This window comes from Watersipora subatra, chromosome 6 (genome assembly GCF_963576615.1).
Source record: "Watersipora subatra chromosome 6, tzWatSuba1.1, whole genome shotgun sequence".
Lineage (NCBI taxonomy): Eukaryota > Metazoa > Bryozoa > Gymnolaemata > Cheilostomatida > Watersiporidae > Watersipora > Watersipora subatra.
Genome location: NC_088713.1, coordinates 2129050 through 2273228, shown reverse-complemented (window position 1 = coordinate 2273228; position 144179 = coordinate 2129050). Strand labels below are relative to the sequence as shown.

The window sequence follows — 144179 nt, the reverse complement described above, 5'->3', positions numbered from 1 at the left end:
AGCTCTGGTCCGGCACAATCCGAGGTCGGCCTGGACCACTAGAAAGCTGAAACAGTACGGAGAGGGAGTATGCTACTCTATGGAATTGCTGGAAAATGGTCAGGAGGTCGAACAGAATAGTAGTAAAACGGTTCTCATGGATGCGACCATTGCTTTCCTTTTAAAGCACTCGTTTTCTCTAGACAACGTTAGAGCACTTGAAAAGATGGATGGCGAAAGTAACACCTTTCTACAGGATTTATTGTTTTTGGTCACTACCCGGGGAAGGAGACGATCTAGGAGACGATCTCAGAAAAATCTAGCAGCCCACGACACGACTCCACTCTCTAGCCCGGACTCCTCCGGCCTTGACAAGGAGGAGCCAGACGACCCTAGACCAACCTGGACACCATACTCTGGTCGAGATAGTGGGGCGGACCCCTGCTAGCCAGGCCTTGCTACAAACCCAGCGTAGCTGGGCCCAGCTGCTGGCACAGGATGCATGAGACTGGGAAAAGGCTGCAGAGACCATGCAGAACTTACTGAGGCAAGGACACTTAGAGGGCCAAGAATGCCAGCTGCTACTGGACGAGGTGGATCGCCTCCGCACGGAGATCGCCAGCGTGAGGCCCTGGCACAACTAGTACTTCCCCAAGATGTTAATTGGAGACCCTAGTTGCCAATGGAGGGAGTGTGTGGTGGATGGTGTCCACCTCCGAACCAAAGTCGAGCCAAAGCCTAGCCGAGCCGAGCTGGGTCAGGTCCAGCCAAGTAGAACGAGAGGCAGTGCCTTCTCGCTATATAAGCTTGAATATTTGTGATAGAAGACAGAGCTGTTCTGAGCCTGTTAATTGCATGTGCTTGACTATTCTTGTACTCTTATGAATGAAGCAGAAAATACATGTATAAACTTATGCATCGAGTCTTATACTGGTGGAGCAAGTAAAGGTGGTAAAAGTATATATATATATATATATATATATAAATTGTTTCCTCACTCCGATTAACCCGTATGGGTGGTAATTTCTGCTCTAATTCGGGTCTCCTACCAGAGACCTGGGAGTTTGAGCATTCGTCTCAAAATCTTACCTGTTCCCAATAGCGCACTTTTCTGCAACTCACCTGAGTTGATTGCTGTCGGTATTTGGGCAAGCCACATTTTATGCGCTGGTGTTATTGCGCCCAGTGCCCCAATGACTTCTGAGACTACCGTTGTTCTTACATTCCAGCATTTTTCAATCTCTTCTCCAAGAGGGAGATATTTCTCTACCTTTTCTTTTTCTTTGCTGGCGATATTGTAGTCATTGGGTACTGCTATATCTATTATAGTAGCTCTCTTGTTCTCCTTGTCCACCACCACTATATCTGGTTGGTTTGCTAGGACATGCTTGTCAGTCCAGATGTAGAAGTCCCAGAGAATCTTACTCGGTCATTTTCATTGACCTTACCAAGAGCTTCTCACCAGTGTTGCGGCTTATTAAAGCCATATTCATCACATAGACTTCTATACACAACACCTGCGACATGATTATGCCGCTCAGTGTATGCTAGCTGCTTGCATCCACTGATGATGTGTTGGATGGTCTCAGGCGCATCTTTGCACGGTCTGCATCTAGGATCGTCTATAGTGTGATAGATATTTATATATATATATATATATGTGTGTGTGTGTGTGTGTGTGCGTGCGTGCGTGTGTGTGTGTGTGTATGTATGTATGTGTGTATGTGTGTATGTATGTGTGTATGTATGTGTGTATGTATATTCAAGTATGTGCAAGTATTAAAGCGCCAGTCCAACAATCTGAAAACCATGGGTTATAGTATCATCAAAAGTATCTTTTATCCTAACCTTGCCAGGTACACATCGCTTGTTCTTATTATAGTAAAAGTATATTTCTGTTTTACTCTATTCTAGATGTATAAAATATTCGTTATTAGTTTTCCTTCACACAGGATGCTAATCTGCTTCTTACAGGACTTGAACTTGAAACGTACAAGTTTACAGACAGGTAAGCAGTTTTACTCAAATTATGAGATTATTATTTACATACTTATGCAATAGCCGCACATAGTTACCATAAAACCTCGATTTAAATGCCACTTCTATTTGACCGCCTCTATAGGAGCAGGGTTGAAAAATAGAGCCTCCTCCTTTAATTGAACACCACCTCTATTTGACCGCACTTTGATATTTTCAGTTTTTTATGAACCCATAATAGAAAGTGATCAGCAGAAAAGTGTCCACAAAATAGTACTAATAATGACTTGTTGCACCAATAACAGTTAATTCTTTCATTCCTTCTGTACATATTGAAGTTCGTTTTCTAACTCCAAAGCTTTATGGTATCGTCGTCCAAATTTTGAATGCTGCATCATAGAAATAATTAATAACTGTATCAGGCTAATACTAGTTTTTTGTTTAATGGGGTGTCGATACTTCGGCGTATGTAAAAATTGTTTTAGCAATTACGATGAAATCTGCACCATTATGTTAAATCTGCACCATTATAATTAAGGTCAGCTGGCAACAAAATTCATATTACAGTTATTTGGTATCAAAAGATTCACCATGTCTTACTCTGCAGTGTTGTAGGTGCAAAATATGTGGAAATGCGACTACAAGCTCTTAAAAGCTAAAAAACGAACAGTTAATCGCAGCCACACAAAAACTATGTTGGTTAGAACTTTTCCATTTCAATGATGTACTCCACCATTGTGGTAATCGATTTGACGCGTAATGTTATCACGTGAAATGAAAGGCCAATAAAAGGCTCAAAATAAAATGTCTCGTAGCAGTAGTTTATGACAAACACTCTTGGTTTTACCAAAGATCCCATATCAAATATAAATGCTCGCTATAATATAGATGGTCTAATCATCTAGTCATAATCTGATCATGTGACCCATACTTTTTGCCAAATATCACAACCAACTTCTACAGCATTTTTTGACTATCACAGGTGACCAACGGGCTCTTCATTTTTATCAGAGGATGATGTGCACTCCTTCGAGCTAAAGTTAAAAAAACAAACAAATTTTTACGGTATGTTTTGAGATATCAGTTCTCAAAGTGACAGCATTACAATGATGATGAAATATATTAATAGCCTTCAATAGTTTTATTGAAGGCGTGAAGTATATTTGGAAAAATATTTCGACAATTGAGGTTGCATGAAAGTGTAAACAGAAGCAATCGTGTTCCAATACATCCCATTTGAGCCGTTTTAAAAAGGGATTCCAGCCTACGACATTTTTATGATGGCTGCGATTAACTGTTCGTTTTTGAGCTTTTAAGAGCTTGTAATCACATTTCCACATACTTTGAACCTACACCACAGCAGAGCAATTAAGACATGGTGAATATTTTGATACCTAATAACTGTAATGTGAATTTTGTTGCAAGTCAACCTTTAAGACTAAAACTTGTGCTTGGTGTGCATGCAGCTAAAAGTCTCATTATTTGCAAAGAAAGTTTTCTAAATAACAGAGAGTAAAAGTTTTGCTTGGCTCAAAAATTGTTTTGATGCTAATATCAACTAGTTCAGCAGTGCAAAAAAGCAGTTGAGGTCGGAAGACATTGTGAAAAGTATTGAACAGCCAGAGAAGGATGGAATGATTTTAAACAAAAGCAACGATCTGAACACAACTGGTAGAGCAAATGATGCAAATATTTGTGTTTCAAAAATGTTAATTTTGGTTTTTTAATCTATTATAAAGATGGTTTGTTTATGTCACTAGTTTTTGACTATATATGTTTTTAGCATTTTATAGATTATCATCATCATATAATTTATAAACTTGCAGATTTATAGCGTATTATTTGATAGCATCATTGTGATTATCTAAACTCGGCTTACAATAGATAGTCATTCATAACGCCTTTTCTATTGAACATAAAAAGCAGTTTTGGCTGCAAACTGTGGCAAACATATCGATGGGTGCAATGAGCCTTTAAGCAACAAGCTAGTATGATTATAAAATAAATTTATAATTATACTATATATATATTATATTATATAATATATTTTTTTAATCTATTATAAAGATGGTTTGCTTATGTCACTAGTTTTTGACTATATATGTTTGTAGCATTTTATTCATTATCATTATCATATAACTTATAAACTTTCAGATTTATATCGTATTATTTGATAGCACCATTGCATTAATCTAAACTTGGCTTACAATGAATCGACATTCATAACTCCTCTTCTATTGCACATAAAAATGCCGTTTTGCATGCAAACTTTAGCAAACATATCAATGAGTGCAATGAGCCTTTAAGAAAAATTGTTGCACACAATTATAAAATAAATGTATTTATAAAAGGAGTGCACTTTTTTAAAACTTTGATGTAACAATATAACACAACATAGCCCATAACAATGATCTTTAAACGCAAATTTAATTCATAGACATTATATAAAAATGACTAAAAATTTTGTTCATTTAAAATCTGATGGTCAATAGTTTGACCAAATACCAATTATCAAAATATAATTTTAGGTGATTGAAATTTTGCAAGATTGCAAGTTGTTTTATAAAAAGTGCCTAATAAAATAGATATGTTGATTTGAACAAATATATAAACAGCAGCCACTAAGTGTTATGTGAAACAGTTTACAAGTAGTGTGCTCCCAAGCAGTGTTATTATCCATGTCGATCTCTCAAGTCGTACTGCCAGCGTGCTAACCAGAATAATTAGAAAAGATAATTTTTCGGATAGCAAAACCAAAACGTTTGCATCAGTACTTTACTGTATTTAGAAAAAAATAGTTACTTCTTACGACACTGTAATTCATAAGCCATAAATTTATCACAAGGCAGCATAGAAAAATAATAAAAGGTAAATTGAAACGAAATAAATACATCCCAAAGTCTTCCTAAATTGAAAGTCATACAGAAAAATACAGAAGTTATGCAGTCTTGCCTATTCACTGAATATATTACACACTAAATATTAAAAAAGCAATATTCAGTTTAGAGCAGGTATCAGTGCTCTAACTTTGGTTTCAAAGTGCTGCAACAATAGTGAATACTATCAACAATCTATCAAAAAGCTGTAAGTACGTATTTCATGTCTGTAATAACAAAAGATATTTTATATTTCTCATCAATCAGGCAAGAAACACTTTTAGACGCTCGAAAGTTTAAAAATTGGAAGTACTTTTACAAGTAGTACCTAATAAATAAAGTCCTCTAATATGCACAAATATATAAACATAAGCCACCAAGTACTAAGCAGAACAAGTCACAAGCAGTGCGCTCCATGCTATGAAATGTTTTACTGTTAAACATTATGATAATCCTATACAAGCACTTCAAGGTTGTTATACAAACTCCAAACCATTGAATCTATTCCGATGTTGCCTCAAAGTTCTCATTTAATCTAGCCAGTGACCCAGTTACATCCTCAAAAATAAACTGTATTATAAATTCACTGTGGTTTGTGTGTAGATGCTAGTGGGTACGCTGGTTGAAGCCACATACTTGTGGTCAGGCAGTTGCTCTATAATGTTCCCATTGCTTATACACATCAGAAATGCTACCCCATAGCTAATGAAATGCATTAGCAGGTGCTTGATTTCTCCATTGACCAAAAGTTCTAACAAACATTAGACGATTCCAATTCCAATGTAACCAACAGCTAAAAATATTAAAGCAAAGCAGGAATCTCCAACATTCTTCAACTCTTTGCTTAAACCATCTGCTTCCCTTTGGCTTGAATAATCTAAAACAGAAAATAAAATGGATGGCAGATGACTACAACCCTAGTTACAGTTGACCTTCAGACAACCTCAAAGAGTGAATTTAGATTTTCTGCTCTTAAGGAACTGGTGATTGAGTGCATTTGAGATGTTTGAGAGATTGTTTATTTGAACTGCGATGCTCTGCATTGACTGTAGTACATGTGGGTATATGCAGGCAAATGTGAGTAAACATGGATACATATGGATGTATGTGAGTACACGTGAGTATGTGTAGATATATGCGAGTATGCGTGGGTATATGTGGGTACACATGGGTACAGTTATGTATAACTGGGTATGGGTGTAAACATGTGAGTATATGTGGGTACATTTGGGTGCATGTGGGTACACGAGGGTACATATGAGTATATGCTTGTATATGTGTGTACATGAAGATGCAGGTAGATACATGTGATTACATGTAAGTACATGCTTATTCATGTGGATATATGTGAGTATATGTGGATAAATATGGGTCCATGGTAACTAAGTAGAAGAAAGTCTCAAATGGATAAGCCATAAAAACTGTAGCCCTAAATATTTCTGAACCTTTTCAAGTTTCTAGTCTAGAATAACCTTAAAACACATTTGTGAAAAAATGTTTTATTGGAATCATTAGGGAGCAAATAATTGCTGCATCACTAAAATGGCATGCAGGAGAAAACAACTCTAAGTTTATGGATACATGTGGTGTAAACTCTACAATCTACTCTAAAATCTACAAATGGCATTGTTTTTAAGTTATCTCTTCTAAGTAGACTTTGTAAGTATTTTAATGAGCTGGTATTCGTGTTGCTAAACTAAATATATTTTAGTTTTTTTATCTTCTTATTGATAGAAATGACAACCAGCTTATATTCGACAACTATTATGGTCCGTTCGCTCATTTCAATTTGCAATAACAAAAAAGTGGATTAGGGCAATAACACTAATTTGAAAACTAAACTTTGAAAACTTTCCAAATAGACAAATCATTTACATAGGTAGATTACTATGTTATATTTTAAATATATGCATGTCAATAATCATAGGTATAGAATCATGTTACAGCCTAGATGGTATACATACTAGTAATCATAGGTAGAGTATCATGTTATACCTTAGATGATATACATACTAGTAATCATAGGTAGAGTATCATGTTATACCTTAGATGATATACATACTAGTAATCATAGGTAGAGTATCATGTTATAGCTTAGATGATATACATACTAGTAATCATAGGTAGAGTATCATGTTATAGCTTAGATGATATACATACTAGTAATCATAGGTAGAGTATCATGTTATAACTTAGATGATATACATACTAGTAATCATAGGTAGAGTATCATGTTATAACTTAGATGATATACATACTAGTAATCATAGGTAGAGTATCATGTTATAACTTAGATGATATACATACTAGTAATCATAGGTAGAGTATCATGTTATAACTTAGATGATATACATACTAGTAATCATAGGTAGAGTATCATGTTATACTTTAGATGATATACATACTAGTAATCATAGGTAGAGTATCATGTTATACTTTAGATGATATACATACTAGTAATCATAGGTAGAGTATCATGTTATACTTTAGATGATATACATACTAGTAATCATAGGTAGAGTATCATGTTATAACTTAGATGATATACATACTAGTAATCATAGGTAGCGTATCATGTTATAACTTAGATGATATACATACTAGTAATCATAGGTAGAGTATCATGTTATACCTTAGATGATATACATACTAGTAATCATAGGTAGAGTATCATGTTATACTTTAGATGATATACATACTAGTAATCATAGGTAGAGTATCATGTTATACTTTAGATGATATACATACTAGTAATCATAGGTAGAGTATCATGTTATACTTTAGATGATATACATACTAGTAATCATAGGTAGAGTATCATGTTATAACTTAGATGATATACATACTAGTAATCATAGGTAGAGTATCATGTTATACTTTAGATGATATACATACTAGTAATCATAGGTAGAGTATCATGTTATAACTTAAATGATATACATACTAGTAATCATAGGTAGAGTATCATGTTAGACTTTAGATGATATACATACTAGTAATCATATGTAGAGTATCATGTTATACTTTAGATGATATACATACTAGTAATCATAGGTAGAGTATCATGTTATACTTTAGATGATATACATACTAGTAATCATAGGTAGAGTATCATGTTATACTTTAGATGATATACATACTAGTAATCATAGGTAGAGTATCATGTTATACTTTAGATGATATACATACTAGTAACCATAGGTAGAGTATCATGTTATAACTTAGATGATATACATACTAGTAATCATAGGTAGAGTATCATGTTAGACTTTAGATGATATACATACTAGTAATCATATGTAGAGTATCATGTTATACTTTAGATGATATACATACTAGTAATCATAGGTAGAGTATCATGTTATACTTTAGATGATATACATACTAGTAATCATAGGTAGAGTATCATGTTATACTTTAGATGATATACATACTAGTAATCATAGGTAGAGTATCATGTTATACTTTAGATGATATACATACTAGTAATCATAGGTAGAGTATCATGTTATAACTTAGATGATATACATACTAGTAATCATAGGTAGAGTATCAATCTACATAATCAGATAGCCAGCATCATGTGTACATTTGCAGGGCAGGCTGCTGCACTGCTTTCACAGCAGTGCAGTTTCAATCTATAAGCGCGTTCATTGAGTGCAATTGTCTTTATGTATGCATAGACACATTTTTGAAATTCTAAGCCAATAGAAAGCAGCAAATTTATATAGAAAGTTGTTGCTCTATGATTGTGAACTGAGCCTGGCGTTGCTTAGAGTGGGCCTATGTTTCACATTAGATAAGCCGTACATAATGCGGGAAACTGTTCCACTAGTTTTTCTAAAAATATATTATATTTTAAAATAGATTAAAAGTAGCCCATTGCATTTGTTTTTATCAATAGTTTCACACCCAGCTCAGAGAATCATTGTGATCGTGCATTGGCTGGCAGTTTGGCTTGCAGAAGTGATCAGGTTTCACATATAAGCTTTTGGACACCAAAAATTTACTTCCTTGACCTTCAGTACACTCATTTGGGTATCGATATATATAAATATAAAGAAATTTTCTGTGCAAAAGCTTTTATTACCCAAGCAACTCTTGACATTTAACTTGTCATTTCATAAGGCAAGGAGCTCATTCACAAACAATATTCATTTTGCAACTTCTCTGAGAGAGTACAAGGTTGGCCGTAAGAAAAACATTGTTCCTTTACCACTGCAAGGGTCTGTTTTTGAAATCTGTTCATAGATATTGCAAAGGACAACTTTCTAAGAAAAATAATTTGTATGAAGTGCATGCAGCAAGTGGGTGCTTAAGAGGCTTGCTCTCAGGAAAAGGCAGAGGCTTTGAATCAAATATGTTTGATAATTTGAAGGAAAATATGGAGCATCTGCTTCTGAGGTTTAGATTAAATCAGCCAAAAATTGTGGTCACACAGAGCATTTACGCCTTCAGACACACAATGATAAAGCGTGATTCATTAATCTAGATTATTATTAACATTATCATTTTATTATTTTTATTGCTATTATTACATGTATGTTATTATGATTATTTTTATTGCTACTATTATATTATTATGGTTATTTTTATTGCTATTATTATATTATTATGGTTATTTTTATTGCTATTATTATATTATTATGGTTATTTTTATTGCTATTATTACATGTATATTATTATGATTATTTTTATTGCTACTATTATATTATTATGGTTATTTTTATTGCTATTATTATATTATTATGGTTATTTTTATTACTATTATTATATTATTATGGTTATTTTTATTGCTATTATTATATTATTATGGTTATTTTTATTGCTATTATTATATTATTATGGTTATTTTTATTGCTATTATTATAATATTATGGTTATTTTTATTGCTATTATTATATTATTATGGTTATTTTTATTGCTATTATGTTATTATTATGGTTATTTTTATTGCTATTATTATATTATTATGGTTATTATTATTGCTATTATTATATTATTATGGTTATTTTTATTGCTATTATTATATTATTATGGTTATTTTTATTGCTATTATTATATTATTATGGTTATTTTTATTACTATTATTATAATATTATGGTTATTTTTATTACTATTATTATATTATTATGGTTATTTTTATTGCTATTATTATATTATTATGGTTATTTTTATTGCTATTATTATATTATTATGGTTAATTTTATTACTATTATTATATTATTATGGTTATTTTTATTGCTATTATTATATTATTATGGTTATTATTATTGCTATTATTATATTATTATGGTTATTTGTATTACTATTATTATATTATTATGGTTATTTTTATTGCTATTATTATATTATTATGGTTATTTTTATTACTATTATTATATTATTATGGTTATTTTTATTGCTATTATTATATTATTATGGTTATTTTTATTGCTATTATTATTGCACCAACGGAAGGCTGTCAGTTAATCGTACTTACATAAATCCGATCCTTTTGTAGTATTCATTAAAAATCTTTCTTGTCTTTGGGCTTGATGTCGCTGCACTGGAGAAATAATGTAGGCAGTAATTAAAATTGTCTATAAAATATTTCTATGTACAGCTGTCCAACTCATGACATTCGGTCTAGTAGACTGACACTCTACTACCTGCACAATTAACTGCCTGCTGGCTTTCTACCAAACTAGCAGAAAGCCTGCAAATGTCCAGACTTACTTTTATTTGTAATAGCACAGCCAGCAGGTAAAATATTAAGAGGCAGCTTCTCAGGAACCAAATAGAGTTTTGAGATAAAATGTTTTGTCAACACCAACACAATGTGTGTTAGTAATATATATGGTAGTGGCTATTTTACATTTGGTGATGAGATGGCCAATAGTCATATTGGAGTATCATGTTATATCTTAGATGGTAGCCTATATGTATTGGAGGTCACCAGGAATTATTTTTTTGCTAGGTGCAGACTTTTCCTAATCCGCTAATAAGCTTGCTGGGCCTAAGTATATTGCTGTTCGTTAAGCAACTCATTGTTTACAAGAAAAGCTAAGGATTAACCTTTGCCTGCCATATAAAGGCACGTAGTGCCACAGTTGTGAACAGGACAAAGCGAGAACTTCAGCACAGAAACACTCGTCCTCACTCACACTATGCTGTTAGTGACAATATATTTGCTCGTATGTATGGACAGATGATTAGAAGTAAAGAGGCTTCATTTGGTTGTTCATATTGTTTTTGTACATACTATATAGCTGCACTTATTATAGAAATTTTCTTTGCAGTTTTACGTTCAATGGAATAAACGTATACACACTCATTCCCAGCATCAGTTATACTCATTTGGAAATCCATACCAGGCGCAACAGTATATATACAGAGAATCATACAATTTTGCTATAGCTTGAAGGTTTTTTTTCTGAGTTGACAGATTTAAAATCTTCATTTCCAATGATATTACAAGAGGAAGCTACAAGGGTAAAAGATTCGCATTTGTGCACAGCTGAACAACAATTTAGATTAAGATACCTGTGATGAGAAGCTGTGAACATCAGCTTTGTTAAAAAGCACTGATTGTTAGATATTAAAATTAATTGTAGTTTGTTGGTCAAACTACTACAGCTGTTTAGCACAGCTGATATATACAGCATAAGCATACAGCATAATGCAATTAGGTGGCGAATAGTTCATCTAGTACTAGTGTCATCAGATCACAATGAAGTGAAAATAGTGAAGGAGTTCCTCTCCCCCTCTCCACCTCTCCCCCTCTCCCCCTCTCAGCCTCTCACTCTCTCCCCCTCTCCCTCTCTCCCTCTCTCCCCCTCCCCCTCTCTCCCTCTCCCCCTCTCAGCCTCTCCCCCTCTCAGCCTCTCACTCTCTCCCCCTCTCCCTCTCTCCCTCTCTCCCTCTCTCCCCCTCCCCCTCTCCCCCTCTCCCCTTCTTCCTATCTCTCTTTCTCCCTCTTCTCCTCTCCCCCTCTCCCCCTCTTCCCATATGCCCCTCTCCCCAAATCGCCCTTTCTCCCACTCCTCCTCTCTCCTCTACCCCTCTCCCCCTCTCCCCCTCTTTCCCAGGTCCAGATATACTAGCATCTTTGAGTTACTGCTGCAGCAGCTAGCTAGAGGATAGGCTCATCTACTTCTGCCTTTTAAGTGTGGCCATGCGACACTTTCTGGAAACTCTATTCAGACTCTTTGTTATGTTTTTCACTTTTTTCAACCAACAGGATACCCTGATTCACTTTCAGCTTACAGCTGGTTGTGCCAGCAACCTGACCCATGACGCAGGTTGTTTTGGTCTTGAGGTTACTGCTCAGCAGTTAAAAGTATCTGTTCTGAACTCAACCTGGCTACCAGCAAAAGAGCATCAGCCCGCAAAACAACACATAATCAAATATGTTTATATTCTTATATTCAGGTCAGCAGAGTTTTGTGAATGAAAGCATGACTAATATCAAATGACGTAAAACACAGAGACCCATTTATCTACACCCACCACCCACTGCCTACACAGTTTAGCACACTGTCTTTCAGTATAGTACACCTTACCGGATTTATATTCTATTGTAAACTGGCATAGTCAAATTTGCCTTGACAGACCAAAAGAATACTCTGTCAAAAGCACCATGGAATTCTTATTCGTCTTGGAATTCTAATCATTATGGTAAATACCCAGCTACTATTACATATTATTCATTTGCTGGAAGTTTGAGCAGGAGTTAACTGTTATTCAGAGTCATTAAGTGCACAAGGAGTTTGCTGATTTCTCTAGAGTTAAGTTCAAACAAATCAAACTTCATTCTAATGAACTAAAACTAAAAGGAAATGAGTTAAAGCTGTTAAAAATATTGAAATAACCAGACAATCATTTTGCACCTTTGAGCCTTCTTTGTAATAGGAACCTTGTAGTCAGATAGGATTAGATATATGATTGCTTAGCTATACCTATATCACTTCAAATTAAAAAATCCGGCTAAATAAAATAAACACGTGTATTTTTGTGCTTGTGTTTGACTCGAACACAATTTGTTAAAATAAATTGAAGTTAAAACGGTTGCTGGCTTTACAATGTTTGAAGTCTTGAAATTGTGGAAGCAAAGATAAGACAGTTCTTGCATGCTAGTTAACACTATTATATTATACTATTTTACATTATAAGGTATTCACTATATTTGACTATATCAAACTACTGGAATTATGTTGTAATATTTTACTCAATGGTAAAATATAATACATTGTGTCATATTATATTTTAGTGTATTTTTGAGATATGTCTATCTCAACATTGAAATATTGCGATATCTCCTCTATATGACAGTTATTATTCCATTGAGAAGATTGTGTAACAGATCTACATACGCTTTATTAGTATTCATTTCTCAAGACATTCATTTACATAATAACTGCACTGAATCCACCATTACACCTGAACACGGTCTTCTAAAGCACGCAGATACCATCTGTGCCAATGTTAACCTTCTTTGTGTGACCATTGTGCCTGCAACAAAATTATAATAGTATTACTTATTATTTGTGTCCTTTTTGTATCTTGTGCTTGGCTCATCAAACAGGCATTCTGATTAATGACTATTATGCTACCAACCCTATATAAAGGAATGCTGACTTTTTACTAAAAGTGTGATCATTGTTAGCCTTGTTAGCTTGTCAGTACTCATGATAGTTTTGCTAATAAATGCTTATAAGACCCGACAATCTTCTCTCAAGAAATCTTTAGGCTTTAGGAATTAAAAGCCACCTTAGAGCAGCATATCGCGCTGTTACATATTTTATCAAGTTATATTATAATATTTTATGTGATATTCTTAAAGAAACTTCCGGTTCCCTTTACTCTCCACAAGCCTGTCAAACAACATCACCGAGTGTTAAGTGGCAATAAAATATATATTTACTAAATAAATATATATAACGTAAAACCTTTAATTAAACGCCATAGCGCTCTATTTTTCAACCTATCTTTTATGGTAGCGATCAATTGGAGGCGGCGTTCAAATAAAAGCTGGCAGTCTATTTTTTAAATGGCTCATCAGAATTTTCGGAAGATAAATTTAGCCCTATTTTGGGTGAAGCGGATTTTGCCTATATTTGTGGTAGTCCGGGAAGTGTGATGCAGCGAGACAACATAAAAAGTCAAGACGCTTCAGCTTGCTCTCTCTAATCTGCTGGCAACAGAGAAGGATGTGTCTTGACTGACGCTCTTGCTCTACTCCGCTATACAGCTACTCACTACCCAGGTATAGCATAATATTTTGCCCTCTTTTTTTTGGCGGACCGATATTAAACATTTTGAATGCAATAAATCTGCTAACTCACCTCTAACTTGTCATAGATTTCTGAATAAATGTGCATCGAGAAACTGAGAAATATCTCTACCAGTTAATATCTATTGCTTGCAATTGACCTGCGATGATATTACAGCCTGTGTCCTTCCTTGCAATTTGTTGGAATTTTCCATTTTTATTTCATTCTAAATTTGAAAACATATTTTTTATTTTATATCTGTATTTAACATTGTTGAATAAAATTTCATTGCACTTCTTGATATGTTAGCTACAGTTTGCTGCCAAAACTAGCTTTTTATGTGCAATAGAAGTGGAGTTATGAGCATCGATCTATTGTAAGCCGTGTTAAGATAGCCACAAGAATGCTAATAAATAACATGCTATAAATCTGCATATTTATAAGTTATACAACAATAATCTATCAAATGATACAAATATATATTCATGAATAAGTGACATAAACTAGCCATACTTATATTACATGCAGAAACAGAAATTTACGTTCTTAAAAAAAATTTATTTCCATCGTTTGCTCGGATAGCTGCGTTCTGATTGTGGCTTTCGATGGAACAAACATCTTCTAGTTGTCCAATACCTTTCATAATATCTTTTAGCCTCAACTCTTCTTTTGCACTGCTGAACTAGTCGACATTAGCATTCAAACAATTTTTTGGCAGAGCAAAACTTCCAAGCGCTGCATTTAGCACTAACACAACGCAAAAGTTTGCTTGCCAAAAGTTTGCTTGCGTAACCTTGGGTCCAAAACTTGCGAACCAATTTTAATAGGCATGTCCTTTGAAGTATTATAGGATTGCGTTGAACAATTAAGAACTACTATTAGCCTGACACAGTTAATAGTTATTTTTTGGCGTTTATTTTAAAGTTCCATCTACCATTATAAATTTAAACTGTTTTTCATATATATACATGTACATTGAAGTATTAGAACCGCCTTAAACAAGGAACCACTATTAGCTTGAGACAGTAATTATTTCTATAGCGTTGCTTTGAAAGTTCATCTACCATCGGAGTTTTAGGCCACTTTTTTAAAATAAGTTTAGGCTACTTTGAAGTACATAAAAAGACCGTGTTAAACAGAGAGCTACTACTAGCATGAAACCGTCATTGATTATTGCTACGATGTTGCTTTCAAAGTTTTAACGAAAAAACGAAAAGCTTTGGAATTGGACAAAGAGAGAATTAATTGTTATTCGTGTAAACGATTCATTGTTCATACAATTCTGTGGAAACTTTTCTACTGATCAGTTGACATTATGGTCTTGAAAAGATCAAATAATGTCAAAGTGGCAGTCAAATAAAGGTGCTATACGGAAACTATACATGCATGACAAGCAACCAAAAACATACATGCAGAGAGCATGTGAGAAGTATGACTCCACCTCAACGATCAATTCTTCCTCTTTATCTATTTTTATTTGTGATTTAGGCTTTGTGCCTTTTTCTTTGTTCTATACACGGTTTCTTCTCTGTCTTTCTTGGTCTCTCGGTCTTCTTCTCAGTATAACGATTTCTTAGTGGTGACTGGGTTTTCCTCAGTATCTCGGAGGCTTGGTCCTATGACCAAGCACCTTTTGGCCACTAAGCCTTTGGTGGCCAAAAGGTGTAACGCATTATGCTACGGCCCTGATCATGGTGCTCCACCGTTACAATATCATCTTGTTTCATATTATTGTGTACTAGTGCTCTGGTAGTCTAGTGTAATTAGAGATCATTAGGGGTGCCTATACAGCACATGGAATAAGTACCTCTACATTTATTCAGAAATACTGTAAAGCTGTCTATTGGTGCTGTGCATCTCGTTGAGTACAATCTTAACCTCTGACCCCTGGTTTCAGACTGACCAATGAACAGACACCATTCTTATTATAGCAAAGACTCTATTTAATTATACTAAACCATGTTATATTATGTTGTAATATAATATTATGATGTATTAAACTGCTACCTGATGTTATATTTTAGTATATCCCCTTGTATCATTTTTATTTTAATGCATTATATCCCCTTACAGTGCATCACTTCATACTATGTTGTACCATACCCTACAGGATGGAAATATTCGTTGGTCATAAAAATTCGCGATTTCGCGAACAGTCAATTCCGCGAATTATTAAATTCCGTGAATAATTAGTTCTATTTTTAATCACAAGAGAGAATAACTACTGCATCAAATTGAAAACTAGTCGTTAGCCTAGTTTTTAATACAAATACTCACGTAATCGAGTTTCAAAACATTTTTAAAATTATTGCCTGAGCTTTGAGCTAACACCATTGCCAATGCATCACATTTCTTTACAAAATTATTCAAGGTTGTCTATACTACAAGATATGCAGAATGGCGTCATCGCGAAAATAGCCGCTAGGCAGAAGTACTAAACGTAGCCGAGTTCCTAAACTTCTTTAAAATCATCGCCGGGCTTCGAGCTTTATTACTATTGCGTCAAACTACAAAATTATTCAAGGTTTTCACAAGTTATTCGGCATGGCTTCATCATCGCAAAAAAGCTCTCCTAGTTTTTTTACATTAAAATCAACTCCATCAATCTCTAATATCGAAGTTGAGGACGATCATGATTCTGATCTGGACATTATGGTATGTATTTGATTTGCAGTGCAGATACGTTTTTCCATAATCAACTGCATTAGTTAATTATTTTGTTTAAAAACTGATTGCTTTCATTAAATACTTCAGCCATTGTTTTTGTACTTCTTTAACACTCGTTAATATTTTTTCTTTTTTGCGTTCACTGCAGATTGAGAATGAAACAACCTACTCCGATTACGAAAACTAGAGACAAGTAGTAATATTCATCAAGGCAGGAATATTGGCAGAGAAGCAACCAGTCAACCTTCATCGACAACAACTTCTTGATATCGCTGCAGCAAACATGATTAAATTACATATTTTATTTCATGTATAGATATATTATAATTTATTACAAACTTGAGTGTACAAATAAAATATTTCAAAGACAAATAAAATTTTACAAACGATGAATGGAGTAAATATAAACAGTTTAGTCATTATGGCGGTTATCTAGCAATAAAATTAAACTGGTACTCTTGATATGTGAATACTAGCGTGCAATGGTGCTCTCTGACAAGTTATTTTGGTAATAGCAGCTCTGTCGCTGTCACTGTCTTGGGTAGATGTTGAAGGCGATTCTCTCGCTACTACATAGCTGGTAAGGAAGTTATCATCAGAACTCTCCTCGTGGCTTACTATTGCAAAGCTCTGCCGGTTGGACAAAGATTTGTGCTCGTAAAGGCGTTTTTGTTCCTTTTTTAAAAACAGATATCCTCTCCTCGTAAGTAGCTGCGGTCACTTCAACCTCAATTTCCATATCTCCCTGAATGATTGGTGATCTTCTAAGAATGACATCTACCACCCTTGCAATCATTGTTCTTCGGTGTATGATGAAAAATCTCTTTCTCACACTAAAACAAATAACGAAGCGGTAGGGATGGAAAAAATAAGTATTGCGTTTTACCGAAGAACCAAAGTAAAATTCGACTAATTTAGTAAATGTGAAAAACTCATTACTTACCACAAGTTGTTGGCTTATCAAAGGCCTTCAAAGCGATGAATATTCGTGAAAACCTCTGGACGCAGCAAAAATTGTTTACCGTAGCTTAGCATGATCGCCTCGCAGTTGTAAGCCAAATATAAACCGGAACACGCGGTGTGCGCATGCGTAAGAATAACTCTATTACTAGCCGCAATAGAGTTAACTTTTCCTAGAGAGTGGCAGTTTTTAACCGCGAATAAATTCATCCGCGAATATGCTTGAAAAGACAATTTTCGCAAAATATAACTCCGCGAATAATTTCATCCTGTACAGTATTATAGTTAATCACAATAAATTAAAAAATTACGTTTAATAACCATTTTTTAAAGTGTAAAAATGGGAGAATACCTTCCCTTAAAAAAATTTTAATCAATCGAGTTTGAGATGACTCAAGCGCCTGAAAAGAATGAATCGAAAGATCATCTGCCTATATACAATTGAAAAAAGAGAACAATAATCAAGTGAGATGAGATTTCTGAACATCTTACCCTAAATATCTTGATTTAAAGACAGAATCACGATTATCATAATGAAAGTGGACTCAGCGCTATTTTGTGGTTCACCTTTCGCGGCTTCAATTTATTAAAAATCAACTGCAATAAATAAAAGTAAATAATAGGATACATTAAGTAAATAAATCTCTCTCATACTCAGTGAGATCTCTTCGTCAGGATCGTTGTGATAGCAGTTGCCGAGGTTCACTGCTTTCCTGTTACGCTTGGTGATATGTACGAGTGAAAAGTGCTTGTGACACTTTCCATAATGTTTCCTAGATGCCTATTACTCCTAAAATTGTTCAATGAACTTATAAAAAAAATGCTTAAGACTAATATGAACGGGACTTCATTTGATATTAGTTTCTATTTTGCGGATTTTCACTTATCGCATTGCCATGGATGGGGCGGGGCAGGTCCCAATAAATGGTGACAAGTGAGGGTATTACTAAACTCCGTTAATTTTAAATATAGCTTTATAGATGCTAACAAGAAACAAAAAATGGTACGATGTAGAGCAAACTAGAAATGTTGTATTTGACGACGATGAAAACAGTCATCGCTGAACCTATCAGCTGCTATTATGCATGGCAGCAATGCAACAGCCTCAGCTTGGTCACTATAACAACTCTCTATACCACACCTACTTTGAGGCATTCAACTTTCACTGCTCTTCAAACAAAACCTTTGAATTGTGGAAGTAATAGTCTTCTCAAACTTTTAAAAAAAATTATTATATGATTTGTCAGGAACTATTGTGGTGGTACTTAAAAAAAACTTACAATATGTTACAACCATTTTGGAGAACAGAATCGGTAGTAGAGTCATTCGGAAATATATGTTTGATACATGTTCAATCATACGGTTGTACATCTTGGTTTCGAGACTATTTTATTTTATCAGCAATAAATGAACTTGTGCAAGTGTGAAATTGAATAGAAGAAGTCAACAGTGTTATCTATATATATATATATATATATATACATATATATATATATATATATATATATATATATATATATATATATATATATATATATATATATATATATATATATATATAAATTGTTTCCTCACCCTGGTTAACCCGTATGGGTGGTAATTTCTGCTCTAACTCGGGTCTCCTACCAGAGACCTGGGAGTCTGAGCACTCGCCTCAAGATCTTAGCTGTTCCCAATAGCGCACTTTTCTGCAACTCATCTGAGTTGATTGTTGTTGGTATTTGGGTAGTGGGATCTCACTGGGTTATATATATATATATATATATATATATATATATATATATATATATATATATATATATATATATATATATATATATATAAACCGGAACACGCGGTGTGCGCATGCGTAAGAATAACTCTATTACTAGCCACAATAGAGTTAACTTTTCCTAGAGAGTGGCAGTTATCATCTTGGTATATATATATATATACCGTGAAACTTAAATAAATCGCCCTCGGATAACTTGCAAACATGGTTAACTCAACGTATTTGTTTGGTCCGTTCCCACTCAATGATAAATGGCTTTAGATAACTCGACCGAAACTCCGTTAACTCGAACAGTTTTTTGCCAAATGACTACCGAGACGGTTGTTACTATCGCTTTAGAATATCACTTTATTCCAAGCCATAGAGATAAACATCGACTTTTAGTAGTTCTTAGGCCTTGTTATTACCAACATCGGCAAAATATTTTCATTAACAACTTTTCTAAAGGTTTGAAAAAATCAAATTTTACCAAACATCCACTTAGCGATAGCACTCCGAAAGCAAGAAAAGCGAGGTAAAATTTGGATAAATTTAAAGAAAAATTGGCAAAATTGATAATGGATTTTTAATAGTAAAGCAGTTTCATAATAACTGACTTACTGCAAAATTGATCTTGGTTAAAACGCTCGGTAGAAAAAAACGTATGTATTTTTTTGAGCGTTTTAACCACGATCAAGTTTTGCCAATTTTAATCTGAGAACGTCCTGGCATTCACGTCGCCTAAAACAACAAACAAATCTCAAGTGATAGAAAAGTATCTATACTTTCTGATTAAAAATATTTAAAACTTCACACGAGAGACCCTTTAACTTGCAACAAGCAATCTATGCTTTTGATTGACATATAGTTTGTATATGTACATGTATCTATACTGATAAATACGTGCACTTATGACTGTCCTGATAACTTGAACGCTCTCATAACTCGAACACTTTTGCTTGGTCCCTTGAAGTTGGAGTTATCCGAGTTTCACTATATATATATATTTATATATATTTTTATGCGCCGGTGTTATTGCCGGTGTTATATTTATGTATATATTTTTATGCACCAGTGTTATTGCGCCCAGTGCCCCAATGACTCCCAGTAGTCATTGGGGCACTGGGCGCAATAACGCTGGCAAATAAAATGTGGCTTGCCCAAATACCAAAAACAATCAACTCAGGTGAGTTGCAGAAAAATGCGCTATTGGGAACAGCTAAGATCTTGAGGCGAGTGCTCAAACTCACAGGTCTCTGGTAGGAGACCCGAGTTAGAGCAGAATTTACCACCCATACGGGGCATCCGGGGTGAGGAAACAATTTTTTTATATATATATATGTACATATATATATATATATATATATATATATATATATATATATATATATATATATATATATATATATACATATATACATACCCTGCTCTTGTGGCATTCATCAAGATGTCAATGACCAAATGGAAGACGGAACTGGAGGCTAATGGCAAAAACCTGGCGAGTGTAAAAATTAAGCGAGGCATCTATCAAGGTGACTCCTTATCACCGCTGCTCTTTTGCATATGCCTAAACCCTCTAAGCAATATGCTGGAGAAGTCTCACTATGGGTACCAGTTTAAGAGTGGCACCAAGATAAACCACCTCTTCTACATGGATGACATCAAGCTGTACGCTAACAAAGAAAGGAACATTGATTCGCTAATACACCTCACGCAGGTATACAGAAAGGACATTGGAATGACCTTTGGTATTGAGAAATATGGAAGGCTAATTCTTAAGAAAAACCATTCTATGCTCACAGATGGCCTAAGAATGCCAAATGGTACCATCAAAGATATAAAAGAAGGGTACAAGTACTTGGGGATTATGCAAAGCAACATCAACCACGAAGCCGAGGTATGTCACAAAGCCATTACCAAATACAAAACACGCCTTTGGCAGGTTCTACGGAGTCAGCTTAATGCCAAGAACGTAGTCATGGCAATAAATACCTACGCACTGCCAGTAATAAGATATCCAGCATGCATAATAAAATGGACTGAGGAAGCCATCAAGGAAACAGATGCAGCAGCTCGTAAACTGCTGACCATGCATGGAGCACTCCACCCAAAATCTGATACTATTAGATTGTATTTTGATAGGAAAGATGGCGGTAGGGGACTCAAAAGTGTACAGCAGATAGTGAAGGAGGAAGAGCAAAGCATCAAAGCCTATGCAGCCTCTATGGCCACTTCAGATAAGTTGCTAGCTGAATTTCAATCGGCTGCTATTACAACGGACCTTTGCCCTGATGGTGAGGAAATTGACTGGCGCACGAAACCTCTTCATGGTGCTCACCACCGAAAAATATCGAAGGTTGGCGATCTTCACCAGACATATATGTGGCTGAACAAAGGAAACCTTACGGCCAATACAGAGTCGCTAATCATGGCAGCCCAGGAGCAACTGCTCCCAACAAGGCAACTCCAAACAAAAATCTATCGCACTAGAAACGATCCTAGATGCAGACTGTGCAAAGATGCACATGAGACCATCCAAAACATCATTAGTGGATGCAAGCAGCTAGCAGGAAATGCATACACTGAGCGGCATAACCATGTCGCAGGTGTTGTGTATAGAAGTCTATGTGACGAGTATGGCCTTAATAAACCACAACACTGGTGGGAAACTCCTGGTAAGATTTTTGTTCATATTTATTTGTTTGGAAGTAATGTAATGGTTAGTCACAGCGTGCTGCCAAAATGCTGCTTTGGCAGTTCATGTTTGAAAGTTTAGTTTCAAATGAGTTCAAAGAAGTTTTTAAATAAAGCACGTATTTATTTGTTAAAAATCAAATAATAAACAAATTTATGTGTACTTTCCACTATCAACTAAATGAATATTTAAAAAAGAATTATTTGATCATTAAAATCATTAATTAAAGTTAAATTGCTTTTAGAACAAGTGCACTTTACCAAAATAACTGTGGTAAAAAGTAAAACGGCATTGCCCATGAAAAGATGTTCTATGAACGCTGATATAAGTCATAGAAATTATATCAAAATATAATTAAAAATTTTGCACATTTTCAACCTGGTGGTCAGTAGTTCGATCAAATACCAATTATCAAAAAATAATTTTAGATTATTGAAATCTTGCAAGATTGCAAGTTATTTTATAACAAGTGCCTAATAAAAGAAGTATGTTGATTTGCACAAACATATAAACAGCAACCACCAAGTTTATGCAGAACATCTCACAAGCAGTGCGCTCACAAGCAGATCAAATGGCTAGCATACTAGTCAGAATAATTAAAAAAAAAATTTTTTATTGAGAGCAAAAATACAAAACATATGCATCAGTATATTGCTGTATTTAAGGAAAAATAATCACTTTTTATGATACTGAAATTCATAAGCCATAAATTTATTACAAAGTAGCATTGAAAAATAATAAAAGCTAAGGTAAGTTAAAACTAAATAAATACATTCCAAAGTCTTTCTAAGTTAAAGGTCATACATAAAAATACAGAAGTTATGCAGTCATTGCTCATTCACTGAATATATTACATGTTAAATATTACAAGAGTAACATTCTGTTTAGAGCAGGTATCATTTCTCTAACTTTGCCTCCCAAGTGTTGTACCAATAGTGAATGCTATCAACAATCTATTACAAAGCTGTAAGTACGTATTTCATGTCTGTAATAGCAAAAGATACTTTGTATTTCTCATCAATCAGACAGGCAATACTTTTAGACGATCGAGAGCTTGAAGATTGGTAGTCCTTTTACAACAAATACCTAATATAGGAAGTACTCTGAGATGCACAAATATATAAACAGCAGCCACCAAGTGCTAAGCAAAACATGTCACAAACAGTGCGTTTGGTACTTTGAGTTGCTTTTCTGTTAAACAGTATCATAATTCTACACAAACACTTCAAGGTTGTTATACAAACTCCAAACCATTGAATCCATTCTGTTGTTGGCTCAAAGTTCTCATTTAATTGGGCCAGTAACCCAGTTACATCCTCAAAAATAAACTGTGTTATAAAGTTCACTGTGGTTTGTATGTAGATGGAAGTGGGTACACTGCTTGACACCACATCATTGTGGTCAGACAGTTGCTCTATAATGTTCCCATTGCTTATACACATCAGTAATGCTACTCCATAGCTAATGAAATGCATTAGCAGGTGCTTGATTTCTCCATTGACCAAAATTTCTAACAAACATAAGACGATTCCAACTCCGATGTAACAAACAGATAAAAATATCAAAGCAAAGCAGGAATCTTCAACATTCTTCAACTCTTTGCTTAAACCATTTGCTTCTCCTTCGCTTGAATAGTCTGCAACAGAAAATAAAATGGATGGCAGATGACTACAACGCTAGTTGCAGCCGACCTTCAGATGATATAGATGTATACATACTACAGATGATATAGATGATAATATAGATGATGATATATATGATGATATAGATGATGATATAGATGATGAAATAGATGGTGATATAGATGATGATATAGATGATGATATAGATGATGATATAGATGATGATATAGATGATGATATATATGATGATATAGATGATGATATAGATGATGAAATAGATGGTGATATAGATGATGATATAGATGATGATATAAATGATGATATAGATGATGATATAGATGCTGATATAGATGGTGATATAGATGATGATATAGATGATGATATAGATGATATAGATGATATAGATGATGATATAAATGATGAGATAGATGATGATATAGATGATGATATAGATGATGATATAGATGATGATATAGATGATGATATAGATGATGATATAAATGATGATATAGATGATGATATAGATGCTGATATAGATGGTGATATAGATGATGATATAGATGATGATATAGATGATATAGATGATATAGATGATGATATAAATGATGAGATAGATGATGATATAGATGATGATATAGATGATGATATAGATGATGATATAGATGATGATATAGATGATGATATAAATGATGATATAGATGATGATATAGATGCTGATATAGATGGTGATATAGATGATGATATAGATGATGATATAGATGATATAGATGATGATATAAATGATGAGATAGATGATGATATAGATGCTGATATAGATGATGATATAGATGATGATATAGATGATGATATAGATGATGGTATAGATGATGATATAAATGATGATATAGATGGTGATATAGATAATGATATAGATGATGATATACATGTAGATGATGATATAGATGATGATATACATATAGATGATATAAATGATATACATACTAGTAATCACTAGTAGAGTATCATGTTATAAATTAGATTATATATATACTCGTAAGCATAGATAAAAATAAAGAGAAACCCTGGCCATCTACTTTAGCTAAAAAACCACAGGTAGAAGCCACCTGTTGGCCAGTCAAGTTGGCATTGAGGCTGACTAGCTGCAGCAAGGAGATCACCCAGCTGACCCTCAGCACTCAAGGCTTTGCAGTTGGAGCTAGCACGAGCAGACGCTCCGTGTAAACGAGTTCTAATAAAGCAAGTTTCTGGGGGCGCATTTCTGGAGTCATCCACTGCCACAAACCTGCCTCTAATGGCGGAGGAAAGAATGTGGAAGAAAGCAGCCGATTTCCTAGTTGAGTTACAGCATGGCTAATCAACTGGCCACAACACCTGCTAGCTTACAAAAAAATGTCTCATGTTAGCCGGGCCAAAAGAGAGATGAGCTACCCTATTGAACCGAATTAGGAAGGGACAAAAGGGCAAAAGCGGGACTAGCCAGCCACTAGAGTGCAATAAAGGACTGGCTTGCTACCGGCAAGCACTGAGATGACCGGCCGACTTCAGCAAAAGAGGGCATCATTATATATGAACTTCCTTTCATATATCCTTATATATGTTTACAGGAGGTAATTGAGACAGAGAAAGTAGAGCGAAAGAAATCCTTATTTATACAATTGATCGTATGTAGTTTTAATTTACCAGAAATCATGGATAGGGTATCATACTATAGCTTAGATGATATACGTACCAGTAATCAAGGTAGAATACCAAGTAATAACTCAGATGGTATACATACTGGTAATCATAGGTAGAGCATCATGTTATAAATTAGATGGTATACATACTGGTAATCATAGGTAGAGCATCATGTTATAAATTAGATGGTATACATACTGGTAATCATAGGTAGGTCATCATGTTATAACTTAGACAATATACCTAATAGTAATCATAGGTAGAGAACCAAATTGATAGCTTAGATAATATACATACCAGTAATCATAGGTAGAGTATGATTCTACATAATCACATATCCAGCTACCTGCTTGTACATTCGCAGTGCATATCGCTTCACTGATTTCCCAGGAACAATCTATATACGCGTTCACTGAGTGAAATTGACCTTATGAATGCATTCTTGAGTTTTTAATCAAATAGATAGCAGCCAATCTTTACAAAAAGTTATAGCTCTAAGATTGTGAACTGAGCCTGGTCTTGCTTATGGTGAGCGTGTTTTTACACATTAAATAAGCTGTGCATAACACATGAAACTCTTTTCCATTATTTCTAAAAATATGTTATATTTTAACATAAATCAAAAGTAGCTTGTTTCATTCGTTTTTATCAATAGTTTCACACTCAGTTCAGAGAATCGTTGTGATCGTGTATTGGCTGGCAGTTTGGTTTGCAGAGGTGATCAGGTTGCACATACCAGCTTTTGGATGCCAAACTTTACTTCCTCGACCTTCAGTACACTTATTTGGGTATCGATATATATAGATATATATAAAGGTTTTGTGTGAAGACTTTTATTACCGGGACAAAACCAGACATTCACTAGTCATTTCATAAAACAAGGTACTTATTCACAAACCATATTTATTTTGCAGTTTCCCTGAGAGAATAAAAATTTAGCCGTAAGAAAGACATTGTTCATCTACCACTGCAAGGGTCTGTCTTTTGAAATTTGATCATAAATGTTGCAAAAGACCATTTTCTCAGAAATATCATTTTCATGAACTGCGTGCATGCAGCAGGTAGGTGTTTAAAAGGTTTGAAAAACCTTTTAAACACCTACCTGCTGCATACAGAAACCAGTTGGAGGCTTTGAATAAAATGTTTTGGCAATGTGGACGACGTGCTTCTGAAGTTTAGAGAAAAATCGCCAAAATTGTGGAAACACAGAGCTTTTACGCTCACAGGCATATGATGACAAAGTGTGATTCATTAATCCAGATTATTATTACTACTATTATTACCATTATTATATCATTATTACAGTTATTATTAATGTTATTATTCCACGACCAAACGAGCGGAGCGAGTGTTCAAGTAATCAAGTTAGAGTACTTTGGTATTCTAACTGATGTCCAAAGCAGTGAAAGTAAAGGAAATGACAATGATACATTTTTCTAACGATTCTTTTGAGAATATTACAATATTTAATTATAAGTTTGGATGACTATTGAAGTGTTATAGTCACACTAACAACATCGATGATGGGCAATATGTTACTGTTATTATTTTTTCTAAATAGTTTTGTTAAATAGATTTTTGTAAAAATCTATATAAATATCATAACTTCTTGATATTGTTAGCTATGACGTTTTGAAATGTAAACAAAGTTGTGCATTGGGTTTCTATTTTTACTGTATTACTATATTAATAATATTGGTTATTCTAATAATATCAGTGCATTTTACTTCTAATATTGCATTTCTCCTAGTGCAAGGGGAGAAATATAAACATATAATCTTTTCCTTTCATTATTGCTGTTTGTTGTATATAATAACACCCTCACCCAGTACATTACAGCTACATGTACGATTGCAGTTATCCTATTGCACTGCAGTGCCATTTGACTGCTAATATTGCATTTCTCAACCATCAGTACCCTTTCTTTTTTCCAATACTACTTTGGTCGTGGGCTGTATGACAGGGAAATTTCTAGTATGTTATTATTTTTATTATTATCCCACGACCAAATGAGCGGAGCGAATGTTTGAGAGTTTTATGATGAATGCATGTGCACACAACTCACAAAAATTATTCATCAATTTCTAGTTTTATAATTATTATTGTCATTATTGCACTAACGGAAGTCTGTCAATTAATCATACTTACATAAATCCGATCCTTTTGTAGTATTCATTAAAACCTTTTCTTGCCTTTGGGCTTGATGTCGTTGCACTGGAGAAATAATGTAGGCAGTAAGTAAAGTTGTCTATAAAATATTTGTATGTACAGGTCTCCAACTCATGACATTCGATCTAGTAGACTGACACTCTACTACCTGCACAATTGACTGCTTGCTGGCTATTTACCAGACTAGCAGAAACCCTGAAGATGACCTAAATTACTTTCGTTTGTAATAGCATAGCCAGCAGGTAAAAAAAGTAAAACGTTGCTTCTCAGGAACATATAGAATTTTGAGGTAAAATATTTGGTCTACACCAACACAATATGGGTTATTAAATTATATGATAGTCTCATTTTACATCTGGTGACAGATGACCAGTAATCATAGATGAAGTATAATGTTATAGCTAATATGATATACACATGCACTAGTAATCATAGATAGAGTGTCATGTTATAACTTATATGATATACATGTACGTACTAGTAATCATAGGTAGAGTACCAAGTTATAACTTAGATGATATACATACTAGTAATCATAGGTAGAGTATCATGTTATATCTTAGATGATATACATACAAGTAATCATATGTAGAGTCTCTTGTTATGGTTTGAATGAAATGTTTCTTTTATATTGACTGATTAAAATCATTGGTTTAATTGATATTACATGAGGAAGCTGCAAAAGTAAAATATAACCATTTGTGCAGCTGGCAAGCTATTTAGACTATAGTCTGAGTGATGTAATGAAGAGTTAACTTATAAACACCAACTCTGTTAAAAAGCAGCAATTGTCTAATAATCAAGTTACGTCTAGTTTGGCAACCAAACTACTACAACTGTACAACACAGTTAAGAAGTACCACACAATCAGTTACCAACTTACTCTTGTTCAGCAGTTAGAATGCTTGTGTGCCAGCTGCTACGTTCGTTGCTGCACTGAACTACAATTAGTTCTAATCTCCTGAGTTTACTTTTGAAGATATAAGGTAAGCCTTATAATATTGATAAAGATGTTGATTGGCACTTCAAAGTTAAGTGTGTTGATACAACTGGCTGCGTAATGGTTTATTCAGTACTTGCACAGCCCTCAGATCACAGCTTTATATGAGACTTGTCTGAATGCTCGAGTACCTTACTAGAGTCTGAATACCTTACTAAAATAGCAAGCAATCTCTTTTATTACATACCAGCTAATTACCCGGCATTGCACGGGTATTAAAATAACAGCTTATAAACAGTAGCAAGTGGCATGCAACTACATTACCTGTCACTTGCCATTAATTAGCCTTGAACATTGCCAATGACTAATTTGAGTGTGCTACTATTCATATTGCTTAGCAATGAAAGCCGTGAGAACAAGCTTTGGTGACGCAAAGTGCTATGCGTATTTTAACCAATATTGCCAAGATTAAGCTCATAATGTGTAATGAAATCATTGCATCTCGCTTAGCCTAATTGGTTAGTTCACTTGGTGAACTGGAGGTTTTGAGATCAAATTCAGCACGGCGCAGATCTTTCACCTTTAGATTTTAATAACTGTAGGTGGAAAGACTGAACGACAGACTTTGAGGTTTATATATATAAACCTGCTGCTTATTTGCTTCACCATCTATATATATACATGTATTATATATATATACATGTATTATATATACATGTATTATATATATACATGTATTATATATACATGTATTATATATATACATGTATTATATATATATACATGTATTATATATACATGCATATATATATACACATGTATTATATATATACACATGTATATACATGTATATATATACATGTACATATATATACATGTATATATATACATGTATATATATATATATACATATGTATATATATATATATATACAAAGGAAACCCAACAGCCAATACAGAGTCGCTACTCATGGCAGCCCAGGAGCAAGTGCTCCCAACAAGACAACTCCAAACAAAAATCTATCACACTAGAGACAATCCTAAATGCAGACTGTGCAAAGATGCATCTAAGATCATCTAACACATCATCAGTGGATGCAAGCAGCTAGCAGGAAACGCATACACTGAGTGGCATAATCATGTCGCAGGTGTTGTGTATAGAAGTCTATGTGATGAGTATGACCTTAATAAACCACAACACTAGTGGGAAGCTCCTGGTAAGGTCAATGGTAAGGTCAAGGTCATTTACAAAGCCTAGAAATTAGTAGAAGCTTCATATTACACAAAAGGTGTGTAACATTCATCAGATAAGATGCTAAGTGAGAACTATACATGATATTTGGTATAAGCTGGTAAACTAAAACAGAAGCTCAGGTATTAAAAGCTATCAAAAGCTTAGTGAATGAAGTTTATTATGTTACGGTATTTTGTGAAAGTGTTTTACAATGTCTACAAGTAAATACTAGTTCACTTTGCTGGTTTAAAGTTGCTTTTTCGTGTCTGTAAATAATGAAATATTATTCCAGAATACATAAATTCCATTCCCCACTGTTCTTTTAGTAAGGCTTGATGTGTAATAAAATTTACCAGGTGATGTGATAGTCGGTGCTACATTTTTTTTGAGGTCTAATATGTAGGTGCTTAGCTCGGTAGAGTGGCGTTTAGATATGTCATCGGATGTAGATCTGTGATAGTTATATCTAGTTTTGAATTTTTTTGCGGGGAGTCTTACATATTTGGCTACATGTTTTTTGTTATTGGTGGTTGTTACACTTGCCTGCTAGGCTTTCGTCTGGTAATGGGCAGGTGTTTTTATTCCTACAATTGCAGCCAGGACTAGTTGTTTCTGCATTGTTCAGTGATAATATCTTCTAGTTGTGTGAGTTGATTGCCTTTTTACATTATTTATGCGACTGTAGCTTAATTTTATCACCATTCTGTTGAAGAATTTATGTAGCTTGTGGTTGATAGAAAACTGTTCATCGATTAATTTGAAGAAAGCGATCCCGATGTTATTGTGTAAGGTGTGACTGTAAGGCGGTTATACCAGACTGTGTTTCTCTTTATTTGTATATTTCCTGACTTTAGTTATTAAATTCTAGGTGGAATGAATTATACAGCTTGTGCTGGTATACGCTCTTTGCTTTAGCTGTCTGAAAAATAGGGGCAGCGGGTTTGAAGGCTTTTTCATCTGATGAAATTTCTAATAGTGCTGTGTGAATTTCTAATGGTATAATTTTGATGATTTTATGTGGGTGGTTAGAATCTTCGTGAACATAAGTAATGGTAGTGTTTGGCTTAGTGTAGGGTGCATATTTCCGGCTCTCTAGTTTTAGGGTTACATCTAGAAAATCTATTGTTTTTCTATTAGCTTCTATTGTTATTTTTAGATCATGTGATCTAAAGATGGTGCACAGATCTTTTTTGACGTCGTCAACTCGGCGTTGCATTTTAAGCTCCCAGACCATCGTCTCTGTACAGTCCAAATTTGTTCAAGTATTTTTTAGATATTTGGTATAAGATGTAAGCACCTACTAACTCACATGTTTTGGCGCCAGCAAAACACCCCATTGTTACATGGAATAAATTATGTTAAGTGTTCCTACAACATGTCTGTCCTTTATTACACATTATATTATTGTCTGTCCTTCATTATATCCTCTCTCTCTCTCTCTCTCTCTCTCTCTCTCTCTTTCTCTCGCTCTTTCTCTCTCTCTCCCTCTCTCTCTCTCCCTCTCTCCCTCTCTCTCTGCTATGGTGGTGTAATCAGGGGCAAATTCTAAAGCCGACAGCAGACGTGTTTATTCAATCGAAGGGTAGAACTCAATAAAATAAAAGCTGATGAATGTTTGTCTACTCTTGTTGGGAATCCTTTTGAGCTACTTCAATACAGCTGATGTGTTTCTCCACTGGTTAATCTGCATAGAGTTTTTTATACGAGTGTTGAAGTCTTCTAGCTATTTATGTTAATCTGACCCAGTTCTCTTTTGCGGGTTTATAAGTTTGCATTTTAAATTGTTAATGAAGTTCTTTTTTGTAATCCTTGAAGGTTATGTAGACATTTTTATAAATAAAACCTGTAGCCACATATGTAGGTCTCACCAAAAACAACTTACAACTAGATATAATTATCACAAATCTACATTCAATGACATATCTAAACGCCACTCTACCGAACTAAGCAGTTACATATGGGACCTCAAAGAAAGCAACGCTGACTATCACGTCACTTAGCAAATTTTATCACACACCATGGCTTACTCAAAGAACAGCGAAAATGCAAGTTATTTACTTTGGAAGAATATTTCATCATTTACAGACCCGAGAAGGCAACTCTAGACAAATGAAGTGAACTCATATCTACTGGTAGACATTTTAAGAAACATCTTTTTTAAAATAGCGTTACATTATTATTGACTACATCCATTTAGCTTTTAACAGCTTTTCATACCTGAGCTTTTATTTTAGTTCACCAGCTTATACCGAATTTCAGGTAGAGTCCTCACTAAGCAGTTTATCTGATGAGTGTTACACACCTTTTGTGTAATATGAAATTTTTAGTAAATTTTTTGCTTAGTCAAATCTTAATAACTTTCTCACCAAATTTATATATATATATACATGTATATATATTATTTACATCGTAGATATTTATTATTTACACTCGGAAGAGGCTACACAGTCACGGTTGAAAAATGATTTGTATTCACATCACTGACACCGAATGGTGGTCCTCAAGAGTATTCTCATTGTCCATTAAAATGCATTAAAGTCTTCAGGTTAGATTATACACCATATTATGGATGAACCTGCAAACCATGGATTAGATAAAAACCTTAGTGACTTTCAATCAGAGTGTAGTTCTAACGATTGATCTCTTCAGGTACACTGCCACTAAAACTATAGCAACCATTACAGCAACATCGAAAAAATTAATGTTGTTGATGTAATTCTGATCACTTTCTATTTTGGCTTCATAAAGATCAAAGAACATCAAAGTGGTGGTTAAATAGACAATAGTGTGTTAACAATAATTAGCACTTAAAACAGAACTTGTATGTGGTACAGCGATTCCTTGGAGGTTCACGTGATACTTCCTGCAGCTGCAGTTCTCCGTGGAGTGTTAGAAAATATTATAATACCGAATAAGCACTTGATAGGCCGATAATCAACGCAAGGGAGATGATCAGTACAATGGAGATAATTTTAAATGTATTCCTACCACCTTTAGACACGTAATTATCAACTACCGACTTGGTAACTATCATTCGTTACTTCATGCCATTTATTCATCCACCTCAGTGAAAAAATGCATTGGCTAATGAAAAATCTCTGAAATTTTTGAAAGCTTAAACAAATTTTTAAAATTTTTAGTTTTAAAAAAATTTAATATATTGCTCAGTGTTGCTAAAGCTGGACTATGTTACTGTGGCTGGCCATTCCACTTGCCTGAAGGATTGAAACTGTCTCCTAGTGAGTAGGAAGTGTTATAGTAAACAGAATCAGGGGTGCACCTTGTTAATCATAGACAGTCTGTCTGTATCCTAAAAGAATTTACTATTAAATTATTTCCAGTTAAAACTGGTAGTCATGTCCCTGCGCCATGAGAGATTGTCATAAGTAATCACTTTGAACACAATTGTTCTTAGATGCGGACAAGTGGTTGCATGGCTGAATTGGCAGTATTTGGGCTCGATTCCCCTGCGGTGCAATTATTTTTCCTAACGCTTTTTGAGAAGCTTCGGACACTGCTTTGATTATAGCAAATGCTATTTGAAGTTAGCAATCTAGTTAGTGCCTCTCACACTTGTTTTAAATTATCCATGAAAAACGTGTCAGATAGTAGTTGTATCTTATCTTGGTCACTGTAATGCTTGACTGGCTTTGTAGATATAAAATGCGGGTCTAATAAAGCTAGGTTGGGTCTCTGACCTCTAACTTATGCCATCTAGCTAGACAGCAAAGTAACTTCACTGAGTTGGATCATAGCGTGAGTTGGTAGTTTTTGCAAATTAGACTGCTGTGTTTTCAACTGAGAAAAGATATCTTTAAAATTTTAGGCGTGACTGCTATAAATTTTAGGCATGAAATATATTATAAATATTTTATCATATAGACAATCCTATAATCTTTTAATCTATAAAATCTATCAAATCTTGAAGAATTTTTTATATAATTGTTTATAATATGTAGTAATTATGTAGGATATTACACTATGCTACTATATACAGTTTTATACTTGTAATAGATTCTAATAAGTCTGATTATATTATAGTGAGAGGTGATGCAATATATTAAAATAAAATAAGAATGAAAGCATATTATTTTAAATAATGAGTTTTTCAATAGCATACAATAAATAATTTAAATATAATATAAATATATAGATTTATTATTTTATAAATATAAAAAAATATAGAACAAAATAATACTTTTACAATACAGCATGATATAATAAAATACAAATGAATAAGTAAGATATAATCTTGTAAAACCGGGTATAATGCAAAATGATATAATATGGCTGTCTGTTGGGAACCTACAAAGATGATAGGTTTGACCCAAGAATGCATCTTAGCGATGCATGCTTGAGTTGAGCAGTATGATAAAAAAGGGGTGACCCAGTTCTCAGTATATACCACTTCTGGAACTGTTAGATTAACCTGAAGGGATGCTTTTGTAACACGTCCAGTTTGTCAGACACGTACAAACAGACACAGACAAACACGTCCAGTCTGACAGAGCCAGGTAGCCATTTTACTTGCCCAATGTGCGAAGGACAGAGGTGTATAGTTAATGTGCCTGTGTTGTCAGTGTGGTACATGGGGCCACCAAATTATGGTCTAGATCTGAAAGACCCAGCAATTAGGGTTGAAAGCTTGCTGAGACCTTTTTGTCAGATTGGCATTAAGCAGGACTCGAACCACCAACCCATTAGTTGTCAGTCAAAGGCATTACCACTAGGTCACCTTGACACCCTATACAAAATGATATATTATAATTGAACAGATAAAATATCATACAATATAATATAAAATAGGCCTACTATACTGCAATATAATAATCTCCTAAAGTATAAAACATAATAGCAGGATAAATAATAATGTGTTACAAAATATTATAACACATTAAATATAATAAAGTAATAAGGCAATATAATAAAATATAATACAATTTTTCTTACAATTTTATATAATATAAAATAATATGAATCTATTTATTTTTGGCATGTATATCCATAAAATGAGGTTTTACCTAATAAAGGTGTTATACTAACAATTCATTTAAACTTTACTATAATAAGAGCCGTGGGTGTTCATTCTGTTCAAAGCCACACTATGAGCATTAGGAAAGAATTGCCTCGCACGGGTATTGAACTCAGATATTTCATTTTGCAGACTGACGTACTACCAACTGCACCACTGGACTACTTTCCGGAGTTGCAGAATAATTGTGCGTGTAGTTATTACACATGATGATCTCTCACTGCGCATGGATCTGCCAGCGAACTAGGATAACATAATAAGTTGAAAATGGTTGAGAATCTAATTTTCAGTTGGTATTATAACATAATAAGTCTAAAATGGTTGAGAATCTAAGTTGCAGATAAAGTATTTCACCATAATTCATATTAGATATCGTATATTAATACAAATATGACTCTTTCTAGAGTAGAATTTATCCAATCCTTTTCATATCACCTAGATGTTTTAAAATGATCTGAGCATGTATTCTTGTTTTGTCTTTAAATAAAATAGTCGTAGTGTTTTCTAAATATTTGCGCGTTCATCAGCTGAGGAATGCGGTGTAAACGAAGCGTGGAAACTGATGAAGAAAAGGCAGGGCTAAGTGTCATGCTTGGACAAAGCATGCGTTTTATAGTCGGCTATTCATTGCCATACAATAGCTATGTATTGTATTACCTGAATTGATTTTAGGATTTCTTATTAAGTTTCTACTAGGCTGTATGACTAATCAGCAAGCTTTCTATTGAGTGACAAGCGCGAGCAGGTTGCTGTGAAACTACGGGAAGATGTCATCATGATAAAGAGCAAAAAACTCAGGTAAGATGGCTATTAAGTGATGGTTAGTGCTTTTGCTGGTGTTTTTCTCATCACTGCCAAGATTGGCAGCAACGCAGGTTGAGTGATGCCTGTAACAGTTGGCTTATAGCTGGCTTGTTCTATCTGTTACATTCTAAATGACAACTTTGTGAACAAGCTTACCCAATTAAATTCAACTATCTATCAATTTATTTTATCAATAATTTAGATTAAACCTATTGCATCTACCGACAAACTTACACCTGCACTACTGGTCACCCAATTTTAGACCCATTCATGTTAACAAAATTTGCATAAGGCACATACACAATTCGGGGGCAGTAAAATAGTTTTCATGATGTTTTGTTTTTACTTTGAGCTTAGACTTGATCGTAACATTGTTTCACCAGCCAGTGCTGATAAAAACAAATCAAGCTGTGTGGGAAAATAGTAAAAAATAATAATACAGTCAACCCCTTTACTGCTTATTCGGACATCACTTCCCACCGACTTTCAATGGTTTGAACAACGTCTGGGGTCCGAATGGTTGTTCGATGCTGCCATGTTTTTCCAAAGAATGACAACTCTGAGTGACAGGTGGCGCTCCTGACAGATAACCCAAGCAGCGAATATGCTGGAGTGTTGTACTGTAATTTTCATTTGTAAATATTGCTGTTATCAATATTAGACTACACCTTATTTCAGGTATAACCATATTATACTTATGTGTACTGTATATACATATTGTACAGTCTTGTATCCTAAGATTGTGAGATAATATAGATGGTTTAATGTACAGTGCTATACAAAACTCAAAGTCCAGACTTTTCCCATGTTTGGACATGGCTCAGTAAGATGTAGGATTGTTTGAAATAAGACTGTATTTAAAAAAGAGATTCCTAAAATAAAAGTATATTTTAAATGTATGCCACCCAAGATGTTTATATCTGGTGTAATCGGTGGTTTTGTTTGTGGGGCGTTGCTATAAAGTAGATGGTTGGATCTATGGAATAGTCTGTTAGGTTACGTTAGATAGCACAGGTTTAGACAAACCGAGTTCATTGAACCCAATGACCTCTAATCATTGGTCACAACTCTTCATCAAAGACATCATATAAGATTTTATGTTCTGTTTGAAGTATGCAAATTAACAAACACTCTGAACTTCCTGTTTTACACGTACTGTGATCAGCAGCTGAAGTAGTTTGTAAGCAATTAAATGGTAACGCTTGTCTCAAGTGACTAGAGTTGGAACGAGACAGGTTTTTTAAGTTAAAGACAAAACTCGAGGCACTGTCTTGTAAAAATTTGAGACACGAGACAGTAAATTAATGAGCATTTGGGGATGTTTTTACTATACAAGGACTAGCGCTCTTGATATATGAAATTGATAAGCCTCTTTTAAGTTGAATTTTCTCCTGGTGTAAACGATTTAAATACCACATTCTAATAGCATTATGCATGTATTTTTTGTAAACAAAAGTGACACAAACTGCTCTAAAATAGCGAAGTAATATATTTTTAAGAATTTTGAGCTTGATTGATAATAATTATTATAAATATATTGCTTTGTACATGTATATTTTTACATACATTGAATAGGTGTTACTTTATATATATAGATTTGTTGTTACCGCGAGAAGACGTCTTCTTCTGCAGCCATGTTTTAACTGCCGTGCGCAGGCGCTTTAGTTCTATTTCCTGTCTTGAGTTTGGCAACAGTTAGTTCGAGATAAGATCGATCCAGGACGAGACAGGTCGATACTTGAAATGTCTCATGTCTCATTCCACCTCTACAAGTGACTTCAATCATTAAACAAAACTCATGCGTAACGAACCCACTTTAGAAGCATTGGGATTAGTGTCGAATCAATGCTGATGCGTTTTAAAGATGCACTTGCGCAGAAGTTTAGTAGATTTTATTAAGTGTCGATCTTTATCTATTATTTGCAATTGTTTTTGATATTTGGGTGAACTAACTGCCAGGATGTTTCAAGATTAAAATCGACAAAACTTGATTACTGTTGAAGCACTCAAATGAAGTGAAAGTGTAATCGTGACATCTATAGTTGCGAAAAGAATGACAGAATAAAAATGCATAATGCTGCCGCTTGAACACAAAAATCGATAGCGACTATATCAACGATAGCAGCAATTGCAACTAGTAGCGTCTTTGTTGCATGTATCTATTTTTAGGTGTTTTAACTGCGAAAAAGTTTTGTTGATTTTAACCTGGAAACATCCTGGAAGTCAGATCACCTCAAACATCAAAAACAATCGCAAATGATAGAAAACTATCGATACTTTCTAATATAATCTAATAAGATTTTGCGCAAGTTTATCTTTAGAATAGCTGAGAATCTTACCCTAACCACTTGTGTGCTATTGCACCCGCTTGGCTGCTTTCCCCGTTGGTTGTTTACTGAAGATACTCTGAGGCTATAATAAGTTAGATCTATGGTCAAATGACACGCGTTGGATGAGGGAATGCAACACTACAAACAGTAGTTTGTCATAAATATATGTTCATATAGATCTCTTGATGTTAGCCTCATGTTTAATACTCTTGTTAATAACATGTGCCGTCTTATGAAGGCTATCTATGACTCGCTGATTTGGTATCACTAATTTTAATACTAAAAAGGAAGGTATAACATATTGTTTGATAATTTCTGCTGAGTGTATGCATGCGCATGTGTGTGCATGCGTCTGTGCGCGTGGTGCGCGTGGTGCGCGTGTGCGCGCGTGTGTCCTTTACATGTTTTTGGAATGATTTAACCAAAACTTCACAAGCATTCGCTCTGTGTCTTCTGCCAAAATATTGCATTTCCGACCTCAATCTGGCTCATGAGAATCGGCTCTCAAACAGCCACCTGAGACTATCTGAATGACAATGGAAAAAATCCCTGACAATGCCGGGCTTATCACAAGCATTGTTTAAAGCTTTTCAAACACATAGAACTATGCTATGAGGAGAAGTGTGTACATAGCTATTGATTCATAACGTTGCAACTCTCCGGGAAACTTTTGATATTGCATGGTTGGAATTTCTTTAGACGCTGAGACAAATATCTGATAAACTTCTACATGTATGTTATAAGCAAAACTTAATGTATGTTAGATTATGGAAAGGTTGAGCTAGGCTGTATTGCACATTGATTTGACAGAAAATGAACTTATAAATATGTGAAACTAAGGCAAATGGATTAGCATATCAAGGCTTGTTCACACCATATGACCTATCTCGACAATGATGCCCACAATACTGCGGTGATCATCTCTAATGTCAATATAAACACTATCACAAACCCATTCGCTTTTTTATCAGCAAATGTTTTGTTTAAAAATACTTTGTTTTTCCTTTTAATTGTTTTCAAAGGTACCTCTGTGTTGCTGCGCGCTTGAATCAAATACTAGTCCTGCTGCAACTATCACAAACAGAAATACATATATTACATTGCGCGACAGCGAATCACTATTGCTGAAATGATGCACATTGTACAGGCTGTCGTTAACTAATTAATGCTTGGCGAATGAGACCCACCACATCGATGCAATCGGTTTACGGAGCATAATTATAGTCAATGATGCATACCGAGAGGACAACTCCGACGGTGTGAGCCAACCTTGAGTCAGGTGATAAGATCTAAATCTTACAAGATCTATGAGGGTCTATGGAACAATTACGAATGCTTCAAAAAGAATTCAAATACAATCCATTTAGTTATCAAATGTAGGCCTAGTTCTCTTATTATAATCAATGCTAGCCTGTTGTTGCCAGAAACGCCTACAAACTAATGTTTACAGAAGGTGTAAGCGTTCTAGAAGGCTGTTGGGTTATTACTATTTGATGGTTGTAGTTTTCAAATCAATGTTTAATCTACATGTTACACGGTATGCTATCCAAATCGATGTTTTGCTGCCTTTTAAGTATAAAGGCGGCTCAAGACCTTAGTTTACTTAAAATACTAAGTCGTGAGTCAGGAGACGTTGCATATTGATTAAATTGATTCTCTCGTCTCGAGGGTCATCTTGTCACCTTATCATATTACATTTACTATTTAGACACACGCTGTTATGCTAGCAAACATGATTTCGGTACGGGCTGGTGATGTATAAGGATTTAAGCTACTTCTCTTCTCATGCAGCTATTAGATATTTTCATAGCGAAATGAACTAGTTGCGTCACCTGTAACAACCAGATCTTCAACGACGTGTCAAGTTGTCTTGGCCAATTATACCAAATATACCTTTAACAATTTTGGCAAGACATCTCTGCTAGCTATACCAGCTACATCGTTAACCATGTTGGCAAGACGTCTCTACTAGCTATACCAGCTACATCGTTAACCATGTTGGCAAGACGTCTCTACTAACATAGACATCAATTACTAGGCTTTCAACGATACGCATGATGAGTGTTTGGAGTTGTGCGCAAGTTGAATTACCGTGCCATTAAGTGTCTCAATGAACATTTGCAAGATGCCCATTTAATGCTAATAAAATACTAAAGAGCATCGCTATTTATCGACCTGTAGGGTCAATAAATAGCGATGCTCTTTAGTATTTTTACCAAAGTGCTAGCATTGGTAAAAATAGGTAGGTGTCTACCTACCTGTAGGTGTCTACCTACCTACCTGTAGGTGTCTACCAACTAGACCATCTATATATTTATAGTTCACATGTTCAAAACCTGTAAACTAATAATTAAAATTGTCATGCTTATGGTTGGAATGTTTGCACTTGGCATTTTTATGATTGACATGTTTAAATCTTGTGTATTTATAGCTTATCTTTGCAATTGCGTACAGTCAAAACTGGTATGTTTATAGCTGGCATGTTTTTAGTCAACATGTTTTAGCTGAAATGTTCATAGTTGTCACGTTTATAGCTAGTGTGTTTATAGTTGGCATTTTTACAGTTAACGCAATTACTATTTGCCTGTTTGTAGATACCATTTTTGGAGTTGATGAATTTACAGTGGTTATATTGGCAGTATAGCAGTCCAGTTTTTTCTCTTTCTCTGCTGCCACACATCTCAGTACGCGTTGCCGTTCTAGCGTTGTTCGTGATGTCATCCTTACTATTGCCAGCAGTTTCTGTTATAAATATATGTACAATAATCCTTCTAAAGATGCAAAATATAGCAAAAACTGACGTAATTTTGCCAGGAAACTGGCCAGATTAATTCCGTGCTACAATCAATAATGAATCAGTACTATAAAATGTTGCTGTTGCCAAACATATTCAACCATCTACATTTAAAATTTGAAGCCTATCTAAGGAGTTCCATAGCTGCAAATGGCAGCAAACTGAAAAATGGCACTAAATATGTTGGCTTCTCCTAATCTATCAACCTCTGCATGCCTGATAGACGTTGTCACAACTATATTAGATAGGCAGAAAGCTTACCTACATTTCAATACTTTGCAGACCGTTTCTTTTATACAAGTCGTCAGTGTGTGTAGCCTACAATTCTTCTAAACTGATTATAATCTCAGGCTACATATAGTTTTACGGTGCCCTGTAGAGGTATGAACATCCCATTTTCTTCTACGAATCTTATATGCTTCAATGTTCATTTATGTTCTATTCAAAACATCGATTTATTTATTTCAATTCATCAAAGTATTCAATATATTGATATATTTCAATATATTCAACGTTCATTGCATACACTAAGTGTTCCAAATGTTATAAAACCTCTAGTAATTTTTTCATACACCTTTGGGGTAGGGGGCATGAATCCTAACATTACACATTTACTTCCATCCTGCCTTTGCAATTCAGTAGGCTGTCGATATTTACCAGACAATTATGTCAGTCTTAAATACGCTCTATGTAGTTAGTCTCCATAAATTTAGCCTTATGACTAGGCTGTGAGGTCTCTCTTTTTTTCTTCTTGCAATCAATTGATACAACTAAGGCTGTCTATGGCTATGGCTTGTGTACGACAGTAAATATCCAATCAACTAAATAACAAGCAGTTGTCCGCTTTGAGTTTGCATTCATCTGCCTTCCTTTTCAATTTCTCTTACGACATCTTAATAGCGGAGTTTAGACTTCTCTTGAACTCGTTTACCATCACATAGCTCCGGGTATAATAGTTGACGTAGAAACCGGTCTTGTTTCATTCTGTGTACAAGACCCAACCTTCTCTAACGCTTCAATAAGGATGCCAGACACTAATGATAAACCTGTCGTTTTTAACCATTTGTATGATTGGGATCTTGTCCCACTTGATGTTCATGATGTCACTCAAATGCCTCATCATCACAACGTGTAGTTTCTTCAGTTGAGCATGACAAATTGTCCAGATCTCTTCACCAATAAAGAGAGGCATTTTATAATAGTTAAAGAAAGCAATGAATGGGATGAAAGAGATGTGGTCATGTTCTATCATATGTTATGGATAACAAACTTCAAGGAGTTTTTTTCAATTTTTTTTCATAGGCATCATTATCCTGTTCAGCCCATATTTATTTTTCACTGTTGAATGCAGGTTTCAGCAGTTTCCTTCTAATATAACCTCGCTTCTCTTTTCCCAAATGTTCTCTTCCAAAACCATTCTGTTTCATTTTTCCATTTTTTATATGCTTTCCTCAAATGCATATAACTTAAACAACAATAACCTGCTTCGAATTAAGAAAGCTAGATATTTGTACCGTGGAGGAGGTCATATTTCTTCAGCAGTAGAAGTAGTGTAAATATAGTGGTACATAGCTCGTAGGCAGCTTGCTGCTTTTAAGTATAGCAAACTATTACTCGTGGATAAATACTTTATTTACAAGCATTGAAAAGCATCGACAAATGTATGCTTGCTAAGCACTTAGGCTCGTTGACATTGTGAGTGATCCAATTTAATTGCCTTTAAAATAGCCTTTATGTATATGTAAATGCTAACATAACACATCTGGAGTTTGAAGTATTTGAAATCGATATTCGGATTCCTTCAAAGTGGAATTAAAATTCTAAAACTGCAAAAATATATTAATTTTACTCTTTCAGTTTGCTTTCATCCTTTTGCTAACTTGTGAATCTGTGAGCAGCGTGATGACAACAAAGGGGTATTTTGATAAAGACACTCTGGTCTGATTTTGATAACAGCGCACTGTCTCATTTGAAGATGAACGTGCACAAAACTTTAGTAAATTCTGTCAAAAATAATCAATTTTTTTCTATCATTTCTAAATGTTTTTTATGTTTGAGCTGATCTGACAGCTAGGATGTTTCAAGGTTTGAACTTGATCACGGCTAAAACCCTCAGGTGAAGCAAAAGTGTGATTGATGATGTCAATAGTTACAAATCAATCAATCATCTAATAGGTACAAAGATACTGGCAGAATAGAAAAATATAATGCTGCAGCTTGGATAGCAATAGCCAATATCAACTATAGCAAGAATAGTAACTTCTGATGTCGTTTCGCACAAATCTTTCTTTGGAGCATTCTAACTGATTGCAGGTCAATTTGTCGGCATTTTGTCAATTTTGACCTTGAAACATTCTGGACGTCAGATCATCTCAAACACCAAAAACAATTACAAATGGTAGAAATATGTTTGAGATGCTTTTTGAGAAGATCTACTAAATTTATGTGCAAGTTCATCTTCAAATGAGACAGCACGCTGTTATCACAATCCGACCAGATTGTCTTTATCAAAAGACCCCTTTGTTGTCACCACCCTACTCACAGATTCACAAGTTTACAAGATAATGAATTTAAACAGAGAGTTAAATTAAATATACTTTTTACAGTTTTAAAGTTTCAATTCCATTTTGAAAGAATCTAAATAGTAAATATCGCTTTTGAATACTTCAAAGCCGATATGTTTTATGTTGGCGTCTGCAAAAACATAGCAGCCATTTTAAAGGAGATTAAATCAAACCGCATGAAATGTCAACGAGACTAAGTGCTTAGCAAATATACATTTGTTGATGCTTTTCAATGCTTGTAAACAAACTATTCATCTACGAGTAATAATTCGCCACACTTTAAAGTAACAAGCTGCCAGAACTATAAATTCAATCCAGTTCAGTCTAAGAATGTTTTTTTCTTTTAAACAATAAGTATTACAATTGATCTTTTGCAGTCACATTAACATAAAAAGCTCGTTTTAAATAGAATTTCTGAGCTGGATTCTGCTAGCTTATCTACTCTCTATTTGCTAATTGCTGTTTGCTAGTATATATTTGCTAATTGTCCCTTTGTTATATTCTACATGCTATTTAAAAATTACCATTTGGTAAATTCTGATTGCTAATCACTACTTGCTATTTCATACTTGCTTCTTGCTATATGATGTTGGTATATTTATAATTAGTACTTATGCACACGGCAGCATCATTAAGTTGAAATATAAATAAGCTAGAGATAGTTTGGCTTATGCCTAGTAAAATGTTTTTCTGAAATGAATTTGGTAATCCTTGCTTTTGTGAGCAAACTTGCATGTTTACACTGCTCAATGAATCACTGTACTGAATGGATACAGGTGTTTCAACCCGCACAAACTAAAAATATTATTTGTTAGTTAAATATTTTAGTAAGCGTTAACTATTTGAAGCAGCTAGCACTTAAAACAATTTAATTAGTGATAGCTTTGATCCTGAGCTTTAGTTAAACCTGACACTAAAATGGAAAAAGTACTTTTTTAACACAATATTGGCTGAAGCACATCAGTAAAAGGCTATGATTGACAAGCAAATTAGTTGCAACAAGGAATTATCACAGTTTATCGACACAAACTTAAATTCTAGTCACATGTAGTGAGTCGATTAGTTTTGCACCAAAAAAGCGTTTGCGATTTTCTCCATGCTCTTCCAAAATAATATTTGGTGTCTTAGTATGTTTAGAACTTGGAAGTGAAAGAATTTTAGATTCAGTCAAACAGTATTTTTAGCTCATGTGATCAAAAAACTCATGGAACTTTTTAGTGGTTGAGATCTACTAAAGATGCCAGCTTGGCAGTCTATCAGTTCATGTTGGTACTCTGAAATTTTGTCAAGTAGATAATGTAGTTCACAGTTTGTGGCGTGTCAACGGGAGTGAATGCTTCAAGAATGTGGCAAGCATTCTGTTGAATCATGGCATTTTAAAAACAGCATTTAAAACAAGTTCACCTTATTTTGTAAACAGCTTTGCCACTCCATTTATCTGAATGAACATAACTAGTATGCCAGCTGCATACACAGCAAGGAAACGGAGTATTGTAAAAATGCAAATGAGGGAAAAATGATGTCATTCTTGTTGATTCGTTGATTACAAAAGTTTGAAAATGTTTGCCCCAAATATTGGATTATAGCATTAATGCCGTTATTGGTGTTTTGTAGGAATTATGCTCTCCTGTTGACAAGTTTTGCTGGACTCATAATTCTTTATATCGGTATAGCCAGTGACGCTGACTCTAAGCTTGTTGAAGTTTTCAATCAATCAGGTGAGTGCTGATGATAGGCAAATGCTGATAATGGGTGAGTGCGGGTGATGAGTGAGTGCGGGTGATAGGTGAGTGCGGGTGATAGGTGAGTGCGGGTGGTGGGTGAGTGCGGGTGGTGAGTACGGGTGATGGGTGAGTGCTGGTGATAGGTGAGTGCGGGTGATAGGTGAGTGCGGGTGATGAGTGAATGCGGGTGTTGGGTGAGTGCTGGTGATGGGTGAGTGCGGGTGATGGGTGAGTGCTGGTGATGGGTGAGTGCTGGTGATGGGTGAGTGAGGGTGATGAGTGAGTGCTGGTGATAGGTGAGTGCTGGTGATGGGTGAGTGCTGGTGATGGGTGAGTGCTGGTGATGGGTGAGTGCGAGTGATGGGTGAGTGCTGGTGATGGGTGAGTGCTGGTGATGGGTGAGTGCTGGTGATGGGTGAGTGCGAGTGATGGGTGAGTGCTGGTGATGGGTGAGCTCGGGTGATGGGCGAGCGTGGGTGATGGGCGAGCGCGGGTGATGGGCGAGTGCAAAAGCTGTCTTATTTTTAGTAAAATTATGGTGGGACATGACTTGAATCCTAATACTTCATCTGGACATCCTAAATGTTCATCCTCATATGTACTCCTTACATGTACATCTTCATGCGTATCCTCTACACACATCTTAATGTGTATCTCTTAAATGTACATCGACATACAAGGAACTTTAGACAAACATGATTTGAGGCATCACTAGGTTTTACAACTGTGAGGTTGACACTTTCTTTATCATTGTGTGGTGTGCTAACCAACTGGCTCGAGGAAGACATACATACTGTAGATATTTAATGTTCTGGTTTCAGATTCTCTCCCTTTGCAATACTTGGTCCAACAAAGTAGATTACTAAGACAGACAGAATTTGAAGCCAACAAAAATCCTAAAACTAGTTCGTCTTCTACTACAAGCTCTACCACTACCGTGAGACCACCCACAACTACCCCTACACCTAAGTACAATCATACGATAGACAACGAGTATAGGAATCCATTGATGACAATATGTGAGGCATATGAAGGTCTCAGGGCAATACCAGGAAGTCAAACTTATGGACCCTTTAATAGAACAGAGACATATGAGAACTGCAGAAGGACCTGTGGTCTCCATGACAATACATACGCTACATTGGTGGTATGCACATTAGTAGTTGAAATGGCAAATGTAGTTGGCTCAAAACTGCTTTTCATCTGTAGGATTAGAAACTAAGTATACTTGAAAAAAGGTAGAAAAGAAGGTTTGGTTTCAAACCTAAATTGCTAGTTATTGTGAAATGCAAAAAGTGGAGTTGCCATATAGCAGTAAACCATTCTTTTGATTCAGTTTCCAACAATGTCAGAGTAGGGTGAGAACAATTTAACCACTAGACTAAAATTTTACGATTTTCAATATGCCATATTTTATGATATTACAAAATCTGGTCTGCTACAATTTTTTTTCCAAGGATGTAGGGTTTATTTAAAGCATCAAAATACAGCATCTATGTATAGAAGTATTTCCTATAAACTCCTTTAAACCGGTAAAATTGTTAGTTAAACCAGAGATATACATCAAAAGGCTCATGTTGTTGTAGAAAGGCATCTGTAACTGCTTTGATCTTGACTTTAACAACAAAGAGCAAATAGATCTAGAAAGATGCGATGCTACCTGCACATTATCTCAGCCTGAGTGCATCACGAGGTTTAAGAAACACTCGATAACCATGAGAACGGGTAAGTCTTGCCCTTCTAAGAAGAACAAAGCCTTTGATTAATAAGATAACAGTTAGAAATAAGACAAGAGTTATTGTCACATGAGCCTAATGCCAAAAACACAGGCTCAAAACTATGCATATAAAATAAAACTTGTAATACGTACTCCAAACTGCCAGCTGTTTCTTTTTTATTTGGTCTCATCAGTAAATTCTAAATTCGCATGAAGGACAAACCCTTGCCATGATATCAGGAAACATACATCATTGTTGTTCTGTCAGTATTATGTGAATTATGACAATAATTATGCGCATGAATGGATAGCTCAGCATGTACTGGATAAGAATATTATGTAAAACTAACTGATATTTGCTTTATTAGTTTGATTTTGGTACAATGTGCACTGCTCAGCACAAAGGGGTACAAAAATCCAAAACAACTTTTTTCTAATTTGTGGAAAACACAACTTAATTTGACATAATTTTAGAACATAGCTATATAAAAGCTAATTGGTGGTGTCTTCAAGTTCCTTTAGAGTATTTCTACCATCCTATTACTTGGTATGACATCATAAGCCTAGACTGACCTGGTGGGATATAATGGGTGCTCATTAAAGATATTTTATTACTGGAGAGCACTTTTGGGGGTAGACGGAAGTTCTTAAAAATTTGCTTTTCAAATATGTATAGTATATATGGTCTGAGATTATAGGGAAAGAGAGTTAATGCCATAAATGTAAAAGATTATTATGAAATTACCAGGCGGTCCCATTATTATGATCACCGCTGTATAGATTTACACATTAAAATATATAGACATACTTATGTGAGGACAACTAATTGGTGCAATGGATACAATAACACCTACCCTAGGACACTTATATTTCGCTAGTATTTAGGTTCGTGAGTAGCATACAGAGTAAAATTTTGCTGCAACTTAATTTTGCAGCTCTGATGAGTGTAAAAATATAGTGATGTGAAAATAAATGCAGTGGAACAAACATAATTAGATTCCTCAGGTTCGGTTCACCAATGAAAAATTTTTTCAATTTGGGACTAATTTGTAATTGTGAACCGCAGGTAGAATTGTGTGGCTGAGATCGATAATGCAATTTGATCGCTTGCTGCCATTTGTTTCTTGGACTTTCAATGAACAAAGCTATTTATTTCTGCGTTTTCGCTCGTTCGTTATGATAGTTTAGTTTCGCTCATGAAATTTTCGCGAGAGGATGACTCCGCAAAAACGCGAAAGTTAGATGAGGCGAATACATAAGTGTCCTAGGGTACATATTGATTGTAGCTTGTTCAAATATTGGCAAAAATCAACACAAATAAGTTTCAGAAAAGTGTGTTGATGGCTAGGGCTAAGTTCGTGAGGTCAGTGCTCAAACCCTCTGGTCTCTGGTAGGAGACCCGAGCTTGAGTAGGCGTAACCATCCACTAACCATCTACTTGGGTTAACCAGTTGACTGATTAGAGGTTAACTGACTAACTGAGTTAAGCCTAACTAGTTGACTGGTTAGAGGTTAACTGGCTAACTGAGTTAACCAGAGTGAAGAACCAATTTTTTTGTATATACATTAGTACTCTGGGGATTTGGTGTGCCATAATATATTGGCGGGTATAATAACTATACATACAATGATCCTACAAGACTAATGTGTGGTTCGCTTGTGCAGAGAATAGTGTGCTTGATTGATATAGTGAAAGCCGTGTATGAGAGCCATGGCTTCAGGCAGACGGACAAATACGGCTCCTATTCTACTAAGATATACAATTAATATTACTAAAATTCCGGCGAAAGCGGAAACTACAACGAAAATATAATTTCTCTGGAGTAAAATAATAATAATATGGTAAAGGTGTGAAGGAATTTTCTGGCCTTCACTTAAGCATGATCTAAAATGTTGCATAAAGAGGAGAGAATGGAAATTGAGAAAAAAAATGATCTCATTCTTATTGATTCGCTGGGAACAAAAGTTTGAAAATGTTAATTTGGTATGGTATTCGTTCGCTTTTATTTAGGAAGGAAAATCGATTAGTTGAGGAGCTTGCGACTACCGCTCCACTCTCTTATCGAGCATGCTCCCTTTATATACAATTATTTACCCATTCTGAATAGTAGAATCGAGTAAAGAAAAATCAACTAACAATGGAAACAAATGGAATCGTTAATGCGTTGGCATGGTCATAATACACTAACATTGTAATAGCGATAAAAAATAAACGAAGGCCAAACATAACAGCGATATAATGTAATGAACAAATTATTATGATACAATAAAAAGATCAAACACAACAGGTAAGATATACACATATGGGAATATTTATAGGAATAAGAAAATCATGGCTCGGCCTTCACCACAAGGGCAAAAAATTCCTTAAAGGTCACTACTAATCTGTTTCGTGCAACCGCGCACTTCAGGTGCAAAGTGGTAACCGCTCTTCACCTGAAAAGTGTGTTTCACGGTTTTCTCTAGGACCAACTACTTCCTATATCGAGAGTATCTCTCAGAAAAAAAACAGACCCATTGTTTTGTAAAATTCAAACTGCGTAGCAATAAGCAAAAATTATGGATAAAAATATTTTCTAATTTACAAAGTAGACCAATGCTATGCTCAAATTAACAGGCTATAAAGACGGTAATGTGGAGTGGACGACTTGGATGAACATGAAAGACCTTGGTCTCAAGGTCAGATATCGCGGGTGTCCAAGGACGCGGTTTCTGTCAACAGAATGTGTACCTGAATATGAAAGAAAAAACACAACTGAATCGACAATAAGCAGTGAAAGTAAGTAGCTAGCGAGAGTAAGTACAACTTATCTTACTTGTGAGAGTGAGTATGACTTATGTAGTTATTAAAAGTAATTATTGCTTATTGAAAAGCCATTTACATGAGAAATGAGCAAAAAGATGTCATGCTTGTTTGTATAATTGAATCTCCACGAAAACCTATAAAAGCAAAATATAAACTTTAAACAAAGTCTTTCAAAGGTTGGGTGACTGCTGAGTTCATTGTAAATATAAATTCTTTAAAAAAAATATTTTGTTGTCAATATTTTAGTTGGGTCCAAGCTCATTGGTTGCTTTACTGCAAGAAGCATCGTGACGTCAGAGCTATCAAACACTATATTCCACCAGACGTTCTACCAGCAGAAAAAGCATAAAAATCAACTACATTACTACCTCACAAGAGATAAACTGCATAAACTTTGTATAAATTTCTGCAGTATTCATATATCTACCTACGCTTTACTCTCTTCAGAGTCATCTTCTAATGTAAGTATTGAGATGCCATTTATAAATTTTGTTTTACAAGTTGAGAAACAAAAGTTTTGAGGTTGGCAATTTTATCACAATGGTTTTTGTTTGCTGCAGGCAAACAGAACTTGTCATTGCACAAACAACTTACTGCAAAGTCAACCTACGGACTCCTGTGACGGGCTAGGGTTTGTTGCTTATTGGCTACCCCCTACCCTTCCAGTCAAGCTGAAGGTAAGAAAGAACAAGCTGCAACGAAACACTAAAGTGTTTAGCTTTAAATAAATAAGTTGACTATACCTTGACCTATGCTTTGGTACTTGGCTAAATTCTTCTCATTTGACCTCATGTTCAGAATCTTTTTTTGAAGTTTAGCATTTATAGAATTTGTTAAACTCTCAAATCACTTTAATCTGTAGCTGCTCAATGTTTCAGCACATTAGCTAATCTATATTATTAAGAAACCTCACTTTGGCTTTATGAATGTGTCTGTCAGTCTGCAAAAACGCAATGCATTTCCGTATTTTTAACTGATTTTCTTTCAACTTCTAATACATATGTTCTGTGCCTTCACCATGTCGCCAAGATAGTTTGGCTTCAAGATTCTATCTGAGTACTGAGAACTAGCTTCTTCAGTAACCTCAACAAGCTATCTAATTTGAAATGAAATAAATTCTGACCATTGTCGAGCTTACTGCCAATGGTTGACCAAGCTTTTCCTTTGTTGTCTCTTTGTTGCAGTTTTCTGGAGAGACAAAAAAGAAGGGCAAAGTGCTAGTCCTGGGCAGGTATAGATCTGGCTCATCCATGACACAGTCCTTCTTTTCACGGTTTCCTGATTCGTTCACTGTATTTGAACCTTGCAAGGTCATGCACAGGCCTCCTGGTAGTAAACCCACCGAAAGGGCCCTTTTGGCTGTAAGTTTCTCAGAGACTCTTGCCCATGTAATTTCTACTATGGAAAGTGCAAAACCGCTGTCAGCAATAACTACATTGTTGGAATGGGTGTCAAAGTTATGCTGAAGTAAATAGAGTCTTGCCATTCTATCAAAACCTATAACCGGGCTTCAGTCATGTTTGTTTGACACCTCAAAAGAGAGTTGAACCTTACAGCTCCGTATATCACAGTCTTTTCCAAAACACTAGAGTTTGAAAAAATCTGAATTGTTTTAAAATAATGTAATCATTACAAGTTTAACGCTGAACTTCAAAATTTGTGCTTGTTTCGGCTTTTTGCTCTACTCCTCTGAAAAGTGATTTTTTACACATAAAATTCTTTCAAAAAGATTTTTGGCACTTATTTAAACAATATTTGCAACTGTATTATCTTATTGTCAGCAAGCCGGAACAATTTACTAGGTAGTTGTTCACTTGTCTATTTACTAGTTGGTTGTTTACCAGTTGGTTGTTTACTAGTTAGATGTTTACTAGCTAGTTGTTTACTAGTTGGTTGCTTACTACTTAGTTGTTTACTAGTTGGTTGTTTACTAGTTAGTTGTTTACTAGTTGGTTGTTTACTAGTTAGTTGTTTACTAGTTCGATGTTTACTAGTTAGTTGTTCAATAGTTGGTTGTTTACTAGTTAGTTGTTTGCTAGTTGGTTGTTTACTAGCTAGTTGTTTACTAGTTAGTTGTTTACTAGTTAGTTGTTTACTAGCTAATTGTTTACTAGTTGGTTGCTTACTAGTTAGTTGTTTACTAGTTGGTTGTTTACTAGTTAGTTGTTTACTAGTTAGTTGTTTACTTGCTAGTTGTTTACTAGTTGGTCCTTTAATAGCTAGGGGACTAACTGGTAAACAATCTAGTAAGTAGTTCATCCAGTTTTCTGGCTACAGAAAACATAAAGGTTTCCCTCTCCAAGTTCTTAGCAACTCTCAGCTGCTGCACCTCAATTCTAAAACCACATATCACGTCTGATACCAATGCATCTGTTGCAAGGGACTAGAAGCTTTCTACAACTGTGATGTTTTCAAGCTCCCCCTATATTTCCACAGCACACAATTTGTGCGTTGGACAACCAGCATGTTAAACCAAAGAGGCTCTGACAACAATTACATGGCTGATATTCTTGAATGCTTCGAATGTGAGTCTATCCATTTATATACAACTCTGCCCTACCTGAGTGTAGTGCTCTGTCTCAAATACTGTAGAGACAGAACTAACGATTTATTTAAATAAAAACGCTGTTTTCGCAATAGAACTATTTTGATTCATATAAATACAGGACATTTACTGCAGTTGGAGGTTTTGTAATCAGTAATGTATTTGATAAAATTAAGTTGAAATAGTGTATCGACAGTAGCAATTCGTTAAACATTTTTAGATTAACCCACTCAGGCCTGTTCCCGAATACCTCGGGAAGAGTTGTGCTCTCCAGGGCCCATTCCCAAAGTACTCGGGTTAAACTTTGATTTGCTCTATTGCTTAGCTGTTTAGGTACATCGGTTTTATTTATTCATCAAACGAAGTTTAAGAGTCTGGGCATCATTTTGATACCAAATATGTGATTGGACAAAAAAGTTTTAACTAACAAATTATGTGATAGATATCAACTGTTTTGGAAATTGGATGATCGCCATTTTGGAAAAGGTTTATCCGAACGATTGCAAAATTTTTAAGTAAATTAGATGCGGTAATCAGCTCAGGGGAAGAAAATAGCAACAAAAGTAATGTTCAAGAAGAAAATGAGAATTTTCTGATGGAAGAAGGTAAGTTTTATGTGGCTATTTATAGAATTTTACCGAAAAAAAAACGATAAAAAGCCGAACTTTTTTTTGTGAATTTCTAACAAACTTTATTCTAACAGTGTAAGATAGGGATTTTTTTCATGATACACATGATTATAACATTTTCAATCCAATAAAATTTAGATCTTTTTGCAGCATGAACTCATCACTGTATTACCCCATAATAAACAATAGTTTTATGATTTCCTTGTAGAACTACAAGATAATAAAAATTTCTTATTTCATTTATATCCAATTGTTCAACCCACAATTAGTCAAGCATATAGTTCTCAACCTCAACATCTACTATAAACTAGCCCCAACCACTAGGCTCTAATATTGGTCGATAGGGGACACTTACCACAGTAATCATCTTCATGACTTTTTCTGTTTATATTTACAGTATCAAAAAATATTTGCAATTTGTATTACCAATTGTTAGCTGCAGTAGACTACTTATTTTCAATTTCTTATCAGGTATTTACCCTGAAAAGCTACTAAAGCACAATTTTTTTAGGCTGTATCATATTTGCTACATGAAGGTGAAGACAGTCAAGGGCTTGTGAGTGATGATGCCGTTGATGATGAGCCTAGGGCTTAACACCAATATCTGATGAATACTGCATCAACTAACTTATAATGGCAGCAAATATGCATGTGTAGTTGGCATCAAATAACTCTCACCGTGTCATAATTTTTTAATGAACACACCCTTATTATACATGTATATATTGTTTCGTTTTCATGCATATTCATTTTTACTGTATTTTTTACAATATATTTTACTGTATTTTTACAACTATTTTTTTTGCTGGTAATTGATTGTCTGTTAGCTGGTAACTTGAGTATTTTTTATGCATAATATATTCATAATAACCTCTGCAATGCATTTCAATATAAATTAAGAAATTGTTTGGTTATATAATTGATAAAACTGTCAGTGACGTAGTGTTGGTTAGAAGCTAGTAACACCTGTTCTATTGCTCGGAATTGAGAAATCTTTTTTTTATTTGCTGCTGATATAGTTTGCTACCAATCTAACATAGGTCCAACAATGTCAGTATCAAAAAACTGCTTGTGAGCTGCTACGAAACATGAAAAACAATTTTGATAAAAAAGAAGTTCACAGAATTATTAGAGATTGTGGTCAGTAGAGTTTGTAAAGGTGCACAAAGATTTATATCACATTGTAGCCTGGAATGTCTTTGTTAAGCTGCAAAAAACAAATCAAGATTATTTTGAAAAGAACTCTAGTTATACTCAATTTTGTGTAGCTCTATTTTAATTGTAAGGCAAGTGAAAAATTAATTGGGCTGGGGGAGCAGTCAACCAATAACTAATTAGTCCTGAATGGGTTAAAGCAACAACCTAGAGACATGCTTTAAAAATTGACTTGTTAGATGATCTACTTTGAAAACTCTCATATAAAAATTTATGAAATAGGGTTTTAGTTCTGCTAATAGAACAAAAGATTATTAGCTAAACTCATCAATGGTTCATTGGCAATAATTATATTTCAGAGAGAAATGTTGTCTAAAGTATGCCATACAAGAATCATAAAAGGGCTAAAGTTAGTCAATAAAATCAAATAAATGGTTTCTTATTTAGCGTTTTAAATACCTATCTCTGTTAAAAGAACAGGTATTTGTTAAGTCATTACTAAAGGAGCCAATGATTCCAAAATATTTGTTAAAGGTTTAATAATAAACAAAAAAAACATAAATGAATGACTCGGTTTGACAGCAAATTATTATATTCCTTAGTTAATTTAACCAAAATTTAAAGAAAGCTTTAATATAAAGAAAGAAAATTTTGAAAGAAACCCAAACTTTTATGGTAAAACTAGTCATATGAGTGTGTAGAAACTAAAATTCAGGTTGCTGCCAGTATACCAACAATGACAACAGTGTATACCAACAATGACAACAGTGTATGCCAACAGTGACAACAGTGTATACCAACAATGACAACAGTGTATACCAACAGTGACAACAGTGTATACCAACAGTCACAACAATGTGTACCAACAATGTGTACCAACAGTGACAACAGTGTGTACCAACAGTGACAACAGTGTGTACCAACAGTGACAACAGTGTGTACCAACAGTGACAACAGTGTATACCCACAATGACAACAGTGTATACCAACAGCGACAACAGTGTATACCAACAGTGACAACAGTGTGAACCAACAGTGACAACAGTGTATACCAACAGTTACAACAGTGTGAACCAACAGTGACAACAGTGTATACCAACAGTGACAACAGTGTATACCAACAGTGACAACAGTGTATACCAACAGTGACAACAGTCTATACCAACAGTGACAACAGTGTATATCCATTTCTACCGCATGTCATAATGCTTCAAGAAGTTCAACTTTGATTCCAACTGCATACCATAGCATAGCTCTTACACCTAGCAAACCCTAGCAAACCAAGCTCTCGGATACCTAGCATAGCTTAGTATACCCTAGAATAGCTAGCATAACCCTTTTGATTTGCTGTTTTCTCAGCATCATTACTAATCCCTGTTTGGTAGCATTATAGCCAGAAGGTAATTTCTAAGATCAAATTAAGCAGGTAAAATTTAATGTTGAATGATTTTGCACTTTCCAAGTTGTAATAAGTCACAATTTATTGAGAATAATTCCGCGTCTGCATTGTAAAAATAGTACTACTAGTGTGTACTTTTATGCTATAAGTGAGTTTATTTCTAATACTTCTTGAAGCACAATTCATTTATATAAATAGTTAGATTAAAATCATGATTACTTTAATAAACTTTAAGAAACACATCTCATTTCTACAAATACATATATCACAAAAAAGACACTATTTTAATAATTAAACTTCTAAAGACGCAGCTAGTTTCCCAAAAAGACAACTAAATATGCTTTATTTCTAATATTGCAGCTTTGCAGAAGACCGATTGTGCCCCATACTGGCTAGAGGCTTGCCAGCGCTCAAGCTTTCTCAATGTCAAGGTCATCCGAGTTTTCTCTATCTCAGCAATAAAAGAATTCACAAAGAAGAATAGTGACGTACAAGTATTACACCTGGTAAAGTAAATCTTTTTAGGCATTATTGCACATGCATTAACTATCTGATTCCTGTTTGGTCAATAAGCCTCATGTCTGACTCAAATTTAGTTGTCTGTCTTCCTGCCTGAGGCTATTTTAGACCTCCAATATCTTGCATGGTTTTAGTTTGGTTAGCTGGTTTTTTATCAAAGACCGGTGCGCCATTGGCCATATGCGATTTGCTAGTAGATAGGTTATATATTCTCTATTTTCCTTCTGAAGTGCCTATATTCATTCATTCATTTCTTTCTAATTTTGTTCTAGACATTCTCATCAATCTGAATCAATTTGAATTTTTATCATTTTCTTACTCCCTATTACTCTGAAATATACTTACATCTGTCCATAAACGCCCTCGAATTCATCATCACAATCTACGTATTAACTCCTGTGTCTATGTCCCGTGTATATGGACAGATTTAGGTATATTTCAGAGTAATAGTGAGTAAGAGAATAATAGAAATTTAAATTGATAAGACTTTTTAGAAAATAATCAGAAATAGATGAATGAATAATAGGTATTTCAGAAGGATAATACAGAATATAACTTATCTACTGGCAAATCGCAAATGGCGCACCGGTCTTTGATAGGTTTGACATATGATTCCCTTTTCGACCTCTAGTTTCATTTCTGATTATAGTGTAGACTTCTGACATCTTGTCTGATACTAATTTAGCCATTTCGTGTCATATCCGATTCTTGCTTAGTCATTTTCAGTCTAGACCTTTTCAGTCTATAAAAGACTAAACAGATCGTATAATATCTGTCTGTGTTTTACTTTAGGTGAGAGATCCACGCGCTTTGTTGTCCGCTCAAAGGCTCTATGGTACACAAGACGACCCTGCTGAAGTTTGTAACCAAATGGTTTCTGCGGGTAAAATGGTAAAAGAGATGAAGAAGGAGGGAGTAAAGAATATTCATGAGGTATTCTATGAGGATATGGCAATGAACGCTAGTCGCTCTGGTGCAAGAATATACAGGTCAGTTAACAGGGAATTATGTTACGATTACTTTCTATCTTATTTGTGAGAATTGTAATATTTTTAACCATAAGTTACATGAAAGCTTTTTTATTACATAATGTATTCTTCATGGTTGGTAAAAATACAGGTATCTGTGTTTTGCAAGTCCATTTTTATGCCTTGTATAGTGTAACATTGAATTTAAACTAAGTAATATTGCAACCGGTCTTTCATATGTCTATCGGCTTACATTTTGAAATGTTATTTGCCTTTTTAAGAAAAGGTAGATTCAACTCACAATGCTAAAAACTCAATAAATGTAGTTGTCAGCAAGTGTATAAACCAAACATTTTAATAAAAACGGTGTATTGTAATTATGACTACTTCTATAATTTAATATCCAACTGAAGGTGGTAAGTAAGCTGTGAGACAAACTTGTCATGTAGTACTGATAATATTATGTTTCTAACATTAAAATGTGCACATTTCACCAGTCTATAGCATTGTCGAATTGCTGAAGGTTTCTGTAACTAACGTAGAAGTGCTGAAAAGTAATCGTTTCTTTTTTGCCGATTTCAAAGTAGCTGACATTTTAGACACTTATAATGAGTACTTAGGTATTCTAACTGATGTCCAAAGCAGTGAGAGTAAAGGAAATGACGATGATATTTTTCTAATGATTCTTATAAGATTATTAAGGTTTTTAATTATAAGAATAATTATTCAATTCTATAAGATTTAATTATAAGAATGGTCATTCGAATTTACAAGATCGAAGTATGTAGTGACCGATGTTGGGCAATATGTTACTGTTATTATTTTTTTCTAAATAATTTTGTTAAATAGATTTTCTAAAAGTCTAGATAAATATCACAACTTCTTGATATTGGTTGCTTGCTTGGATAATGATATTGCTTGCTTGCTATTGGTTACTGGTTGGTTGCTTGACGTTTTGAAATGTAAACAAAATTGTGCATCGGTTTTCTATAACTGCTGTATTACTATATTAATAATATTGGTTATTATAGTAATATCAATGCATTTTACTTCTAATATTGCATTTCTCCTATTGCAGGGGCGAGATATAAACATATAATCTTTTCCTTTCATTATTGCTGTTTGTTGTACATAATAACACCCAGTACATTACAGCTACCATTGCAGTTATCCTATTGCACTGCAGTGCCATTTGACTGCTAATATTGCATTTCTCAACTATCATTATCCTTTATTTTTTTCGATATCACTTTGGTCGTGGGCTTTATGACAGGGGAAATTCTAGTAAGTGAAATATTTGTATTAACATCTACATGACATTTTACCTCAATCAAAAAATATTGGCAAACAAAGTGCTCTATTGTGAACTATTGTGAACATAAGGGATCATAACCAGACATAGCGTCTCGACTAAACTAGTATGAGACACACAAACTAAAAGTAAACCAAGATCAAATGTAAAACCAGCCAACTAAACTAAAATCCCGCAAAATTTCAGACTTCTAAAAAATACTCGGTGATAAAACTAAAGGCGTAAAAGAGAGTTACCCTAGGACACTTATGTATTCGCGGCATCTAACTTTCGCGTTTTTGCGGTGTCATCCTCTCGCAAAAGTTTCATGTGCGAAACTAAACTATCATAACAAACGAGCGAAAAAGCGAAACTAAATAGCTTTGTTCATTGATACAGTAGAATGGAATTTTATAACGAAATTTATTTTAACGTTTTTAATGACTACTATAGCATCATTAAAATATAAACCGACAAAATAATTTGACTGTCAAAATTTATTACGTTATTATTTTGCAATTATTTAGGATTATTTTCCCATTAGGAATGATTTATAATGATAGGAATTTGATGTCAATGCACATGCATTAGTTAGCGTTATCGTTTGCTGGGGACATCAATCAATGCAGTGAGCACCGTGTGTTGAAAGAAAATAAGACACATGCACTGACACTCGCAGTACTACACAAGCAGCATGACTCTGGAAAGGTTTGGATTCACCACTGACACCTCTTCAATAACTTGTAATTTTTGAGATTTGTTTTGTTTTAAGTGATGTGACTGACGAGACGTTTTTAAATAAAATAGGCAAAACATGACCGCAGTTAATACGCTCAGAAAAAAAACATCTTTTTCTTTTGAGCGTTTTAACAAAGATCAATTTTGCGGATTTTATTTTAAGTTCATTCGGAGGCTTTTACGCTTTCGATGGGACACGGCCAAGCAGGTGATTGATAAAACTTAATCTTTTGCAAACCTTTATAAAAGTCGTTAACAAAAATATTTTGCCTCTGATGATGATAATAATGATGCCTAAGAACTACTAGAAGTTGATGTTTGTCTCTATGGCTTGGAATGAAGTGATATTCTACAGCGATAAAAATCGCGTCCATGGCCGTTGGGCAAATAACTTTTCGAATAAATGATGTTGAGGTCGAGTTATCTGAAGGAATTTATCATTGCGTTGGAACTGACCAAACAAATCCGTTTGAGTTGACCTTGTGTTTGAGATGAAATGTTACGTTTTATCTGAGGGCGAGTTTTTCGAGTTGGACTGTACTTACCGTAAAAAATTCCCAAAAAGTTGGGGCGGCTCAGCTGGCCAGCTGCCCCAGTAAAAACTGGCCTGTTGATAGTCCAAGAAACAAATGGCAGCAAGCGATCAAATTGCAATATCGACCTTGCCCACACCATTCTACCTGCGGTTCACAATTACAAACTAGTTGCAAATTGAATTTTTTTTATCGGTGAACCGAACCTGAGGAATATAATTATGTTTGTTCCACTGCATTTATTTTCACATCACTATATTTTTGCACTCATCAGAGCTGCGAAATTAAGTTGCTTCGAAATTTTACTCTGTGAGCTACTCACGAAACTAAATACTAGCGAAATATAAGTGTCCTAGGGTAAGCATGAGACAAGTTGACTAAAGCGTTATTTATATACAAACAAAGGTTTTGTACCAGTTTTATTCTCTTAGCAAAGATATGATAAGGTCTTACCTGAAAAGAATTGTCACCTCTTTTTGCTTTGTTCCCTAAATCTTGCCTAATGCACTTTACGTCCTTCAAATATCATAAAAATGATACCTCAAAATACTTGCTGTAAGATTGTAGTGGACTTCTGGTATTTTTAGGGAACTCGGATTTGAAATGCCACAAGAAGTAGAGGCATTTCTCAACCGTGAAGATATTCAAAACCTGGAAGCCTTGCCAAAGAGTGTCAGCGAGGTTGTGGTGCTCGATGACCCAAAATACCACATTTATCGATTTTTAGAGCGATACACTTTGGTCGATATTCTAAATATTGATGGAAACTGCACCAACGTCTATCGTCAATGGCCGGGGCACTACAGAGATTTCAACACTGTCATAGCAAAGCACGGTGCAGAAATAGAAAAGTTTATATCCGCGAGACGGCCATTTCTTGCGCAATATATTCGTCGAATGAGAAAGTCTCCACCTTGACCCTGTCCAAAGCGACTACAAACAACGACAACACATTCCAGTCCTTCTAAAATGCTCACTCCTAGAATGCTACTCAACAGATAATATATAACTAGTTGCATTTTTAATTGAAACTATGAATATAAGGGACATCATCAACAAAACATTCACCTTCAAATTTCCTAAGGAATTATGTAGAAGAAAGGCGATGTGGTTATTTTATATATATATTTGCTGGATAAATATAAAATGTATACAGTTACTTAAATTTAGTAAATCTATAAAAATACAGAGCTTTTACAATTGAGCAAATTAGAAGTCATGTTTACAACTGAGTCATTTAGTTTACTCAAGTGCAGATGGTAGCTTTTAAGTCTGTGTCATGTTCCTTCTTCATTATGCCACCACAACACTCGAGATAAGGAAAAAATGCAAAATTTCTTTGGAAAGAGAATAATTTCATTACGCTTTTGCAAAGACATTAAACATGGAGCAGTATGAAGCTTTTGTTTGTAATTTTGATCAGTTACTTAGGGTCCCCAATCTGGGTGGATAGAGAAGTGCAACGGCTGAACCTTCTGAGGTTGAGTGTAGTGGCTTCTGACATTATCCGTTCTATTACGTGGTCTGTAGAGAGGAAGATGATGCCAGCTTTGCTGCTCTAGTCTGTCAAAGATGGAGACATAGCAGGTTATATGTGTATGTAGTAAATTGCAAAAATGTCTGCTGATTCTATTGGACCTCAATTTATGATTAACAGAAAGTTACAAAACTTGTTTGCTACTGTGACAATTATAGTTACGGTATATAATGAATTCAATTAACGCAATGCTCTGATAAAATCAATAATGCTACATTTGTTTATTTCTAAAAGGTCATGTATATGTATGTATAACGTTGTGTATATGTATATAATCTATGCTATAACATGATACTCTACATTTGATTACTAGTATGCATATCATCTGAGCTATAAAATGATACTCTACCTGTGATTACTAGTATGTATATCATATAAGTTATAACATGACACTCTACCTACGATTACTAGTATGTATATCATATAAGTTATAACATGACACTCTACCTATGATTACTGGTATGTATATAAAATGATACTCTATTTGTGATTACTAGTATGTATATCATATAAGTTATAACATGACACCCTACCTACGACTACTAGTATGTATATCATATAAGTTATAACATGACACTCTACCTATAATTACTAGTATGTATATCATATAAGCTATAGCATGATACTATACCTGTGATTACTAGTATGTATATCATATAAGCTATAGCATGATACTATACCTGTGATTACTAGTATGGATATCATATAAGCTATAGCATGATACTATACCTGTGATTACTAGTATGGATATCATATAAACGGTAACACGATGTTCTACCTATAATTACTGGTATACAGAAGTCGTAACATAAACAGCTTTGATAACATGAAACACCTAAAACACTCACATCTGATTGACGATTATGCAGAATACAATAGAAACTACGAGTCAAATATATTACTAACCTTTTACTCCTGGTTGTGGGAGAAAGAAGACGCACAAACTGAAGATTCCGCTGCCTTCTCTCTCTTTTCATCTGCTCATCGGAGTAACTTCTTCTTGGAGTGGGTTGCTTGGCTTCTCCGCTGTTGGTGGATCAAAAGAACATCCTGAATCTTAGACTAAACTAGCTGATATAACAGCACACTTGAAAGCTTGGCTTGAATGAATTAAGTATTTTTGATATGCTTATTACTAACCAAATAATTATTAATTATCATCTATTAGTTATTAACCAATTCATTTTCTACCAATTATTAACCATTATTTTCTTTAATGCTGCTTTTTGCTGTAAAACCTGTGTTTTCAAGGTAACATAGTAACTCAAAAAGTACAAAAGCTGCTAAGTCTACGAACTTGCAACAAATGGTTCCACTACACATGAGCATTAGCAACCTTTACTGTAATAAGATCTGTTTATGTCTGTCTGAGGCCACACAAAAAGCATTAATACAACATCATTGTGCAGAATTTGAACTCCAATATCTAGCTTTTTTAGCCAAGTGCACTACCAACTGCACCACTGGGCCACCTTGCAGTATCATAGATAAGTTGTGCACATAGGTATTACACACGATGATCTTTTACTGCGCACTGGCTGCCAATGTACGAGAACGTATAAAATTTGAAGAAGGAATTCTGAGCTACCTGACTTAGTGATGACCAAATTTATAGCAACTTCTATGACAGCACATTCTTTCTTTTGCACTTTTATCAATTTTCTTTTCTACAGACCTTTTAACTTCGCATGAAATCTGCTAACACATATTTTTTATCACAAAAAGTTGGCTTACCTGCTCGCCAAAGCATTAAAAACAGAATTTTTAAAAATAAAGGTTTGTGAAAGCGTTGGAACAAAGTGAAACTTGCATATGACCTTCATATGTATTTCATGCACCTATTTAAATTCATAACCTTTTTTCTTGTCTATCAGAAGGGAAAGAGATCTTAATTCAGCTAACCTTTGTTAACTTTTTGAAAATACAAATAGCTAAAAATAAAACTTTTAAATCCAAAGGACGACTATGTCTGCTTTTGTTTTATAGCATCATGCATCACTTTTTAGTAGTTACACGTGTCAGCAATTACTTTGAGGTGGTTTGTACGGAATGTTCATCTTCAACTTAAATATAAGTTCACTGAGTCTGTTTTCAATAAGATTGTTATTTTGAGTTGCAAGAGTTTAGAGTTGCTAAAATAAAATATCCAAAGCATGTGGTTATCTTTTAAGGTACCTTTAAGAAGGGAAAAAGTTCTGCTGGCTGATAACAAGATTATCCAATGAGATGAAAATGATGCAAAAGTGCTCCAAACAAATAACTGCAATAGAGACCTATCACTGCTATCGGTGTAAAATTTAGTTTGAATATCGAGTTCTTTAGAAAGGGCACAAACCTGTTAACCTTACTTAAAATAATCTTAAACTTACTTCTCTAAGGCGGTCAGCAGCTGGTTCAGCCTCTGCTGCTTCTCTCTCCCATCCACTCCCATCAACTTCATCCCTCCGACTGATTTGAAAAACTGTAGGGCTATTCTCTGCTCTGTAAAAACATCTGTAACTAGCATATGCAAACGACATTGGTAATCTTTGATTTTTTAAAAACAAACTCACTTTTTAATAAAATAGACAAGTTTCATGGAGTGACTAAAAATCATGCAGAAAACCAAACTTTCTCATCAGCTATAAAAGCTTTTATAAGCTATAAAAATTCCAACAAAAGCATAAAATGAAATAAAAATTTGTTTTCTCACAACAAATATGTTTCAAGCAGCCAATATTTCAAGTTGAAAATAAAATTTCTCAAATGAGTAACATTTTTGGCAAAAAAATAGAGCAATTTTAAAAAGCAAAAATCTAACCAAGCCCACAACTATGGTCATAAAAATTTTGAGAGCTTAAATATTTGTGTTCACTGAACATTGCAAATTACTGAACATTGCAGAACAAGATACAATTAGCTTTTTTTTTCGAAAAAGAGCCTAAGCTGTTAGCATGATAAGTAAAGAATAGAAGTTCTCAAACTAATAATAATAGTTTGCCTTTAATTATAAATTCAGTTGTTTTGGACTTGATGATCAGAAAATTCTAAGTTTGAGATTTTGCATCAAAATCAAAAAATGAAAACCTCTCATTAAGAGTTAATGAAAAAACTATAAAAGTAGTTTACAATATCATATAAATAGATTTATCTATATATATATATATATATGTCAAAGTCCGTCTGTTGGAAATCCGTCTGTTGGAAATCCGGCTATAGCTATTATTAGAACAGCTGAGCTGGACAACAATACAGACTCAAAATCATGGCTTACCGTCATTGGAAGCCTAACCTTAATAACTATCTTAGTGGAGTTCTCCATTGGCAATCTGCCAGGCTACTAGCTTGAAAGGTACAGTTGTTTGACAAAGTTTTAAAACCTTTATAGTCGTTTTCATTTTTCAACTAGTTTTCAATTTATTTCAACTAGACGACACACTTCTCTCATGATATGTACTTTGAAAGTTATAATGGCAAATGATGTTATACATTAAATACAAATCAATTTTCTGTCCAAAGACTCTTCTATTACACGGGCAACGCCGGGTGGCAGTGCTAGTCAATGCATATAAATGCTCACAATCACACGTTTTTATAGTGGAGTAGTGATTTCAATTTATAAATAATCAATTATTGATGAATTTATTTTCAATTTTTTTGAGATGTATAATCAGCAAGTTTTGATGCTTTAAATGTTGCATAATAATATGGCATAAATAAATAAGAAATAAAACAGCTTCTTATTAAAAAAAACATAAAAATATTTTGTGAAACCACGTAATTAGTTTTTTAACATTAGATTGCTCACAGATACAGCCTCAGTATAAATGACCTTTTAAAATTGATGAAAACTTTGCTGACAAATCGACAGATGGCAGTAACTCACCATCGTCTGTTGCCTTCTCCAGCCACTTCTCCGCCTCAACCTTTGGATCTGGAAGCTCTACCTGCAGAGTTCTAGGATCCTCCTTGTAATGCTTGTTGCTGGTAAATAATAACAATAATGTTAATAGGTTAGACCGTGTTAAAGATGTGGTTGCGTCAAAAAATTCAATTTAATGAAATTAGGACCCATAAAGGGCTAAAACATCAGCTACAATTTGATGCCATTTTTGTCTTTGTAGACCAACCCTGTCCAGAGATATATGCGTTTAAATGAGGCCCTCTTTTAAAAAGCTCACGTTCCAGCGGGTGCTTCTTTCGTGACGTCACAAGCAAGATATCTGAAACGAAACCACGAGCGATAAATATGAGGTCGCTTCGTTAGCCAATCATAAGCGCGAAATTTTTATATAGGCCGTAATAAATGTTATCACTCGTAAAACGCGTTGTCTGTGATCTCGAAGATTATCATCGTTAGAGAATTCTCATCGTTACTGATTCAACGCGTTTCAACAATTACTGAGTTATACATAGTTTTAAAATGGCTTCAAGTTCAAGCGACTGCGACTCAGAGTTATCTGAGCAACTTTTAGTAAAAGATTGGAGTAGACAGCCTATGGTCAAAGCTGACAGGCGTCAGCAGCGTTTTGCTGCAGAGGAAGACAGAATGGAGGTAAATTAACTGTACTAATACTAATTCCATGTACTAATTAATAAAATTATAACGTTTTGCTATCACTAATCGTTTTATATTTTTTTATTGGTTCACCTAGCTACATTCGCTTCAAATTTTCTGTAGCATCTTTATCTAGTAAATCTATATTTATGATTTGACATTAGATGTTCACTTTTCACTTGTAGAAAGTGAAGAAAATCGATTGATCAATGCAAATCTTTAATTTCTAGAACCAAAGCTTCGAATCATTGGCTTGGCGTACTTGTGCTTTTGTTAAACGTTTATTCGTTTTTAAAATTACACTCGCAATCTATTTAACTCCCAATTTGGAAGCTGTCAATAGATACGCTTTAGAATGACATATCTATGTATGACATATATTTATTGCATTTGTTTTACTGATTACAGAATGTTTATGTCGTCCCACCAGCCGAAGAAGCTTTGTCAGTGTGGAAACTGCCATAAAGGGAAAAGAGAGACTTGAATGTGTGCTGCATAAGCCATGATGTTTTGTTTGAGTTTGTTGCAGTAGATGAATTTGTCGTATTGTATCAGCTAATACTATGTGAGTGGCCACGACTTGATGAATATTTTTAATAAAAGCTTTACGTGGAGATGAAAATATTTTTGCTTGTAAAAATTATATAATAAAATAATATTGTTGAAGATAATGCAAAACATGATTTGCAGAATATTGTAGTGAATTGGATATGGTATATGGATGTCCGCAGAACTGGAGAATGTGAGTTCAAATCCAGTTTGCAGCAGACTTCTCATCCTTAAAACTCTATCCCTATCTATATTCTTTTCAAAGACGTGGCTTGCTTATTTCACTTCGGTAGTATTCGGTAAGGATACTACTAGTAAGAAACTAGTACGTAGACGGTGTAGGCAATGATATACAGCCCCGCCCCAAGGATAGGCGACAGACATAATGTGGGCGGGACTTATGGGAGGCTGTATATCGTTGTATGGGTAGCTGCAGAACTGTGCTGATACAAAGACCTCGTTCAACATCGTTGGCTTGACAGAATTGCCGTAGACCGGTAGAATTGGTAGTCGGTACCCAAATGTTTACACAACATTTGGAGAAAGTGAGTAGAACAAATTTTAAATTTTCATTTTTTGAGGCCTTTTAAACATTAATAATAATGCATCTGTAGCTGGACTTAAAATTTTATTCTAGCCAACATGAGCAAATACAAAATAAGATATATGCCAATAGAGCCGCGTAGGACTAGACTTTTATCGCAAATAGCTGATGTGAATACGAGAGATAGAGACAGGTTGTCTAACGCGTGACATCATTTTGGGCAAGTCTGGGCACATTTTTGTGGCCTGAGCGTTTTTACGGCGATCAGATTTTATCGGTTTTAATCTTCAAATATCTTGGCAATGCGATCGCGTAACACAACAAACAACATATCAACTGATAGAGAAAAAAAAATGCTTTCTTTTAAAATCAACTTAAATTTGGCGCAACCACATCTTTAATAGGTATAATAGACTACTAGAGTAGTCTACTGTAGCTGCCCTTAACTGACGACATGTAGGACTAAGAAAAAACTAAGAAAAAAGGAAATTTGCAAAAACTTACCGTAATCTTTTGATATTTTGTGGTTCAGCAAAAAAATAGGCTTTAAAAACTAAGCTTAAGAAAATCAACAAAAAGAAAAAAAAGGAGCTAAAATACATAAATCACATATCTCTCTCATATTTGTAAACTTGCTACCGCTTTTCTCGCAACAAATAATCACAAGCACAAATATTGCAACCAGATTAATTATTCTTGGCAATGAATTGGAGCCTGATACTTTGTACAGTACTGTTACTCTCTGTTGTTAAGCAGTCGGAGACTAAAGTCCTATTTATACATTGGATATAAGATAGCTAATTCTCAGTCTATTAAATCTATGAAATACTCCAAAGTATTGCCGAGTTGTGCCTTCTACAATCATATTTGTAAAATGTTCTGACTTGGCCGCTGTCATACTTTTGAAAGAAGGGAAGGGAAAACTTCAGACTACCTGGTACGTAGAGCCTTGTCTATAACCCGTCGATCACTTTGAGGAGTTGCTGATTTCACATAATCCTCGGCAGCTTGCAGAAGTCCCTCTTTTATCTGAAACACATTTTGGATGCAGTTTGTTTCATATCTGTAGAATCTTTTGATACTTTTAATGTACTACGACATTCAAAAGAATTTCAACACCGCTATCTCATAGTATCAAATACTTTGTTAGTGGTATTAAAATCCGATCAGAGACAGTGTTAGGTAATGATAAAACCTTGATTGTACATTTATATGCTGGTAGACAATAGTCAATACTAACATCCATTCAGCAAGACTGCTAGGTAATACTAACACAGGGTTGAATATGCTGCTAGGTATCTGATAACACTATCATCCAATCAGATATGCTGTTAGGTAATACCAACATTACATTCAGTCAAATGTAACTTTTAGGTAATAGATAGCACTAACTTATACGATGTACACAAGGAAAAAATGATTGAACACACAACTTTCTTATAATAAAAATTGTTTTATAAAAACCCGTGAATTTCGTTATGAACTACAAATACTATTTTAAAAGTGCAGCGTTTCCGTACTCTATGTAACAATGGAATCACATGTATATGTCTTTAAGCTGTTGTTGTCCCCCTTTAAGCAGATACATTGTCTCAACCAGACAGTGATGCAATAACTGGTTTATGACTGGGTTTTTTACATTATATTGTCATGTGTATTAGCCGATTGCCTTACAATAACAGATGTCTACTAAAAACATGCTAACTTATTAAAAACTGCACCATAATTCAAGGCCTAACTTGTTTCACGAAACAATGCATAACAAATAATCTGCTGCAGAATTTAGCTACAATCTGCAGACCTTTCTGTCTGATACCAATAGAGCTCTTCAAGTTTGTAGAACAATAAACATACTATTGGTCGTAAGGAGGGTACTTGTGTAAATGGTAGCAGAGAGCTATAAAAAACATATATTCTATTCTTTGTAAATATGACAGTTATACTCACTCTGTACTTGTTGGCAGCGTGTCCAGACACGTCAGCTGGTAGAGAATATTGAGACTCATGTAAACGCTGATTATGGGCCCCTGAGCGACTCGGCATGTTACTGTGTAAGAAAGATGATACACTCTAAAATCCTATTTCGGAAAAAACTTTTTATCTGTCTAACTGTTCAAGTCAAATATTATGACATTTTAGTTATACTAATTTTTAGACACGGTCTCTGTTAGGTTTCAGACTTTCTGTTGAACAAGACAACTGAGGCTAAAGATTAGGATGAGGACTTACAAGTAAGTACATATAAAAACACAAGTTGCTAGTACGCAAATTAATTTCCCTCAAATACTAAAAACATCATCAAGATAAGTTTGATGAAAGAAAGTGACAGACTAGGTGAAGCAGGGAACCTTTACAGAAAGAACAGCCAATTTCTTATGAACCTTTTTGAACTAACTTTGAAGGTCGTGTGAAACCAAAAAAGTTTTTACGTTAGGCCATTATGAGCTTGATAGCTTCATTAAAATTTGAATTAACTGTTTAGTGAAATGGCACTGTATAGTTCAGCGTGCACATGCATGATTATTAGGCCAGGTCAAGGACAAATGGGAGTTCTCTTCATCATCGCTCATAGCTAACTGTTAACTCATCTAGTTAGAGCCAAATACTTTTGCTCTTTGCGTGGATGGAGACGTACTAGTATATTAACGAAATCAGAGAAATTTTAGGACTCCGTCTACATTTGTCCAGGACTGTCAAAGTAGAGCTCTAGCACCTGATAAAGTCATAAACGCTTCACTACTAAGCTATAAAAAATTTAACAGTAACAATGTTTTTGTTAAAGTTATTAAACCCTAAAACAGCGGATACAAAATCACTAATTTGAAGCTGTATGCGTGATCTAAATACAGTCAAACATGGATAACTCGAACTTCACGGGACCGAGTGGAAGTGTTCGAATTATCAGAGCGTTCAAGTTATCAGAGCACTGTCACAAGTCCATGTATTTACTTATTTATTAGTAGATACATGTACATATACAAACTATAATATAAATCAAAAGTACAAATAGCTTGTTTCAAATTAAATGCTTCTAATGTAAAGTTTAAAACGGTTTTATCAAAAAGTAATAGAGATTTTTCTATCACTTAAGACTGGTTTGTTGTTTGAAGTGATGTTATTGCCAGGACGTTTTTTAGATTAACATTGGCAAAACGTGATCGTTGTTGAAATGCTCAAAAGAAAAGACATATTTTTCTTTTGAGCGTTTTACCCACGATCAATTTTGCCGATTTTTCTTGAAGTTCATGCAAATATTACCTTACTTTACCTGGGATTCGTTAAGAGCAACACTCTGAGGCAGTTCAATTAGAAGTTTTACGAGGTTAGCCGAGTCACGCACTCAAGGATTTTCGCCACGCACATACAAAATAAAAACACATGCTGTTTTTGTTTTGTATGTGCGTGGCAAAAATCCTTGCGCGTGTGACCCGGCTAGCCCGTGCTATTCATCGTATAGCAGTATAAATCAAATTTCACTAAACCTTTAGAAAAGTCGTTGACAAAAATATTTTGCCGATTGTGGTAATAGCGACGCTTATGAATTACGAAAAGATGAGGTTTACCTTTATGGCTTTGAATAAAGTGATTTTCTAAAGCGATAACAACCGTTTCGGTAGCTGTTGGGCAAAAAAACAGTTCGAGTTAACAGTGTTGAGTTCGAGTTATCTATAGCAATTTATGATTACGTGGGAACGGACCAAATAAACCATTCGAATTAACCATGCGTTCGAGCTATCCGTGGGCGAGTTATCCATGTTTGACTGTACATACAGAATCGTCTACATTGAATGACTAAATCAGAAATTTTTTAGGTAACAAAACAGCAGTGTATATAAATAAATGTAAAAAATTAGTTTTGTTATTCAAGTTTTTTAAAAGGAATCAGACAAAATAAAATATTTCACAATAATTTGATTTAAACAATCAATTTTAACCCTGTGTACACCTGGATTAGTGCAAAGATAATCCACAAACCAATTTTGTGACAAGATTGACTGGAAAAGATATCAGATAATATTTGGAGTTGCGACACCATAAAAATTTTCAGTGATGTAATTCGACTGAAACCGAGTTAGTTCTTGCAGTCGTACAGAAGAATTTTTATGTCTAATTTCACCTTGACCAATAGCTGAAAGTCTTTGATTTAGAGAAAAAAACTTCAGTTTCTATGATTAAGCATAAAAATAGAAGTTATCTAGTAGACACCTTGAAGCCTGAGGACCAGGAGGAAGAACTGGTGTTCTTATATCAAACTTCCTAAAGCTATCGGCCCCTTTCCTGTCTACCAAAGGAGTTGGTAGACCTGTCTGACTTCTGTGAATTGTGGGAACTAAAAATAAAACGAAAACCTTTGTGAGATTGCCTGGTTAGTCTAGAAAACAGACGAGTGAGATTAGATAACCATAAGTTAAGGTGAATAGAGAGCTCTTAAAGAATTTTGGCAGTTTTAACTATTTTTAAAGCCTGATTTGATAAAACATGATTGCGCATAAAAACGATCAGCTCAAGCAAAAATGTGATGATGACATCTGTAGCTGGAAAGATACTCACAGAATAGAGACATGTAATGCTGTGACTTGGCCATAATAGCCAATAGCAACTACAGCAACGATGTATAGCAACAATAGCAACTATAGTTGCTATTGTTGCTATTGTGACGCTAATTTGCACATATTTTTTCTGAGCATTTTAACGGCAATCCTTTTTTGTCGATTTAATCTTAAAATATCCTAACAGTCATTTCACCTAAAAAAACAGAAACAATTGCAAATGATAGAAAAATACCGATACTTTCTGATAAAATTTACTAAAATTTTGTGCGAGTTCATTTTAAACACCTTTAGCCATGTTAATTGATTGTGAAATAGACCAGCCAGTAACTCTTTTGAATACCATAAAACCAGAGTGTTTGGAAAGAGAAATCTGAAAACAAGCAGTAAGCTTGTATAGGTATAGGTCTACAGAGCTGCTGTTCGAACAGCCTTCATCTGTTTCAGAAACTCGGGTAACATGCACATGAAAATCATGGCTATACATTTGTTGGAATGCTGCACAAAGTAGAGAATCGCCATGTCGCTATGCTATCGCTATATGGAAACTTAGTAAAAGTGTGGAAAGATTTGAGGATAGAAATATGCAGCATTTTTAAAAGCTGAGAATGTTCTAGAATGGCAGCAAACTGCTAGCACAAATGGCAGTGATGACTTTAAATAACCTGTTGTCATAAAAGATGCAAGCAAAAATTGGATTACAACGTTACTCAACAACTCGTAAGAATGATATGATAGCTTTTTGCATCTTGTGGTGTACTGTACTATCATTGAATGCTATGAAAGAGTAGCCAATAGCCTGTTTTGAAAAACTGTTGTTTTTGCGGAGTTGTCCCCCGTCGAGCGGGTGAGCAACACAACAGTTTGTCACAAGACGTACTGCACCTGATGCATCAGCTGCACTGAAAGGGAGTTGTTTTCTTCCGTCTATGCGGCTTGACTGCGATGCTATGTCAGTCGCTCCATTGGTAATCATAACGAATTTCGTGCAAAAGTTATGTAGAAAAAATAAGATTACAGCTTTTAACCAGCGACCAGTCTCTGCGGTAAACTTTAGTAGAACTTGAAAACTTAGGCAACAATAGTGACTAAACATGTCGTTATTTGTGCGCTCAGTCAGTTTTGTTTCTATTTTTGTATCAGTCAGTTTTATTTGTTCTTATGGATTTTATTTTCAATTTATTTTGTTCTTAAATTCTACTAACGTTTACAACAGAGACTGATCTTTGGTTAAACGCTGTAATCTTAGTTTTTCTACATAACCTTTTGCACGAAATCCGTTATGATTACCAATGGAGCGACCGCCATAACATCGCAGCCAAACCGCATAGATGGAAAAGAACAACTCCCTTTAAGTGCAGCAGGTGCAACTCCCTGATGCATCAGGTGCAGTACGTCTTGTGACAAGCTGTTGTGTTGCTCGCCCGCTCGACGGGGGAACAACTCCGCAAAAACAACAGTTTGTCAAGACAGGCTAGGTAGCCAATCATATACAAGTGCTTTAGCTATTACCTTGCGTCATGACGTCATGATATAAGAGATTTATAGCTTGAGTATCAAAGCTATCAGTTATGCATAACTAAATAAATGCGGTTTACATCGCATGAATGAAAATTTCCACAAATTATATACCCTTACCGGAGTTGTCTAACCTTCATGGCTATTTTTTAAAAATTTCCCAGCTAAGAGATTTTGAGGAATTATGTATTATAACTGTAATGCTAGAGCATTATGTTCACATGGCAAGTGACACGCCAAAGCACATTCACTATGTTGATACTAGAAAGTGGTAACATGGAATTGAGCATGCGTAAACACGAAATGGCGTCACTACGATACAACGATTAAAGAGTCACTCGCTTAAACTTTACAACGTTTTATAAAAAAGTATAGATACTTTTCGATAATTTGTGATTTTGCTTATTGATTTAGGTGATCTGAATACCAAGATGTTTCAAGATTAAAATCAACAAAACTTGATCATGCTTGAAAGCTCAAAAGATAAAGACATGCCTAGACTTGCCCAACAATGACATCAGTAGTTGCGCATATTGTTTTTAAGTGATAAATAAACGGTCTCATTGGCATCAGGTACTTACGCATGGTCTCATTAACATCATATACTTACGAATGGTCTCATCAGCATCATATACTTACGCATGGTCTCATCGGCATCATGTACTTACGCATGGTCTCATTGGCATCAAGTACTTACGCATGGTCTCATTGGCATCAGGTACTTACACATGGTCTCATTGGCATCAGGTACTTACCATGGTCTCATTGGCATTGGATACTTACGCATGGTCTCGTTGGAATCGGGTACTTATGCATGGTTTCATTGGCATCATTATACTTACGCATGGTCTCATTGGCATCAGGTACTTACTTATACTGAGGTATATGTTTACACAGTGTTTAAATTAAAAAAATTAACCAATTTCAAACCAACTTATTTTTAAATTACCAATACTTGAAAATTAAAAAAAATGTATCTTAAGCTATATTTGAAGTTTTCTGCTAACAATCATGAGCAAAAAATGTAAAACAAAGTATATGTCAATAGAAACGGATAACACTCAGGAGTACTACAAGCGACTAAACCAGAAGAAGCCACAAAATTGCATCCTACATCACTACAAAAATAAGTGGACTAGTCTCTTCATAAGAATTTAAAAAAAGTTATAATGAAATGTACAGATGTAGAGATGAGGCAGCTATACAAGAATGCTAGTAACTGAAATATATATTATCTCGGTTATGTTATCTAATATAACCTATATTGTTAATATATTATATTAAAAATCTATTTATTTATATTTGCAATATAACTAGCTTTGGCTCGTCTAGTACTGCTTCAAATTATACCATTAGAGACTAATACCCTGATGGCAGCCATTTTTTTCTCGGTCGATTAGAAGTACCTTTGGTGTTTTAGCAATATCTTAAAAGATAATAGTTCAATCAACTCTAAACTTTGGAATTATACTGAAAACATAAACTCAATATAGAGACCAAAATTTCGTAATTCTAAGGAAACCAAAAGTATAGAAAAATAAAGCGAAGCTATGAAATCGAGTATACAATTAAGTAGAACATAATTAAACTCGGGCATAAAATTAGGTAGAACATTTCTCTGAAGTGTCACAGACTTGAAAGTGTTAAAGAGACAGACGTTGAGATGAGGCAGATATACAATAGCACTAGTAACTATAGTATATAGTACTTCCTTAATGATGTCTACAACATATCAACCTTGGCTCCTCTAGTGCTGCTGCAAAGAAGGGACAGTCTCCAAGCTGCCAGAGACAAAGCAATGGGGTGGGGGTTTAAAAATTACTCACAGCCAAGTTCATCCTCCCGTCTCTTTGCGGCCTCCTGCGCGGTTCGCCTTCTCTCAGCAACTTTCTGTTGTACCTTATCTACCTCTACCATATCTTTTCGTACCTTCCATGTGTTGAACCTCTGCATAAATAAAATCTCTATTAATATTGCCCCTTTGTCATAGTGTGTGTGCTTGTGAGTCTGTTAGTCTCTGTAAACAGACTGTTTCCACGTTTTAACTTAAAAGATTTAGTCTAAATTTCACAAACGTATATGTTCTGTGCCTTCATCTGAGCCTGTCCATCCGAGTTCAGAGAACCAGTTGTTTAAACATCACCCGCGGGCTATCTGATTGAAAATGTAATAAATCTTGGGCATCGCCAGACATCCTGCTAGTGTGATATACGTAGGTAACTAACTATATGCGTGCATAAGGTTTTTTTTCTTTTATACAATCAACAACTTTTATGACATATATAAACATGTTGGTCATGGTACAGTAGTACATAGAATGATATATAGGTCACATATAACAATTTGAAAGTTATGTTTAAAGATGTATAAAAGATAATCACTAGCCTACTAAAGAATATATAGGTCATTTTCAAACTGCAAGGATAGTGATAAATAAGTTATTTGCAACAGTCAGTGTGATCACATATATAGATTAAATGGTATTTGATGGCATATAGGTCATATTAAGCTGAGAGTTTAGCAAAAAATATGTCTATGCCTTGTGTTGAAGAGGAGTTTCTATAGAATCACCCAGGCTTACTTTGATATTCTAGTCCATAAGGAATGTAATACAACCAAATTGCTAACATACAGCTAATCAAATATCTCATGTAAATACACACTTTTAATGTCACTCACATTTAATATAGAATACATACAAGTTTATTAGATGTATTTTAGCCCTGAGACAATATTGGTACAAAAACATTGTTAACAGCTCTCTGTTGACATAAGCTAGTGACGAGAATCTTAGTGGACACAATAGTTCAGCCTTGGTTTATACCAGTGCTTCTCAAACAGGAGTGCGTGACCCGTTCCTCCCTCAGAAGGGTGCAAGGCTCCGTCAAAGAGGGTGCGTTTGGCTTATACCAGGATTCTCAAACAGTGGGATGTGACCCTTTTTTTCCCCGAGAACGGCGCAAGGCTCTGTCAAAGAGGGTGCGGTTGACCTCGATGAATATACTATTTTATTTTGAGGTTTTAACTGTCCTAAAATGAAGTGCAATGGCCTCTACTAAATTAATGGAAGGTGACAATCTCATTCTTGTGGTGTGTGTGTATGTGCAGGGAGTATTCGGACTGTGCTGTAGAGGGTCGTGTTTGCACCAAGCATGTACGCTGCGCACACAGCAGAAGTACGAAGTGTTTAAGATTTTCTTCATTGTAAGCTGGTCTATATTTCTTTTCTGTTTTCATAAAGAATAATGATGATACAATTTAATACGAGGTGTTCATATAACAGTCTTATAGAACAAATAAATATTGACAGAAGTGGCAGCAGGGGTACAACATGTTTTCTTCCTGGGGGGAGGGAAGGGGCACTGGCATGACCGAAAATAGCTGAAAAGCACCGGTTTATACTAAGATGGCAGATATAGGGGTGTCTATATTGTTGTGTTGATTTAATAACACAGTGTAAGAATAAGAACTTTATAAAATATAGTAGCAAGAAACTAAAAGACTTTTAATTACGTGTCAGAAATTAGAAGTATTTACTGGTAAAAAGTAAAACCAATTTGTTTAATATGAGTCGGTTTTAATTGGTCTATGACAGCAGTACAAACAGGATATTGAGTATGCCGCTGTCGATAGTAGACAGGAAAGGAAACACGATAATGGCCTGTTGACAGGAAATGGAACAAGCTGCCAGTGAAACTTATTGACACTCAGTTTAGCCAGGGGTATATTATGTTATCTATCATCCACACCATGTAAATAATATTTTACAATGTATTATATTGCTTGTAAAAAGAAAGTATTTATTGCAGAAATGGATCAATTTGCAAAGTGACGACCTTCACCTACAGATATATTAAACTGAAATAGTTGTTATAGTTAATACCTGCAATAACATTAAGGCGAGGCAGTTAAAGAACCATAGTTTGTGGAAATATAACATAGACATAGCAGCGATAGAATTTGCCTGAAGTTGGAATGGTGTTAAGTGTGTACCAGGCTTTAGCTAAACTTGGTTTAAGCTTGCATTATCTAATGCAGGCTGGTTTTCTATTTGCAGAACTCAGTTCTGCATTGAGTCAGCGATTAGTAATAATCTAGGCACACGTGATGCCTCGCAGTAGGAGGTATACAACCCTCATGGGGCACAATCTGCCTTGTGTCTAGTTTCTGACAACTTGCCAGCAGCAGGTAATTCTTTACCTTCTTGAAAGAAGCAAATATGTACAAGCTTATGTAAAAATATTTTATGTCGGCTGTGAGAATACAGTGTGCAATGATGAAGCACCATTTCAATATAAACGGGTTTACTTAAAGTGAGAAGAAAGAGAACATCATGGTCAATTTTGAATTCTCATTTTGAGTCCTTTAAAAATAACAGTTTATTACAAAAAAATATTTTTAACACTACTACTTCATTTTTGGTTTTATTTTGACAGAAAACAATTTACTTTCATTGCAGCTATTTTACATTAATACTTTTTTAAAACGTTAAAATTTATAGATTTGTAGTTGTAAAATAATTCATAATTTGAAATAGCTTGATTAATTGACATAATTGAAAAAGCAAAAATTGGTTTATGTTGACTGTGAAAGTTTAATTCATTTGTAAAACTACGTCTTCTTACTCTGCCTATGCTAAATATTTATTTTACTTCAATTCAATGTTTCAAGATTTTTCATGGTTTGTGTCCTCGTTTTTTACATGAAAATTACAGGTTCTCAACTCATTTCAACTTATGTGATATGAACAAATTGCATACAATCACTAACAATCATTTTGAAAATGCCATTGCCAGATGCTTTAACAATTTTCCACCTAATATCCGTCCTCTTAGCAGATAAAGGCATTTTAAACACTATTTGTCAGACTATTAATTCAATTTTAATGGCTAACTGTTGCTTTTCCCCTTTTTTTGTTTTACTATTGTCGTATGGCCTAATTTGAAAAACATTTCTATTTGTGAAATGAAATTATTGCCAATAAAGTACTATATATATGTATAAAACTGAAAGTAGCATGGGTATGTTACTATAACAGCATTACACATGTTTCAAATTCAGTAGCTATAGCTCAAGGGCAAATTAAATTTAGCAGCATAAAAACTATTTCCGTCTGCTATACTGAATATATAATGAGAATTAGCTAGCAAATACCAAAATTGACAATTCAATATTCAACCAAACCTCATCAAATACAAATAAGAGTGTCCACACTTCTGCATCACAACCAGACATTTAGTTCAACTAGATGTCTATGCTGATCATATATTTATGCTTTCCTGTGCTCAACAGACGTTTATCACTGTTTCCATGAGACGCATGAAGCGCATCATGTCATGCAGGTTTGGAGTTGTGTGCACGTTGCGTTACCGTGCAAACTAAGTGTTTCTATGGACATTTGCATGATGTGGATTAATTCCAGCGCTTTGTTGAAAAAAGGTAAAAAATTGTATGCTATAAGTTAATACATGTAATTGACGCGTTAATAGTGACTAAGTTAATAGTGACGCACGTGTTAGTGTCGCAAAAACGTGAAACTCGATCGAGAAAGGACGAACGGAAGTATTGAAAATGTTTACAACTGAATAACTGGTGCGGTATTTTAATGCGCATAATTTGCAAGTGCTGTTTCCATAATTCGCAATCATGATGGATTCGATAAAGTTTGGCGAGTTGAAAAACTCACTTAATTTGCAGATTTATACCGTTTCCATGATGCGATTAACTTGTGAATCACCTCAAATTTGTGAATCAAATCACGGCGTTGTGGAAGCATAGTGTATATCAGTCTACAGGTTCATTTAAATATGACCTATTTACCAAATATGGTTAAGTAAATATACCCACAGGCTTTGGCTGCTGACCAAGCAAATCTCTCCCTGATGTCTTCGTGTGGTTCACCATGCTATATACCTATTGTCCTCCGACTAGATTACAATAAATTGGAATCCTTCAGCAAGCTGTGTTGGTAGCTTTAGAATTACTTCAGAGTGCTAGACACTTGTGCTGCCTGTCGCTGCCGCAGCTAAGTGCATAATTGTCAATCGGCAGCGCTATCTATTGTCACTGAGATATCTCTAAAGATAACAGTAAGCGCCACTCAGCTGCTACGCAACAGAACCAACCAAATAGCCTCAAATCCTTCCAGCTCATTAAAAGCTTGAGACGGTGTGCTTAACCTCGCGCTTAATTGTGATTAAAGTTAAAAGGCTTTTATTTTGTTTGCTCAGTCATTGAACTGATTCCAGTGAATAGAATAAAAGTCTCGGAGACATTAAAGTGGACAAAGTGAGAGAAACGTCGTCTACTCAAGTTGACTAGCCGATAGCCCATTAATTCCTGTATAGCTTTAGCGCTTACCTGTCTACTAGACGAGACATACAACCTATATTATCCATAAAAGATAATCAGAACAGCGGAGTAATGTAGTCTTTTAATTTGTAAACTTGTTCCTTAATATTCTATAAGAAGTACAAGGGTGTTCAAATCTTGACTTCATTTTTCTGGTGTCTGGACAGTTCTGGTTTTGTACTAGTAAACGTTAGTCTGCATGAACTAGTACAGATAGTACTTGCATATCACGATGTTTCCATGACACGCATGATACACAAATTTGTGCTAATCGGCAAGTTAATCGTATCATGGAAACGACATAAATCCGCAAGCTAAGCGAGTTTTATGATTCGCAAAACTTTATCGAATCCATCATGTTTGCGAATAATGGAAACAGCACTCGCTCATAATGCAAATTAAAATACGGCGCCAATTATTCAATTTTAAACATTTTTAATACTTCTGATTGCCATTTCTCGATTGAGTTTCGCGTGGTTGCTAACAGTGTTGCTGATTATTAACTTATATCGTACAATTCCTTACCTTTTTTTCAACAAGGCTATGGAGTCAATCCGCATCATGTGAATGTCCGTGGAAACACTTAATTCACACGGTAACACAACTTGCTCACAACTCCAAACCCACATGATGCGAGTCATGGAAACAGTGTATAATAGTCACATGTGTGGTCTGCGCTCAATTATTTTCTGATCAGCTATTGGCTAACTGCAGAATGAAAATTAAATGATAGTGTAATGCTCTTACCTTGGCAACTCCATGTTATATCCATGTTACCTTTATAACTGTTCATAAATAGTATGCTGCGTTCACACCAGCCGATTTGCAAACCGAGTTTTTGTAGCCAGTCTCTGAACGATTTCAAGTGAGCTTTCGGCCATATTTTTCTTGTTCACACTTGCCTGAGTTTGCAATAAGAGTGGCTGATTTTATTTGCAGAGTCAGATAACATCAGCTGATATATTTTCAGTGAGTCATGCTTTGCATTTTGCTGACTGTTTCTTACGATATTTCTCGTGGATGTTTTTAGCAAGTTTGCTTATTATTTTGTACTGTCCAGTTTATCATTAAGATTGGATAACTATAAGTAGGACGATCTTTTGCTAACACCATCTCAGCTCATCATTAATAATGGATAATTATAGGGAAGACAGATTTTTGCTAACATAATATGCTTTAACCATTATAGCAATGACATAATAATTGAAGCAGTTGTTTTAATTATTATGTGGTTGCTATAATAATTAAACATGGGCACTGATTCTGTTGATAACACCCTTCAGGCTAGCTATTAACAGAAGATAGACTATCACTATGTTTCCATGATGCGCAATTCTTCGGAGTTGCGCTACCTCCGAATCATGGAAACGGCGTCTTCGCACTGAAATCACTGCGCACTGATCAGTGCGGAGCCAGTGCAAATTCGCAGCAAGGAAACAACGACTGCGCAGTGGCTGCGCATAGCTCTCATGCCGTGGAGACGGATTCTTCGAGGGCCATAAACTAGTACAAAGGTTGTCCTGCTAATCTTGTTTTTTAACTATTCTTCCGATCTTCTTTCACCTAAATTTAATTATGGTCTGCATTCACGAGGATGATGAGGTGATTACTTTCCTGGACTTTGTTATCGATGCCAACACTTTTCGAAAAATAGGTGGCAAGTCCTAAATTAACGTTTAAATAAGATATTACTTAAAAATACTTCTTAAAAATATATTACTATGTAAAAAGTGTGTTAAGGTTTGTAAAACCTTGTGAATGTGTATTGTAAATAAAAGTATAATGACGACAGAATCATAAAAAGACCGTTTATGACGTTCGGTATCCGTGATCGATTCTATTTCTCCATCAGGCGATTCGATTTATACAATTTCTCTTCTCTGGCTAATTTGCGGTATTTGCTGAAAACCACTGCGCAGCATGGAAACGTACAATCCCCTCGACTTCGGAGGGGACTGCTTCGCAGTACTGCGCACCATGGAAACATAGTGAATGTGTGACTCACTTTCACAGAGAGTCACACGTCGCCGCATCAAATGACAATGTGTGACTAGCTGTGAAAGTGATTTTATTGGCTACTCACTTTGAAAATCAGCTTAGAATTGGTCATCGATCGGGTACTGCCTGATCAAATTTCTCTCCAGACAAAACTGGCTTTTGGCTCATTTACTCTGTTCACAAGATGCTATTCTCGGTAAGTGAGAAAGTCGGGCAAAGACTAGGCATGAACTCGGTTAGTGGGAACTCACTTTGACAGTCGAACCCTGTTTCTGCAGACTTCACTCAACCGAACTTTCGATGATACAGACAATGTCCGGTGTTTGGACAATTTGCTTGTAATTATTACTGCTATTATTGATATTCTGTGTCCTTTTGCAGGTATAACCACATTTTACTCTCCAATGGATACTATAAAATGCATACTGTACCATACTGTAGTCTAGGAGTGTGTGAGACCATATAGGCTGTATAATGTACAGTACTCAGCTTTCTATGTCACGACTTGACCTAGTCTGTATTAATCAGAACAAACACAGGTTGTCTTCACATGTTAAGCATCTAACATACCTTTGCTTGCTCGAGAGAGAAAGGAGTCTCCTTTTTGATATCTGGTCTCTTCAAAAGGGTTGGAGTGTCCCCCTTATACATCTCCTGTTAAAGAATTTGCAAAATGATTCAGCATGCATTAAATCCACCTATCATGGATCTGTACACATTATAAAAAGCCAATCACAGGTATGCTTACAACGCTGAGAAACTAAGAACAAATACACATAGGTAGACTAACTAGAGATGTGTATAAATTATTAAGAAATCAATCATATCTACCGTAAAACCTCTAATTAAACCTCACCTCTATTTGACTGCCATTGTAGGGGAAGGGTTGGAAAATGGAGTTGGAGGGCGTTCAATTAGAGATTTTACGGTAGCAATGCGTGTTATATACAGCTATGTTTACAGCTGTCCTATTAATGATGATTTAACACAAAAATTTTAGTAGATTGTATCAGAAAGTATGGGTACTCTTCTAGCCTTTGCGATTGTTTGAGGTAATCTGACTGTCAGGGTGTTTCAAAACTGAAATCGACAGAAAGTGATCACGATTAAAATGCTCAGAAGATGAATATGTGCAAAACGACATGACTAGTTGATACTGTTGATATCGGCTTTTGCATTCACGTTGTAGCATCTTGCATCTCTGTTCTGCTGGTCTCTTTGCGACTATAGATGTCATAATCCCACTTTTGCATGATCTGAGTGTTTTAACTGCACTCAAGTTTTGTTGATCTTAATCTTCAAGCCTTCTGACAGCTTCTGATCACTTCAAACGTCAAACACAATCGCGAAGGATAGAAAAGTATCGATACTTTCTGATAATATCTACTGAAGTTTTCTGGACATTCATCTTTAGGCTATGGAAAAAAACAATTATGAACTTAGAAAAGTCACACAGGCAATTAGGGTGACAGGGAACCGTAACTTTTGAAAGCATGACAGCATGAAACACGAACCAAACAGAATATACATGTGCTATATCTGAACTGCTCATCACAAATAACCGGTAGAGAGGACCACACATCAATAATCTGTCTAGTTGTCACTTTTCTACACTGTATTAAGGTTAAAGCCAACAGAGTGGTAGTTGCCAAGACCACCCACAATCCTTTTTATGTGATGGCAAGTGTGACAGTTGAAAAGTACCTCAATGAGGTTCACCAACTCAAATTAATCAAATTCATCTCTAACGACTACTTAGTATAATCTTCGTAAAGGTAGAGTATATGTAATGACAACTGTCATACAAAAGGTCGCATTTAACTTCTTGTGCCTCATGATGTTCAACCTGACAACAAATGATGCCATAGCCAATGATTTACAATTTATTTTCATGAAAAGCACTGGTGACATGGTGGACTTAAAGCCTGGTTCCCATATCAGTGGGAAGACTAATGCAGTAATCTTGGATTACGTTCACATAAAACTGGGTTGCTGATTAGTGCATAAAAATGCCCGCTCGCGAAGCCATTTTAAAAGTTCTGACTTTCCCCTGTACAGTACATTTTGGAAAAGTTTTGCCTGTGGCTACTTGCAAAAGTTGAACAGAGCTGAACGCTTGCGTTAGTCGCCGTCAACTATCAGCGGTACTCGGCCCGTTCCCATTTCACCGCCAATAGCCTTGCGATTCTGCCACTGGTGCTTGCGGCGTACTTGGGAACAAGGCTCTCAGAGGAGACAAGCTTCATCACAACCATTTGAATTAAGAACACTTTTGGATAACAACAACATGGATGGGTATAGGTAGCACCCGCCTGCACGACTGGACAGGGAGCAAAAAACACCCTTACCTCTTCTAGCTTGGAATACTGTTCCCTCTATCAAATACAGTTCTTAAAACTAAGCCTTTAGTTAGTGTCGGAGTTTTGATGGCCCAGTGTGATATGGAGAAAGAGAAAAAGAGTGGAAAGAAAGAGAGAGAGAAGAGAGAGAAGAGAGAGAGGAGAAAAAAGGGAGAAAGAGAGAGAGAGAGAGAAGAGAGAGAGGAGAAAAAAGGGAGAAAAGAGAGAGAGAGAGAGAGAGAGAGAGAGGAGGAGAGAGAGAGAGAGAGAGAGAGAGAGAGAGAGAGAGAGAGAGAGAGAGAGAGAGAGAGAGAGAAGAGAGATAGGAGAGAGAGAGAGAGAGAGAGAGAGAGAGAGAAAGAGAAAGAGAGAGAGAGAGATGAGAGAGATGAGAGAGATGAGAGAGGAGAGAGAGAGGAGAGAGAAGAGAGAGAAGAAAGAGAGGAGAGAGAGGAGAGAGAGGAGAGAGGAGAGAGAAGAGAGAGAGGAGAAAAAAGGGAGAAAAAGAGAGAGGAAAAAAAGAGAAAGAAAATAGAGAAAGGAGAAAAAGAAAAAAGAGGAGAAAAAACAGAAAGGAGAGAAATAGAGAGGAGAGAGAGAGCACTGGTTGCTAGTCTATTGGGAGTGCAAGGTGTGATTTGATCACCGAGAGCATGACATGCTACTTTAGTGTGAATACATGAGATTTGATAGAACGAAAACATATTTCTAGGCACGATCTAAGTCAGAGAGTACAGTTTATCCAGTAGTAACAATAAGTGACACCAGTAGCGCGGTGCTTCTGGCAGACTGCTGACATACAGGAAGCAAAGCAATTTTCTCCAGGAAATTTAGCATCTTGTTAAAGGTTGGGAGCATATTGAAAACTATTGTCAGGAGCCCTCTGTTGAATCAATATAGTTCTACTGACACACTGACTGAAAGCTTATGCTAGGTGCTTTGATTGTCAGCATCCTGTTCAGTGTCATATAATGGCCATGCTTCAGTGAATATGTGAATATTGCGTCTTAAGTTTTTATATCGGCTTGAACCAATCGTTTTTGAACAGGAGTTGTCTTTACCCACAAATAAATTATATTTACTCAATTTAGTTAAGTAGCTTTTGAAATTCGAGCCGAAACGACATGATTTTTAATTAGTAATCTGCTAAATGTCACATAAAGCTGCCTATCTATATATGACCCAGCTCAACTCGGTTGACTTCTTATTACAAAAAACATTCAAGAAAAACAGTTTCCATAAAAATTACTTCAGCATACTACATGTTTCTGGATTGATTCAAAACTATGTTCAAACTTTTTATTATATTAAAAAAAGAACATTTTGGGTAGTTTTTCTATTTCTGATTTATGATATTTAAAGAAGACTAAATCAGTTAAACTCACTAACAAGGTTCAATATTTATAGTTATGCGGCTTGAAGTAGCGGCGAGATTCTATGGAGAATGACTCTACTGATTACATTTTATGCAAAAATTTATAAAATTGGCTTATTGTTTTAAAAATGGCTTCATCTGGACATTTTAGAATTATGTGTATCACTTTCCCCTTCACCTTATAATTACAGTTGTGGGAGTTGTGCACTATCAACAATAGATAAAACACACTAAGAATTACACTACTGCTTATAATTTTAAAGCAATTTCAGGCTTGTATAAAATAAAATGACTACCTCAAACACTGCAATTTACTTTTACATCCTGTACGCAGTGTTTCCTCCTAACCAATTTATATTTGAAAATGGTAGGAGTTGTGCACTCTCAACAGTAGATGAAACATACCTTAGCTAGAGGAGCATAGTCAATGCCATAAATAGTGTTGTAACGTATTTTCTCGTCTCCTGGTTGTGGATCAGGAAACAAGCCTTTGGATTGTTCTTGGAACCTTCTTATCTCTTGAGCTAACCAGTTGCCTGGAGCCATCCCAAAATTCTCTACTTCAGCGGCCATTTTAGATGATTACTACCTGAAGTCAGAAATATTCAGAGTTCATCGTTTGAAGCTCTCTAATGTGAAATGGTTATTTACTACCTGCAAGTAGAAATCTTCACTATAAGAGTGATATCCACAGTTTGAGGTTAGAAAAACAGAACGCCTCATACGGGATTTGAACTCACAACATTATACTTGCTGCGCAAACACTCTAATAGCTGCACTAATCATCCGCTGGCAGCACAGAACACTTGTATGTAGATATAGGTGTTACTGCCAATAACCTCTCACGGCACACAGGACTACCTTGGCAGCGTTGATAATAATATTCCTTCATTTAACTTGTTTTCATACTTCCACTCTATATTTATATTTGGCATTAATTTTTTTAAAGCAGTCAAAATTTTTCCATTGTACAAATGTTTGTATAATTTTTTGTTTAAATATTTCTTTTTTAGATATATCTGCTAGTGCTATACCCTTTTACAAATGTAGATTTGTGAAGCATGCAACGAATGGCGTCATGTTTGCTTAAAAAATACCAATAGGAGGTGCATGTTGCCAACCCATCAATACGACTACCTAAATTAGTAATTGTCTTTCCTGTAGTATTTTATAAATGCTCGTAAATTGCTTTAACATTCTCTACCTGTTAGAACAATCCCTCAAAGGTTAAATATAATGTATGCTTAGCTTACCTCAAGCAGAGGTTGTTTGTGTTTTTAAAAAGCATTGTTGCACACACAATGGCTCTGGGAATTTGGCTAGACATGTCTGAGCCCACAAGACATGATAACAACACGAGCAGAGAATAAAGATTATGTTGTGTCGGGATAAGACAACAACTTGTCACTATCAATTTCACACTTTCGAAGTCACAATTATACTGAAGCATGTGCTGGCACACACAAAAAGTTTTAACATGTGCTCAATGAATCAGCCAATGTGAAAGTTTTATTGTGAAAACTGTCTCCAACAATCCTCAAAGAATCTGATTGGTTAAAAAAGCACATTTATCTTAATCAGTAAAGTATTGCAGCCGAAATTTCTCACTGTATTTGATGTATGAATTGCATAGTGTTAAAAGTTCAAGGTTCATCAACAGCTCACCAATAAATTTATGCTTTGTTTACACGCAATCCGCAATCGAAATTACATGTGGATGAAGTGTAGAGACTATTTAAACCTTTAGGGTTAAACCTTTGACCTGACATTAATATCCCAGAATGCCAACTGTTACACCAAGGCTGATTTATTAATAAATGGGATCTTCATTTTTGTTGTGGCAGCAGCCACTATTACAGCCTAGATTTTTAGAGAAAGCCAATATTTACTATAATAAGAGCTGTGTTTGTCCAAAAAGTTGGTTAAAGGTAAGAAAAGAAATTGCATTGTGGAGGGTTCGAACTCAAAACTTTCATCATAGCAAACCAACACTTTGACAATTGTTCCAATCAACACCTCTTGTTAATGCAGAATAACTATGCGTATAGTTATTACACCTAATGATCTCTCTGGCACACTAGAGTACTAGTTTTAATAATAAATAAGCTTTATTTTTGCGTTGTACCGTTTCTCTGATCTGGTACAGTGCTTCCAGACGTTAGACCATGCTACTACGAATTGAACACAGTGCCTCTATTTTGTTGCTAAACCATAGTCGCTCCTGTCTTTCCACTCCACTTAAAACCGTTTTACAAAAACATTTGTCTATTTGCTGTTATCATTCCACCATGAAATGATGAAGAGACTTGTCATGCCACTTTGCAAGGTTTTGTCTTTGGTGACAAGTTTTCTTGTTGAATATGAAACTACGCCCATTCAATTTCGATTACAAGCTTGGTATAGGAGCCACAGTTGACAGTTTGGAAAAAAGATGGCTCAGGTATGGGATTTGAACCCACAGCTTTTAGCATGGTAGACAGTCACTTGAACTACTGAGCCACGCAGCCGCTAATATTTACTATAATAAGAGCCTTGTCTGCCTGAAGCCACCTTAAAAGCATTAGAATAATGACAACCTCACATAAGAATCAACTCCAAGGCATCACCGGCAGAGATCACTACCACTACTGAACTAATCCCTCACCTTGCACTCCATAAGATAATTACTGACTTACTGATTTTTCATAACGATCTCTCACAGAACCGAGACGGGCAAATGTACTAGTTTTGAATATTTGTACTCATAGTTATTACGCCTGATGATTTCTCATGGCACACTAGACTGCCAGAGTACTATCCTTTGCTATAACAATTGCTGTATCTATCTGTCTGTCCAAAAATAAGATTGGGTGTTAAAAAAATTGCTTGTATCGGATTAGAACTAACAACTTTCAGTACAATCGACTGGCGCCTTAACAACTGCATCAATCAAGTTCCCACAAACATCTTATAATAATTGTATGTATAGTTATTACACCTAATGATCTTTCTGGCACACTAGACCGCCAGGGCACTATTAGCATATAATAGCTGCTTCCAATTGTTATCTCTTTCAGCGAAATGAAGACCACCTACTGTTAGAGGTCAGAGGTCAATGTGATAGCTTAAAAGGCGACCTCTGCATTAAGAAACTATCTCGTCCAAATTTGATCCTCCAAGTACAGTATCATATTTTAGAGAAATATAAATTGGCAGCTAAAACAGAGCAAACAGAAAACAGCTAGTACGTACCTGTCACTCTCGGCAGCAGCAGCGCAGTAGAACATGAGCAGCTGTCTCAGAGGGTTGCTATGTGTGTTTAACACACTGCCGCAGCAGCACAATACCTCTATTGAAAATGGAGAGCATAAAACAACAGTTTTAAGTAGCTACACTTGAGTGTCTTTGTGTCAATTAGCAATTGAATAACGGAGTAATGATTTAATGCTCTATTAAAAGGCACTGGCTCAGAAGAGGGTTAGCCCGGTGCTCCATAGTTTGACTGATTGAGTAGCTAGTGTGGCAGACAGCTTATGGCCTTTTCATTGCCTTTCAACAATGGAACTGTTTGCAGCCAGCTGGTATTAGCTGTTATATATGGCTAGACCACAACAGTTTTCTTTAAACGATGTTCTAGAAACATCCAATTTTCATCAAATATAATTTTGGCTTTGCGTTGCTGCATTACACAAAAGTCGTTTGATATGAAACATGTTTTGTTACAGAACATTTGATTGCGAATGCCAGATATACAATTGTTTATATATTATGGCCTTTAATTAATATATTTATAACAGTGTGACAATTGCATGACCTTAAAAACACAAGCACCAGAAATCTTTACTATAATAGCTGTCTGTCTGAAACAACATTTTTAAGCTGGAAAAAAGTTTGCATTATAAGAGATTCGAACCAGCAATGATTTGCTCTGCAACCAGGCCAACGACCTCCTGCACCAACAATTCATCTTCCTGGATTCTAAAATTATGGTGCATATATTTATTTTCTGTGACTTATTGGTACACCTGACTGTCTCCATCAGTACACCTGACTGTCTCCATCAGTACACCTGACTGTCTCCATCAGTACACCTGACTGTCTCCATCAGTACACCTGACTGTCTCCATCAGTACACCTGACTGTCTCCATCAGTACACCTGACTGTCTCTATCAGTACACCTGACTGTCTCCATCAGTACATCTGACTGTCTCTATCAGCACACCTGACTGTTTCTATCAGCACACCTGACTGTCTCTTACAGTATTTGAGACTGCCAGGGTACTAGTACATGTATGTATAAGTTATGGATAGTGCATACAACTCCTCTAGAAATCTTTCATTTCTATAGAAATTTTAGTCAACATCAAACATTACAAACTAAAACAACGCTAACATTAAAAATACAGAGATTTACTCAATGTCATCGTTCTCAGACATTTCCAGAGTTTCCTGTTTAAGAAGATTCTGACGGAATAAGGACCAGAGATATCAACTCGGGCAACAATAGCACCTGGTGATGTCCTTTCGCAAATATTTTTCTTCTGAACATTCTAGCTGAAATTAAGTTTTTTCGATTTTAAGCTTAAAACATCCTGGCAATCAAAGCACCTCAAACATCAACAACAATTGCAAAGAATAAAAAATACTGATAATTTTTGATAAAATCTACAAAAATTTTGTGTAAGCTGATCTTTATTGCACTTACATACTCCTTAAACCTCGTGCTAAAGTGAACATCTGATTTGTAGTTGCCTGTAGTTTGGCAGCTGATGATCCCTCCTACTGCTTGTCTGGTGCAACTTGTTGAAGCTTGTCAGCATAAGGAACAACTTGCATCCAAGAAGAACTTTGAAGCATGCGCTCTCAGCTGTCAAATTCTGCTTTAATACTTTGTTTAATAAATGTAAAATCACAAGAATAATGGTAGGTAATTTAAATTAGTTGCCGGAACCCTTGTACAAATTGCAATTTTTCAGTTTTCACATAGCTTTGGCTGTAATGTGTATAGTATAGCCATTAGGAGCAGATGTGATACAACTTAGTTGTCAAATACCTTGCAGAGGTTGTCAACCCTCAGTTTCTCCATTATGGCATAGGGTGTAGTTATCAAGATATACAATGATACAATCTCGTCATCCAGTTAATACAGTGTACAGCTTCAGTGTCAGCTGTCTGACAAATTACTGAACTGTTTTAGATTGAGTTAAGTCAATGAGAAAGAATTAAACCCTGGCACCAACACATGTGATGATTACAGTATGTTAGCCACAACAAGTAAACTTAAAGCTCACAAACACTGCCTTGATGCAAGTGATATTCACTGAACGGCTAATCCAACTGCGGGTTACAGAAAATGTTGCAGTTCCAGTATTTAATAAATCTTTTGCTCAAAACTAAAAACTGAACAAAAGACTCACATCAGCTGAACTTCCTGAATTTAGCTGAGAGAATAAATTAGACTGGAAAAAAAGTTAACTCGTTCCCTACCTATGTTTTGGTTAACTGGTGCGTAACTAATTTTCTGGAACTTTGCTACTTTGGACATGGGTCAATATTTTTCAACACATTTTGACAAGTATTGATCAAATTACCTCGAAGTAAAAAGCAAAGCGACCAGTACATTTTTTCCTACAAGATTGTTTAGCTTTAACAGTTTAACAGGTAATTTTTAATCGTGTATCAGAAAAAATACGTGATAAAAAATTGGAAATCTGTCGTAAAATAGTTTTTTCTATTCTACTTTCTATATAAAGATCTGTTACAATTAAATCACAGTCACCATCTGAATTATAAGATTCACTACTACTTTTACTATTAAAAAGCACTCAGAGAACCATTGAGATAAAATATTTGCACCAGTTTCTGCACAAAGTTGAGACACACTTTCTTTGCATACGGCAGCCATCTTGTTAAAAAAAGTACTGAATCAAACTACTTTGTTTCTCATATTTTCAGTTTTGAAATGAGCATAATAATTGGTCAGATGAGACACCGTTTGGTTTATTTTTTTATAAAAAAAAACTATAGGTCTACTCTTTGTAGAAGTCAAGTAAAACCGCTTTTCCGAAGGACACACTGATCAGTTTTTAAAGTAGCCCTCTGAACGGCATATCACTAAAGTGGCTATCATAGCGAAGTCGTACTTTGCTTTGAGATTACAGGTGGTCAGACCTCACCCACTAGTAAACAATAGACACAGTGGATATAAATTACTGCTGTTGTTTCTACTAATACCTATTTGTATTTCACAAGTCAATCCAATTATAGCCTGATACAACAACCTACCTACAACTTTGACTGACCTGCTAAACAAATTAAGCAAACACCTCGCTGCCTTAAACAAAAGACAGTACAGCGTGTCAGCTTGCAATATCCAAAGTGTCTTACAGGGTATCTCTGACAGCATGCAACAGATCTGTCCTAGGTTGAAGATTTGTGCTGTACTCAGCAAATAAAATGCTTTAAGTTGTCCCTCATCCATTTCCACACACTTCCTTGTGCGAGTGTAACCTCCCAATTCTTCTGGAGAAGGTCAGCTGACCGTGAGAAAAACTTATAATAAAAGCGATTGCCAGCCACTAATAACTCTGGTTTAGAAAATATATATTGTGGAAATATTAGGTATGTTTGCAGTGTGCATTGCTAGCTAACATTTATTTTCAAGCATTGGGTGGCGATAACCTCTGTTTGAACTTGGAATGGACCGATTTGGCATTATTTCCTTCACACCGAATTGGGCTCCAGATTATTTTGTTCGATGTGTTTTGGTACCCCACGATTTGGCACTGCTTATTATTACTGCTGACCTATTCTTACTACACATTGCTGACATCACTGTTAGAATTCTTTAGTTTAAACTTTAGGTTTACTGATTTTTTTCACCCGTTGGCAAACATTAAAAGAACAATATTTAGCAAAAAAGATAAACAAAATCTCTGTCATAATGGATATTTATTTGCATTGACAAGTATAACAAGAAGGGCCGATTGGTGAAGTTTTGGTAATGTAAGAATAAATTTACAGCTCATTGTGCAAACTATGCACAATGAAATGAAAGAAGAATTGAATGACCAATCTCGTGGTGCTTCATCTATATATTAATATATATTTGCCATTCTACGCCAAAGTGAATCTCATATTTCGGAACTAAACTGTATAAAGCCAAAAGCCTTGGCGCCATGAAAAATAATAGTCAGAACATTGACGCCACAAAGCGCTGGAGACTGAATTTGAGCCACCATTGCGCAAGTAGCCTCAATAGCCAGCCAGATACGCAAAGGAGATACTTCTTTATTACTGAAAATGCTAAAACCCAAGAGTCTTTGCTATGCTACACTCATAAAACTCAGCTGGCACAAAAGCACCTGCTGAACATGTCAGCTCTGACAATTGTCAATAACTTGTGAGCTATTATACAAAGATATGCGAAAATGGTAAAAGATTTCTCTACGACTCCTGGCTGCACCTGTACAGATAAGCTAGATTGCCATCATCTCTAGCAAACTAATAGGGCCATATATACAATGTGTGTCTGGCTACGAATGATACTAAAGGGCACCTGCACTAGCTTTCAGTTCTAGAAACAGTGTGAGCACCTGTCACACTTGCCAGAACTGACTGACACCTATACTGAAAAATAACACAGTCATGGTTTGTCTCCATCAATAATCATCATCATCATCTTCATCTACTACCGTGGAGGGGACGAGACCTAAAGAAAAGAAGCCATTTGTGACAGTAAATCACTGGCAGTTTTGGACTGAAACTGTTGACTTGTGTCACAGCGCAACATACTGTTTGTTACCTATTACAAACACCCAGTTGCATACACTATGTTTTCAATAAGCGAATGAAGTGGATATGGAATTGAGCGTTCAATGGACATTGCATGTTGCATATTAATGCTGCGCTTTGTTAAAAATGGTAACAAATTTTACTCTAGAGGTCATTCCTACTCCGCAGGTCAGACGTACCTGTCTTGACAAATCAAAATAGGAATGACTGGTGTGAAAAATTTCTAAAATGGAATACGCTTGTATGGCCTTTTTTGTGCATTATTCACAAGTGCAGTTTCCATCTTTCGCACACATGAAATGGTCAATAAAACTTTACAAGAATTAAAACAAATTTGGCTTGCAGACTGTTGCTGTTGTCATCTTGCGAATGATACAACATGTGGATAAACCACATTATGGAAACATAGTGAGAGCCAGTGATAGAGTCTTTCATGCATATTCATGCAATTTTAAACATTTTATTTTCCTTACCGCAGTTCATGGTTCTGTACAAGTTCTGGTACAGATCCATACCACAGATCATGGTTCTGTACAAGTTCTGGTACAGATCCTTACCACAGATCATGGTTCTGTACAAGTTCTGGTACAGATCCTTACCACAGATCATGGTTCTGTACAAATTTGAACTCACTGCGTATCAAAAACCAAAATTATTGCCTTCAAATTGGAAGGGCGCACTATTCGGATGGTGCCGCTGCTGTGTTTTGACGCTGACTCAATTAGCCAATAAGATTGATCGCTATCCTGTGCTGTGGTGGTAGAGCTGACTCAACTATCACAATGTTTTCATGATGAGCAGTACTCCGATGCAGCCCCTCCGAAGTCGAGAGGATTGTATATTTACATGCTGCACAGTAGTTGTCAGCAAATTAGCCAGAGAAGAGAAATTGTATAAATCGAATCGCTGGATGAATGAATCCATGGAATCGATCATGGATACCGAACATCAGAAACGGTATTTTTATGCTTTTGTCATCATTATATTTTTATTTAAAATACAAATTCCCAATGTTTTACAAACCTTAACACAATTTTTACAAATAATATATTTTTAATAAATATTTATTTAAGTAATAGATTATTTAAATGCTACTTTAGGACTTGCTACCTATTTTTCGAAAAGTGTTGGTATCGATAACAAAGTCCAGGAAAGTAGTCCCTTCATCATCCTCGTAGGAGCAGACCATAATTAAATTTAAGTGAAAAAATATAGGAAGAATAATAAAAACAAGATAAGCATGATCAGTTTTGTACTAGTTTATGGCGCTCGAAGAATCTGTCTCCAAGACATGAGAGCTAATCGCAACCACTGCGCAATTGCTGTTTCCTTGCTGCGAATTTGCACTGGCTTCGCACTGATCAGTGCGCAGTGATTTCAGTGCGAAGACGCCGTTTCCATGATTCGGAGAGCGCAACTCCGAAGTACTGCGCATCATGGAAACATAGTGCATGATTATTGCTTTGATGCTTTAGCAAGAAACAGGAAGTAACTGATAATTTGGCAGTGTCAATTTCCTTGTCAACAAATAATTTCTATACTTGAAAGTTATTCAGTACATGGCTGTACTTTCTGGTAAACAAACTTTTAGCGTATAATAAATAATTATTATAAATACAGTCAAACATGGATAACTCGAACTTCACGGGACCGAGTGGAAGTGTTCGAATTATCAGAGCGTTCAAGTTATCAGAGCACTGTCACAAGTCCATGTATTTACTTATTTATTAGTAGATCCATGTACATATACAAACTATAATATAAATCAAAAGCACAAATGGCTTGTTTTAAATTAAATGCTTCTAATGTAAATTTTAAAACGTTTTTATCAAAAAGTATAGAGATTTTTCTATCACTTGAGATTGGTTCGTTGTTTGAGGTGATGTTATTGCCAGGACATTTTTTAGATTGACATTGGCAAAACTTGATCGTTGTTGAAATGTTCAAAAGAAAAGACATCTTTTTCTTTTGAGCGTTTTACTCACGATCAATTTTGCCGATTTTTCTTGAAGTTTATGCAAAGATTACTTCACTTTACCTCGTTTCCGAAGGGCGAGCGCTAAGCGGATGTTTGGTATAAATCAAATTTCGCCAAACCTTTAGAAAAGTCGTTGACAAAAATATTTTGCCGATGGTGGTAATAATGACGCTTATGAATTATGAAAAGTTGAGGTTTACCTCTATGGCTTGGAATAAAGTGATTTTCTAAAGCGATAACGACCGTTTCGGTAGCCGTTGGGCAAAAAACAGTTCCAAGTTAACAGTGTTGAGTTCGAGTTATCTATAGCAATTTATCATTACGTGGGGACGGACCAAAGAAACCATTCGAATTATCCATGTGTTCGAGCTATCCGTGGGCGAGTTATCCATGTTTGACTGTAGTTAATAAATAAATAATTCAAACAATTGAAATGATGGTGACCTGCAGACTATAATCGGGCAGCTTTCAGCTATGAAACATCCATCTGTTGGCTAGCGAACTGCTATTTGTCAGCCTTTAAGCTGTTATTTGTCAGCAATAAAACTACTGCCTGTCAGATAACAAACTGCTATCTGTCAGATATTAAACTGCTATCTGTCAGACGTCAATCTGCAATCTGTAAGATATCAAACTGCTACCTGTCAAATATCAAACTGCTATCTGTCAGATATCAAACTGCTATCTGTCAAATATCAAACTGTTATCTGTCAACTATAACACTGCTATATGTCAGGTATCAAACTGCTATCTGTCAGATATCAAACTGCTACCTGTCAAATATCAAACTGCTATCTGTCAGATATCAAACTGCTATCTGTCAAATATCAAACTGCTATCTGTCAGCTATAACACTGATATATTTCAGGTATCAAACTGCTATCTGTCAGTTATAACACTGCTATCTGACAGATATCAAACTGCTGTCTGTCAGATATTTAACTGCTATCTGCCAGTAATAACACTGCTATCTGACAGATATCAAACTGCTATCTGTCAGATATTAAACTGATATTTGACAACTCTTAAACTCTGTCAGCAGCTGTACTGCTATGAATCTGCTATCAAAGCACTGTCGGCTGACTGTGTATCGACTAGCCCTAGGATATTATCACCTGCCAGCTACCACTGTAACAGACTACCTTTTCGTTTGAATGCCATGCTAAAAAGGCCATGGTCTCAACTGACAAATGCTTCCCTTTTGCCAATTATAAGCCACATAAATTCACATACAGTATACTTATATAATTGTAGATTCCCCAACATTTCACATGTAACTTACCTTCGGGTACGGAAGAGGGTGCTGTCTGTGTCGCTGTTGCTGCAGGGACGGCAGCACTGGGGTATGATACTGGGAGTATGACAGCACTAGGGTATGACACTGAAGGAACGGCAGCACTAGGGTATGACACTGGAGGAACGGCAGTACTAGGGTATGACACTGGAGGTACGGCAGCATTGGGATATGATGCTGAAGGCATTGCTGTACTAGGGTATGAAACTGGAGGGATAGCTGCATTAGGAAATGATGTCAGAGGAATGGTAGCACTGGAATACGATGTTGAAGGTGCTGCTGGAACTTGCATGGCTGTCGGGTGCTGGCCATAGGCACCTGCCATATTGGCTTTTTGATGCATGCTCTCCCATTCCTGCTGTTCCCGTGCAGCTTGTTCTTCACGAGCCTGTCAAGCAGTCAACTCTTATTTTATGACTTGAAACCACCTACAATACTCTGGATGGCCAAGTGTAAAGATACGACCACACGTTTCGATTTTTTCGTTGGCTCTCACCGAAATCACGAAAAGAATGAAAAACACAGAATTATTAGGCTGAAATTCACAGAATTGTCAGAACTGTGCATGCACACCGACATTGTTGACGAAATGCTTTTAATTGGCTAAACAACTTATTAGTGATCGCGATTTGAGCAGCTTTTGCGATTGGTATAGTCCACGACGCATACGTATTACGACGCATACGTATTACGACACGTACGTATTACGACACGTACGTATTACGACACACAATAAAAGTACTAGCGCAATTCTACAAGGTAAATACGATGCAACTGACTTGATAGCGCTAAAGATGGCAACTCTTTCTACAACGGAACTTTTGCTGCTAGAAAGGAAATGGTTATTATCAAAAAAGAAACGATATGTAGCCATGTTGTCCAAACGATGACGAAACTACAATGGCGCAAGCTAAGCAGTTGCATCTTATGTAGGGCCTACCATGTTGAATTGTGCTGGTACTTTTATTGTGTGTCATAATACGTGTCTTGGACTATACCAATCGCAAAAGCTACTAAAACCGCGATCGCTAATAATTTGGTTAGCCAATTAAAAACGTTTCGTCAACGATTCCGGTGTGCATGCACAGCTCAGACAATTCTGTGAATTTCGGGCCAATAATTCTGTGTTTTTCGTTTGTTTTGTTATTTCGGTCAGAACCAAAGTGTGGCCACACCTTTAAAGCCCGTGCACATTATCGCTCAAATCGACCATTAGCTGTGCGATGGTAATCGACCTGATCGTTGCTAGCGAAGATAAGATGGACTTTCAACATGTTGAACTTTGACACCGATGATAGCAACTATTCGCATCTTGATTGGCTGTTTGTTGACCGCATCGGATCCAATTTCAACAGTTGTGAAGATCTATGCCAATTCATATTCGCATGATAATAAAAGGATAACAAAAGGACCACTAATGCCATTTCGTAATTTTTAATTGGTTGTTCGTTAGCAGTCACATACAGCTCATCGCTCATAGTATGTACATCTTACCATTGATGATGACGTCAAAACAGCTCATCGTTGCTGTCCATCGCACAGCTGAACGTTGATTGCCATCGCATGTTTACATCGGAAACACTACTCTTGTTGTCTATATTATTAATGTGCCCATTTTTTAATTACCCTAGGTATTCTATCAGTTATCCATTCAACCAAGTGCTGGCTGGTGTCATATGTAGGGGCACTTGCTTTATATTGTGTCAGTTGGCATGCATCTATCGCAAGTGTCAATGCATGCCGTCAATATTTTTCACATCTATAGCCCCTTGGGCGCTTCTGTGACAAACCCTCCAGGTTAGCCCCAATATCATGAAGGCGACAAGAATGAAGTCTTGACCTCCAAAGTTGAACTTGACTCTCCATGTTGAACAACTTCTATATTATTAGCATCAAATCACATGTTTTTTTAATTTTTGCTTTTAAATACATTTCGGCGACAACAGCTAAAATCTTTGACAAAAGTTTTGACTTGTTATGAGTTCTCTTTGGAGGTATTAAAATGTCATTCAATTCCTTGGATTTTCTGTTAGAGAAGATTTCCTTTATCACAGGAACCATAGCGGAAATTAGAGAATCGACATCCAGACTTCCTGAACCCATTTTTGTGAAAAACATTTTAGAAATCTCTCCTAATGGTAGACATGCTTTTCAACATAATTTAGTATGTGAGGTCTCACAATCCAACAGAATATTGCTGACGACGCCTATTGTACCAAATGAACAGATCTATGGATTTTCATGCCCCTAATAAAGCAAGATCGTATCATTCTAAACAAGAAAATGATGACAACTTTCCAAGCTTTGGCTTAGAGTAGTAGAGAATTTATTTGAGTAGAGAGTGTATGTTGAGCCACGGGATGAATGATGAACAGAGGATTATGGGTAATGTTTAGCAACTAAGGTTCTCTGCTGACTCACCTTAGCAAAGAGTTCCTGCTGCTGTCGAAATAATTCTTCTTCAGAAAACTGACCCGGCATCTTGGAGCTAGTTCTACGTTTCTTGAGAGCGGCCTCTTTGGCTTCCTCGATACACTCCTTCACTTCAGGTAAGTACGACTTAAATCCCAAGTTCTCAAGTGCTGTAAACCAAAGTTTTACATATAACGTTGTGCAAAAACATCAAAACAACTGTTTCAACCATACCTGCCAAGTCTCTCGGTTTGGCTGGGACCCTCCAGTTTTTCAAGTCAGTCTCCCTTTTGCACAAAATCTCCCGTTTTCCTCCAGCTTTTTCAGTAAAAGTAGTGGTTTAATTTTTTTACTTGCTGTTTTCCATTTGTTTACTAGTTGCGAGCCCTCATCATCACACAAAGTTAGCAAACAGATCGCTATTAAACCGTATGTTTGCCATAAAACCTGGGCTATTTAGATTTAGCAACATTGATGTCTAACGATTTGCTCTACAGTTTTTCATCAATAAACAAAGAATATACATAGAGCGGTGACATATCATTGGCAAACGACCATGACCTCACATTGATAGTAGAGTACATGAACATTAAAAAAAATCGTAGAAGGGCCTCCTATGTAGGTACCAATGAAGAAAAAAACTTCAAAGAAATCTAGGCTTCAGATTCAGTTACTACATTTGCAGTCTATCTCAGGCTTTTTTTCTCAACTACTTGGCAAGTATACTTTCAAACTCTGAATGACCTGCTGCCTGGTAAAAGGAACTAGTGTACAATTAATGCTACTTGTATGGGATGTACAACCAGCTGAGTAGCAGGAGTAGTCTCCTTTTGAAATCTATACATACATACAAATCTCAAAGTTTGTGTGTTTCGGTTTGTCCAGCTATAGCCATTAAAATTTAGGAATTTAATATGTTTCATGCTGGATTTTGGAAACTCCCATTCATCCCACAAATATCTTACCAACTAAGCTACGCAAGATTGATGGATACATTACGCGATATATGTCGCTATGTGGGTGACATTACGCATAGCATTCTGCGATACGCAACACGACTACGGCTTGCTCTCATGCCTCATATTGGTAAATTTAACAATTCAGGTAGTAGCTACTCAAATTAGCCTTTGGCAGTGTGCCAGGCTAATGCAACTGCATTACCCGTCACTGTTGGTAAGCCGGTTTTTAATACCCGTGCAACACCTGGCATTCCGCTAGTAATACATATGTGTTTAACACACTTGTGCACGAGTATGAGCACTCGCTAGCGAGAAACTTGAAGTATTAATTATGGCTTGCGTCATACTTTACTAACCAAATTAGTTTTCTGTTTGTCAGAGTCCTTGAACAACTTTATTTAAAATAGCCAATGACGAATCAGAATGACAAGGTCTTAATAATGCAAGGATCGAGCACTTCAGATAACTTTATAAGGACTATATAGTGTAAGTTTGTAACACACAGCTGTCTATCTATATGAGCAAAATTATATCACTTTTGCAGGTATGAATTTTAACTTGGTTTTTATTAATTTTTTTTAAATGTAACGTATACACTGAATGCAGAATTTTTAGGTCGAGTTTTATTCTGTTTTTTAAAAATCAAAATAAGCCTCTTCGATTTAAAAAACCAAATAAACCAAAGAGGTTCATTTGTTTTTATATCTATAACCAAATAAAAACAGCTATTGGGGTTTGAACACACGCACTATGGCACAAAAGGCAGAGGAAGAGTGGCAAATCTGTAAGATGTTTTGGCAGTAGCTAGTGCTGTAAAAACTTGTTACATTCTCCTTCCAGTCGGTCATTTCTGACTCTAATAAGATTACTTTTTGAAAATTCCAGAATTTATTTCCTACTGCCATCAGTGTGGATTGCAGCTTGCTATCAACAAACACTGTATAAAGAGATTTCCCCACAGCAAACAAACGCTGCTTGGATATAATTTTAGAACATCAAGACAACAGAGGTGCCTCTAGAATACGGATTGAAATTAACAATTATTGAATGTTTCAATTTTAAAAGATTCCTCATTGTGGTTGTCCCCTCTTGCGATGAACGATACATTTCTGCTTACTCCATAATGAAAATTAAAATTCACTCAAAAATTGTAGTTAAAAGTTTGTATAGCTTGTCTTACAATCGACATCCTAGTAGTTTTACTTGAATTTCTTCTTACCTCAAATTCTCATTGACACTTGCTGTGAACAGTGATAACAAAATCTCACATCAATCTAAGGTGTGAAAGTCTTAGTATGTGAGCATTTAGACTGGCTGTAATCCGTTAGACAGTTTGGATACTGGCTAAGCCTCCCAGTGACCACTTGCTCAGGGATGGCAGGCTATCTATTTTAGATTAAGTATTACAGATTTAGCTAAAGTCCGAAGCTATGATATACAAGACGAAGTACAAGCTTGGATGATGACTACACACACCGGTAAGAACATGCTCCGGGGCTATCTTCTTCTTAGAGAGAGCATTAGAGACCTCGTTAGACTCTGAGGCTATGAGACGAATAAACTCGTTACAACAGTTGATTATTAGATCCTTTGTCTCTATCGCTGGAAAAAGAAAACAACACAAATAAATGATAAGAAAAACAAGGAATTCAGATATAAGATATGTTTAGTTTATGTGAATCACACAGGTTTAGCTCAGGCCAATCGGAAGCCAGTTTTTTCAGCTAACCCAATCAGAAACCAAATATGAACAGAAAGTCCATGCATGTGGCTCTACAGTAAACATTAGTTTTGTTAGCTGATTAGACAACATGGCCATATTTGAAATATTCAGCATCTGAGCATTGCTACAACAGGATTATTAGAGGACTTCCAAAATATAATTTCAATACTTTGAAAGTAAAAGTAACTAGTTAAAAGGTCAAAAATTTCCAGTGTAGTTTAGTAAGAAAATTTCTGTTGCCACATTTTGAAAGACAAATGAAGTGTTCACTGTTTATTCTCATTTGTGCCGTTGTACCAGAGGCTAAAGGCATGCACACTCATTTAAAAACCTACATTTTGACACAAATTGGATGCATTTCAAAATGAAGTTGCGCTGTCATAGGCTAAGGTAAGGTGATAATAATAATCATTTGAGCTAAGCCTGATGACAATCTGAATTATTCATCTTTTGCGAATTGAAAAGTAATCAAATAAGTGATTAATTAAAATATAGTGTGAGGCACTTATAGTTTTTCATATTTCAATACAAAAAGGTGCTTACAGATTCGCATGTTGGGAACTAGCTCCTTTATCATCTTTTTTATGCTCGCTCGTGGTACTGACAACTCATCATCAGTAGCTGAAGTGCTAGCAGCGGCTCCAGCCTTCTCTGTCATGCTAAGTCAGCAAACCAAAATGTTTTGCCTAAAGACAAAAATTTTAAGAGTTACAACACCTAGCCATGATATCAGAAGTTAAACACGTGAAGAGAAAGTAACACCGTCTATTCCAAATCTACCAGGAATGAAGAGAATAAAACTTCAGAGAGATCAATAAAATGCAAGATGTAAATATCATGTGACAAACTGGCAAAGCAGTTTGTCTGTACATTGCCTCATAAAGCCTAAATCAACATCCAGCTTGAACAAAGCTATAGCATATCATGATAAAACCTGAAATGATGTCTCAGAAACTGAGATCTGGGATACCGAGATCCGGTAGATATATAGAATCAAATGAGTTCCGCTTTAATTACTTCCCTAGACGGCCTTTAACGGATATTTTTGTGGGCCATTATGTAAATATTCGAGGCTTTCCTGTGATTAGCCAGAATGGCAGGTGCTGGCTTTCATAGAAAGTCATTTTGAAAAGCTAGCTTTTCAAAGGAAAGCCGACGGACTATCTAAGAGGTTTTGCTATATAAACATGCGTGAATCGGACGTTTGAGGGAAGCCTCAGTGAGGAAAGTAAGTGAGTTGATCTATTGAATTGTCATGCTTTTACCGATAAGAAAATTGCATGTGGTGGTCGAACTTGAAAGGTTTATGGTATAGAAATGAAGCTGTTTATTTGGTTTACCTACAGGTTGGCAGTGGGACTGCCATTTGATTGGTAACAGTGTTCTGATGTTGGCAGAACGTTTGGTTAGCCGTTGTTGCTGTTGGCGAGTGGCAAAGGAAGGTTGGTGTGCCATCCTAGCAGCTTGATGCTAAATTTTTTAACCAACGTTTTTAAATGATAATTTTTAACTGAACTGATGGCGAAGTGGCCCGTACAGAAGATTTTCTATTACGAAACCTAACAAGGCATTAATGTTGCTTATTAGCTGTTTTTATCAGTAAAACTATTGTATAAAAAGTTCATAATTTATTCGGAGTAGCTTTGTTGTTATTTGTTTAAATTTGTTGCTATAGCTGAACTTACAAAGGTCTCACTCAGTTAGGTTAATTAAGCTAACCGAGTGAGACCTAATAAAAATCTAATAAAAATTTGATCCAATAAGAATTCTACCTGTCAAGGTTTTTCATATTGCAAATTATACAAAAGTAAAATCTTGTGTTATGGCAAATGCCAGTTTGTTTTGCGTTTTCGAATGTTGCAAGGAACGATACGTAAGCTAATCAGAGCAATCGAACACGAGCACAGCTTTAGTAACTATTTCGCCAAAAGACGAACACTCATAATAATATCTTCACGATTATAATTGTTTAGTATAAATGCTTTTTAATATCTAGTTGCCAATCACTAAATAATACACCATAAATTAGAGTTGAAGATTTCTACTACACAAATCACAAATAATAGCTACATTAAATATGTAAAAGCTATAGCAGAAACGTATAAAATGGAAACATAACTTTAGACGGAGTTTGTTTGGTTTCGAACATATTGGTCGTTATTGTATTTTACCAAAGACGTCAGTGTGAAGAGATCGCTGCCTGTCAGCGAGCTCGTTGAAGATCAACCAATCACTAGCCAACTTGCAAGTGCTTTTGATTACTGTGGACATGGCATTATGGGTTTCATTTGCCTGGAGATCCTGCGAGTTGTAAATTTTCCAATAATTTATTATTTAACGTTCTCGTTCTCTTCTTTGGTGCTGTAGTAGTTTATCTATCGAATATATGGTGATTATTTTGATAGAATAGTTCAAGTTGTCAAAAGTGCTCTACTGGTTATATAATGTAAACCAGGATACTGTAGCTTTTTGCTGATGTACAGGATTATTAGCCGGTTATAGAATAGACGTCACCTTTTGCTAATGAAACTTTATTGGGAAGTAAGGCTTACCAAGAAACGAAAGCTAGTTTTCGAGACTTTATTTGACTGGGTATTTCAGTTCATTTTCGACTAAGCCACTGCGTTTGATCGTGAGTTCGAAAACGCTTTGCTATTTTTCAGAGACATCCAAATTAAACTTTCAATAATATTGAAATCGGCCATAACGCCTCATCCAGCCTTTTTCAAATAACTGTATAACACGTACACTTACTACCGTGTGCGTAAATAATTTGTACAATGGATTACAACTTAAGCTTTATTTCATTCTTTTTGGTTTTAGACTATATACTAGAATTATTTTCATTATCGCACAATATGAGTTTTGAGGGAGTTGTCGATGACGTACTTACATTGCAAGGTACCCATAGTAATTATTACAAATTAATATAGAAAGACAATAAATTCAACGAAAGCTATTACACATGCCATGAATGGATTTTGCAGAAGGTTTTTTTGCGATTTTCCATCGGTTCAATATGTAATAATTTTTTTTTACCACTAATTTCATTTTGCTTTTGCTAATTATTAAGACAAGATGCTTGTACTTTCTCGTCACTCAACCTATCATTGCAGACCGTATTTTAGATATATTTACATAGAAGTGTATACATACATGTAAGATATAAACTTCAATTAGCGAAAACTTGCAAAAAGTTAGCGGATTAGTGGAATAACATTAGTGGAAACATATCCGGTAAATAGGTATGTAATGTAGCGCTATATCAGGCAATTTATTTTGGCTTCTGACTTGATGAAGTCGAGTTTCTAAACAGTACATTTTAAAAGGAGTTTCCAATCATCAATTGTTATATAATGGTACCTAGAACAACTCTGTGAAGGGTAAATTTTGCTGATTTTGAACTAAGCATTACATTGGTGGGCGAATTCAGCTGTTATTGGTTGGATGGTTTTCAACCCTTGGTTGAAAAACTAAAACATTCATTTATAACATTGTTACTCCTAGTGAATTTAGTCAATATCCAAAAATTATATATATTAATCCTCGTTTTGATGTTTTTGAAAGATTATGTAGGCTATACTCTAAACGTTTCAATTTTTGAAGAGTACAATCTGTACAAATATGATTCTACCACATACATTTTGATTCGATTATTCTAACCCAAACAAATGAACTAAGCGCTACAATTAGTACTGCACTACAATATATTATTTACAACATAGGTTCAAAACATGTGAAAACATGGTATTAACAATGTATAACGAATCCAAAATAGGCTACAAGCTGCATTTTGAAGTTGAGTGATTGCTTCAGCTATACTATTCAAATCGCTTTAATCAATATTGTTATTTACAGAAACCTATAATTAGAAAGGTTATCGCAAACAGTATGCAAGTTTTACAAATACTGCTGTGATTTTAGTACAAGCTCACACTCCAGTTCTAGAGCCATCTTGATTTTTATGTCGAACATTAATATCTGATGTTTAACATGTTTACTAACTTGAAAAAATGATATGTTGTCTTGTAGTCTGTACATTGCACTTCAATAAGTAATGCTTGTCAAATTTTAAAATCTTCGATTGAGTAGTGAATAATTCAAGTGTTGATTCATGATATACTACTCATTTTAATATAATAATAATATAATAATTTTAGAAAGCTAGGTTCATAGTTGACATGTACGATTTCAGAGCTAGTTTTCAACCGTCGAATAAAAATCTGTTTGTATGTACTTTAGGAATCTTCACTTATGCAGTTTGTTGTGTCAAGTTTTCATTCAATAAAGGAAGAGACCTTAGTTTTTTTTAAATCTGCGAGTCTGTCAGCTCTGTGGTCTAGTTGTTCAATACTGTGACCTCAACTGTGATCTGTTTACTGTGACAAACAATTCAATGAGGAAAGCTAACTATATATCAGGAACTGAGATTAGATACGAGTTGTGTCCGTGTAGCCGAACTTCCATTTGCATTTTTCAGTCTGGGTAGTCATGGATATGTTTAGTAGAGTTTTGATGATTTCTTGTGAAGAATTTTACTCGAATGGATAATTCTCTTACCATTATTTTATAAACTAGCATGAAGGGAATTTAACTTTACTCAGACCATTTTTTGAATTGGGGTAAATAGTTTATATTTGTAAGACATTCCACATAACAAGTAACGATGTTGGAAGGGATCTGCTTATCACTGGTGTATGCTATAACAGTATAAGTCAATTCTACACACATATCGATTACAAAGCACCTGTAATAGTTGTCAGTCTCAACTTGTGGCACGTATTATTTTGGTATTCTAGGTCGCATGCAAGGTAAAGTTGCTGGCCATAGTACAATAACACACCATGGCTGCCATGGATGTAGAGCCGGAGACAGGAGTTACCCATGACCTACAGGTCGGTTCTTAATGCTCGCTGTCACATTTAAACAATATGCCATGTGGTCCTGTATCCAGTAGAATATGAAGAGCTCTATAATATATATAAGTAGGATATAGTATAGACTTGCATTTGAAAACGTTTTTTGTTGACAAATTTTCAAGTGTTCAAGTTTTTTTTATTTGCAAGCCGTTGGAACGGAGTACAACATATGATTTTTTTTATCTGATTTATCGATCAAATTTAAAATTGATTTCACACTAAAATCAAATCGATTTTTTGAATTTACAAATTTAAAAAATCAATTTGATTTTTTTGGCCTGGCCTTTTCATCATCTTCTCAAGTCCTACTTATAAAGTCCTGTTTATTTGAGACTATGAAATACTTCATGTGAACATGTATAACGAAAATATAGACGAACAGTTGTTTTCATATTTTTTAGCAGAGCTAAAATTTTGCGCTTGCTGTTTTAAAAATACTTGAATGAGTTTCATATAAACATATTAGGAATTGAATACTAATATGTGGCAAAATTCAAGCTGACAAGAACATTCTAATGATAAATAACTGCAGTTAATGGACAAAGGTTCTTTAGCAGTTGACTTACGATGATTTATATTTACTAATATGAATATGATATAATTATAATACCATTTTCACACACACATAAATATACTGCTAATGCATTTGGTTCTTATAACGAACATTAAATTATTTCAATCAATGTTTAAATAAAATAGAGTTAGTTTGTAATAATGCCATTGGCATATTATCATACTTTTCGGACTATAAACCGCACCAGTATATAAGCCGCATCTGCTTTATTTTCCAAAAAACGACAATAAAACAATACATAGGTCGCACCTTTGTATAGGCCGCAAGACTTGGGACGGTGCTGTTTAACGTGGCAGCAACTTTGCTGTTTGAAATGGAATGGTGCCTAATGGCACCGTTTCGTATTAACCGACGCTTTTTAACCTAGTCCCTAATGGAACAGTATCGTTAGGCATTGTTTCGTATTTTCTTTCACCGCTAGAGGCACACAAACTGGAGATTCTAGTTAATGCACCCTAGCGGTGAAAGAAAAAGCCACAGATTGGTCGCACCCTTTTGTAAGCCGCATGGCTCAAATCATCAAAAAAAGTAGCGGCTACTAGTCCGAAAAGTACGGTAGTACAACTGGTCAATGGCCGCTACATAGCTCTAACGACAGTTATTAGCATTTGCGGTTGGGTCGCACTAGATTATTCCACACACAAAATTTAATGGGTTTCGGGTACAAAGAGCTGTCTGTCTCATTTCATTTTTGTAAAATGTCTGTTTTTCTGTCATACATCATTTATCTAGACTAAGACGATGAGGATAAGTAGCTATTCTTGCAAACTGATGTTTGATATCGTTCTTTTCTAAAGCTCTGTTCACGATGGAATATTTTTAGCTGATAGCCAATCCAGACCCTGAGAATATCTACTCCACATTGAAGAATTACGACATCGACAAACAAATAGGCAAGGGACAGTTTAGCTGCGTATACAGAGCAAAAAATAAAATCGATGGGACGATTGTGGCTCTAAAAAAAGTACAGGTTGGTTCCTATAAGTCGATGATGTTCATAGATGTGTACATCATCATTATTGATACACGTTGCTTCGTCAGAGATGAATGTGGTTATGTCGAATCTCACAAATATTACCTCTTAAAAATTACCATTCTTACAATCAAGGCCATTTTTCTTTTTTAACCAAACCATTATAACGTGTTAACAGAACCATTTTAACATGTTAGCAATGTCATTCTAACATGTTAATAATATTTTCCTAACATGTTAACAAGACCATTCGAACATGTTAATGAAACTATTCTAACAAATTGACAAAACCATCTTAATGTGTTAACATGACATCATAACATGTTAATAAGACCATGTTAACAAAACCTTTTCATTTATCAACCTGTTGTATGCTGAATAGAATGCCAACCTTGCTACAGTGGACACCCACCATACGATATTGCAGTGGACACTCGCCATATGATTTTAATTCATTTCAGTGTTGGCATCGTATATATCAAATGTCGTATAGAGGGATATAGAAACCCATAGTAATTGACTAATGCAAACACCCTTTGATAAAAAACATCGAAATTTTATATTCGTCCTGAGCATATTAAAATTATTAACAAAATAGTATATTAACCTTGGTAACTACAGTAAATTTAGTGGTTATGATTTGCTTACGATTATGATTCTTACTTCCCTTAACGTCGTTATCAATCTTAGGATCCAAGGCTAACAATTAAAAATTATATATGATGCAGTTATATACATGTAGTTATAAACTTATAATGAATTAAAGTTTATAGTAAATATTATACTAAAGGCTAAAATGCACAATAAGGGAGAATGATGAACTGAGAGGGAGCATTGTATCTTTTTCAGGCGTTGTGGGAGAGATTTTGGTGAATAGCATATCTGCTTCTTCATTATTTCGACGTATTCAGCGAATCGACCGCCAAATTTGAAATTTTGAAAGATATTTTTGTTGATATTGTATAGCAAAAATTTCCGTAAAGCAGGGATGAAAGAACATTGTGTTCCACACTATAAGATGAAAAGACTGAAACGAGACATCGTTACCAGAGGGTGCACTGTACTACCTTGCCGAGTTACTTACCATAGAGTCAGTTAAAAATACCTTGTGTTATAGGTTGACTTGCAACAAAATTCACATTACAGTTATTTGGCATCAAAAGATTCACCATGTCTTACTCTGTTGTGTTGTAGGTGCCAAATATGTGGAAATGTGATTACAAGCTTTTAAAAGCTCAAAAACGAAAAGCCCCGTAGCTTGGAATCTGTTTATCTGACGTAGTCATTACAGTTTGGTTATTGTCTTGTCACGTGATGTTCTCACGTGAATTGAAAGGGCAATAAAAAGTTCAAATAAAACTTATCGTAGCACTAGTTTATGACAAACACTTCGAGTTTTACCGAAGACCCCGTATCAAATATTGATTCTCACTACTTCACAGTTTTGTTTCGGCTTGATCTAATCGTCAAGTCGTAATCTGATCATGTGACCCAATACTTCGCAAATAATTTCTTTTCGAATATCACAGGTGACCAACAGGCTCGTCATGATTATCAGACAATGATATGTACTCCATCAAGGTAAGGTTGAAAAATTAAACGAGTTTTTACGGTAAGTTATAAGATATCAGTGCTTAAAGTGACAGCATTACAATGACGATAAAACAGATGCGTAAGAACAATAGACATGGTTTTATTGAATTCGTGAAGTATATTTGTGAAAATATTTCGACAAATAAGGTTGCATAAAAATGTAAACAGAAACCATCTCCCACACTATGTCACATTTGAGCCGTTTTGGAAAGAGAATCTAAACTACGGCGGTCTCGTGTGGCTGCGATTAACTGTTCGTTTTTTAGCTTTTAAGAGGTTGTAATCACATTCCCACATATTTTGCACCTACAACACAACAGAGTAAGACATGGTGAATCTTTTCATATCAAATAACTGTAATGTGAATTTCGTTGCAAGTCAACCTTTAAGTAAATAGGTTTATGCTGCCATTGACATTAAATCCACCCTGTGGCATCCTAAGACATTGAACACAATAAAAACTGAACCAGCATCTTTGGAAAGTGATTTAGACAATAAACATCTGGGCTAAAGACCCATTTGATCATAACTTTTTAGCTCAAATAGTGTTTTTTAATGTCTGCAATAAGATTTTCACAACGACATTAAGTCATGTACAACAGTCACTTCAAATCCACCAGTATCTGATATCAGGTGTATTTTTATGACAGCATTAAACCATAACTGTCACATACAACTTTTATCCTATTTTTAGGTAAATCAGACACGCTGATTCCAATTTTTTACTCAAAATAATGATTGATCCGCTAATCTTTAAAGTCATGAAGGCTTTTTAAAGCGTTTCAATGTTCGTCTTGAAAACAACACAATCAGCACAACAAGCTCCGCCCGTAAATATTTGACGTAGCCTAGCTTTTTAGGAATGGAAGTTATGAATGTTTAGTCTGATTTAGAATGATAGAGAATGGTCTTAAAACCCATTATTATCTAAATTCAGCTTGAGGTATATATTACTTACTAGCCTTAGGATATCAAGATGGATAGCCTGAGGTCTATTACTTAACCAGCTTTAAGCCAGGCAAAGCTTTGGATTTCTTTCATTTTCAATGCAAATCGTTTTACACCAAAAATCCATAAACGTATTCATTGATGCCAATCGTATTAAATGCGTACGAAGATGAATTCCTGAGTTAATAATCAGGCAGATTGAGGCACATTTATATGGAAAACAAAAGTTCTAGGATCACCATTAAAGCCTGTCATTGCTTAGAATAGTTTGCTTTTACAATAAGCCGTAGTGAGTCTGCTCTCATAACTGTTGATATCGCGGAGCATCGCTCTTGCGATACAAAATGTTAGTCCTAGTTTAAAAATGTGGTCGAGCTGTGGATGTGTTAGTATCAGTCAACCAAACTGAATGTCAAGAGATCGAGTCCATAACAAAGTAATCTTTAAGAAGTACTTTATTTACCGCTTCCAGGTATCTTTTCTTCAAAGCAACAGTTTCAAGATCACATGATCAGATTTTTATAAGATAGCAGATAGATGACTTGCAGTTTTATCTACATGTCCTCGTTATAAGTTATGCTTTTTTGGAGGAACATTTAGTTAACGGAACGCCAAACTTTCTGATTCAGTACAAGATTATATTTTTATTATGATTCTGTGCTTACGGTGTGCAATGTATTAACAAGACGCAGTGTCATATTATGCTATGTAAAACAAATATTTCTTTAGTTTAGGGAAATACACAATGAGCAACTAATTACATATTTGATCGCCGACGCTGTCAAACATGTTAAGCTCTGGTATTTTATATGACGACACAAAGAACATTCTTGAAGCACACATGCATTATGACCATTTTACTCAGTTTTTAAGGAATTAAAACCCTGGTTGGCACCAAATAATTGAAATGACCGATTTCAATATTGGATTCTTAACGAAAAAAAAGTTCTGATTTTTCAAAAGCAAAAATAATGCCTTTTCATTTCTTTTAAAATTTGGCAAAAGTCAGTATTTTGTGACCAACAATCTTGTTTCGATGTGTGTGCAAAAAATTTGGCACATTCCTAAATTATAAATTAATATATGAATGTTGAATACGAAGAATATAAGAACTTGTTGGAGTAAATCATGTATGTCCTTGACACTAAAAAGTAAGTGCACCAGCATTCCAATGTGCAATGTAATATACATACAATTCACATCAGCAAAAATATATGAAAAAATCTAATTTGTCATAAATCATAGAAGGAGTAGTTAGTTCAATTATTTAGTTGAAGTATTTAGTAGCAGTAGTTAGTAGCAGTATTTAGTAGCAGTAGTTAGTTGGAGCAGTTAGTTGGAGCAGTTAGTTGGAGTAGTTAGTTGGAGTAGTTAGTTGGAGTAGTTAGTTGGAGCAGTTAGTTGGAGCAGTTAGTTCGAGCAGTTAGTTGGAGCAGTTAGTTGGAGCAGTTAGTTGGAGCAGTTAGTTGGAGCAGTTAGTTTGAGTAGTTAGTTGGAGCATCAGCCAATCATGCTAAAATTTGTGAGTTCAAAATCTATATGATGCAATATTTTTACCAACCTGCAGCTGTTGCTTCAGACAGACGAACAGACATGACTCTTATAATAAAAATTTGTTATATTTTATAGATATTCGAGATGATGGACGTGAAGGCACGGTCAGACTGTATCAAAGAGATAGATCTACTCAAAGTGAGTGATAATCTATCATTTCGAGCTTAGGCGATTTGTAGGGTAATCATCCACCCAACCTTCTCACCCAGTAACCTTATAATTACGAAAGAAAATCAAACTTTGCTCAATGGAGAAATATATTCATTGAGTCTCACAAAATATTTATTAATTTTTCATTCTCCTGCTTACTGTGTATTCTGTGAAAAGGGTTCTTGTAAATACTTGCCCTTCATCGCTTTTGAAATAAAATATTTTAGCGACCTGACGGAAGGCACAAACCGATGTGTTTCAAGTTGGATGAAATCGGTCATAAAATACAGAAACAGTATTTATATTGATACACAATGACAAAGTGCGATTTATTAATATGAAGTTGTTCGTAAAAATTCAGATGGCAGCAAGAGTATATCCTAGATGTCTTGTTTCGACAGCATTTAACATTATACACTCCCATCAGTGTGTGCCATTTGATTGGCTAGAAATGAGGAACACTTGATTGTGGGCCCGAAAAGACTCGCTCAGTGACTTATCCGGGTACCATAAGACCACAAGCTAGACAAGTTTTTATGATAAGAACATGCAGTACTTACTAGTAACCCGGCAGTCTCAAACGCTGGGAAAAATAATAAGGTCTGCCAATAAAGGATGGAGAATAAGTAGATGAACAAAAGTTCTAACACGCTGGAAGGTCAATGATTGATGCAGGTGGTAGTGAGCCGAATTCTGCGGGTTCGAATCCCGTAAGGTGCGATTCTTTTTCCCAACCTCATCCATGGCCATGTCTTGACTCCAGTCAAAATTTTATACTAGATTATCTTCACTCATTGACTAGACACTCCTTTGGCATGAGGCCTGATCTTTCACGAAGATACAATTGTATATCAATACATAGCGGTAGACAATATATCTGGGTTCGCCTCGAGGTATGCACAGTGTTTATTAATATCCTTTACACGCAAGTATTTGAAATCAATATTGGACAATAGAACTTTTGTAATACGGACTATCCATTGTTGCTAGTCCTTCGCTTTTGCTAATTATAATTGATTGGGTACCTGGGCCTCCATCTACCCTCCTCTCCATGCACCTCCTTCTAGAAGGTTCCGATCAGCAGTTCGACTGAACTATGTTCATTTCCTGTATGTCAAGTATGCATTATCCGTTATTGGTTGAGATATCATTGTACACCCACATGGTTAGATTACTGATAGTATTTCAAGTATATTGGCTATCGAGGATAGCTAGCTATCCTGATATATAGGATATCGCTAGCTTGATAGTTTTGCCGATGCTCTAGAATGTTAGGAGTGATTGGAACGATTGTAATGCTCTCATATGATTGTTCTTATCAACAAATCTTAAAATAACACATCTTGGGTTACATTAATTTTATTGTTTCTTTCTCTTCTAAAATTCATTTGAATACTTATTATAGTTTGAGAGTCGGTGGAGTCGGACATTTCTTTGCAAATTTATCGTAACTCTTTGTGTTCTACAAAACTATAACCGATGGGCAGCTCAGCCATGTTGAATGATGAATAAAAACACCAAGTTGTTGGCAGACGTGATTTTCTCACTGCACTGAGTCGGACATTTTAGAACTTTCATAACTTGTTCCGAATCGCTGTGTTTCCATGATGCGCATCATTCGCAAATTAGAGCCAATATGCAGGCTATCCGTGTCATGGAAACGGCATAAATGTGCGAGTTTTGTGATCGCAGAACTTTATCGAATCCAACATGCTTGCGAATAATGCACATTAGAATATCGATGGCTATTACATTATGAACATTTTTACGCTTCAGTCGTTTTTTATTTCGATTTGCGCAGTCTCCAATGCCCAATGTTGTGGACGATTGCTGCTAAGCTTAGCGTGACAAGACTGCGTAATTATTTAGAGTCATTAATTAGGTTAATACTTGACCTATGGGGTCAAGCAGTGGTGCCATTCCCCCATGCACGATCATCATGGAATGCATCATGGAAACACTTTAAGGTTTACTTGCAACAAAATTCACATTACCATTATTTGGTATCAAAAGATTCACTACGTTTTGCTGTGCTGTGTTGTAGTTGCAAAATATGTGGAAATGTGATAACAAGCTCTTAAAAGCTCAAAAGCGAACAGTTTATCGCCGCCATCACAAAACCGTCGTATATCAGAATCCGTTATCTGCAATTTTCAGCAATCTCATTGCCTTTGTACCGTGTATCAAATTGCTCTTGGCAATCTTTTGAGCAATTATTACAAGTAATAAATTTTCGAGTGCCCATTGTGGCATGCTGCACCAATTTTTACGTAATTTGACAAATTTTTGGTGTTAATGTTTTTGGGCATACTAGACACCGGTCAGCACACGAGTTGTGTTTAGTCATGCTAGACACTTGTCAAAATGATGTGTCAGCTTGGGCAGGCTTGCAACGTGTCGAAATGCTGTGCGAGTTTGGGTAGCCCTGACATGTGTTGACACGCTAGGCCTATTTGAACATACTAAATGTAATTGAACATTCAAAACATGTTCGGGCATGCTAGTCTTACCAGGAATCGTTCAAGCAAGTTGAATGCGTGTTGAATGCGGTCTGCCAATGCAAACATCTTTGCTATTCCGTCCAAGTGTGTACAATCATATGTGCTTTCATTTGGTTGTATTTTCTATCAAAATTATCTGCTTTTTGGTTTATCAAGAATTTAGACACTACTAATTTAAAACATACCGAATGTCTAACTGCTAGTCACATATATATATATATACATATATATATATATAATATATATATAATATATATATATATTACCTTTATGTAATATATATGTATATATAATACATACATGTAATATATATAATACATGTAATATTATAAAATATGATGCAATTCATTTTATATATATACATGTAATATATATTACATGTATTATATTACATGTTTTATATTACATGTATATATATAAAATATAAGATATTCGCGTCTCGCAATTTTACTCAGAGTCCATTAATTTTTGTTTTTCATAATAGTCAATAATTGTCAAAACAAACTGCTTCAAATTTGCAACTTGACCAACAGCTCATGGGCAACTGTATGATGTGTAACTGTATGATGTGGTGGTAGATTACCACTTTCCTTCAAACTGAGGTTTAACAATACAGCTCACACTGTAGGCTCATACTGATGATTGCAAGAAGATAATAACAACTGGCGGTTCTATTTCCTGTGCTATCTCATTCGTTTAAATACTTTGTCCCCTTATAGTTCATCCCTAAGGAGTTGTACTTCCTTTATGATGAGTTAAGACATGCTTATCTTTTGTTTTACATTGTAGCAACTCAACCATCCGAACATCATACGGTATCTCGCATCCTTCGTCGAGGAAAATGAGCTTAACATAGTCTTAGAGCTGGCTGACGCAGGAGATCTTTCTCGAATGGTCAAGGTAAGTCTCTATTTCCTGTGGTATCTACTATATACTATAATTATTGTTTTGTGGGGATTGTTTAACACAACTTTGACCATATTTGGTTTTTTATGGGTTGTTAAATCAATGTACAGTAAAACCTCTATTTGAGCGCAATAGTGTTGTATTTTTCAACTTTGAAGAGAAATAATTGAGATTAGACATCTGATGATTGTGATGATTAGTCTTCTCAGGTACATGGTCACGAAAACTATGGCAACCACTACAGCCACCACACGAAAGAATTTATTGTAATTGATGTAGCCGAGTCATTATTAGTACCATTTTTGGGGACAATTTTCTACTGATCACTTTCTATTATGGATTCATAAAGATCAAAGAATGTCAGTGGCGGTCAAATAGATGTGGTGCTCAACCAAAGGGTGGCGCTCTATTTTTCAACCCTTCTATATTGGCGTTCTATTAGAGGCGGTGTTCAAATAAAGGTAGCGTTAAGATAGAGGTTGTACAGCAATATTTATTTTTAATTGTTCCAGCCTTGGTGAAATCTGGGCGTATGGCAAGGACAATAGAGCCCTTCAATTATCATGGAGTCACTCTTTTGTTAGTATTTGGTAGCCTTCATATACTATGTATAAACGGTTTTACACTGTCAGTCTCCTCTCTAAGATACGAATGTCAGAGCATAGTCTATTAATATGAAAATTCTTTTGCAACGAACTGGTTGATATCAGCGAAAAAAATAAAATCGTTTACAAATAATAGCTTGAGATCCCTACAGCTGGATCTTAAACTATAGAATTTGACCATCCCTCCTTCATTTAGAAAGAATCACCACTAAGCACTTTCCATTATTTTTTCTGTCTCCATGCTGATTGGCTCAATAATATTTAGCATTGACTCATCTCAGTTATTCTTCACTGTTCAGTTCACTATACAGCGTACTATAAAAGTATGCGGTATGTACAGGAACGTGTACTTACATGTAAGTAATTATGAAAGGTTATAAAGCAGTTGAAGGGTTCTGAAGTGTTACTATTATGGCTCATACTTGATAAAGATCTAGTTTTTATATTACAGCAATTATCATATCATGGGTGGGCCTGTGCATTTAACAGATAGACGTGCTAGAGGTACAAGCTACTTGTATGTCTACTTAAAACATTAAAGTAAAACTAAATAGGGCCAATATGAAACTGCTATGAAAAATCAGCCTAGCCACATGAAGAACTCCCTGAGTTGGTCAACCAGCTGACACAGAGGATCACTGCTGCATCTTACTGACTTTAAAAAGTTACCCGTTTGTTCTGCCTAGGCAATTCTCATTGGGCAACCTAATTTATCTTTCTAGGCCTTTCTTTGGCCATACTAAGTCAAGGGATGTCGGGCAAACCCTTATCAGTGTATCGGTTAAAGAACATTTTCATCACCTTTCACTAGTGCCTACATTTATCATAAAGAGCAGTGTGTCAGCAACTCTGGTCTGCCAAAGCTGAACTTGCAAAGGTTACACTCACACAAATGCTGACAGTTCTCTCACCTCTCTCCTGTAGAACACCGAGTATTTAGTAATATTTAGTCTGCAAATGAATTAATGTTTGTTTTATTGTTGTTCTTCAAGGTTCTAGAGGGAATCACAGTCTAAAAGACTCACTATTATTCTCACTTTTTTAGATACCTCTTTATCATTTCCTGTCCCAAAATCATTACTATAATAAGAGTCGTATTTGTCTGTACTTCTGTCCGTCTGTCGCCACGGTTAGTTGAGATAAATGGTTGCTACAAGTGGGATTTGAAATCACGATATTCAGTTCGGTAGACTCGCACTTTAACACCGTCTTTTTGAGTTTCAGAATAACTGCACATCGAGTTATTTTCTGTGCTTTTTGGCACTCCTGACGATCTCTCACATCAAACTAGACTGTCAGGGTACTAGTTAGAATGTATTTACACGTTCTCAATTTAGTGCCATATCAATAATATTTTGTAATTATTTAGCGTTATTTTATCTTTCCAAAAACAAAAGCATTTTTTGCTTAAGTGTTGTTATTATCTAAAGGATGGTAGTATGTTATGTAAAGTACATCGCAGTTGTTAACACAAATCATCCCTGCTTCCAAGCCCAGTTATAATGGTTGTGTACACACGGTGACTAATATACGCGCCACTTAGTGGGATAATTTACTCTCTCCGTGTGTACCTTGTATCCTGTGTCAGTCATGTACTCTCTCTTATATTCAAGGGATATATTCGTAAACATCAAATGTTGTGTGTTTAGGTGTCTAAATTGCTAATCCACTTTCTCCAGATGTTAGTAAGTGGTAGTAGGAGCTGGATGTAGGTAGTAGGCGGGCCAGCCTATAGCTAACGGCTGTTGTCTAGTGTTATCAGCTATCAGAAGCAGGAATTGATAGTTTTCTACTAAATCTCTTGTATTGTCATGACAGGTGTTTATTCGGTCTAGCTTTGTTTGTCTGGGAGATCTTGTGATACAATTTATGATAGACAATAATGGATATGTGATAATAATTTTTGTAAGGTGTACACTAAATTTTGAATTTGTTTCCCCTGGCCTATCATTTGCTTACATTCCTTGTACTTTTGTTCAGTTAACACTTGAAGACTGGGTCGTGATGATTTGGGGTATCTTTACCTGATTCCACCACTGAGTAAGCTTAGTGACGTAGTTTCAGTTTGTTTTTTAAAACTTCAAGTTTCCGTAGGATTGCAAAATTCTGGTCACCGTGTTCGTAATAGGTTTACAGTATAATGCTGAAGTTTTAAATTTATTGGACAATTAGTTTTGGAGATATCGTTGAAATACCATGGACACTATAATTGACTGAAAACTTGAACATGGCTGCTAACAGAACATTTGTTCCAATGACACATTGGTTGAATTCTTGGTAATTTAATTCTAACAATAGACAAAGCTAGAAAGCTTTTTCTCCTCGGCAACGAGAGGTTTACACCAACACCATTAGTTTTTCTATTTGTAACAAATATACACTCTCTATGAGACTCGGCGTACTGCAATCATTATGTTTCTGCAGTTATCTCTAAAACACGACTTTTTTGAAAGAGTGAAAAAACTGTCTACTCGTTGGAGTTTAATATGACGTTCAGTTAAAAAGGAGTTGTGCTCTCTTAAGTACTTTTACATGCCATTGAAACTTGTTAATATGGCCTAGATCAGGGGGCTTGCTTGTGTACAAGGTGAGGCTTCAAAGGGTTAAGTCCTCTCTTACAGTGGCTGTATAGATAATTTTGCACACCATTGTACATTTTATAATGGATAGTAAGTCAGACCTACTGTAGTCAGACCTAAGTAGTCAGACCTACTGCTAACAGCACTCTATGCTCTGAAAAGTGTGGCGTGTTATAACTAACTACATCAGGGATGGTAAAATGATTTTGGTCATGATCCGCTTCAGCCAAATCTGACAAATTAAAGATCCACAACAAGCTGAAGATGTGCATCTTTCTTTTTTACTATACATAAACATGTAATTATTTGTGTACATCTTAAAACAAGGCGGCAAATACGATTTTAAAACACTTTGTTTAAATACATATTTGAACTAAAAATCAGTGAATGAATGTGCTGTAATAAATGTCTGATATCAGTGAGAAAAATGGATGAGTGGGCTTTGACTTCACAATACTATTGTAACTATTCCTGCTACTGACAGCACATCTTAAAATTCTTGAAGAGGAGTATTTGCAAGTCGTATTTTATGATTGTTTTTTGACAAAATTCATTGCTAAAAACAATGCATTTACACAAATTCTAAAAAAAGTTTAAAAAAATATTTTTGAATCTAAATCAAAAAAATACCTCAAATATTTTTAACAGCCATCTTGAAAGATCAACACAAAAAACTACAGGGATCCACATCCGAATCTAGATCCGCCATTTGGTCATAGCTGAACTAGAATGTTGGAATAGTTACCGTACTTATCATTTGACTTGTGCTTTTCTCTGGAGTCACTACTTACTATTTACTCTTCAGGTGACTCGTAATTTTTTTGCTATCACAAATCTGTTTTGCGATTAGATGTCACTCGTCTGGCATTTTTTTTTCAAAAGTAAAGCCTTGACGAGTGGCATCAAATCATGAAACAGATTTACGCTAGAAAAAGGTTCAGAATTGAACTTTCCAAATTATTTTTTGCTTTGATATGATATCAATAGATATGCTGCTCGCAGATCTTGAATACTGTCAAACTTCCACAGATGAGTTTGACCGCTCTATGACGCTCCATGACCCATGTGCTCTATGACCCATGTCACATATCTGAATTTGTGAGTGTGAGAACAAATATTCCCATAATAAAACCTTGTTATTGGATAAATGTGATGGATATATATCAACAGCAGTCTCCCAATGCTGACCTTTAAGGCTGGTTCACACTATATTGTCGTATCTCGGCATTGATGCCACAATACTTTGGTGATCGTCGATGATAACAATGTTCACACTATCACAAACCAATCCGTATTTATTTATATTATCAAATACCCATCCACGTTTGCATCGGCAAATACTCCATGACGTAGTGTTCGCATTTTTCTTTTTAAAATTTTGTGGAAAACCATTTTGTTTTCGCGTGTTTGAATAAAACGTAAATCATAAACGGAAATAAATAAACCACACTATCCGCGACCGCTAATTCTTATCGCTGAAATGGTTCACATTGTAAAGGCTATCATCGATGCTCACCGAAATAATGGGCAAGTTTGACAACTGCAAACTTTCTCGACGTGTCCGTGTTGCTTTGTCGATGCCTTTAGTTTACAGGTAACATAATCGATGGTATAATAACATAAGCTGACTCTTTGTCTGCCATAATACGGTTCTGTTTGCAGTACTTTCGGACACAGAACAGGCTGATACCAGAGAAGACAATATGGAAGTACTTTATACAGATTTGCAGCGCTATTGAGCATATGCACTCCAAGCGTGTCATGCATAGAGGTAACCATCTACTCATTTCATTCTATCTTCATATCGTCTTTGACAATTAATATGTTTCTATCGCGCGAATGATGCGGCTTCGGAGTTGTGTGTACGTGAACAGCCTGTCTTGACAAATGGTTGTTTTTGCGGAGTTGTCCCCCGGCGAGCGGGGCGAGCAAACACACAATACTCACTACACCTGATGCATCAGCTGCACTGAAAGGGAGTTGTTCTCTTCCGTCTTCTCTCATTGGTAATCATAACAGATTTAGCGCACAAATTTATGTAGAAAAAATGAAATATAAAACGTTTAACAAGAGACCAGTCTCTGCAGTAAACTTTAGTAGAACTTGAGAACTTAGGCAACAACAGCGACTAAACATGTGGTTATTTTTGCGCTCAGTCAGTTTTATTTGTATTTTTGTATCAAGTCAGTTTTACTTGTTCTTATTGATTTTATTTTTAATTAATTTTATTATTAAGTTCTACTAAAGTTTACCACAGACACTGGTCTTTGGTTAAAGTCGTTGGTTCTTATCTTATTTTTTGCTACATAAATTTTTGCGATAAATCCGTTATGATTACCAATGAACCGACATAACATCGCAGCCAAGCCGCATAGACGGAAGAGAACAACTACTTTTCAGTGCAGCTGATGCATCAGGCGCAGTGTGTATTGTGACAAGCTGCTGTGTTGCTCGCCACACTCGACAGGCAACAACTCTGCAGAAACAACAGTTTGTCAAGACAGGCTAATGAATAGCATTTCAATAGACATTCGCGAGTTCATGATTGACGCAGATGTTTTGTTAAGAAGATGAAGAATTTTTACACAAGAGGTCATAGCGGCACATTATGAACTTCTCATATCAAAAGATGAACGACTAAAGAGTGGAAAATGCTAAAAGTGGAGTAGCTTGCGAGACTTTTTTCTTGTTCATCCGCGAGTGTCGTCATCATATTTTGCAAGCATGAAACATTCGAGAAAAATATTCGAGTAACAAAACACGCTTGACTCGCTGGTTTTGCTGTTTTTATCATGTGGACGATGTGAACTTGCGGATTCATGGAAACATAAGTAATACTGGATATATCCAAGCAATAACTGCCAGCGCACTCCTTTCTCTTTGTTTTCTGTTAACCGGTAGCCGGTGTCAGCTCGTGGGCTCTTCGAGATATCACCCTTGTGCAGTTGGTTTTTTACAAATATCTCATTGTTTGCGCGATTTGTTTGCATGCTTTCTAGCCAAGGCACTTATCTTATCATTCATTCGTTGGAAGCGCATAGTTAGCCTTTGTTCCTTGCGATAAGAGCTCAGCTAGATGAATAGAGTCTGTCACAAGAGAAGACAAAATCAGTTTCTAAATAAAATGATGTTTCTTTAGGTAATGAGAGGATATTGCATGAAAATGTTTCTTACGCTCGGTGGGAAATGTGGAGTTGTTTGTCCTGTTCCTATAGTGTTAGTTTAAATACAAGTAGTCCTCACTTAAAAATGAGGAGTTATCATGCCATTGACATTTGTCTAACATTCCATTGTCATGTGTGTGGATAGAAGGTACATGTGTATGAACTAGGTTTGCTAATAGTCGAGCCTGTTCCGCGAAGAGCATTGACCCAGTATAATACATCCTTAGATACTTGTACCTGTTTACTAACTTCTTTCGCAAAGAGCTCATAGACAGATGGCTAGATTAGCAAGTAAATTTTTTTATTTATTTTGCTTATATTTTATTTAAACCCTAAATAGCGGCAGTGGTGTAGTGGTTAGCATTCTGGAATATCAAGTATCAGGTCAAAGGTCCTTCTAAAAATCGTGAAAGTTATCAAAAAATATGCTGCCGGCGAGTCAAAAAGCGCCAAGAAAGCAGCTGAGTTGTTAAAATATGCGCATCGTCATATATCAGCAGCATTCACACTATCTGCCCTGGTTGAAGCTATATAAAATAAAGAACTGTGGTATATACAAATATTACATGGACCGAAAAATACCAAGAAAGTACACATAAAGAATAGGTAGCATCCACCACCATGTACTCTGCAGCAGTCAAACATTTGTTCACATGCTCTTGCACATTTGAAAATTTTATTAAAAAGAAAAAGTTAACATTTAATTTATTTGTTAAAAGTTCAACACTAATATTAAAAGCCATTAGAGAAAGAGAAAATGTGATGAGGTACATTACAGCATAACTAACCTATACATATGCAATACAGTAGCCTACTACCGACTACAACGTTTATCAACAGATACTCAAATGGGAGTTTATTTAACTACAGAAGCGCATCATGACAGGATCTTCAGATCGCAACACTGTACAAATTAATGGAGTCCTGAAAAGGCCGGGGCTTGTTTAACCAGGGAATTGCTTATCGATGATGTTTTCAGAACATAGCCCCGAGTTCGGTTGTATTCTTTGCTGGCTCTTCAGGTGTTTCAGTTTTTTGCAAGTAGAGTGAGCATGATAGAAATATGTCACTGTTGGGTGACTTGCTGCCGACGGTGGCTAACCTTGCCTGATCAGCTAGTCATGCACTGGCCTGTACTAGTATTATCATGTAGAAATGGAGGCAGTTGTAAATCTGATGGCCACTAACATGGCAGTTGAGGTATTGAGAACGAGAGTGAAGCTAATGCTTTAACAAAACATTATCCATCAGCAAATAAAATGCTTTTATACTTTTAAAATATTGCTTTCACACCTCCAAACAGTAAGAGTTACTCAGAATGTTGGTACTACATGATTACCTGCGCAAGATGCAGTAATGATACCTCAGCTAAACAGGTTTTAAATGCTATCACAATCACTATGTTTCCATGACACGCATGATGCGCAAATTTGAGCCAATCCACATCATGGAAATGGCAAAAATCTGCAAGTTAAGTGAGTTTTGCGATTTGCAAAACTATTGAATCAATCATGCTTGCGAATTATGGAAACAGCACTTGTGAACAATATGCATTAAAATACCCTGCCAGCTATTCAATTTTAAACATTTTCAATACTTCCGTTGTCTTTTCTCTTATAACGTACAATTCTTTACCTTTTTTCAACAAGACTCCGGAGTCTATCCGTTTCATGCGAATGTCCATAGAAACACTTAATTTGCACGATAAAGCAATGTGCACACAACTCCCAAATCCGCATGATGCGCTTCATGGAAACATAGTGATTCTAAGAACCTGCAGGGCGTCAATCGGTCAATCCTTCTGTATCCATTCATATCTATTGGTTGGTTAACACTCAGGACTGAAAGAGGAAGGTTATCAGTTCACATCTCACTATGGGCTGTCAGAAAAGGCACCTGCTCTTTTAGTTGCTCTTATGTCTCAACAGCATAACCTTAGAGTCGCTGTACGCCTGCGTGGTGTTGGTTTTCATCGGCTTCTATACCTTTAATCCATTTCAGACATATTGGTTGTGCCTTTTCTCTGACTTGGGAGATTCGGAGGCGAGAGAATCCTTTAAATCCTTCAAGACAATTCAGTTAGTCCTGGCAGCTTATTTAAAGGAAGTGAAATGATCCGACCATTGTTAATTATGACAGACCCATTCTTTACTAACTCGACCCACTGACCTTCATAGCATCATGTCATCATTGCTTAGTACGACTTCAAAAATTTTGTTTCCAACAATCTATTTACCGGTATTACCTTCTGCATGACTTCCTTACCGTACTGATGGGCATCAGTTTAAAAAAACGAAATTTGTTTATCTATGTCATCTCTGTTTTTTGTCTTTAGCTTTCTGAATGTATTGTTTCTTTTCATATTTGACATTTTTAAAGGACATAAGATCTGTCTTTCTATGTTTATGTTTTCGGATGCTGCCGATGCCATTTAGCTGAATTCGACTTTAAACATTTCACATGTTTATAGTCGAATTCAGCTAGATCTAGAAAATTTTAATGTTTCTTTCATGCTGAGTTTATTGAGCGTTTTGAAGAGGAAATCATAGATGTATCATTAGATGGGTTGGTTTCTGGTGGGCTATATGAGATGCTTGATCAGTATAATTATTAGATTTGCACTAGCTATGCATCTCAAGTTCTATTATGTTTTATGTTCTTATTGCAGATATAAAGCCTGCCAATGTGTTTATCACAGCCCAGGGTGTGGTGAAGCTGGGGGATCTTGGCTTGGGGAGGTACTTCAGTTCGCAGACAGACAACGCCTACTCACTATGTAAGCCTCTGAGGTTTTTTGTTGACTCAAGCAGACTATATAACCTACAGTTAAACCCTACTTTACAATCAACCCAACTTACAGGTTTTTGAGGATATAAATTATGCCTTGCAAGTAAAACATCGACACCTGTAATCACTTGCTCAGTGTCCTAGAATATTGGCCGTACTAGCACATATTTAATGTTTTGCAACCTGTGTGTCGTTGGCTAATAATAACCTGCTTGTGCGGTCTCACAACCTGCTTGTGGTTGTCTCAAAACCTGATTGTGAATGTCTCACAACCTGCTTGTAGGGTCTAGCCTCCTGCTTTTAATGTCTAACCACCTGCTTAGAATGTCTTGCAACCTGCTCATAGATGTTATACAGTTTGTGATTGTTTGGTGAGTACCTAGGTATTCATATAGTATCAACCTTAGCAGTTTTTGACATATTTCTGTATGCATGTTGCAGTGGGCACCCCCTACTACATGTCACCTGAGAGGATACACGAAACGGGGTACAACTTCAAGTCGGATATTTGGTCTCTCGGTTGTCTGTTGTATGAGGTTAGTATCTGTTAGCCTGAGTTCCTATCTTATAACAATATTTTGTTTAATAAGCTTGAACTCTAACCTTATTTTTATGCCGATGCAGCTGGCGGCCCTCCATAGTCCATTCTGGGGAGAGAAGATGAATCTGTACTCTCTGTGTAAGAAGATAGAAAAGTGTGATTACCCTGAGCTCTCGAGTAAGTTTATCAAGCTGTCTGGAGCTGAAGCTATGAAAGACCACCTTAAACTCACACATAACTAGGCTATGAATTTGAACCCTGATACAAAGTTGTTTGAGCCGTAAAAAAACTTCCAGTAAATCAATATCGAAATAGTTTGAGTCAGGCAGTACCTTTAAATTTGCATAATACATTTTATTGTCATGTGTGTGGATAGAAGGTACATGTGTATGAACTAGGTCTGTTAATAGTCGGGTCTGTTCAGCGATGAGCATTGAACGTGTATAATACATCCTTAGATAATTGTAACTGTTTACTTCCTTCACAAAGAGCTCATAGACAGATGGCTAGATTAGCAAGTAATTTTTTTAATCTATTTTGCTTATATTTGATTTAAACCCTAAATAGTGGCAGCGGTGCATTGGTTGGCATTCTGGAATATCAAGTATTAGGTTAGAGGTTCAAACCACACTTCGGTATATCAGGAAGAGCATCTGGTCTTAAATCGCTTCTGTTTATCAATATGGCTCCTGCTTATCAATATGGCTCCTGCTTATCAATATGGCTCCTGCTTATCAATATGGCTCCTGCTTATCAATATGGCTCCTGCTTATCAATATGGCTCCTGCTTATCAATATGGCTCCTGCTTATCAATATGGCTCCTGCTTATCAATATGGCTCCTGCTTATCAATATGGCTCCTGCTTATCAATATGGCTCCTGCTTATCAATATGGCTCCTGCTTATCAATATGGCTCCTGCTTATCAATATGGCGCTGAAACATTACAGCCACTCAACATCGTAAAAGCTGTTCTATCCCAGAGTAGTAAAAAATTATTAGTAGTGAGACAATAGGTCTCACTTAATGATGGGTTACATTCTGAACAGTCTTCCGTTAAGTGATTCTGGTGTTAAAAACTTTCTCGGAGTCCCTTTTGTATACTCCTATAATGTAGACACACCTGGAACGTAAATAATCTAGTCCACGCTATACGGTCTTTACGTTGTACGAACAGTAAAATACATGTGCATGTAAATTATAACAACTTCCCAAACTCACCCCTTTGACCCTTCGAAACAGGGTTAATTTTTCAAGTTATTGATTTTACAGTAACTGTAGTATTATTGGTTTGTATCGACGACCTTTCTCCTTTTTCCTATTTCTTATTATTTTCATTTAGCTTCTTTGAACACGCTTTTGACAAATTTTGCAATTTTCTACAGGGTGTCGTAACTCCGAGTCATAGTTTAGTGAGAACTACCTGTTTACAAAGATCAACCGTCTTTCAGTTTCATAGCACCAGAAAGTGTAGATGTTATAAAATATTTCCTATTTTACTAGAGCAAGAATATATAGTCTATAATATAATATATAGTCTATTGTGTGATTTATCTACTAAAACTTATCAAATGCTTTATACCACCGCCAAGACACTAGCAGTCAAGTTACAGTCAAGCTCTTGTTTGGTTCCGTTAGTACAATTTATGATTGTGTTGTTCTCATCATTCTAATGGCATCCCACACGAAATTCCTGGTAATAAAATTATTACATCTCTTCTGCTGTTAGTCCGAATACACAAGCGACTCCCTACAAGTTGAAGAGCCATTAATAGACTAGCAGAAACTGTAATAGTTATGTTTATGTTGGTTGGTTTGCATTACAACTTCTAAATATTGTTTTGTTATTTTGTTCTTCATATTGCTTGAGTCATATCGCTTGTCATAGTCTGACTGACAAACAGAGATACCATTTGAAACCATTTATCTCGTGGGTTAGAAATTCTCTTCTACAGAAATTCTCTCCTGTTGGACGCTGCCAAAGTACTTGTCAGCATTCAGTAGAAGACAGGTTAATATCATAGACTTGTTGATTGGTCTAAAGGTCTGGTGATCTATAACGCTCGACATTCAAACAACTGGTTAGGGTTCAATTCTTAAAGCCTGTCACAGTGGTGACATGGAATAATAGGTGACATGGAATGACATGCAACCTTAAATTGCTCTCAGCAACTGAGCATGTCGCCAGATGTCAAGGTTTCCTTGCCACTAGACTCAGACATGTCCAGATACGATCACAGAGCCATTGATGGTGCAATAGTGAACATAAAAACATGCACAACCTCTGCTTGCTGTAGGTCAAGCAGACGGCATACTCGATCTTTGAGGAGTTGTCCTCTCATCATACTCAGTCTTCGAGGGATTGTCCTCACATTAATTGGTCAATCATAGATTGTGTCTAATCTATAGATGTTTGTATTTTAGAAGAGCACTACACACCACAACTTATCCAAGTAGTATCCCTGTGTATGAATTCTGACCCAGACAAGCGACCAGACGGCGCATATGTCTATGAGGTAGGTTCATTATGCTATTTCAGCTAGTTCATGTTATATATTTTGGAAGTTGTTTCCTTTTACTTAGTAACTGCACAGATCACGTGGTGGTTCAAGAAATGTAGTCAAACTGCAGCACTGGATTATTTGCTTCAACCCACCCTTTCATAGGCGCATGCGCATGTATGCAAAATCTATGGTCGACTGCCGTGTGCGCATTGTTGCGAATTTCCTATCAAATACGTAGTAACTTGATTTTATTATTTGTTGACACCATGACCAACGATCTTCAGAACTTTAAAGGTATTGAGAGTGTTGGCTGAAGATTTTACAATAAAATTGGCCTCATTTCACGGAGCATTTTTAAGTTTTTGCTTGGGAATTTTCAACTCAAAAACGTACATTTCTTTTCCTTCTGATGTTCGAACTATTTAGTGTTCTTATGGCTTTTGTAAGTACCTCCCGAGTTAGAAAACAAAGAATTACTCATGTTGATGACATATTAGCCAATTCAAATTCAGATTTTATTGATTACACAGATAATTAAAGTAGCAGCACTGACTCTGATAGTGGTGAAAGTAATAGTTTTGTAGGAGTAAGGAACTTTGTAGAGAATCGTTTTAGCTTAGTAGCATTCGTAGCTTCATAGAGCTTTAGCAATGCACAAAATATAGATACATTAAATTTTTGCATGGCACTGTTTGTTAGCATGTTGGCAAAATAAAATATATAACAAAAATGTTCTAGATAGAGTTTGAAGTGGAAAAAAAATTGTATACATCATGAGGCAAAATCGACAATTTTCGGTAATATGGCTAGCAGTAGGCCGATAGCTAAATTTGTACATGGATGGCAGTCTATCATCATATTTTGGACAAGTATTATTTATGATGATGTATATATATTATAATATATATACATCATATATAATAATATATATATATATGTATATATTATTATATATGATGATGCATCTTGTTAAAATCATTCTCTAGTCCGACAAACGCGAATGTTTAAAGTAATTAATTAAACCATTGAAACTAATACATTATTGTGAACACTGTAACAAGTATGTAAGAGCGTAAATTGCATGTAAAAACTAAACTAAGAAATTCCTGATCAGTAAAGGAAATATTTTTGTTAGTTCACTTCAGACATTTGTGAATGAAACAATAGGTTTGACAAATGGTTGGTTTGGTGGTAAAGTGAGTGGGCGCCCTCGGGAATTAAAATCATATGGCGGGGGTCCGCTGTTTGTTGGAAATTTGTATGCCAAAACTAACATTTTCCCAAATTTTGAATCTACAACTTTGTATGAAAAGACAACTTTGTATGTGTGTGTGTGTGTGTGTGTGTGTGTTTTATTTCACCTTTAAAGATTACACAATTGAATTAATACTCGAGACAAAATATAATTAACCAATGCGTGAAAAAATAACAATAAGTAAGAAATGATGATGGGGCCCATTGCGAAATGGCAAAGCCAGTGGTACGCGAGCCCGAGTCAGCAGCACAAAAACCAGACCGTAACACTCACTCTCCAGACTGGAGATGGTGCCTCAGTTCCACCTTATATTTACCGAGACATTTTATTGATCTTATTGAATTAGGTAGTCGATTCCACAGCGCAGGTGTTGCAAAGTTTGAGGATCGTTGACCGGCTAAAGTTAGATGATTAGGTACGGGAAGAGAAAGTAATTGATGACGAGTATTATAAAATGGTAGTGCTGGATCACATTTTGAGTAAAATAATTTATGGGCTTGAATAAGCAACTTATATTTATGCAATTTATCAATAGTTAAAATATCAGAGGTTTTAAATAAATCGTTTGTTGGAAATCCAAATGGCTTACGGTTAATGATTCTGACAATTTTCTTTTGAAACTGTATTATTTTGCTAAGATGAATTTTGGATGCATTGCCATAAGTTTCTATTGAATAGCATAATTTGGAGTGAATAAGTGTGTAATAAAGCATAATCAGCAATTTTTTTGGAATGAAAGCACTTATGCGGTAAAAGATGCCTGATATAGGCCGTAAATCTAATAAAAGCTTACGAGCGTGGGAAGACCAGTTCAAATTTTTATCAATTGACACTCCAAGAAATTTGACTTCATCAATTGCTTTAATAAAAGTGTTATTAAAAAGAATAGGCTGATCAAATCTAATTTTGCTCTGGTAATTTTTAAAAACAGTAAAACAGGTTTTGTCAAAGTTAATGGTTAATTTGTTCGTTTGACACCAATCAGCTAGTTTTTCAAGATCAGATTGGACTTTAGGTAAATCGTCGTTTAGGTTCTTTGAACTCATAAACAAATTGGTATCATCAGCATACAATATAGGAGTTAGATGAGTTAAACAATCACAAAGATCATTTATGTAAATTAAGAATAAAGTCGGGCCTAGCACCGAGCCCTGAGGTACGCCACAAGTCAAATTGTCAGCGTTAGAAAAAGTATCATTAATTTTTGTTGTTTGGGTTCGGCGGGTTAAATAGCTTTGTATCCATCTGATGGTTAACTCACTAAAATTAAATTGCTCTAGTTTTTTAAATAATATTGCGTGATCGATCGTATCAAAGGCCTTCCTGAAATCTATAAAAATTCCTATAACACATTCACTTCGGTCAAACGATTCTAGAATTTGGTTAGTAAAAGTTGAGATGGCATCAGATGTGCCTCTAGCTCTTCTGAATCCAAATTGGTTTTTATATAAAAGTGATTTATTTTCTAAATAATCAACAATTTGTTGATTAACAAGTTTTTCCAATATTTTACTAATATGTACGTAGATACAACTTTGTATGAAGAAACAACTTTGTATGTAGAGACAACTTTGTATGTAGAGACAAGTTTGTGTGTACGTAGATACCACTTTGTATGTAGAGACAACTTTGTATGTACGTAGATGCAACTATGTATGTAGAGACAACTTTGTATGTAGAGACTACTTTGTATATATAAAGGCGACCCCCATATTGAGGATTGTCCGTAACCTTGTTAGCCTACATAAATGATAAACGAGGAACTTTACACATTTAACAATCACAGTAAATGTTTTCGTTGTTATTACCTTGTGTTAGTATACCTTAGGTTATACACCTTATGTCAGTGAAATTGTTCAGAACTGTTATCTGAAATGCTCTAAAAAGTCCACAACGGTATCAAAAAAGATGTTTAGCTATAAAAATATTGTGAGAACTCTAGCAAGGGACCTCATTGATTGTACTTACTGGGGAAGACAACTCTCATATCACATTCATCTGAGTATCGAGGATGGGCTCAGGTTAAGAGAAGCTGTGATGTAGCCTTATAAAAGATATTATAACCATTGAGATGACCTGAAATACTACAGTTCACTCTATGAGAGTTCACTCTATGAGAGTGCTGTAAGATAAGATAAAACCTTCTCTTATAAAAACCTTACCAAAACCAGACAACTCTTTCAGAATATGCTGCTTAGCTAACACTGACTGGTATTCCATATGTAACTAGACTAGTAAATTTTGTTATGTGGTTTCACCTTTTGAGTGCCAAGGACCTGCCAGTCAACAACTAAATCTCTATTTAAAAAAAACGAGTTCTATTCCATTCCATTTTACTCGAGTGTAAAATGAATCGTCACCTTGATTATTGCAGCTAGTCGTCACGCTAATAGTCACACTAATCGTCGCACTAATCGTCACACTAATCGTCAGATGCATCCAACCTGAGGATCACTATTAACATAGATATCAAATATAGTGCATCCCAGGATATGATGCCGTGATATACGATTTTTTCACCTTATGATGTGGAACACGATGATTTTTACACCTCACCATATGAATATTATTTCACCATATGAATGCAGAAATTTTCGCCAGAGTTCAAATTTGACAATCGGTGGGCTTATTACGTGCGTCGAAATAAAAAGTACACCGAAATCCTGTTTGCCGAAAATATTTTATAAAGCCTGAAAGAAACACGATGACCGATTTCTCAGTTCTGCAATTCTTGTTTGTACTTTAAAACCGGTTGCACAATTGGAGTTGCGATCTTTTCATAAAGGAGTCAGTTGTCAGACAACTTCTCTTAACCTGCTAACAAAAATCCGTTTCAACACAAAAATCGCATCGTTTGGGCTTTCTTGCCGAGTTATGTTAAAAAAGGTTTTCATGATATTGGCTAAAATTATAGCCAATATCACCGGAAAACTGGAAACTAATAGGAGAGAAAGTTTTAGTGGTAAAAAGTTGACATTCAGTAAAATGGATAAAATACATACCAAAGTTTAGCCTCAGTTTGTGTTTAGTAAGCTAAACTTACTTGAAGTGAATTCAAAGTTTGTTATACATACCTCTGTCTTGAAGGTAAGTACACTCTACAGTACACACTACAGTACACACTACAGTACACACTACAGTACACACTACAGTACACACTACAGTACACACTACAGTACACACTACAGTACACACTACAGTACACACTACAGTACACACTACAGTACACACTACAGTACACACTACAGTACACACTACAGTACACACTACAGTACACACTACAGTACACACTACAGTACACACTACACCGCACATTGCGACGTTACATTTTAATGCAGATCTTAACCGATAAATACACTAAATACAATAAAGTTAATGTACTGTAGGTAATTATAGTCACCAAGGTTAACATACTATTTTGTTACTAATTTTCAATATATCCACCACTTATATAAAATTTTTACGATTTTCACCAGGGGGTGTTTGCATTATATAATTACTATGGTTTCTATACCCCTACATACGATTTTTTCACCATACGATGCCAACACAGGAACGGGTCGCAATCATGTTCTGACAGTGCACTGTAAATCAATAAACAACAAAAGTTAAAAATTAGAGTTAAAATTACTCATATTAATAATAGCAATTATATTTTTATCTATAATAGTAATAAATATTTCATTCTATTTTCATCTAAAATAGTAATAAATATTTCATTCTATTTTTATCTAAAATAGTAATAATATTTCATTATATTGTTATGGATAATAGTAATACATATTTTATTATACTGTAATGTATAATAGTAATAAATATTTTTATCTAAAATAGTAATAAATATTTTGTTATATTTTTATCTAAAATAGTAATAAATGTTTTGCTATATTTTTATCTATAATAGTAATAAATATTTTATTTTATCTATAATAGTAATAAATCATAAAATTAATTCCTAGATGAGCTTTAACTCAACAAAGTAGCGTTATCCATATTCTTTTTTGTTGTTTTTGAATGATTGCAGTTAATAGAATAGCTGCTTGAACTGCTGATGCAGGCGTAAAGCTAAAAACTACAGACTGGTTGCACTCGACCTGCTGTCTTTAGTCTCCGCATGACTCCACATTACCGGTCTCGGCATGACTTACTTTATTTAATACTTCATCAAACTTCTTAGTTCTGACTGCAGAGGTTCATAAATGTCTCTTTCCAAGTGAACACATCACTTCTGTTGCCCTGCGCCCCCCCCCCCCCCCCCGGTTAATGTTGTATTTGTCGTTACCTCCTCCTGTTATGTTATCTTCAATTTCTTAGGCTCATACAACATCTAATGTAAGATAGTTTGATATTTTGCTTACAAGACTAGACTGTCGATTGTTGATTCTATTCTGAGGTATGAAATCTCTAGCTCTCACCACTTTGGTATGTTCATGTTAGAATAGATGGTTGTCAGCAGTGATGACGATCTCAGGACAAGATTTCAATAAGAACAATGGCTCAGTTTTCATACACCCTATTATTTTAACAACTACCGTAATGATTCTTCAATTATGTCAGCTGTGTGCCTAAAATTTGAATGCTCCCCGTGTGACCCATGTGCATACCTCCGTGTGTGGAGAATCTGAAACAACCGTATTCATGTGACTCACTTTGTTAAGCTTTCTTCATAAATGCTGCCAACCCTGGATATGGAGGCAGTGAAGCATATTTGAAAGAAGGATTATGGTTTTGGTATATCTATAGAACTCTTAGATAGCTCTGGGCTATACAGGCCTAGTTTCTATGATAGCATTCTCTACTACGGATACATTACAAAAATCGTTTAAACACAACTTGTTGCATTTTGGAGTTGCTCACTCTTTTAACTATAATGAACAAGTGTAGATGACTTGTAATCATTTCAAATTTGGCCGCTCGTTTGTTTGTGAGCAAGTTTTTTCCGCCGATGTATTCAAGTTGAGCAAATCTAGAAGGTATATATGGCAGTGGTTGAAGGTTATAACAAAGGGAAAGAAATCATAACATTTTTGAAAAATCGTGTTTTATTAATTTGAGATCTGAGATGTTCCTTTCTCAAATTTTGTTAAACCTGCGAATCTTTGAGAGGAGATGTGGCCTGGTGGTCTAAAACGGCGTTGTCAGGAAGGACATCAAACCCTAAATTGCACACTGTAATTTGGCATGTTGAGGTCCCGACCACGGAGCCATTGTTTGTGTAACAATACTCTTAAAAAACACCACTGCCTCCCCTCGCTTGTTGTAAACTAAGACATCATTCTTGATCTTAAAGGGATTACTCATACACACCTAGTGCTATCGGACTAGCCAAATGTTGTTCACATCCCAACCACCTATATTATTGATACCTGAGTCTGTGGCATGATATGATCATGTGATTTCCCTGTCAAGTGACTCTATTTAGAGTTGGCCTTATGCTCTACACTCTTTCAGATCTATTGTACATCATCTTGTTTTCTCAGCTGACCTTCAGCTCGTCTGCTGACATTGTTATTGCACTAAAAGTAGAACAGGATGTAGCCAGAGTGTCACCAGATAGCAGTTGGTAGACGCCTACTGATAAGTAGGACAGTTTAAACAATGACAAGCCCTCACTCAGTGGAGATAATTAATGTCATGCATACCCTAGATAAGTCCGGTGTTTGGTTACTGATAGCGGAGCAGCTGGGGGTACATTGTTGAATCTGACTGTTTCATTCAAAGGTCAAACAGCCCTCAGCTTAAGTTTCTACAAATGCGTTCATCCGATCCCAATATATTTTTCCGAAATTATGTGCCGAAATGACATCAATAGTAGCTATCATTGCTATAGTTGAGATCAGCTATTGCTTTTAAACTATAGTGTCACGTCAGTCCCTAATTTGTTAGTCTCTCTGCAACTATAGACATCACAATCACGCTTTCGCTTGATCTGAGCGAGTGAACTCCGATCATGTTTTGTCGATTTTAATCTTAAAACATTCTGGCAGTCAGATCAACTCAACCATCAAAAATGATAGAAAAATCACTGATACTCTCTAGTAAAATTTACTGAATATTTGTGGAAGTTAAATATTTAAATGTCTTTGAGTAATTCTGGTAGGTTAACTATGTAGTTGTGTCCCCTTCCGTGTACCATTATTCATTCAGTAAACATCAATGCCTTCTCATATCGTCTCTCTCTGTCAAAAGAGGAATTTTTCAATGGAGGAATTTTGTGAATTTTTGATGCAGATAATCTCTGCCAACATCCTTCATTCCGTATTTTTAAATTAATAATAAAACAGCTTTTAAATTACAGAGCCTTGATTGATCAGGCCTATAACTTATGGTTGTTCAACTCAAGAGGAAATAATTATGTTTTTTGGAAAGTTGAGTTTCTGTGAAAGCAAAAAGCTAATCGCTTTTCTTGAAACTGAACCTTTACTGTGCCAAGTTCCATTTCTGTCTGTTTGTCCGAAGCCATGGCTGGATGTTAAAAAGGTTGTATTATTAGTTGAATTCCAACTTGCAACCTTCGGCTTGGTAGACGACACTCTAACACCTGAGTCAATCGACTGCCTTCACACATTCTAGAATAACTGTGCATATAGTTATTACACCTGATAATCTCCCACCGCACATCAGACTGCCATGGTACTAGTATATATAAATCATGAATTAATGATTTAATTCTGTGCCCTGATTGTTGGGCTCAGATTGGAACGATCACATGACTTTCATTATGACTGACATCATTATTGTGACTGTATTATTCACAAGTAGAGAACTCTATTCTTGTAAAAATCTATGTTGAACAGGGGAAAGTCAGTTAGCAGTGTTCTAAGACGAGAGGCTCATCAAACAGGCTAACTGAACTTTTGTAACCTCTTGTAGCAATGGTTCATCATAAACATCTGGAGAAGTTTAAGTCTACAGATAAGCAGTTAATGGGTAACAGATGGGAGTGTTTAAGATAATACAGGGCAGCTGTTCGGTCACATAATACCCTGTACGTCATCCTTTGAGCCAAATATTTATTAGGCACTATCAGACATCGTGCATCCATTGCAGCAGCGTTAGCAGCACGTAGCAACCTTACAGTAACAAAATCTTGTTGATGCAAAACACCGCTTTATCATGCCCAGTATTGATCTAACAAATGGCGTGGAAATTAGATTTCTTATCACTGTAGAAAAACCTTGAAGAAATCAATTTATCAACTTGTCCAAGGCTTTATCGAAACCCGCTGTTCTTTCATAAGTTAAATGAACTCTTGTTTTAGTTGTAGTAAAACTGACATGAACTCCACTTTGCAGCACATGCAAGGAGTTGTACTATTCCACTATGGTTAGGCTATTACATTCCGGGAGTTTTACAATAATTACACTTGTGTTACCGCCATATGATTGTAAATAATTCCTGTTCTGTTTCAAGCCATTTTGAAATGTGAATGTCTTTATCCACAATAGTTTATAACTTTTACTAAAAAGCGATTATAGAGTTGGAACTTGTTGTCATTAATTTGTTATTATGCTTTTTCTTACAGAGGTAAGACAGTTATTTTATTTGTTCATTGTAAGAGATCCTAGTATTATTTTATCTGGAACCAAAACACTTCCAATAACAATACGTTGTGTCTGTACTGCTTCTGGATTATCTCAGTCAAATTTATTTTAAAATTAGCACAACTAATTCTATGTGTTAACGAGTTTGACATGACTCTTTGATAACAAAGCGTTTCATGGCAATATTCATCCCGCAATTTGTCCTCCTTGAGAGTTACCTGGTTTATATCGTATTGGTTGTATGTTAACATTGTTGTAAAGGACAGGAATCGATATGAAAGGTTCCAACTTCATGAAACTCCCGTAATGTTTAACTTAACGTCTAGAGCGATGTCTAGCATAACGCCTGGCTTAACACATGGTACGTTGTTTGACATAACGTCTGGTATGCTGTCTGGCATGAGGTTCGTCATGACAGCTAGTGTGAGGCTTAAGCCATGGTCACACGATGACCGAACCGACTTAGGTTCGGTTCGGCTAAGCCACATGTCACACGGCATCCGAAGTCACTTCACTTCCTAGATGCCATATGCATGGATACAGGACATTGTTTCATTGGTAGTTTTTATGTATTTGAGCTAAATACTTCTATTGTAAACAAAAAACTTTGAGGAACAATTATTAATTACAATTACGCAGCAGATTTATCAGAAGATCAATCACCTGCTCAAAACAAATTACTCGATACAAAGATTTTGCCAACCCTTCCCATCAACAAAATTATATTTTTTGTTAACATATGAATGTTTTTCTATGCTGAGTACATAACAAACAAAAACAGTATTTATCATAGTACTGTGGTTTTACATAAATAAATCAGTCAACGATTCTTCATCAGGATGAGTATGACACATTACTTATATTCTACATGAAAGAAAACCACAACCATTCTCTTACATTTATGCAAAACTTAAGTGCAACATCTTACATTTATGCAACACAATCACAAGCTACATTGTGCCTGAGTAAAGGCCGGGCCACACGTATCGTGTAATTTCAACTAATCTGGGAAATTCCATTCGTACGGAATTTCTGACCTGCCACACGGAGTTTTTCCACCACGGATTCGTGCGAAACTAACTTTCAACTAGCCAATCATAACGCGGTGATAAATTGAAGCCGATTCCGTTTCAATCATTTGCTTCAGTACAAACATGTGGGTCAGATCTAAAAAGATAACGTTTTGTGAGTTTCTAGTCGCAAATCCTAATTCCTAATATCGGTTGCGGAATGTACACGTAAATTAATTCCGGCGCCTACAATATAACTGCGCGTTAATAAGGTCGTTTCTACGCAACTACAAAACTGCTAATGCTAGTTGCACTGAGTAGTTGTAGTAGGCTGTTGTTGTAAATGGTTTTTAGTATACTTTTGAATAGAGCTTGTACATTGATAATATTATTACGAACTATTACGTATGTACTACATTGCAAAACGGTTATTTTGTATGACTACAGCAGGTTTTGGCTTGCCCACAAAACCGTTTTACTTTTTCTTCTATTTACAATACAAACTTGAACCTGACTTTTCAGCAATTATTAGCCTAGCTACAAAACAGTTATATTTCTATTAAATACATATGGGAACCTGACTTTTCAGCAAATATTAGTCTAGCTACAAAACAGTTATATTTCTATTAAATAAATCCATTACGTCCATGGTACTACTGATTACATATAATCGCCAACACAGTACACAGTTTTCAAACCAAGTTAGGAACTGCGGGCTAGAAACTCGCAAATCATTATCTTTTTTAGATCTGACCAAACATGCGCCAAAGAAAACGACCTTCAACATTCAACTAACCTTTTCAACCGACCAATCAAACAGCGTTACGTAGGAATTTCTGACGTTTCGTCCAATTCAGGATTCGTTCATCGTGCGCAACCAACGATGGACGAATTCGTCCAAATGTCAATTCGTACGAATCGTTTCGTCCAAATTTCACCGATTTCGTGAGAATTTTGTCTCGTGTGGCCTTACCTTAAAGCCTGGCAAAATCCTTTTACAATATATCATTATATGGCAATGGATTATGTCTTTTAATTATTTTACTTATTTATCAACGAATTCCATATAGTTTTGTGCTCCCATTTCATTCGAAATGAAAGACCAAATAATGTAAATGACGCCATATCTTTGATATTGTCCGGGTGAGCCTGGTCGTAAATTCCTTCCATGTTGTTTAATTAACGAAATAAAAATATCGGCCTTTTCTTTTTTAACTTTGCTCGCACACGTAAGAATTAATGTCAAGCGTGCTCGCTAGAATTTCAACCAGCCAATAAGAGCAGGGGTTCGGCCGCGAACTTTCGAGCAGGACTGACATAGTTCGTTTTGGCCAGAAATGTCTTCGGCCGAACAGTTTACAACTGACACCGTCGTCGTTTTGCGTCGTTTAGTTAATTTCGGCTCTCGTGTGACCACCCCTTTAGCCTGACTTCTATCTACTGCTGCAGAGAGTGACGCTTGCTTTAATGAGTGCAGGTTGCGTAGGTGTAGTCAGTGCAGGTTGCTAAAGCCTATTCATTATAAACATACTCTGATTACATGGCTAATATTTACACTGAGATAAGTTTACATCTCATTGTTCATTCAGATGAATTGATTTCAGTTGACTCAACCGATTGCAATGGCAGATTAGGCCACATCAGTTCCCATATACCGCCTCATTGGAATACAATAGATTAAAAATAGCAATACTTTGGCAGTATGCCAACTTTATAGCTAGCAGTAATTATAGAAGGCTTTGTTTATTGGCCAATGGCTGTCTCCTTGGTGACCACAGCATACCCACCCTCTACCCTCCCGGCTTTAGTGGCGTGGGATTTTATCAGTATGTAATGGTTTCCACTTGACTAAGTTTGTTGAAAAGAAATTCTTTGAACTGTACTCAAGCTTTGCGTACATTAGAATCAGGCCACCTCCACTATAAACTGGAACAGGCAATCATTTCAATCCGTTTTTGATTATCAGCTGATGATAAGCTTACAGAATAATTGATAGATAGTTCTGCTATTACAACAACCAATCAGAAAGGACTCCGACAGCTACCGATTTTTTTCGTTTTATTACCAGTCAATGGCAGTTGGAAACCTGTTCAGACAAAGTATTTTTGATCATTCCAGTTTTGCACAAAGTTTGGTTATTTCTAGTAACTGCCACTGTTTTCAACTTTAGAACTCTAGCAAATATCTTAGTTAATGGAAATCCTAAACATGGAATATTCTATTCTGGCCAGACTTTGTTAATAGGCTAAAAACTGCAGGATACTGTTTAGTTTGATTTTAAGTAACTATCATGGTTTCTTTACCAAGTTGCTATCAATCTTTGTGTAAAGCACAACTAACATAAACATCAATGTAAAAAATATTATTTTTGTTACATCTATAGGCCTATATGTAAATATCAAGGTTTGTGTGTGTGTGATTCAGTTTGTCTAGCTATAGCTATCAAAATCCCGTTCCCCAGACGACATGCTAAACTGTTGAGCTACGCGAGATTGATGGATTCATTGGGCGATATATGTCTCTATGTGGATAAAAATATGCATACCGCTTTATGGTATGGAGCAACGTCGTTTTATGCTTGCTCTCAGTGCTCTTTTTAGTAAGTTTAGCAATACTAGCTTACCCAAATTAGCCATTGGCAATGTGCCAGGCTAATGGCAACTGCATTACCTGCCACTGTTTTATAAGCTGTTTTTAATACCAGTGCAATGCTCGGCATTCGCTAGTGTTAGAATATTTTTGGAATTTTATAAGTAGAAAAAGGCTTCTTCTAGAATTAGCTACCTCCGTAACTTTCATATGGAACCATAGAATATCAACGCAATAAAAAATTGAAAAGTTCAAGTAAACGAATTTATTAAAATTATTCATAGGAAGGTTGAAGACTTTGAAAAACTCGTGGCAGTAACTACCAATGAGAGTCATCACTCTACTGCTGCCAGAATCGTCAAAGGATGCTTCCAAATCAGGCAAAATTGATTTTATTTCAGTTCCATGTTTTGGTGATAAGAATAGAAAATAATACACAAGAAGCACAACTTTGCTTTTTTGGTCAAACAGATCGAGCGCATTGCTAGTTCTTTAGCTGTTCTATAATGTATCATTTAGTGTGCACATGGCTTTTTTCATATGGCTCCATATTTCCATATGACACACTTACATGCCCAATACAGCTGATGTTACCAGTTACATGTACCTATCAGGAACCATCGTTGTTGGCAGGATAGCAATGTTGTAGAAAAGCAAAATTGTTGTTAATAGAACAGAGAAATGCAGTCAAGATTTATCACCATTATCATCATTATTTATCGTCGATATTATTATTCTGCTGTCTGATTCTATATGTATGTTGTATTATTTAATATTATTCAGCTGTCTGATTCTATATGTACTTCGTATTATTTAGCACATTGTAGCTAGCAGAATGATCGACAGTAGATAGTGAAATTATAAAAAGTAGCTTAAAAGTCGCCCTTGACCTTTACTCAATTATTAGTTAATTCAGTTATTGTGAAATATGTATCAGCGGTAGTAATTAAAAATCAGCAGTTTTAATTTATGATTTAAAAATATGCTCAATTTTTTAAAGATAGTATCCCAGACATTTTTTGCGAGAGTTCTTATTCCTTTGTGGGACTTGTTATTCCGTGGCAGTTTTTATTCCTTTCTAGGAATTTTTATTCCATTGAAAGAGTTGTGGTTATATGGTTCCAAACGTTGTTTTGAATCGGTAGTTTGTGGGGGAAAACTATCGTATTCACTAATAGTTTGCTGACCAATTAAGCACGGCCGTCAACTGTGCTGACCACATCAAATTGAACACTAGTTCTGTTGCAGTTTGGCAGCTTCTCCCAACTTTCGCTCTCAAAGTAAAAAACTTCAATTTTGCTTGTTCAATTTTAATTTGTCGTCTACCCTTGCGGTTTTTTATCCACTCTACCAGGTTCTTCCGGTCTGTTCTAGGTTGCTAAGAAGATGAATGAGTTCTTTGCTCAACAAAGTCAGAGTAATCCCCCCACTCCTACGCCGGCTCAACAGCAAGACCCCCAGTGACCATACACCAGCTTCTCATTTTTGCTGTCGCAATAGGATCACACGCTGACTCAGGATCTTTGGCTAATACCAATATATTTATGTATGCGTGCACAACGATGTCTAGAGGCATTCAGAAGGAGTTATTTCCTCTTGCTCACAAAAGACGCATTACCTTTAGTACAAAAGTTGAAAAATTTAAGCTTTACATTCCACATTTTTTCATAAAATATTCTTGACAGATTTTAGTGAAAAAATTCGAGCCGTGGTCTAGTTTTTCGTATTCTCTCTACAATTTCTATTATTTTGACCTGCTTGAAAATATCAGACACTAAATTGGATATGTGACAGTAGCCCAAGCTAAAAGAAGTTTCTGAGTTCATCTTGTATTTATGTATTGGTACTGTTATGTATTCAGCTTATTTTCTGTTCCGTCCCTTCTCTTCATTCTTTATCTTAAATTATCTTGTATTAGTTTGTTTTGAGGATCACAGAGCTCTGGCTCTTCCTTGGCACCAAATATAATATATACAAATACTATCACCCCAATAAGATCTTTTCCACGTCTTCATTATGGTTTGTTTTTACAAGATAGCCATGAGATATCGGTAGATTCAACTATGAACAGACTTGTTTTCGGAGTCAGCGGTATCGTACAAATCGTATGTGCAAACAAACCAGTGTATTTTGTGAACTCAGTTGGTTTGGAAACATCTCTTGGGAATTGGAGTCCGAACAGATAGTGTTCAACACTCTTGCTTACAGAGAGTTTTTCTGACTCTTCTTCACCGCCACCAAGATTTCAATTTTTGAGATTTCAGTTAGTTCGACTGTCTACAGCCACACTTGGAGATAAGGAGCTGCCTGATCTGCCCACGGACAAGTTTCGTAAAGTCAGGTGGGCATAGGGGGTAAGTCGACGACTGACTGCACTATCTTAGGTATTCAAACCTGCCACATTGGCCACAGCACTCTACCGTCTGTACCAAGCAAACGCCTTCTGATGTTTCAGAATAATTCTGTAGATCCTTATTCTCTGTGCTTTATTGAAACACCTGAATGTCTCTTTCAACACACCTGACTGCTAGGGTAGTAGTATGAATAATAGTTACAATAGGAAGAATAACAATATTTAAAAACCCTTTGATAGAAACATACTTTTTATGATCACATTAGCAGTTTTAAAAAAGTGAAGAGATTAGCACCCTGGCAATCCAGTGTGATAGGAGAGATCCTCAGGTGTAACAAGCGTATGCACAGTTATTCCAAAGGGTGCCAAGGCGGTTGATTCGTTTGTGCGTAAGATGTCAGACTACTAATCTGAATGACACTAGTTATAATTCTGTATGATGCATTTTTTTCATACCTCCAACTGTGGCTCCGGACAAACAACTAAATGGACATGGCTCTTATAGTAACGATTGACTCAATAAAAGTCTTAAGGGTTTCACTCCATTTATAGACAAAACCGTCAAACTGTTGCTTGACATGATGAGAATAATTTTAGCCAAAACTAAACATAGGATTAAGGATCCAATTTTATTTTCGATATAGGTTGGTGAAGGGATTATCTAGTCTATGAATCTTACATTAAACAAAATAAACATGACTCAAACTCTCTGAAAATTTTGTCATTAAGTTTTCTGGTTGTTTCAAGAAATTTACTACATTTTGAAATTTTAGATGAACTGGTCTGAAAAAATAACTGTTTTGATTTAACCAAGTACATTCAGAATGGTGTAAATATGTTTAAAGTAGATTTCTGAGGTGCGTATCAACCTTAATAACTGGCGTGTACTGTATTTCGATGTCTTGAGATAAATTGAGCAATCCGTTTTGGAAAAGCAACACTTGGAAATAATAATTTAAACAATACTTATAGAAGCTGGTGATTGCCTGTCTGTGTACCATGTTAGAATTACTAACCTCTTTTACTGGCTATAAGAAATTAATAAAAACTGTAAAAATGTGACGCTGATCAACTTTATCCATTTACAAAAAATGTTACTGCAGAACCCCTAGATACTATGACCCTTGACCCAGACACAATGACCCTGGTATACAACTTTTTCAGGTCATGATGTAAAATATTCTAGCACATCTGGTTTTTCTGGCTCTGGTTATAATATTTTCCTGTCTTACTCTGTGGCCAGAAATTACTACGATACTGATAGGTTATTGAACAAAATCCTCCCTCAATGCCTGATAGCGATCGATAGCTATCCGCCATTTACGATCAACTAAGTGAATAACCTTGAGGAAAAACTTCATCACTGTTCATAATAAAGGCTGGTTCACACTATATTGTCGTATCTCAGCGTTGATGCCACAATACTTCGGTGATTGTTGATGATAATGATGCTCACACCATCACAAAGCTATCCGCGTTTGCATCAGGAAATACTCCGTGAAGTAGTGTTCTCATTTTTTTTTAATTTTTGCAAAAAACTCTTTGTTTCCGAGTGCTAGAATCAAATATACTAGTCCCGGAGTGACTATCATAAACGGATATAACTAAATTCCGCCATCCGTGACTGCGAATTACCATCATCGAAATGGTTCATATTTGAAAGGCGATCGTCGATGCTCGGCGAATTATCGGGAAAGTTAGACAGCTGCAAATCTTCCCGACATGTCCGCGATGCTTCGTTGATGCCATCGGTTCACATAATTGCCGATGAACGCCGCAAGGAAAACGCTGACTAACGGCAATACAGTAGGAACCAGCCTTGAGGCACTTTTTGTACAATGTTTTATCAGACATTGTGGGTCAGGAAAATTTTTGCTTGACTCCAATGTAACCACTATCATAAACTGACAATATTATTAAAAGTGTAACTGTTTTTTTATCAGGCCAAAATCTGATTGTGCTTGAATAAAGAATTTAATGGCGAAATAAGTTTCTAAATTTAACCAAGCTTGAAGCTGCCAAATGTTTACAAATGTCTAATATAACAAGTTTGCATTTTACACAGACAATAATGGCGAGTAGCTAATATTTTGTGCATTTGAAAATATATTAGTGGTCCAAAATTTTATTGATCTATTCCAGTATTGAACTGTAGCATAGGCTTCTGTAGAAAAACAGGATGGAAGAGGAAACGGAAAGAGGGGAGAGATAGTGAGAGAGAGGAGAAAAATGCAAGAGGAGAGAGAAAAGAGACAGTAGGAATAGAAAGTGAGGAGATAACAGGTAGGGAGAGGGAGAAGAGAGAGTACTTGTGAGAGGAAGAGAGATATAAAGAGATAAAGAGGA

The 144179-nt window shown here is 35.6% G+C and overlaps 4 protein-coding genes across 5 annotated transcripts; 3 read left to right on the top strand and 1 right to left on the bottom strand.

Moving 5' to 3' along the window:
• The first annotated feature begins 481 nt into the window (after positions 1–481).
• Positions 482–25001, top strand: LOC137398854 (coiled-coil domain-containing protein 1-like). Its single transcript, XM_068085028.1, has 3 exons — positions 482–602; positions 23882–24705; positions 24873–25001. Exons 1-3 carry the CDS (start codon positions 482–484, stop codon positions 24999–25001), a joined length of 1074 nt encoding a protein of 357 aa, XP_067941129.1.
• Positions 25002–35549: 10548 nt separating this feature from the next.
• On the top strand, positions 35550–60270 carry LOC137398853 (uncharacterized). Its single transcript, XM_068085027.1, has 12 exons — positions 35550–35629; positions 44938–45041; positions 45869–46194; positions 46634–46772; positions 49382–49543; positions 49817–50031; positions 50131–50247; positions 50755–50931; positions 51951–52095; positions 55659–55804; positions 56610–56806; positions 59935–60270. Exons 1-12 carry the CDS (start codon positions 35607–35609, stop codon positions 60263–60265), a joined length of 2082 nt encoding a protein of 693 aa, XP_067941128.1. The 5' UTR covers positions 35550–35606; the 3' UTR covers positions 60266–60270.
• Positions 60271–60769: 499 nt separating this feature from the next.
• Positions 60770–101467, bottom strand: LOC137398507 (uncharacterized). Its single transcript, XM_068084623.1, has 12 exons — positions 101329–101467; positions 100539–100664; positions 98113–98273; positions 81502–81585; positions 74409–74529; positions 70721–70844; positions 68462–68561; positions 67449–67543; positions 64750–64847; positions 63254–63365; positions 61791–61910; positions 60770–60910 (listed from the first exon to the last, which is right to left on the bottom strand). Exons 1-12 carry the CDS (start codon positions 101441–101443, stop codon positions 60775–60777), a joined length of 1392 nt encoding a protein of 463 aa, XP_067940724.1. The 5' UTR covers positions 101444–101467; the 3' UTR covers positions 60770–60774.
• A 1517-nt stretch (positions 101468–102984) lies between these two features.
• On the top strand, positions 102985–141463 carry LOC137398981 (serine/threonine-protein kinase Nek7-like). Of its 2 annotated transcripts, none has more exons than XM_068085140.1 (11): positions 102985–103095; positions 105585–105680; positions 107102–107248; positions 111422–111484; positions 114787–114897; positions 119750–119858; positions 123920–124027; positions 124480–124574; positions 124663–124756; positions 127003–127094; positions 140855–141463. In XM_068085140.1, exons 2-11 carry the CDS (start codon positions 105630–105632, stop codon positions 140942–140944), a joined length of 960 nt encoding a protein of 319 aa, XP_067941241.1. In that variant the 5' UTR covers positions 102985–103095; positions 105585–105629; the 3' UTR covers positions 140945–141463. The 2 variants fall into 2 exon arrangements, with proteins under 2 accessions (XP_067941241.1, XP_067941240.1); XM_068085139.1 differs by having other exon boundaries at positions 103072–103174.
• The last annotated feature ends 2716 nt before the right edge of the window (positions 141464–144179 follow it).

What these genes read in the sequence shown, in the direction of transcription:
- LOC137398854 (XM_068085028.1), top strand. Translation starts at nt 482, where the DNA reads ATGAGACTGGGAAAAGGCTGCAGAGACCATGCAGAACTTACTGAGGCA. An exon ending in TCCGCACGGAGATCGCCAGC is followed by an intron (nt 603 to 23,881) that starts GTGAGGCCCTGG and finishes TACATACTACAG; the next exon opens with ATGATATAGATGATAATATA. An exon ending in ATATAGATGATGATATACAT is followed by an intron (nt 24,706 to 24,872) that starts GTAGATGATGAT and finishes AAAAAACCACAG; the next exon opens with GTAGAAGCCACCTGTTGGCC.
- LOC137398853 (XM_068085027.1), top strand. Translation starts at nt 35,607, where the DNA reads ATGATAAAGAGCAAAAAACTCAG. An exon ending in CCCTTCCAGTCAAGCTGAAG is followed by an intron (nt 50,248 to 50,754) that starts GTAAGAAAGAAC and finishes TCTTTGTTGCAG; the next exon opens with TTTTCTGGAGAGACAAAAAA. An exon ending in TCTGGTGCAAGAATATACAG is followed by an intron (nt 56,807 to 59,934) that starts GTCAGTTAACAG and finishes TGGTATTTTTAG; the next exon opens with GGAACTCGGATTTGAAATGC.
- LOC137398507 (XM_068084623.1), bottom strand. Translation starts at nt 101,443, where the DNA reads ATGACAGAGAAGGCTGGAGCCGCTGCTAGCACTTCAGCTACTGATGAT. An exon ending in CTGCTGACCGCCTTAGAGAA is followed by an intron (nt 61,911 to 63,253) that starts GTAAGTTTAAGA and finishes ATCCACCAACAG; the next exon opens with CGGAGAAGCCAAGCAACCCA. An exon ending in CCCACAACCAGGAGTAAAAG is followed by an intron (nt 60,911 to 61,790) that starts GTTAGTAATATA and finishes CATCTTTGACAG; the next exon opens with ACTAGAGCAGCAAAGCTGGC.
- LOC137398981 (XM_068085140.1), top strand. Translation starts at nt 105,630, where the DNA reads ATGGCTGCCATGGATGTAGAGCCGGAGACAGGAGTTACCCATGACCTA. An exon ending in TGGCTCTAAAAAAAGTACAG is followed by an intron (nt 107,249 to 111,421) that starts GTTGGTTCCTAT and finishes TATATTTTATAG; the next exon opens with ATATTCGAGATGATGGACGT. An exon ending in AGACAACGCCTACTCACTAT is followed by an intron (nt 124,028 to 124,479) that starts GTAAGCCTCTGA and finishes TGCATGTTGCAG; the next exon opens with TGGGCACCCCCTACTACATG.